This window comes from Oryzias latipes, chromosome 9 (genome assembly GCF_002234675.1).
Source record: "Oryzias latipes chromosome 9, ASM223467v1".
In the NCBI taxonomy this organism is placed as follows: domain Eukaryota; kingdom Metazoa; phylum Chordata; class Actinopteri; order Beloniformes; family Adrianichthyidae; genus Oryzias; species Oryzias latipes.
In genome coordinates, this window is record NC_019867.2 from 31,555,944 (window position 1) to 31,696,302 (window position 140,359).

The 140,359-nt window shown below is 45.8% G+C and overlaps 8 protein-coding genes and 1 long non-coding RNA gene across 17 annotated transcripts in view; 8 read left to right on the forward strand and 1 right to left on the reverse strand.

Moving 5' to 3' along the window:
• Nucleotides 1–1,991: 1,991 nt before the first annotated feature.
• LOC101154874 (dynamin-1) lies at nt 1,992–36,004 on the forward strand. Of its 3 annotated transcripts, XM_011479739.3 has the most exons (24): nt 1,992–2,301; nt 6,385–6,458; nt 7,963–8,112; nt 8,278–8,481; nt 8,554–8,652; nt 8,757–8,917; nt 9,042–9,184; nt 9,261–9,396; nt 9,485–9,552; nt 9,819–9,957; nt 10,796–10,882; nt 11,154–11,224; nt 11,410–11,461; nt 11,597–11,608; nt 13,287–13,400; nt 15,772–15,881; nt 15,971–16,082; nt 16,209–16,220; nt 16,287–16,454; nt 31,556–31,642; nt 31,721–31,875; nt 31,952–32,122; nt 32,937–32,972; nt 34,441–36,004. In XM_011479739.3, the coding sequence occupies exons 1-23, from the start codon at nt 2,141–2,143 to the stop codon at nt 32,956–32,958; spliced, it is 2,508 nt and encodes an 835-aa protein (XP_011478041.1). In that variant the 5' UTR covers nt 1,992–2,140; the 3' UTR covers nt 32,959–32,972; nt 34,441–36,004. The 3 variants fall into 3 exon arrangements, with proteins under 3 accessions (XP_011478041.1, XP_004073035.1, XP_011478039.1); XM_004072987.3 differs by lacking the exon at nt 32,937–32,972; XM_011479737.3 differs by lacking the exons at nt 11,597–11,608; nt 32,937–32,972.
• A 4,891-nt stretch (nt 36,005–40,895) lies between these two features.
• med27 (mediator complex subunit 27) lies at nt 40,896–47,021 on the forward strand. Its single transcript, XM_004072837.4, has 8 exons — nt 40,896–41,140; nt 42,908–43,052; nt 43,356–43,486; nt 44,773–44,866; nt 44,942–45,049; nt 45,126–45,167; nt 45,244–45,321; nt 46,818–47,021. The coding sequence occupies exons 1-8, from the start codon at nt 40,938–40,940 to the stop codon at nt 46,950–46,952; spliced, it is 936 nt and encodes a 311-aa protein (XP_004072885.1). The 5' UTR covers nt 40,896–40,937; the 3' UTR covers nt 46,953–47,021.
• Nucleotides 47,022–52,437: 5,416 nt separating this feature from the next.
• On the forward strand, nt 52,438–68,395 carry LOC101155118 (formin-binding protein 1). 3 transcript variants are annotated; one of them, XM_023958870.1, is made up of 18 exons: nt 52,438–52,963; nt 54,160–54,275; nt 55,709–55,759; nt 56,520–56,667; nt 58,497–58,559; nt 58,889–58,984; nt 59,102–59,116; nt 59,187–59,315; nt 60,556–60,702; nt 60,899–61,075; nt 62,155–62,346; nt 63,509–63,532; nt 63,608–63,717; nt 65,042–65,174; nt 65,281–65,426; nt 65,529–65,665; nt 65,782–65,940; nt 67,672–68,395. In XM_023958870.1, the coding sequence occupies exons 1-18, from the start codon at nt 52,928–52,930 to the stop codon at nt 67,698–67,700; spliced, it is 1,908 nt and encodes a 635-aa protein (XP_023814638.1). In that variant the 5' UTR covers nt 52,438–52,927; the 3' UTR covers nt 67,701–68,395. The 3 variants fall into 3 exon arrangements, with proteins under 3 accessions (XP_023814638.1, XP_023814640.1, XP_023814639.1); XM_023958872.1 differs by having other exon boundaries at nt 52,439–52,963; nt 63,518–63,532; XM_023958871.1 differs by having other exon boundaries at nt 52,439–52,761.
• A 4,853-nt stretch (nt 68,396–73,248) lies between these two features.
• On the forward strand, nt 73,249–82,357 carry c9h9orf116 (chromosome 9 C9orf116 homolog). 3 transcript variants are annotated; one of them, XM_020706346.2, is made up of 5 exons: nt 73,249–73,593; nt 74,710–74,820; nt 74,919–75,009; nt 75,933–76,011; nt 82,003–82,357. In XM_020706346.2, exons 1-5 carry the CDS (start codon nt 73,584–73,586, stop codon nt 82,219–82,221), a joined length of 510 nt encoding a protein of 169 aa, XP_020562005.1. In that variant the 5' UTR covers nt 73,249–73,583; the 3' UTR covers nt 82,222–82,357. The 3 variants fall into 3 exon arrangements, with proteins under 3 accessions (XP_020562005.1, XP_004072888.1, XP_004072886.1); XM_004072840.4 differs by lacking the exon at nt 74,710–74,820 and having other exon boundaries at nt 73,260–73,593; XM_004072838.4 differs by lacking the exons at nt 74,710–74,820; nt 74,919–75,009 and having other exon boundaries at nt 73,271–73,593.
• A 2,592-nt stretch (nt 82,358–84,949) lies between these two features.
• Nucleotides 84,950–99,336, forward strand: LOC101159273 (noelin). Its single transcript, XM_004072841.4, has 7 exons — nt 84,950–85,100; nt 85,248–85,555; nt 91,371–91,520; nt 91,629–91,784; nt 91,910–92,129; nt 93,039–93,145; nt 95,297–99,336. The coding sequence occupies exons 2-7, from the start codon at nt 85,499–85,501 to the stop codon at nt 95,957–95,959; spliced, it is 1,353 nt and encodes a 450-aa protein (XP_004072889.1). The 5' UTR covers nt 84,950–85,100; nt 85,248–85,498; the 3' UTR covers nt 95,960–99,336.
• An 8,834-nt stretch (nt 99,337–108,170) lies between these two features.
• On the forward strand, nt 108,171–110,673 carry paxx (PAXX, non-homologous end joining factor). Its single transcript, XM_023958873.1, has 7 exons — nt 108,171–108,312; nt 108,998–109,058; nt 109,121–109,170; nt 109,247–109,422; nt 109,567–109,617; nt 110,419–110,515; nt 110,588–110,673. The coding sequence occupies exons 1-7, from the start codon at nt 108,215–108,217 to the stop codon at nt 110,634–110,636; spliced, it is 582 nt and encodes a 193-aa protein (XP_023814641.1). The 5' UTR covers nt 108,171–108,214; the 3' UTR covers nt 110,637–110,673.
• Nucleotides 109,324–114,012, reverse strand: LOC111947940. Of its 2 annotated transcripts, none has more exons than XR_002873911.1 (3): nt 113,903–114,012; nt 109,532–109,634; nt 109,324–109,438 (listed from the first exon to the last, which is right to left on the reverse strand). It is a non-coding gene; the product is annotated as an uncharacterized LOC111947940 (long non-coding RNA). The 2 variants fall into 2 exon arrangements; XR_002873910.1 differs by lacking the exon at nt 113,903–114,012 and adding an exon at nt 111,306–111,418.
• A 2-nt stretch (nt 114,013–114,014) lies between these two features.
• LOC101155358 (niban-like protein 1) lies at nt 114,015–136,003 on the forward strand. Its single transcript, XM_004072989.4, has 14 exons — nt 114,015–114,180; nt 120,210–120,340; nt 122,254–122,382; nt 122,458–122,563; nt 122,651–122,818; nt 127,114–127,229; nt 127,618–127,722; nt 128,865–129,027; nt 131,923–132,110; nt 132,225–132,380; nt 132,675–132,788; nt 133,043–133,150; nt 133,261–133,372; nt 133,498–136,003. Exons 1-14 carry the CDS (start codon nt 114,126–114,128, stop codon nt 135,441–135,443), a joined length of 3,597 nt encoding a protein of 1,198 aa, XP_004073037.1. The 5' UTR covers nt 114,015–114,125; the 3' UTR covers nt 135,444–136,003.
• Nucleotides 136,004–137,420: 1,417 nt separating this feature from the next.
• Nucleotides 137,421–140,359, forward strand: part of npdc1 (neural proliferation, differentiation and control 1) — a 20,188-nt gene continuing 17,249 nt past the window's right edge. The window contains exon 1 of one of the 2 annotated variants that reach the window (XM_023958874.1): nt 137,421–137,751. In XM_023958874.1, the coding sequence (XP_023814642.1) occupies nt 137,700–137,751 (52 nt within the window). In that variant the 5' untranslated portion in view covers nt 137,421–137,699. The remainder of the gene's footprint in view (nt 137,752–140,359) is intronic. The other variant, XM_023958875.1, reaches the window with a different exon arrangement.

Consider the following 140,359-nt stretch of genomic DNA (forward strand, 5'->3'; position numbering starts at 1 on the left):
GATTGGAATTGGCTTATAAAAATACATTCATGGTGAATGCAGTCTTTAACGTGGCGTGAAAGTAGTTTAAGCCTGGGATGATTGTTAGACTGATGCCGAATTATTTGACTTATGTTCCAAAGAGCACAGTGATGGGCGCAGGTTTCAGTGTGGTGCAGTAGGGGGCGCCATTTAACACTTAAAATGGAACCTTCAAATACCAAGAATGGAAATACTTAATGATTTCTTTTTCCCCTCGTCCATGCCGCCCCCTGGAAAATTCCGCCCTGGGCGACCGCCCATGTCGCCCATATCAAAAACCGCCACTGTGGGGGAGACATCTGAACACACAGTTAGATTTCACATGGTTTCAGGTTAAAGGCTCCTGATTGGCTGACGGTGCTCAGGAAGTGTTGCTGCAGCGCCCCCTGTTCTCTGTGAGGGAACTGCAGCCTTTTCTCTTTTCTTTTCACTTCGATTTGATTAAACACTCAGAAACACAAGTTTAAGCCTGATTTTCTTTTATCCTTGTCCTCCGTCGGCAGAAAGAACACTATTTACATCCGAGTGTGTATTTATGTCCTCACTGGGTCCATATGTTTCCACTGAACTGATGAGGCGTTTTCCAGCTGAGGGATCTTCATCACCTAAACCCTAATATGTCCTAAAATGGGCAAATGGGTCCGACTAGCAAGCCTGTTGAAAAAGCACAATCCTGTGGTCCTGCCGCAGAAGACCCAACAATCCCCTCTGTCTGTTTCCGTGATATTTTGTTATGATTTCCCCAAAAACAATTTTAGGTACTGTACATCTGAGCAGACGGGAAATCAAGTGAGCACCAGATGACGTGGTACAGGAGGGGCAGGGAGGGCTGTACCATGTCATCTGGTGATCACCTGATGAACTGTCCAGTTTGTTTTTAAAATGGCCTCAAACAGGCAGTTGTGTTGCGGTTCCCTGAGGTGGACAGCCTCCTACATGAAGCTCATTTTTCACAATAAAAGTCCCGAGGCCGGACCTACAGCTATCGCTGCACTCGCTCGTCCTGTAATGAAGTTCTCAGTGGTTCCAGTAAAGGTTTGTGGTCCTTCACTGCAGACGACTGAACATCCTTCTCCTGCCTGTTTGGCTGACTGATGCTGTCTTTCAGATCCGCAGTGTCCCTAAGAGGCCTCGCAGTGAACAAAGCGTGTTTTATCAGAAACCACCGTCTGCATGGGAGAAAGAGAGAGAGAGGGGCCTCCTCAGAGTTTGGTGTAGGGTCAGTTTTAATGGCTCCGCCCACTTGAGCAGGTGAGCACCATGGTCCTCTGAAAAGGTTCATGAGTTGGAATAATTGGAGTTCAGAGTTTGCCTTAAAAGCAGTGAATGGATTTGGACAGTGATTGGGATTCCTGACTTTGAGCTCATTGATGGTTTAGTTTTCTGTCCCGTGGGATTATTCTGCTAACCTCCAGTTTGTACTTAAGCTCAGATTGACAGTTTGATCTCATTTGGCTGTGTGTTCAGCTTCAGCATTAACGCTGAGTAAGTCCGCCAAGCCTGTCGACGGATTTTAAACACCGTCATTTCTGATTGAAGAACATTTTAATTAAGGATTTGGTTAAAGAAACAAAATGTGTGTGTGTGTTTTTTTTTACAAACTTAAATAAAACAAAAACTTTTATGAGTAAATTGGTGAGTTTTTCCATTTTAAACTGTCAAAAAGTAAAGCTTTGTTCCAATGCCTTCTAGTGTTCATCTGGTTGACTGTTTTCCTGAACTGTTATAGCAGAAAGGACTCAGTGTTTGGTTACACAGAAAAGCTGAGAAAAATGGAAGAATTTAAATATGTACTAAATTATTATGTGGATTTTCCTAAATTATTATGTGGATTTTCCTGAATTCTACAGCCCTATTGCTGCCCCCTCACAGTTTGTGAAAACATCCGTCCAGTCTTCCCACCTGGAGGAAGGAAGACCTCAAAATAAAACATGAGAAGACGGAGGCTTTTATTGTGAAGGTCTCCATCAGCACTGTGCGCGCGCGCGGTCCCTCCCTGCAGCCGAGAGGAGGAGAGCTGAAGGTGACCTGTCATCAGCATCTCCATCGATCAGCTGACCGGGTATCGATCCCTGATCAGGCAGTGACCGGCCGGGACAGACGCGCCGCCGCCGCCGCCATGGGGAACCGGGGCATGGAGGAGCTGATCCCGCTCGTGAACCGGCTGCAGGACGCCTTCTCCGCCATCGGCCAGAACGCGAGCCTGGACCTGCCGCAGATCGCGGTGGTGGGCGGGCAGAGCGCGGGAAAGAGCTCGGTTCTGGAGAACTTCGTGGGCAGGTGAATCTCCCTCCGTGTGCGCGTGTCCGTCTGCCGAACCAGCCGCCTGTGCGCTGGTGGTGCGTGACATCAAGTGTTCTCAAACCTACCGGTCTGTCGTGATGCTGGAGCGCACCTGGCGTCAGGTGTGTCTGTGGAACCAGAGTTTTGGGCAGGAATCAAATGGAAATAATCGCTTATATTGGGGGGGGGGGGGGCATGGATGCAGCTCTCTGCTGTGGGGGCCCTCAGTAAAGCAGTGGCGTGGCGCTGAAGGAGGCGCAATGACAGGGATGCCTTCAGAACCTCGGCATGAGCCTGCAGACCGAACTCAGGGCTGAGCTCTTCATCCGTCCTCTTAAGCTCCTCTGAGGTCTTCCCATCAGCCCCTCATGAGCCCAGAGGAGCCCCCAGATTCAGGACTGGGTGCTGCTCATTCATGATGGTAAATCCTGTTTGCAGCTGTGGGGGGGTTGATACCCGCTGCTGCCGGAGCAGAGCGGTTAAGCAGGCAGGAGGACCTTCAGAGATCCGATCACAAGACCTGCTTAACCCTTGTGCTGTCTTGTGGGGTCCAAATGACCCCACCCACAAGACGGTGCCCTGAACAAGCCGATACCGGTCCAGATGACCCAACTCCCAACATTAGGAGTTGGGTCATCTAGACCCACTAGACAGTGCTCTGAACCTTTTTTCTTCAATGATTTGTGATCTTCACTGGTGTCCATGGATTACATGAAATCTTTCCACCTTTATCCACCTTTGTCATGGTAGGGAGAACACCTCAATGGAAGGCAGGTAGCACAAGGGATAAAGATTCAGACAGCAGACACGTCGGTCCTTCTGTCAACACCAACAGCCGTCTCTGAAACTAACCAAGCATCAGACGAAAGGAAGACCCTGGTGGAACTGAGTCACAGCAGCTGGACTTCAAATCTTCCTTTTTTTTGGCGGGTTTTGGCGAGAAGAAGATTTGAAATCCAGTTGCTGTGACTCAACCTGAAGATGAACAAGAACCTTCACCAGCGACTGATTGAGTTCTCGTTCAATGGAACCATTTAGACAGAAAAGGTCCAAAATGTTGCCTCCTCTACCTTTACATTAGGATCCTTCTACCCCTGTCAGCAGGTGCTCTGCTCCTCCTCATCAAACCCCCCTGACCTGACCGCCTGAGGTCTGAAGGGTTCGACTCCTTCCTCAGACCTTCAGGCTTTAGATTAGTGTTGGTAGGAGAACACTTCAGAACCATCAAATGTTCTGTCTCTCGTTCTGGATGTTCTGCTGGAAGACCTCCCACCTGTGACTCGAGCTACAGGCACACCGGGCGTTTGACACGCATTCAAGAACACGCTAAACGTCTGTTCTTGAACATTCCACACACAGGAAGGGACTTCTCCTTCTACAGTTTATTAGCACATGTCCACCACCTACAGCTGGAGAAGACTTGGTGCCAAAAGTCAAAGTGGTGCAAATCTGGTGAATCTTGTTCTTTCACAGCTCTATTCCGATTTTTAGAAAAGACTTAAAGTCATAGAATCTGGCCGCGCAGAAAAATCTTTTAAAATGATTGAAGTCATTCATTTGGCCTCTATGATCAGGTTTCAAACGGTTGGCTCTTCCTTGAATTTTAGGGGGACGCCAAATCCAAGAACCTGATTGGTCGGAGCTTAAGCTGGTTAACTTTAAATCGCGTTCAATGCTGCGCGTTTGGAACACGTAGAGCTAAAGAATGGTCGTAAAAGATTCACGAGTTTTGAATGCAGAAGCTTGAAGCGCACATTTACACACCTTTAGACCTTTCACTGGAAGTAGTCGCTTGAACGCGCATGGCTGAGCCTGGACACAGCTTTAGACTTACCTTTCTACGGGTCGGGTCACGGCCACTGTGTACTTTTTGTGCATATTGCACGGATGAAAATAGAATAGAAATAGAATAGAAATAGAAAAAGTCTTTAATAATCCCTGAGGAAATTTAAAAATGGCCATCTGCTCACACTCATAAAACACATACACATATTAAAAACGATAAAAATAGTAAAAAATAGCAATAGACTAAAAAGATTAATAGATAAAAAGATTAATAATTTAAAAAACAGTGGGTAAGAAAATGAAATAAAATAAATAAATAAAAACAAGATTGATCATACGTGGAAAAAGTGAGAAAAGTTCTGGTCTAAAGGTTGAAAGATGTATGTCTACAGATGTATCAGTATCAATGAACCACGTTAAACCACAGAAGAAGTACGAATAAACCACGCAAGGAACACGTAAACCAACGTAAAAGCCTAATCTGGCCCAAAATTTGTGCGTCGATTATGTAGTTTAATGTGAAATGTGCGCTGTATACACAAAATAAAAGTTATACATGGGTGAAACATGCGAGAAAAGTCATAGGTGGAACGGTCGTGGAAAAAATGAGACTTTATTAAACCTGCTCAGATTCAAAACACCCTGTCCCAGATGCCCAGACCACTACCGAGCCTCCTCCGTGTTTTAAACAGAAGCTTTGTTCATTTCAGTGTCGGTGAACATGAAGCTGAGTTTCATCTGTCTGAAGGTCATCGTTCCAAAATCTTCACATTCTAACCCGTTACTCTGACCTGAGTCATGCAGAAAAGACTCTTAATTTGAAGGACAATGATCACACATTGGAGAAAATACAACGAATGAAAAACAAATCCCAGAGAATAATAGAGCAGCAGTGTTCACTGCTACAGAACAAAGACGAGGAGGTGCAGATTACACCCTCCTGTCTTTGAGGCTGTAGTTTGAGTCCTGCTGGAAGCCCACGCATGATTGGCTGAACACACTGAATCTCAGCCTGAAGAGAGCTTCTCTGTCTGGGTCTCAGCTCTGATTGGTCACGCTTGATCATGTGGAGTTCTGGTCAAAGAGCTGCACCAAAATAACTGGTGTGTGTGTTTGTGTGTGTGCGTGAAAGCTGACTGTAGGGCAAACACACACATCCACTGTCATCATGTCATGACGATGTTCTTCCTCGAGCTGCTGCTCCTCTAAAGTATTCACGTCACTGACAGGGATTTATGTCATGTAATGTAATATAGTATAGTATAATCTAGAATATCATAATAAAGTAATGTAATGTAATATAATATAGTGTAATATCATATAATATAACAATAATATAATAATATATAATAATAATATTATATTGTATTGTATTGTAATGTAATGCAATGCAATGTGATATAGTATAGTATAAAATAATATAATGTATTGTAATATAATGTAATATAGTATAATATAATATAGTATGTTATATAATATATTATACTACATTATATTATATGATTTTAAAATATACTATAACATACATAATTATACTATGTATATTATATAGTATAGTTTAAAATTATATAATATTTTAAACTATACTATAATATAATTATGTATAATATTTATAATGACTTATTAGTATTATATAATATAATATAATGAAATACAATGCAATATACATTATATGATTTGTTTATTATCAGAACAGTTCTGTTAGTAAATTACCAGATACAGTTATCAATAGTGGTCCTTCAAATGATCCCTGAGGTACATCATGACTGAGTGTTTCAATGAGAAAACAGGCTGAAAGCTCCGTGGAGCAGGAAGTCCATGTCCAGTCATGATGTGTCCCAGACAGAACCGAAACACCGTCCACCAGATGTCTGCTGACGGTGACCAGAGTCTGACTGAAACTCCTGACACTTCAGTCGGGTTCAGTCCCACAACTGCTTCCTGAACAACGAGAAAGAGAGAGAGAAAGGTGACCAGACAATCATCTAGAAAACTCCAAATGTGATTATTATTCTTTGTGTTTTGTAGATAATTGTGCCTGAAAGACCCACTCCAATGCCATGTGTGTTTGTGGTGTTTCTGACATGTTCTTGTGCATTTTTCTGAAGATGGAGGACATGGATAAGAATAATTAAAATGGTATTTCTGAGTATTTCTTTATTCGTAGTATTTGAAATGGTAATAACTCAGGAGCAGACAGACCTGACTTTTTTCCAGTGTTCCACCTCGGGGGCTCTGCAGTCGCTGCTGTGAGTCTGATGTGTCTGTAATCATTCGCTTCTCCCTCCCCAACAGAGACTTCCTCCCTCGTGGCTCTGGAATTGTGACTCGGCGCCCCCTGGTGCTCCAGCTTGTCACCTGTCCAACAGGTGAGACTGAACAGACGCTGTTCACCACCGACCACCCCCTTCCTGCAGACAGATGTGATCATGACAGTTGGGGGGAAATCTGACTGTGAGACAGATAATGGGACTTTACCTTTTCTTTTTTGGGGGGGGGGGGTTGCCTTAGGAAGCAGTTTAATTTTGAAAATCATTTGGCCGGTTTCCCCTTCAGCTCCACCTGCTGTGTGAGGCTTTTCTTGGGTGGAGCAGATGGATGCCGCCGCTGCACCCAAGCGGCAGCTCTGCTGGAGCGCTCTGCTCACCTGTGGGCGGAGCTTGGTAAATGGTAAATGGCGTATACTTATATAGCGCTTTCTACCTTCTTACGAAGGCCCAAAGCGCTTTACAGTCACAGTCCCATTCACCCATGCACACACACATTCACACACACATTCACACACTGATGGCGGCTCCGCTGCCAAACACTGGCGCCAACCTCCCACCAGAGGCAAGGTGGGGTTCAGTGTCTTGCCCAAGGACACTTCGGCACATGGGCGTGCAAGGCGGGAATCGAACCTGCAATCTTACGATCATGAGTCGACCGCCCTACCGCTGCACCACGGCCGCCACTTCTTCTGCAGGTGCTGCCTCCAGCCACACCTGAGGAAACCTGGGGGGCATCCCTGGAGCATCAGTGGCCTGTGTAACCCTCTCTGTGTTTTCAGCACCAGGGGAAGAGGATGTCAGGGTTTTAGTCAAAGATTGAGGACATTTTCCCTTTGGGAGTGAAGCAGTGTCTGTTGGAGCTCTGCAGAAGCCGGGCAGAGTTCTTCTGTGCAGATCCGCTCCGCTGTCCTTTTAACTAATCGGCTGCATCTTTTTGATCATCTGCTGAAGCTGGATTCTGCAGCCGGAGCAGGAATCACTGAGAGAACAAGGAGTTGGGTAAACAGAACGGTGGAGACATATTTTCTTTTATCAGTCCCTGATGTTTCCCTCCAGAATTCCTGAAGGCTTTATGGACACAATCTGCAGGAAGAGGATGAGAGTGAAAGATGAACATTTGACCTACAGGGAGTCCCACTTATGCAGAGAAAGGATAAAGCTCCTCAAAGCAGCGTTTGTCTAGAACAGATGTTTTGGTCTCATTATTCGACGAGAAGCCAATTAAATTCTCCCAGGTCTGTGATCTGCAGCCATGAGGAAGTGAAACATGTCCAGTGCAGACGTCCAGAGCAACTAAGGGAAGGTTTTAGTTACAGGCGGGAGCAAAGAGCTGCTGAAAATATGAGATCTGTGAACTCATTTCATCTGAATAATGAACAGTAATGTCCAGTTTGAAGATGACCAGTGATTCAGAAAATTAAACTTCTATTGTTAATGTTACATTTGTTCTTGTGCGAATGAATGCCTGAGGCAGAGTTCTTCAGAGAAACCCTTCTAACGGGGGGTAAATGTCTGTTACCCAACATCCCTGCTGGTTTTTGTGGCATTGCTTGAGTGTGCCAGAAGCCGTGTAGTGATAGGATGCATCTGTGTCTTTGAGCAGAGTATGCAGAGTTCCTGCACTGTAAAGGAAAGAAGTTCACAGACTTTGATGAGGTCCGCCAGGAGATCGAAGCCGAGACGGACCGAATAACCGGACACAACAAAGGAATCAGTCCAGTTCCCATCAACCTGAGGGTGTACTCCCCCAACGGTAAGCCCCCGGTCCCACTCCCAGTCCTGGACCTGGTATGAAACAGGAGGGACAATCTGTCTCCTGCCTGGAGGACGGATTGTCCAGATTCAGTCTGAGTTCAAGCAGAGGATGACATGTTCATGGATGGCCCCTTTGTTATGAGCCTGGTTTTTGCACCCGCAGTGCTGAACCTTACCCTGGTGGACCTTCCGGGGATGACGAAGGTCCCGGTGGGCGATCAGCCCCCCGACATTGAGCAACAGATCAAAGACATGCTCCTGCAGTTTGTTACCAAAGATAACTGCCTCCTGTTGGCCGTTTCACCCGCCAACTCTGACCTCGCCAACTCCGATGCACTGAAGATTGCCAAGGAGGTTGACCCACAAGGTGGGAGTCTCGTCCCACATCTGCCACAGCAACCTGCACACCCCCAGGCTGAACGATGCAAATGTGTTGCAGGTTTGAGGACCATCGGAGTGATCACCAAACTGGATCTGATGGATGAGGGAACCGATGCCAGAGACATCCTGGAGAACAAACTGTTGCCGCTCCGTAGAGGTGAGACATTCGCCCTGACTCTTCAACAGATGACCTCAAAACAGGTGTGCAGTTCTGCTGAGGCGTTTCCAGGTGGAGACACGAACAGACGAGTCTGGTTGCAGGTTACATCGGTGTGGTGAACCGCAGCCAGAAGGACATCGATGGGAAGAAAGACATCACAGCAGCTCTGCAGGCCGAGAGAAAGTTTTTCCTGTCCCATCCCGCATACCGCCACCTGGCTGACCGCATGGGGACTGCCTACCTACAGAAAATCCTAAACCAGGTAAGGCAGTCTTTAATCCTCCTGCTGCCAGCGAAGCAGAGCTGACACTGAAGCCGTGTCCTGGTTGATCATGACGGTCAAACCTCATCAGCAAAGCAACAAAGTCTCTCTGTGCCGTCTTTAGCAACTGACCAACCACATCCGGGACACGCTGCCGGGCCTTCGAAGCAAACTTCAGAGCCAGCTGCTGTCTATTGAGAAAGAGGTGGAGGAGTACAAGAACTTTAGACCGGACGACCCGAGCCGCAAGACCAAGGCTCTTCTGCAGTCAGTACCAAAACGCAGTATTACAAAGTACTACACAGTACTACACACTTCACCCAGTATCTTACACGTGTGTCAGGATGGTGCAACAGTTTGCGGTGGACTTTGAGAAGCGGATCGAAGGCTCTGGAGACCAGGTGGACACGTATGAACTGTCGGGAGGAGCAAAGATCAACCGCATCTTTCATGAACGCTTCCCCTTCGAAATGGTCAAGGTAAACAAGTCGCCTGCTGTCACCATGGAGATCTATCACTGCAAAGCCTGCAGCAAGTGAAGATGCCATGAATGTGCTCCCCTTCCAGCTGGAAAGCGACGAGAAGACTCTCCGCAAAGAGATCAGCTACGCCATCAAAAACATCCACGGAATCAGGTAATTCTGGGGTGTTGTACTGGCTACAGGTGAGTTTGTGTGCCGATGTGTGTACTAGATTAGAGTACAATGTTGGAGGATAAACCCTGTTGTCTAAACTAGAAAATGTCCTACCACAACTGCAAGTGTGGTTTCTGTTTTGTGTTGTCAGGTGAATGTGTTTGTTTCAGGGCTCAGGTTTCTGAAGTGTGTGTGTGTGTGTAGTGTGCTGCTGTTACCGTCTTGTTTGCTGGTGCCTGAGTGTTCTCACCTGGGTTTCTGCGCAGGACCGGCCTGTTCACACCTGACATGGCGTTTGAGACGATTGTGAAACGGCAGATTGGTCAGATCAAAGAGCCGTGTCAGAAGTGTGTGGACATGGTCATCGGCGAGCTTGTCAACACCGTGAGGCAGTGCACACAGAAGGTACTGCAAACCGGATCCTGCAGATTACCGTAGCTACACCGTGACCAGCTCTCAGCCTTATTCCAATGTTTCACTCACCTTCCTGATCACGTTCAGACTAGGGTTGTAACCATTCATGGATTTCTATTCCTACCATCCAACCAGATCCATCTGTCTGAGGCAAATTTGAATCAACTTAAACCATTAGAAAATTGCTTCAAAATGCGATAAATTGATAATAAATATTGGAAAATAACATTTGGATTGAGACATGGTAGTTTATTTTACTATGAAGAATGCAACCAGATCCATCTGTCTGAGGCAAGTTGTTAGACCATTTTAAAATCATCTCAATATGAAATAAATCGATTATATGGATATTGGATTGAGACACTGGAGGTTCATTTGACTAAAAACGACCATGTGCATCAGCAAACACCACACGCATGTAATGTCATCAACCCGGATCAGTCCATCATTCCAGTCCAATGTGTGGACAGACTGTGAATAAAGTCATGTGACCATCCAGTGTCTAGAATGTTCTAAGAATGTTCCCTTTGGATTCTCTGGATGTGGAAAAACAACAGTGGTGAACTTTAGGAAACTAACATGTGAATGGATTTGACATTCATTCTAGTTTACTGGTTGGTTTGGACACAGATTTCATTTAACTTGATGATCTGGAAGAAATCCAAGAATCTGGAAAACTGTTCAGTAGCAGGAATTTCTGTCTGGATGAAGATGATCTGGATGCACTTTAGCTCAGAGGATCAGATCCTTGTTAAAAGACACCCCTACTCCTGACCATCAGCTTTGGGCTTCGGCCTCCTCTTTCTCACCTCCCGCTCTCTGCCTGCAGCTGGCTCAGTATCCGATGCTCAGAGAGGAGATGGAGCGAATCGTCACTCAGCACATCAGAGACAGAGAGAGCCGCACTAAAGACCAGGTTTGTCACATAGGAGTGCCAATACGGATGACATTCATGAAGAAGTAGCCTTTTTGTTTAGATACCTACCCTGACATGACTAAAGTCTGTTGTGAGGAGAGCAGCACCACAACTCCTGTACCTTTGGCACACTTTTCTCCACACGCACTTGTGTTTGGAAAAGAGGAACCCAGAGCACACAGATTTTGGTCGTTTGTGTTCCTTTATGGAAGAGTTTTGTTGATGTGGAAACTGTCTCTCTGTCGTTCTATTTGTCCATCTTTCTGCTCAGGTGTTGCTTTTGATTGACATCGAGCTGGCCTATGTGAACACCAACCACGAGGACTTTATTGGCTTTGCAAAGTAAGACTCTTCAAACAAAGTCCAAATTAACCTGATAAAAAAGCAGGTCCACAGATGTCACCTGTTTCCAGGAAGACTCACCTGCATCCCAGCCACGGAAGCTGTTCAAACACTAACATCTCCTCTGTGTGTGTGTGTGTGTGTGTGTGTGTGTGTGTGTGTGTGTGTGTGCGTGTGCGTGCCAGCGCACAGCAAAAGAGCAGTCAGCTGAGTAAGAAGAAGGCTGCAGGAAACCAGGTGAGTGTTTGGTGGACCTGGGAGGGGCGGGGCTAAAGATGGATGAATGGAAAAGTCATTCATTTGTTGCTCTCTTTTCAACTCACCACCTCTCCTCTCCATCCTTCTTTCTGCCTCCGTTGCTGTGGCAACCAGGACGAAATCATGGTGAGTGAGTGTTCTTGTATGAAAGATTGATTCGTTTCTGCTTACGTTTAGCGTTAGGGTCGGGTTTCTGTTTGGTTGCCAATGACGGTTTGTGTTTGAGTGGATTTAGGTTCACATTTACTGAATGCTTTGGTTTACAAACATCTTAGCTCTCTTAGAAATCCATTTATTTCGGCGTCATGTGAAGTCATGGGACGTAAGCGTGTTCTCTATTACTTATTAGTCGATGCAGCTTGGTCGACCAATAAGTTCGCGACATGGATGTTGCCTTGTTGGAGCCAGACATCGTCAGGAAGCAGTGACGGGTCTGAGTCAGCATTTCCATGGCAACCACTTTCGCCAATCTAGGCCACATCCCAACCACTTGCGAGCAGGCTCAGGAGAATCTGTCAATCAAATGTTTACGTACGTTTGAAGTGAGCCCACATACTTTTATCGAAGCGTCTGAGTGGTCCGTTTATAACTTAAATAACTTGAACTATAAAAAAAATCATGAGAAAAATGAGAACTATTGAGAACAGGATCAAAAAACGGGTATCAGATCCAGAACGGTTCTTCTGAACAATAGAATGACTAACAGCTGTTCATTTCTCTGCAGAAGTCTGTGGGATTTGGCTTCCTGTAGCCACTTCCTGTTTGGAACGCCATGGGGGAGGTGTCACTCAGTCCAGTTCTCTTATGTAGTCATTGAGTTACAGACAGGGCAGTTTAAAGTTATGTGGTCAGTTTAATGGTTTACAGCAGGGGGTCTCAATGTGTGGCCCGGGGGGGCCAATGGCGGGAAGACTTTTTGTGGCCCTCAATAACAGAGAGCCAGAGCAGGTTCCTTTGAGGAAAAACGTTGTGTTGGCGAGGAGAAAAGACGCTTTCAAGCTAAGTGGACAAATGTTTACTTTGTCGTACCTCATGGATAAAGTCATGTGCCTGATTTACAAGCAGGTAAATGCACTGCTCAAAGAAATCAATAGAAATCGTTACTATGTTACAAATCATGAAAACTATGACAAATTTACCGGAGAGGAGCGCAACAATAAGCTCCAACAACTACAGCGAGGCGATGCTGCACAGCAGATGTTTACAGAAATGTCTGAATCCAGTGAAGCTGTGACAGAAGCTGGTAGCTACGTTGTGTCTTTGGAATTAGCCCGGTGTAGCAAACCCTTCAGTGACGGGGGGTTTGTAAAAGAATAAATGCAGAAAGTAGCTGACATTGTTTGTCCAGAGCAAAAGAAAGTCTGTCAAATGATACAAATACTAGACAAGTAGAAGATCTGGACAGCAACCTCTGGAAAACATCTGGTTAACTCTACAAATGACACTTGGTCATTAAAGTTACTAAAAACAACTTTTTCTGTTCATCCATTGTTTTTCACCAAAATTGGCCCCCAGTCTGATGTCGACTTCTTACTTTGGCCCTCCTCTACAAACACTTTGAGGACCCCTGGTTTAAACTGTGAGTTATGCTTTCACTTTAGCTGACGTTCAGCAGAATTAGATGACATTTTCAATCAGAGCTTTTCTAGGTTAAGCTCAGTGTGTGTTTGTGCTTCTGAGAGGATCGATGAAATCTGGATGTGTTTGGGCTTCTTTGGTGATTTGATGAAGACGTGATGTCACAAGTACAGACAGATGACATCATAACCAAGCACATGCTCTTCCCGTGTTGTTGCACACACAGGTGATCCGCAAAGGCTGGCTAACTATCAACAACATTGGCATCATGAAGGGCGGAGCCAAGGAGTACTGGTTTGTCTTGACCGCAGAGACCCTCTCTTGGTACAAAGATGATGAGGTAAGTCCCCATCAAGCTAACTCTTATTTCCTTTGGTCAGGATAAACAGGCAGACCACCCGTGTCGTGTTCTTAAAACTACCATGTAAGGGTCTCCAGGCCAACCACAGTGCTGAATGCAGATGTGACGGATGTAAAGCCAAACGTTCATGGCAGGTCTTTGGCTCTTGTGTCTGTTTTGGCACAAATGTCTTTTGGTTCTTGGTGAAACAGCCAACCTCCAGAAAGACGGACAAGTGTGGATTCATCTACACAAGCATAGAGACGTAAGATGAAGGTCTTAAGCATTTCATGACAGCCTCATGGCTGAGGGGACTCCCCCACGGCACATGCATGGGGAGGGGACAAACAACTCCCACTCTACCACCCCTGTGTGGTCGCAGAACCGCCCCCGTCTCCTCGATCGTGTGGTAGGAGTTCCACATTCCGACGCATTTGCGTTGACATCAATTGCCCCACCCCTTTTATGACTAATCTGACTGAGATGTACACGCACACACTCACGCACACACTCATGCACGTGCGTGCACATCAATAGGTCATGGAGAAACCATTTATCAGCAGTTGATGAGGAAGTTCTCAATGCCAACTCAAAGGGTCTTTGCCGTCAGTCTCTGCAGCCTTGATTACTAAATTACAAATATATTTCTGGCTGAGACTGTGCAGCCATGCTTTTGCATTAGGAGTTTTAACCAGAACAGTAATTGATTCCTAATAATTGATTTGATGTTTATTAATCAGGGGCGGACTTACCATTAGGCAAAGGTTAGCAATTGCCTGGGGCCCCCAACTCTTTAGGGGCCCGGAGCTGAACTCTGTCATGAAAATAAATTACTGCTCTGAAAATAGGATTGATCATGTCAAAGTGTTGGGTCCCCCCCCCCCCCCCCCCCCCCCGTCCCTCTGCAGCAATGGTATGTTCCAGTCAACCGCCAGTCCAGAGACTCGTAAGTTAACGAGCAGGTTTCCAGGTCAATGGGGCGGTTTTGATCCTGACTTTGGGGGTTTGGGATCGGTTCTGGATTTTTTAGTTCCTGTTTGAAACACGTTTCAACCAGGAATGTGCGATCTGGAGAGAGGCAGGTGACAGCCATGCCTCACCTGCCGTCTTCCTCACCTGCCGTCATGAGATAACCTGTTCCATAAATGCCATATATACATTTGATTCTCATAATTTAAATCATTTTTATCCTCACAATCGCTTTATTTTTTGCGTTTTTCATGTTTAATTTCAGCGCAGGGCTGCGAGCTCTGCAGCAGAGAGATGACGCAATCCTGAGTGAAGTCGGGTTGATTGTTCCTTTAGTTTATTCAGCGTGTGCTAATACTGTAAAGCTTATTATTATTTATTATTATCGTTTTTATTCCTTGTCCTGCCTTTCTATATAATAGGTCACTTCAGATCTGACGTGAAGCTGAGAAGACAGGATAAGGCAGAAAAATAACTGGGCTTTTTGTGATATTATTACAAACAAAAGATCATTTGATTTATAGATACGTTTTGATGTGTGCGCCGTATACGTGATCTAAAAGTTATACATCGGTGGTTCATGCGTGAAAAGTCTGTTAGAAAACAATGGAACGGCCGTGGAAAGACACACATTTGCTTCTGTATCTCACAAAAATCCCACAAAACTGCGTAAGATTTACGTAATAATTGTGTATAAACTATGTAAAATACACATAAAGTGCGCATTTCTATACTCACCAAAACCTTTGAACAGCTCAAACCTGAATTCCCGTAAAGACCCGTCGGCCGAAACCCTTGATGGACATCTGAGCACATCGACGTGACGAAGGCAAGAAAGACTTCGTTTATCACGCACCGATCACCAAAGACCGAAATGTCACGCGTGGAAAATGCAGAACATGTATGTAGCGGCTGTGTGGCCTTCAGGTTCATTCTAGAAGAGAGACTGCAGGTGGAAACCAGAACAACAGTGAGGAAAAGCTCAGCTCTGCAGCTTCTCGTGAAGAAGCAAAGACAATACAAAGGCTCAAAAAACATTAACTTCTGTAAATCCTTTGGATTAGTGACATAAATTTACTCTCGCATTTCAATTTTTTTTTACCTTTTTTACTGTTTTTATTTTCTTCTTTTATTTATTTTTTATTTTAAGTTACTTATTATTTCCTGCTGTGATTGCTGTATTTGGTTATTATTGAACACCAGTTTGTTTCATCATTTTGTTCTTAATAGTTAAGATTTGAATAACGTTAAAACTGTTTAATTCTGTACTTAGAACTGTGTTGTATTCTTATAATGTATAGTTCTTAATGTTGCATTTTTTGTGTTATATTCTGCAAATGTTCAATAAAAATAAAGCCATAAAGTAGAGTCTGCATTCTGATGCTTGTTGCTCTTCATGCAGGAGAAAGAGAAGAAGTACATGCTCCCTGTGGACAATCTGAAACTGAAGGACATCGAGAAGAGCTTCATGTCCAGCAAACACATCTTTGCACTGTTCAGTACTGAACACCGGTGTGTGCTGCTGTTCTCTGAAAAGCCTGTGTTGTTGTTGTTGTTGTTGTTTACGACCTGTGCAGAGCTTTCCTGTTGTGTTGTCACAGAAATGTTTACAAGGACTACCGTCAGCTGGAGTTGGCCAGCGAGTCTCAGGAAGAGGTGGACAGCTGGAAGGCGTCTTTCCTGCGTGCCGGCGTGTACCCTGAACGCAGCGTGGTACTCCTGAAAGCTGCGGATGCGGCGCCACCACACTTACCGAGCGCCGCCATTCCTTCCAGCACGTTGTTATTTACAGATGACTGTTTGCACTAATCTCTCCTTTTCCCATGGAACAACCTGCAGGACAAGGAGAAGGTGAGAGTCACTCCAGAGAGTGCCGCGCATGTGTGTGTGTGTGTTTAAAGGCGTGTGTGTCTGCAGGCGGAGGCAGAGGACTCGAACTCTGACAGCCAGATCCACAGTCTGGATCCTCAGCTGGAGCGACAGGTGGAGATCGTCAGGAATCTGGTGGACTCGTACCTGTCCATCATCCACCGCACAGTCAGGGACCTGATCCCCAAAACCATCATGCACCTGATGGTCAACAACGTACGACACACACACGCACGAACGCACGCACACAGAGACACGCACAACATGTAAGTAGCCGGGCGCACTCTGGCTGCAGAGTGTGTGCAGCCATGACCAAACTCTTCTGCGTTGTGTGACTGATGAGTCTCACACAGGGATTACCATCCAACATGAGGGAGTTCACTGTGTGAAAACACAAACACAACACAATACAGTCACTCCTGGTCTCACTTCTACGCACACTCCACTCAGCAGAGACGCAGGTGTGTATGACAACATGACATTCAGTTACGGCGTGATGGTAGAATCTATAGTTTTTAGCACATCTCCCCTCACACTCACACAATCGCAAAACATGATTACAAATGGCAAACATGTACATTACAATATACCCAAAGCAAATAAAATAGAAATAATGTAAAGCGGTAAAATATTTCTGATCTGTGTGAAAACACAAATACAACACAATGCAGTTATTTCTTTTCCCACTTCCACACAGGCCGATAAACCCACCACAGGTACGTGTGACGTCACGGCGGTGTCTCAGTGCACTAGATAGCCAGTTCTCCATTGTGTAGCGCTGAACGGAGCAGCTACAATTCCCAAATTCAGTGCCATAGAAATTTCCCAGTGTGCATCGCTGCTCACTAGATTGACAAACAAATAGACCAGGGGTGTCAAACATACGGCCCGCGGGCCGTATCTGGCCTGCCATGTGGTTTGGTCTGGCCCACACATCAAGAGTAAAAATCACAAGAATGTTTAAAAAAGAAAGCAAGTTTCTAGTCCTTTCCTGTGGCGAGTTATGATTTTTTAAAGAAATAACCGAAATGCGCAATTCCGCCACTAGGGGGAGCAAAGGAAAAGCTTAACAGGTGAAACAACATAACTCTGCATGTGCCAAAAACGAAACCTAACTGTAATGTCTGTTCTTGTCTTACAGACATAAAATAGACTGCAGGACACTCTGTAGGTTCAACTCTTGAGACTTTTATTCCTCCGTTGCTCTCTAACATACATTCCAGTTCCAGACATTCCTCAACCACTTCCTCGTGTTCTTTCCACCTCAGTCCCTTCATGCTTAACTTACCAGTGCCCTCTACTGGTCACTTCTAACATTACATCTCCCCCTTCAAGTAACGTTTTAGAAAACTCTCAATGGAACTTATGACATCTTTGTGTAAACAGTTATTTTAATAATACTCAATTGCCTTATAAAAATTCTAGGCTTCATACTCTTACATGAAATTAAACATTCTTTCTTACTCTAGGCTTCAACTTATTACCTAAAATTAACATACTTCCTTTAACTTCTTACCCTCCTTTTCTTTCAGAAACAGCTAAAGCAAAAATGGCTGAACAAATTGAAACAGCTGCTGAAATGCATAAATGAAGGGAGCATACATTCTCAGAGATTACTAATCTTCTCTACTAAAGTCCTAAATCACCAATCTAGTCTGACTGGGGCTTTGCTCACTGTGCCTGAGCGAGTGACGGTACCCGTCCCGGGGGAAATTGGAAGAGTTTGCTGCTTTTCCCCTTCCTGCGTGTCTTCTAGAGTGTGCTGGTTGGTGGACTCACTGACAGGTTTAGGTGGTGGTGGTGGTATGAACTGCAGGTGTCGTCTGTTTCTTCTGTAGCGCTCTCCTTGATCTGTTTCCACGACGTAGGATCTTGGAGTGGAGCTAGAACTGTGAACCACGGCAGACGTTGTCCATCCTTTCTGTCCGTCCAGTTTGGTGAGCACTGAGTCTCCCGGCTGCAGTGGATGTAAAAGTCTTACTCCATTTCTGCCATTGTAGTAGTAAGCTTGCTTTTGCTTGGCAGCTGCATCTGCCTGTCGGATCTTCTCCTCTGTAGGCCATCCCGGTTTCAGGTTGTCATGCAAGGTGGGTAGCGTAGTTCTTATTTTCCAGCCCATCAGCAGTTCTGCTGGACTGACACCTGTGGAGGAGGAAGGTGTGGCTCTGTACGACATTAAGGCCAGAAGTGGATCATCCTGTTTCAAAATGCTTTTAGCTGTCTGAACTGCCCGCTCAGCCTGACCATTACTCTGTGGGTAATGTGGGCTTGATGTGACATGAACAAAGTCATATTCCTGACTAAACTCTCTCATTTCTGCGGAAACTAGCTGGGGTCCGTTATCACTCATCAGCACCTCCGGGATGCCGAAACGTGCAAATGTGGCTTTCAGCTTAGCTACAACCTGACAGCTGGTAGTTGTGGGCAGGTCCAGTATTTCAAGATATCTGGAGTAATAGTCAGATACCACTAAATAGTGTTTCTTCCTAAACTCTAACAAATCTATGGCAACCTTTTGCCACGGCCTTGATGGGAGCTCACTAGGCATCAATGGCTCCTTTCTCTGCGAACCTCTGTTTTCCTTACAGAATGCACACTGTTGCACAGTTGTCCCGATCTCCTCCGATATTCTGGGCCACCACACCGACTAATTAGCTCTTTCTCTGCATTTAACCAGCCCTTGATGTCCATCATGTATTCTCCTCAATATAATCTCTCTCATTTCTGTGGGAACAACAATGCGCCTGCCTCTGATGACTAAGCCATCAACCTCTGACATGATAAAATTCCCTGATCGACTCTGGTACCATGTCAACATACTCAGGCCACCCATTTCTGATGAATCCTATGACTGCCTGTAGCAGACTGTCATTTTCTGTGTGTTGTCTTAACTCTGTCATCCTGTACGTTGTGGCTGGGATCTGACTCATTACCACCTCAATATGTGTTGCCACATCCTCATGACTGGTCTCTTCGCCATAACGCTGTTCAGGGCCCCTAGAGAGTGCGTCTGCTACCGCTAAGGTCTTGCCTGGGGCATACTCTGCTATGGCATTAAAACGCATAAATCTCATCAGTAACCTCTGGCACCTAACTGGTACACTGTCCAGGTCTTTGTTGTTCATCAGAGGTACTAGTAGTTTATGATCTGTAACCAACCTAAAAGAGTCCAGTCCATACAAGTACTTGTCAAAGTGTTCGCACGCCCATACGCTAGCCAAACACTCCTTTTCGATCTGTGCGTATCTTCTTTCTGCATCGCTGAGGCGTCTGGAACAGTTGGCTACTGGTTTCCAGTGATCCCCATGTTGCTGAAGGAGGACGCCCCCTAGCCCATAGCTGCTAGCATCTGCTGACACAAGGGTGGGTTTGCTGGCATCGTAGAAGGTGAGTATTGGAGAGGTAGTCAGCGCTGTCTTCACCTTTCGGAACGCCTCACACTGTGCAGGTCCCCATGTCCACCCCACTTGTCCTTTCAGTAGCTCATACAATGGGTGAGCCACGGTTGACAGTTCTGGGGCCTCATTTATAAAACTTTGCGTAGGATTTGCGTCAGAAGTGGCGTACGGATGAAACATAGGACGTGCGTACGCACAGAAATATTCGGATTTATTAAACCGTGTGCACGCACATCCTACGCATCTTTCCCTTTATAAATCACAACCGATTCTAAATGCAGCGCAGCTTTAGCGGCTACATGACACGCCCATAGTTGCCCATAAATAGTCCGTGAAACGCCCACAAATTAATATTCATGGCTTGCGAAATCATGGAAAACACAGAGAGGAAATCAAAAAAACGTAACTTCACTCAATGTGAAGTAGAAGTTATCGTTGGCGAGGTGGAAAAGAGGATAAAACGTTGTTTGGAGGACACAGTGTGGGCATTACTAATGCCAAAAAGGCACGTGAGTGGCAAACGGTGGCAGACGCCGTAAATGCTGCAGCCTCACAACCTCGGACCGTGGCCGAAATAAAAAAGAAATAAAAGAAATGATCGGACATCAAAGTCGAGGCAAAAAAACGTCTAGCGCTGCATCGGCAGAGTATGTCCGCCACGTGGGGGGGTGGGGTGGGGGGGGGACCGGAGCTGACCCCTCTTGATGAGAAACTGGCCGCTATTATTGGGAATCCCTATTAAGTCCCCCTTATCGGCGTCCTCCTCCGCCTCAGTCACCTGACTGAGACGGAGGAGGACGCCGACGCGCCAGGGTCAGGCTGACACAGGTAAGAGAAATAATTAAAATGAATGCAGTCAAGTCACATGTATGCAGGCTACACAATTACAGATTATTAATATAGAACAATTTTATTTTAGTTGCTGGGTGTTCCAGCGGGGCCAGTGGTTACGATGCTGCAGCTGAGCAGCCGTCTGGACCCAGCGTCTCCACGGCACGCGGCTCTCAACCCTCCAGCAGTGGACGTGTCCTCACCGATGCAGTCCTTGAAATGCAGAGGGAAGTCAGTAGTTCAATCAGAGAGGTGGCCAAGGAGTTGGGCGAAATCAAGATCGCCCTGACTGAAATAAACTGCACGATGAGGGAATTCTTAAATAAATAATATTTCCACACCTCTTTTTCTTTACAAGCGACGCATCACTTCCAAACGCTGGCGCACAGCAGCAGCAAATGGCTCAAATGCGTGGGGATGGGGTTCAGGGTCGGGGCCAACACAGCAATCAGCGCCAGGGGGTAGAGGCACGTTTTTAAGCTGTGCCACATTGTGTAGCACAGCACATGCCAGCACGATTTGGCACACACTGTCACTTTCACGTGTTTCTTCCATCTGCCGACGGTGTCGCCGTTTCTCATTTCACCCGTTTTTGTGCGTACGCCTGGGTCAGAGCTTGCGTGGAGGACCGCACATTTTCCCGTCAAGTTTGCTTTTTATAAATCTCAACTATTGCGTAGAGAGTGGCGTACGCCTTCTTTTGTGCGTACGCAACGTTTATAAATGAGGCCCCTGGTACGAACTTGGCTAAATAATTAACCATCCCCAAGAACCTTTTAAGTTCTGTTACATTTTGCGGCTGTGGAAAATTCTCTATACCTGTCACTTTTTGTGGGTCAGCTCTGACGCCAGCTTCATCAATTATGTGGCCTAGAAAACGAACTTCTCTTTGCTTGAACTTGCACTTTGCTCTGTTCAGCTTGAGGCCTGCTGCTTCTATGACTTTCAAAACCTTGGCCAGTCGTTGGTCGTGCTGCTCCTCCGTCTCGGCATGGATCAAAACATCATCCATAAAGATCTCTACACCTTCCAAGTTGGCAAGAGTCTCTGTCATTTTCCTTTGAAAAATTTCTGGGGCGCTTGTTATGCCGAATGGAAGACGGCGGTAGGCGTATCTCCCAAATGGAGTAATGAAGGTTGTCAATATCTTACTCTCTTCATGCAGGGGAATCTGGTAAAATCCGCTTGCTGCATCCAGTGATGTGAACACTTTTGATCCTGTGAGTTTTGGCAGAATTTCCTCCACGGTGGGCATGATGTACTTCTCCCTCTTCACCGCTTTATTCAGTTTCCGGAGATCTGCACAAATTCGAACCTCCTTTTTATTGGGTTTGAGAACTGGCACCATCGCAGCACACCATTCTGTTGGCTGTGTGACTTTTTCAATTATGCCTTCTGTCTCCATGCGCTGAAGTTCCTTTTTCACCAGTGGCACCAGCGGCAGAGGTATCCGTCTGGCTGCATGCACCGCATATGGTTGGGCGTCTTCACGCAGGGCTATTTTTACTGGTTCAGTTTTAAGCAGTCCTCCAGCTCCAAACACGTCTGAGACCTCCTCGAGCCTCTTCACTAAGCCCAATTTTACAGCTTCACTGTGACCCAACAAGCAGCTTGTTCCTTGTATCACGTACACATTAAATGCATAGTTTTTTCTTTTGTAGCTGGTTTCGCCTAGAAACTTCCCCATGCATTTGATTTCACCTCCAGGGCTTACAAATTGTGTATCTGGAGCCAACAGTTCAGTTGTAGGGCTCATCTTTTTGAAAGTCTCCTGATCAATAACCGTAGCATCCGCTCCCGTGTCAATTTTAAAGTTCACCTTCACATTTTTTATGGGTAAAGTTACAGTCCATGCACAATCTTTATCTTCCCCGTTTACGGCTCCCAGGAAATATGCCTGCTCTGGAAGGTCATTTGTGACCTCTCTCACTGCTTTCGAATGACATTTACGTTCCCAATGTCCATGCTTTTGACACTTGTTGCATTTACTTTTCAGTGCAGGGCAAAGCCTTTGATCTGAATGGCGTGGTTTTCCGCACCTCCCACACTCCTCCTTCGTGTGAGTGCTGTGACTGTTAGGTTCATGCCGCTGCATTTTTCTTCTATGCTGTCCCTCAGACTTTCTGACAGCTGTGACTTTAGCCAGCTGAGATTCTGGTCGGTTAGCTTGAAGATTCACTTGTCGCATTATCTCTTCCGCCTGACGTACGCGCTCGATTACGTAAGTCAACGTCAGATCCGCTTTAATCTGGAACTGGCGGGAAAGTTCTTTGTCTGATATCCCAACGACCAGACGGTCCCGAATATGCTCGTCTCTTTTGTCACCAAACTCACAGTGCTCAGCGAGTTCATACAATGTCCTAATGTACATTTCGGCCGTTTCTCCCTGTTTTTGATTCCGTTGGTAGAAACACGCTCGCTCGTGGATAATATTGCGTCTCGGAATGAAATATTGGTCAAACTTTTGTAATACGATTTCAAAGTTCTTCTTATGAGCCTACTCATCGAATTCAAACGAAGCGAATATCTTTTCAGCTTCACTGCCCATCCCGTAGATCAGCGAACTCACTTGAATCTCGCCGTCATCTTTATTCAGCTTGGTCGCCAGCCGGTAGCGGCAGAAACGCTGTCTCCACTCCGGCCATTCTGCTGGGCTGTCGAATTTGAACTCACTTGGCGGGTTGAACTTTGCCATGACTTCTGTCCCGATGCAGGAGCACTTCTGACACCATGTAATGTCTGTTCTTGTCTTACAGACATAAAATAGACTGCAGGACACTCTGTAGGTTCAACTCTTGAGACTTTTATTCCTCCGTTGCTCTCTAACATACATTCCAGTTCCAGACATTCATCAACCACTTCCTCGTGTTCTTTCCACCTCAGTCCCTTCATGCTTAACTTACCAGTGCCCTCTACTGGTCACTTCTAACATTACACTAACAGTTCTGTGTCTGGGTAGGCAGTAGTTTGGTTCCCTGTGACCCTGACCACTGAAGGATGATCAGTAGTGACACCCTATTCAATTCAATTCAATTCAATTTTATTTGTATAGCCCAAAATCACAACAGCAGTCACGGTTTCCTGTGACGTCATTTCCGGGTGAGCTATTCCCAGTGCTAGTCGTGTGTGACTGCTGTCCTCTTGTTTGGCATTAGCCTTACTACTATTGCTTACTCTAAGGGTTATCTGGGTTAATATTCACATCTAGTACCTTTTATTAGCGAATTCACCACTGTTAAACCGCTTGCTGTTCACTTTCTCATTTTGCTAAATAGACCACTTCTCTTTACCTAAACACCGCTAGCCTTAGCTTAAAACCTAGCATGGCCACCACTCCTTCCGCCTCTCCTCCTCTCTCCTGCCCCATGTGCCATATGTTTAGTGATGATCCTGCCTCCTTTAGTGAAAATAGCGGTAGGTGTGTTAAGTGTAGTCTTGTGTTAGACTTGGAGGCCAGGCTGGAGCAGTTAGAAGCGCGGCTCCGCACAGTGGAAGCTAAGCCGGCTAGCCAGGTCGTTACTCGTAGCGCGGGCCGCGCTACCAGGGCTAACTTAGCTAGCACCCCAGCGCCCTCCCAACAGCCGGGAGACAGTCAAGGGTTTGTACCGGTTGGGAGGAAACATAGTGCTAAACGCAAAAACTTAGAGCACCCGAGACTCCACGTTAGTAATAGGTTCTCCCCCCTCAGCGACACACCCGCTGAACACTCAACTCTGGTTATAGGCTCTTCTGAAGTTAGAAACGTGGAGCTCCCAGCGGCTACAGTCAGGTGTTATCCGGGGGCCAGAGTTGGTGACATCGAGGGGAACCTTAGGATGTTAGCTCAGAATAAGTCCAGGTTCCGTCGAGTCGTGATTCACGCAGGCGGTAATGATGCCCGACGGAGACAGTCAGAGGTGGTTAAGTTAAACGTAACTTCGGTGTGTAAACTGGCTAAGACGATGTCCGACACTTTAATTTTCTCTGGTCCCCTGCCGAACTTAGTCAGTGATGAAATGTACAGCCGCTTTTCATCATTTAACCGCTGGCTTTCTAGATGGTGCCCAGAAAACGGCGTTGGTTTTGTGGATAACTGGAGCGCGTTTTGGGGGAAGCCCGGTCTCATGCGGAGAGACGGCGTCCATCCCACCCGGGACGGTGCCGCTCTTCTTTCTAGAAACATTTCTGCTAGCCTTAGTCTGTTAACCTGACAATCCAGAGACGAGACCCGGGCGCAGAGCAGCAGTGTAAGACGCTCCTCTGAGCCTCCCTTAAGGTTAGTGCCGATGCAAAACCCATGCAGGGAAAGTCAAGCAGGTCCTAGCTTTAGCTTATGTGCTGAAAGACAAATGAAAGGAGCGCGTCTTAGAAACCTTAAAGTGACAGACAGCAGTTCTCACAAGCAGAATTATGATGTCATTAAATGCGGTTTATTAAACATTCGATCCATTTCCTCCAAGTCCCTCTTAGTCAATGAGTTAATCATTGATAACAACCTCAGTCTTTTAGCCTTAACAGAAACTTGGCTCCATCAGGATGACTATGTTAGATTGAATGAAGCAACCCCCCCCACTTATGCTAACTATCAGAAATCCAGGATTTCAGGGAAAGGAGGTGCTTTGGCAGTAATATCACAGTCTAGCTTACTTCTCAGCCCTAAAGTTAAAAATGCTTATAATTCATTTGAAAACATCATATTGTCTTTAAATCACCCAAACAGGAAAACTCCAAAACCTGTTTTACTCATAATTATTTATCGCCCCCCCGGCCCATATTCAGAATTTTTAACTGAGTTTTCCGACTTCCTATCGACTATTGTCTTAGATTCTGATCAAACTATAATATTAGGGGATTTTAATATTCATGTTGATGACCCCAGTGACTGTCTAGGAAAGGCTTTTGCAGCTTTATTAGATGATGTTGGTTTCACCCAAAGTGTGAATGAACCCACTCACTGTCATAAGCACACCCTGGATCTTGTTCTAACCCATGGTATAGAGATCAGCCAGCTGAGTGTCCTTCCTCTTAACCCCATCATTTCGGATCACTTTATGATTACCTTCCAGTTTACACTGGAACATCCTTCTGTCCCAGTGAATAAGAAACAGCTTAGAAGAACCTTAACCGACCGTTCTGTGTCTGAGTTTAAACACACAGTTCAGCCAGTACTTAGTGATATTCTGAGAAAATACTCTGAGACCAGCTCCCATATTATCAGTCCAAGTATAAATGACCACTTTGTTAATGATGCCTTACAAGCCCTCAGGAGTACACTCGATGTTGTTGCCCCCTTGAAACCTAAGTTCGTCAGACAAAACCGAGTAGCACCGTGGTTTAACGCTGAAACTCGTTCTCTTAAACAAGAAACCCGTAAGTTGGAAAGAGAATGGCGCCGCTCCGGTTCAGAGCAGTCTCTGGAAATCTGGAAACATAGCCTATTAAATTATAAAAAAGCTCTGCGTAGAGCTAGAAGCCAGTACTATTCAACCTTAATATCAGAGAATGGAAACAATCCAAGATTTCTTTTTAGCACTATAGCTAAATTAACTCGCAGTCAGAGCTCAGTAGAACCACATGTTCCTGTTTCTCTCAGCTCTGATGATTTTCTTACATTTTTCGACAGTAAAATCTCAAATATTAGACATAAGTTAAATCAAGTTATTCCTACTATCAGCCCAGAACAGGCTGAAGCGGTAGAAATGGAGCCATCCATAGAAACCTCTGTAACATTGGACTGCTTCACTGCTGTGGATCAAGTGGAAATAGCATCAATTATTACGTCCTCCAAATCCTCAACGTGTCTGTTAGACCCAATTCCCACCAGACTTTTTAAAGAAACTTTTCCCCCTAATTAATGATCCCATATTAACAATGATAAATGCCTCTCTGGAAACGGGTTACGTGCCACAGTCTTTTAAATATGCAGTTGTTAAACCTCTTCTGAAAAAGCCCAGTTTGGATCCTAGCATCTTGGCCAACTATAGACCGATATCAAACCTGCCCTTTATTTCTAAAATCCTAGAAAGAGTTGTAGTTAAGCAGCTTTACTGCCACCTACAGGACAACAGCCACTTTGAAGACTTTCAGTCGGGGTTTAGACCCCACCACAGTACGGAAACTGCACTAGTTAGAGTCTCTAATGACTTGTTATTGGCCTCAGAAAAGGGACTACTTTCTATTCTGGTCCTGTTGGACCTCAGTGCAGCCTTTGACACTATCGACCACGGTATTTTACTCCATAGATTAGAGCAGGACATAGGGATCAGAGGATCTGCTCTCCAGTGGTTTAAATCCTATCTGTCCGATAGGTATCAGTTCGTTAATATAAATGGCCATTCCTCTCAGTGCACTCGAGTCAACTATGGAGTCCCACAGGGCTCAGTCTTGGGACCGATCCTGTTTACGCTTTATATGTTACCCCTAGGAAACATAATCAGGAAACACAGCATTAATTTTCATTGTTATGCTGACGATACGCAGTTGTATTTATCCATGAAGCCTGACCAGAATGACCAGATAGAGAAACTGAACGCCTGCATCAGTGACATCAAGACCTGGATGACAATTAATTACCTCCTCTTGAACCCAGAAAAAACTGAGGTCATTATACTTGGTCCTAAAAACCTCAAAGATACTCTGTCTGCTCAGATAGTCTCCATGGATGGCATAAGTATAGCCCCCAATTCCACAGTTAGAAACCTTGGGGTTTTACTTGACCAGGACTTATCATTTAAGGCTCACATATCTCAGGCGTGCAGAACTGCCTTTTTTCACCTGCGGAATATTGCTAAGATCAGAAATATACTTTCTAAGAGTGATGCTGAAAAACTCATCCATGCATTTGTTACGTCTAGGCTGGATTACTGTAACTCCTTGTTAGCAGCGTGTCCTAAGAGTTCCTTAAGAAGTCTCCAGCTTGTTCAGAACACAGCAGCTAGATTGTTAGCTGGAACCAGCAGAAGAGATCACATCCCTCCTGTGTTAGTTTCGCTCCATTGGCTCCCAGTTGATTCTAGAATCAAGTTCAAGATCCTCCTGTTAACCTATAAGGCCTTACATGGAATGGCCCCGTCCTATATTAAGGACTTCATAGTCCCTTACCATCCAATCAGAACACTTCAATCACTAAATGCAGGACTGCTTGTGGTTCCTAGAATTAGTAAAAGTACGGTTGGAGGTAGAGCGTTTAGCCACCAAGCCCCTGTTTTATGGAATAAACTCCCAGCTCATGGAAGAGAGGCCGACTCAGTTTCTACATTCAAAGCTAGACTGAAAACATTCCTCTTTGGACAGGCTTATTGTCAGACTAGTTAGTATTCAGAGATTATTTAACTTAATGTTAATTTGTTTAAATTAAACTTAATAATAACTATTTCTTTTAAAAGGCTGCTAGAAGTTGAAGCTGGGGTAACTATGGTGCACTGGGGTTCTGTCCTCTTTCCTTTTTTTACTTCTACCCTTCCTCTCCTCTATTCTTGATCATAATTTATCATTTAGTTCTCCATGCCTCTGTTTGGTGCAGTGCGATTCATGTATTGTCCCTCTTTTCCTCTCCCCTCCTGGGGAGTGGGAGTGCTTCCAGACTCCAGTTGGTTCATCCGTGCTCCAGTTCCTGACCGTTTACCTCGCCTTTGCTCCTGCTCCTACACCTGGCTGTGGATCCTGTCTCCGGCTCGACTCGCGCCGTTGACTGTCCCCACAACCACGGCTGGATGAAGCTCGTCTGCTGGACTTTTATATATGTAGTTGTAGATTTAGATGTTAATTCTTCTCTAAGATTCAGAAGAGGTTTAACAACTGCATATTTAAAAGACTGCGGCACGTAACCCGTTTCCAGAGAGGCATTTATCATTGTTAATATGGGATCATTAATTAGGGGAAAAGTTTCTTTAAAAAGTCTAGTGGGAATTGGGTCTAACAGACACGTTGAGGATTTGGAGGACGTAATAATTGATGTTATTTCCGCTTGATCCACAGCAGTGAAGCAGTCCAATGTTACAGAGGTTTATATGGATGGCTCCATTTCTACCGCTTCAGCCTGTTCTGGGCTGATAGTAGGAATAACTTGATTTAACTTATGTCTAATATTTGAGATTTTACTGTCGAAAAATGTAAGAAAATCATCAGAGCTGAGAGAAACAGGAACATGTGGTTCTACTGAGCTCTGACTGCGAGTTAATTTAGCAATAGTGCTAAAAAGAAATCTTGGATTATTTCCATTCTCTGATATTAAGGTTGAATAGTACTGGCTTCTAGCTCTACGCAGAGCTTTTTTATAATTTAATAGGCTATGTTTCCAGATATCCAGAGACTGCTCTGAACCGGAGCGGCGCCATTCCCTTTCCAACTTACGGGTTTCTCGTTTAAGAGAACGAGTTTCAGCGTTAAACCACGGTGCTACTCGGTTTTGTCTAACGAACTTAGGTTTCAAGGGGGCAACAACATCGAGTGTACTCCTGAGGGCTTGTAAGGCATCATTAACAAAGTGGTCATTTATACTAGGACTGATACTATGGGAGCTGGTCTCAGAGTATTTTCTCAGAATATCACTAAGTACTGGCTGAACTGTGTGTTTAAACTCAGACACAGAACGGTCAGTTAAGGTTCTTCTAAGCTGTTTCTTATTCACTGGGGCAGAAGGATGTTCCAGTGTAAACTGGAAGGTAATCAGAAAGTGATCAGAAATGATGGGGTTAAGAGGAAGGACACTCAGCTGGCTGATCTCTATACCATGGGTTAGAACAAGATCCAGGGTGTGCTTATGACAGTGAGTGGGTTCATTCACACTTTGGGTGAAACCAACATCATCTAATAAAGCTGCAAAAGCCTTTCCTAGACAGTCACTGGGGTCATCAACATGAATATTAAAATCCCCTAATATTATAGTTTGATCAGAATCTAAGACAATAGTCGATAGGAAGTCGGAAAACTCAGTTAGAAATTCTGAATATGGGCCGGGGGGGGCGATAAATAATTATGAATAAAACAGGTTTTCGAGTCTTCCTGTTTGGGTGATTTATAGACAATATGATGTTTTCAAATGAATTATAAGCATTTTTAACTTTACCCTAAACTTAACCCTAATGACCAAAATGTTGTCAAAAGGATAAAAAAGGTTGAAGTGAAGTCCTGAGCTTTCCAGGAAAATGGAAAGCGTTTTATTTGTTCACTGAGCTGAATGCAAACCTGCAAGCTTGGTATGTCATCCACAGGTTCTCCAAGAATATAACATTCAGCACTACTATGAGACTCTCCACAAAGAAAAGTTTCACCATTTGCAGTTAAGAAAAAGATTTAGCAACTATTAGCTGGACCGATAAATAACCCTCTGGATTTACTGCAGACGTGACGTCAGTGATGGACCAGTGACACCTAGCTACCTTACTGCAAACAAGTTGGAGCAAACATCCAAACCATTTTCTGATGGTGAACTTATTGAAAAAGGCTGAAGGCTGCAGAAGTCTTGTTCCCAAAAAGCAGTCGACCTTAAACATGAGTCTGTGAAGAATTATGATCAGATCCAACATCTCTGAGGAAACATGGGCAGCCATATGAAGGAATCCAGTCATTTATTGTATTTTCAGTCACAATTGATGAAAGCACCCACATCACAGATATGTACAGCTGTGCATATTTATTAAAGGTGATGAAGAGACGTCACAGTGGAGTTTCTGGAGTTGATGGACACAACAACAACTGATGACATAGTCAGCTCTCTAGTTACTGTGCTGGACAAGGTTGGAGTGAACTAGTCACATGAAGTAATTTTGGTCACTGATGGCGCTCCATCAAAGGTCAGGAAGAAGGCAGGTGTCTACACAAAATTCAGGCAGAAACCAGGAAACGATTCTTATAATAATGAATGATAATAATAATGGACATTTCATTGTGTTTTGCACACTTGAATGACAGTAAATGTGTTTCTGCTCAGGATTTGAATCCTGATATCTATGGACGGGTGAAATTTGAGGAGTGAAAGGAGGTTAACTCCAAACTCTTATGTTCACAAATGTTTGCAAGTTTAATTTAGTGTAATTTTGTCATCGTTTGGACGTTTACATTTTAGGAAGATGTTTCATTTTTTTCTGTAGCCCCTCTTGAATTTATTATCAGGATTGCTTCAGTGTCAGATTTAAATTATTCAGGCTGTATAAAATTGAATAAACCAATATTTTTTAAAGTGAAATTAATTTTCTTTAAGATCCATTGGCCTCTGTGAATGAATGTGTAATAAGAAATGATTAGGCTACCATGTTGGTTGAGGCATGTTTTCCAATTGGGTAAAAAAACAAGAATAAAGCTTTATTTTGCCTTTATGCTACTGGTCCGGCCCACTTGAGCTCAGACGGGTTGAATGTGGCCCTCAAACCAAAATGAGTTTTGACACCCCTGGTATAGACCATGCTGCATTGCGTCTGAACAATTTTGGATGGAAGAAATTTTTAAAAAAAAATTTTTTATAACCCACACAAGTTTTCTCCATCAGAACAGTGGATTCAGAAATAGTTTTTGTAAAATCTTCATATTTATTAGGTTTTTATTTCGGGAAGTTGGTGACGTCATAGTCGCCAATTGAGAACAAAATAATAATAGTAATGAGCATGGTGTCCGAATAGCTTTTAAAATCCAGGGCACTGGATAGTTTTTTAGTAGTTAGGAAGTAGGGAGTTCGAACATAGCCCATGTTTGCTAGCTTGAGTCTCTGCTAACACTAGCCAAGCCCTGCATTTGCATTTACAAACATATTTCATGTTAACAAGGACAGAAACGTTGTGGGGAGAGTTTGAACTAAATAGCATTTTATTTTTAGGTTTGTGTAACACTTGGAGATTTTTTTTTTTACTCTGAACTACTGGGAGAAATCCCGGCTGCTTACCTCGCCTGAGTCCTCACAGAGACTGAGGGGATGCTGGGGGCCAACAGGAAGTAGCAGCGCGACCATCAAAATAAAAGTCTCCACCCACAACGTTTTGATACAAACAACAACATTAAAATGACAAATAAGATTTAGATCAAATTAAAACAAAGACCACATGGACCACATGCAAAACACACCAAGGCAGGTAACACCCTAACCCTAACACCTGATGTGACTTTTCGGCTCCTCAGACTAAGGAGTTCATCCATGCGGACCTGCTGGCTCATCTTTACTCCTGTGGAGACCAGAACACCCTGATGGAGGAGTCCCAGGAGCAGGTGGGGATGTCTCTCCAGAGGGTTGGCCCCCTGCCCGCTCTGCCCTTTAACCTGGTCAAACTTCTGCTTCCTCTCCAGGCCCAGCGCCGAGATGAGATGCTCCGGATGTACCACGCCCTTCGAGAGGGCCTGAACATCATTGGTGACATCAGCACCACCACTGTCACCACGACTGCGCCGCCGCCTGTGGACGACTCGTGGCTGCAGGTGACAGGGATGCCGTGTGGACGCAGGTAGGCCGGTAGCTGCTTGGCTGCCCCGTGCAGGGGGGCCGTAACAGCATCACCAAGTCTCCGCTGCTCTGAACAGGTCTCCAATGTCCAGCCCAACCCCCCAACGCCGCGCCCCACCAGGTCCTCCCCGACCCGGTGGACGTGCGGCCCCCGGTCCCCCATCTCGTCCCGCCGTGTCACCGGATCCTGGACCTACGCCCTCTGTACCCTCAAGGCCCAATAGAGCCCCCCCTCCAGGAGTCCCCAGGTACTGCTGTTATGGTTTGTGTTGACGGGAGCCGGAAGGTTCTGGTTCCTGAGGAGCTCAAATGCAGTCAGGACAGAACTTTAGGAGGTCGGTTTGCAGATGATCCAGGTCTGAAAACATCATTCTGGTGATGTTTTAAGTCCGTGGAGATCTGGAATCTGACTATATGAAAGGATGGATAATTCAGCAAAAGACAGAAATGATCAAGAATCCAATCGCGCCGCGTTAAGGCTAAAGTGAAACGACTGTGAGGATGTTTTCTGCAGGTTGAACATGGGTGTGTCCCATGTTCAGACCAGTGTGTCCAGCTTCAGCCGCACACACGCAGCATGTGCAGAGCCCCAGCATGCAGACACGTTTCTACCCAGACGCTTGGCCGCTTTTTAAACCGGGTTTGCAAAGGAAGCTGGACACGGCTGGTCCAATGTGATCAGAACAGGTTCAGACGGTGCTGTAGAACAAGAAGAGACGATCCACAAACGACTCACAGAGACTTGGGAGAGAAAGGCTGGTCTGTCTTTCTTCCTGTCCTCCCTTCCCTCATCATTTCATCCTTCAGTACATTCCCAGTTATTCCCACATTTAGGATCCCTTTGTGTCTCCAGGATGAGGATCACCTGAGCAGAGGAAGCAGTGAGGCAGGGAATTTCCCCTTCCACTCATCTACATGGAGCCATGTTGTCTGTCTGTCTATGTGGTCTCTGTTTGTGTGATCCTGTTCTAACAGTACCATATAAGGGCAAGCAGGAAGCTGTCAGGAATGTTGGTGGTAAGTGGGAGCTCCGCCCACAGCCCTTTTCTCTTATTCTTTCAGAATCTCTGTCAGTGACCAGTGAGGAGTTCACCAATGGTACGTCAGTGATGTCTCAGTCCCATCCCCGCCCCCGTATGAGTGGGTGTGTGCAGATAGCGCTCCCGGTCACACCTCGTGGTCCCGCCCACACCCCAGCCTCCTAGCTAGCTGTGTGACTGAGCCGACTGTGTCTCTGCTGTTGTTTTTTTACCAAGTTAAGTTCTGTTGCATCTCCATGTCAATGAACCAGGCCAGCCTCTGACTCCGCCCTCTGACGCCAGGTCCTCCATACACATTATGTCCAAGTGTCTGCTGCCGGTAGCCGCCTCCCCATCTGATAAAATCGCAGTTTTACAGTAAACAAATCAGAAAATAAAAGCACGTAAACAGCACAAGGATAGTGAGAGAAACTGCCAGCCGCTGTTTTCATCGACAGACGACAACCTCTGTGTGTGGTGGAGTGTGAAGCATCAACCTTTAAAGCTCAAGCTGCATTGGGGAGAAACAACGGTTTACTGTCAGAACAGAGAACGCTCGTTTCATGTTACAGAGCTGTGAAGATCATCTCTTTTGGAACTTGAAGAGTCTGTTTCTACCATTGACAGTAAATGAGAACTGGACTGAGTGACTCCGCCCCCCTGGCGTTCCAAACAGGAAGTACGCGCCTGTCCCAGACAGGCCAAAATTCCATAAGTTCCAAAAGAGAAAAAAAACAACTGTTACTCTGTCAGTCTGTTGGTCAGAAGAACCGTTCTGGATCTGATTCCTTTTATTAACATTTTCTCGCAAATCCTATTTTTTTAAGGATGTTTTTGCTGTAGCGCAAGTTATTGAAACGGACCAATCAGATGCCTTAAACGTAGGTGCCCTCGCGTCGGACGTTCGAAGCGTTTGATTGACAGATTCTCCCAAGCCTGCTCTCAGTGAAATGGGTGCGGCCTTCTAACATGCTGACTCCTGATTGGAGAGAGTGGTTGCCGTAGAACTCTAGATGGACCAATCACGGCTTACTGAGAACGTCTGGTTCCAGCGCGGCGTTGGACATATCCCGGTAAAACAGTGACTGGATTGACTTTGTTTGGTTGGAATAGGTGACGTCACACGCAATTCGTCCAGTTATATTATATAGACAATTGTTTCTACACCACTTTTTTTATGTTTGTAGGGAAAAGAACTTCATAAAAAACAGCCAACAGAAAAAGGGGGCAGATGAGATGGTCGATATCTAATTCCAAATGTTTCTCTCAGCGTTGTTTCTTTGACTGACACTGGTTGCGTAGCACTAACTGGTGTCAGTACTTTCGTTCTGGTTCAGCTCAGACATTTACTGCTCATGAGAGAATCCTTTTATTAGTTTTGAGCTGTTCAGAACTGGTTGGGATGGGTTCCAACTGGATCCACCGGAACCGCTGTTTCAGTCCTGGAGCGCCGCCCTCCTCTTCAGGTTCACTTGATTGACTGTTTTCTTCCTTTTCTCTTGTCTTCTCTCCATCTTTGTGTTTGTTTCTCTGTCATCCCTCCCCAGTCGTCCCAGTAAAGGTAGCCCCGCCCATGGAGAGAGCCCCCAGTCGTCTATTGAGGGTTAATATGAGTGTGTGTGTGAGCTCTCTGTGATGCTACGGTGAACTTTGCCGGTTCGTCAATGTGACGTATCAATCAGCAGACCTCTACTGCAATACTGAGGGCGTTCACCTGTGGTCCTGCTGTCAGGTGAGGAGGCTGCCCGTCTGCCTGCAGCCTGTCTCACCACACGAAAACATCTGACGCACCTCCGTTTGATTCCCACTCGCTCCCTGTCCTCCAGTGTAAATTCAAGACGTTCTGGGACTTTTCTTCTGTGTAAAGTTTAGATAAATTTTAAAGTTGTGAAATTATTTATTGATTAATTTATGATACGCAGCTCCCAACTGCGCAGTGTGTGAAGTAAGTGTGTGTTTGTAAATATGTCCTCCCAAATGTTGTCCTGTTGCACTTCAACTACTCTGTTTGGACCAGTAGCTGCTGGTTCTTGCTGCCAGAGGTGGATGTACCTGGTCCAGCAGAGAGGAAGTGGTTCCGCACGACTCCCAGCTGGTTCCAGAGTTATTTTGGGTTGTGTCCCAATTCCTCCCCTACTCCCTATATAGTGCGTTTACCATTTTGTAGTGCTGTCCTAATCTACAATTCCAAAATCCAGAGCCCTAGAAAATCTCCCAGAAGTCTCTGCAAAAAGCTAGTGTGCATCGATGCTCATTAGATCAACGAATATAGACCACAATGCGTTGCGTCGGAACAATTTTTGCCAGAAAAATGTATTTAAATGTATTTTTTAAATAAATCATCAACGTTTTTATCTTCAGAAGGCAGTGGACTCATAAATCGTTGTCCCAAAACGCTCATATTAATGAGATTTTAACTTTGTGAAATTCATGACGTCATATCCGCCGTTTAAAGAGCGTGAGCGTGGCGTCCGAATTGCTTTTAAAATCCAGGACACTACATAGTTTTTTAGTAGTTATAGACGTTAGGGTGGGAACTCGGACACAGCCTTTTTCTTTCTTAAAAGGTGCTCATTTGTTGCAACTGGTTCCAAAAAAATGTAGTGGTGCACAAAATGTGTTGTATTCCATGTTTGTTAACTCTTCTGGTGTAAACACTTGAGTTCCTTTAGAAGTGTTGTCTGTCTGCTGCTGAGGAAGATGTCCGCACGTCTTCCTCGGTTCTGGTTCTGGTTTCAGCGGCTGAACTGTTCCTCCTAACACGTGTTTGCTGTCCGTTTGCTGACTGCGTGTAGCGGTGATGTGTCTGTGCGTGTCCATTAGTGCCAGCATGCTCAGTGACGTGTTGTGAACCGAAGGTTGTTAAACATTGCAGCACACTAACACACACTCTCATTCTGTATCAGTATAAATCTGTGTCGACAGCATATACGAAACTATAACAATGTGCCATGTATGTGTTAAAAACATGTATTACACTGAGAAATGCAGTGGCCCGCAAAATTATGTGTGGCTGCGTTTGTGTGTAGTTTGTTGTGAATCCTGGTGTCATGTGATTGGCGCCAACAGAGATGTGTGCTAACACCAATAAAGTTGGGTGAATGAAGACAATGAGTGTCTGCTCTTCCTCATAAGAACCCCAGAGGATCCCACTTCAGTTCTGAATGAAGAGAAATCGACCGACGCGTCACAAAACGTTATAAAAAGCTCCGTCCAAAGCATTCCTTTGGCCAAAGACAACCTGGCTGTGTTGACATTTTTAACATTTAAAAACGCTGAACAAAAATATAATATTTGCTCCCATCTGTCATGAGATGAACTAAAAAAGTCAGAAACAGTTTCTAGAAATACAAAAATGACCATTTCTCTCAGAAATGTGTGTAAATCTGTGACAGGGAGCACTTCACCGTTGCAGAGGGAATCCATCCTATCTCACAGGTGTGCCATACCAAGATGCTAATTAGAGAGCATTATTGCACAGGTGTGCCGTACACTAGACAAAATAAAAGGCCACTCTGAAATGTTCCTTTTTGTTTTATGGGGGGTGGAGACTCAGAAAGCCAGTCAATATCTGGTGTGACCATTTGTCTTGTGTAATGCAACATCTCCATTACATCGAGTTTCTCCGGTTGTTGAGTGGTCCATGTTGGCAGTGGGATTATGGTAATGGCCGGCAAATATTGTGGACTATTGCAAGGATTTCTGGGAGCTGATAACATCCCAGTTCTTTTCACTTGACATGTCATCCATAGAGTACGTTTGGTATGCTCACCACATATTGACCGGTTTTCTGAGTCCCCAGATCGCCCCAATAAAACAGAATGACACGTTTCAGAGCGGCTTTTTAATGAGGCCAATGGAAGGCACGCCTGTGCAATAAGGCTTTCTAATTGGCATATTTTGGCACACCTGTGAGGCGGGATGGATTCTCTCAGCAGCAGAGAAGTACTCCCTGTCACAGATTTAGACACATTTGTGACCAATATTTGAGAGAAAAGCAGGTAATGTTCACACTAAGTGAGCACACTTCCAATGTGATGCTTAGCAACAAGCAGCAAACGGAAGAAAGAGACTCAATAAGGAGGGAAACCGTTGAGCAGCTTTTGCAACTAACATCAATTCTGTAAGATCACTGCTGCAAAAGGGTTTGTTACAATCAGTCATTAGAAAGATGGGCTGAAGGACTCTAGCATAAAACGGTTATGGAAAACCTGAACATATCTCAAATCTCCAACTGCAAGGACTTAGCATCTCAAGAGCGTGAATAAGGACACAATCATGTCAGTGACAGTTCTAAACAATCCAGGAAGTTTTTAAACAAATCCATCCTCCTCATCTGTAAATGAAACTGAAGCTCCATCAACAGAAAGGAAGCCATCTTTGGACACATGTGGTGTCCTGGAACCAGTCTCTTCTAATAGACTTTGCCAAAGTGGTAAGGTTTGTGCAAATGTAACATTCTTGTAGAAAAGCCTAGATGTGTTGTTTGTTAGCCTAAAGAAGGAGACTTCCAGGTTGTTCACCGCATTCATTTCAAAGAAGCAAATATAGGATCATCTCCATCTCTGGTGGGGGGGCATAAAGTAACACAGTTTGAGCTTCATGTTTTACAGGAGCCAGAAATCCCAACAGGTTAGAGAGCAGCATCCCAACCCAACGCCCACTTCAGACAGAGTTTGTTTCAGATCAACAAATAAAAAAGATGTCAAAGACAACCACTAACTCTTTAGCAAAAGCAAACCTAAACCGAGTCAAAATAGGAGCAAATTCAGCAACAAAACTCCTGAAACTCTGAACCTTGATGGTTTTAAAACAAGATACTTTATTACGGTGGCCCAGAAGGGTCACAACACAACACATTAACTTTACACACAACACATTAACTTTACACACAACACATTAACTCACAACACAATAACTTTACACACAACACATTAACTTTACACACAACACATTAACTCACAACACATTAACACACAACACAATAACTCACAACACATTAACTCACAACACATTAACTCACAACACATTAACGCACAACACATTAACTCACAACACATTAACTCACAACACAATAACTCACAACACATTAACTCACAACACAACACATAAACTCACAACACATTAACTCACAACACAACACATTAACTCACAACACAACACATTAACTCACAACACAACACAATAACTCACAACACAATAACTCACAACACAATAACTCACAACACAACACATTAACTCACAACACAATAACTCACAACACAACACATTAACTCACAACACATTAACTCACAACACAACACATTAACGCACAACACAACACATTAACTCACAACACAATAACTCACAACACATTAACTCACAACACAACACATTAACTCACAACACAATAACACACAACACATTAACTCACAACACAACACATTAACTCACAACACAACACATTAACTCACAACACAACACAATAACTCACAACACAATAACTCACAACACAATAACTCACAACACAACACATTAACTCACAACACAATAACTCACAACACAACACATAAACTCACAACACATTAACTCACAACACATTAACTCACAACACAATAACTCACAACACAATAACTCACAACACAACACATTAACTCGCAACGGAAGTAAAGCTGCAATGGAAGTGCTTTTATTCTGAAATTTCCACTGGGCTGAGTGGCCAACTGCCTAACAGAAAGTAACGTCACAGTGAGCTGTGGAGGGAGCATGTTTCTTGTACAAGAGAAGCTACACAATGTTAACGCACACTCCTTGGCGCTGCACTCACACCCCTCTCTGTCGCTGCACGTGCTCCGCTCCTCTCCGTTCTTCAGCCCCCTCTTCTCACACTCACTCGGTCCCCAACACCCCCCACCCACACACACACCCTCCCAGTCCCTGCACGTGTTCCTCTCCTTTCTTCCTCTCCCTCTTCCTCTTCCTCTCACACACGCACGCGGTCCCCAACACTTGACACGACAAATGTGGAGAGATCGCACTGTCAGGCTTTAAAGAACACAATTTCTAAGAGGCGGGGCGTTGTACTCCCCCAACAACAGGTTAGATGACAAAACCCGGTCCATTAAGCTCTGCCGTTCACGGAGCTTCAGTAGAACTCCAAAAGCCACACGGCCTAACGTAGGCCGCTAATATATATTCATGAGTGGGAAAAAACCCGCTGAACCGACCTTAAAACCGCCCAAATTATGCATTTTTGACCGCAAATTTACACCCAAAACCGCCCAATCTGGCAACGCTGCTGCTAGCTTCTCTTGTAGAAGAAACATGCTCCCTCCACAGCTCACTGTGACGTTACTTTCTGTTAGGCACTTAGCCACTCAGCCCAGTGGAAATTTCAGAATAAAAGCACTTCCATTGCAGCTTTACTTCCGTTGTGAGTTAATGTGTTGTGATGTGAGTTATTGTGTTGCGTTGTGAGTTAATGTGTTGTGTTGTGAGTTAATGTGTTGTGTGTAAAGTTAATGTGTTGTGTGTTAAGTTAATGTGTTGTGTTGTGAGTTAATGTGTTGTGTGTAAAGTTAATGTGTTGTGTTGTGACCCTTCTGGGCCACCGTACTTTATTCTTTTGTAGCAAAGTTGGTAGCATAATTCTTTAAAATGTTTCAATCAGGTATAAAAAACTAAATCATATTTCATTTTTGTCTTTATTGTCAGTTCTGATTACACCGTGTAAACTTTTGAGAATCCTGACTCTACAAAAATGGAAGTTATCCAAATTTCCTATATCTTTTTCTTTTTGTGTCGTGCTATCGACAAATTTTCTATTAATTCTAAAATATAATTTCCCTTTATTATTTCACACTGAATGCATCAATGTATGGAAATCTTGAAAATGTTGCAAAATAAATAATGAATGTTTAATTAAAATGAAGTGTGTTTCCTGTTTTCCACTGATGACATTCTAACTTGAAGAAATACTGTGGAAACATCTCAATGGCAGATTTTATTTTGAACTTGACTTTTTAAAATTAAACCAACAATCAAGAATCACTTAGAAATAATTTTGTATTTGATAAATTGACTGATTTATTAAGCAATAGAAAACTTTAATTTTGGGGGAAAAGGTTTTTATTGTTAACGTCAGTTTCAGTACAAAAGAATGTTTGATATAAAATGTACATCTATAAAAATATAAATAATATAATCGTTAATGATGTGTGCCTTGGATTCAGGTCAGATCTCAGTTCTAGTTTTACTAGATCTAAGCGCCCTATTTTTTTATTTTTGTGCTTGTTTATTTTAATCGTCATGCTTGTTTTTATATCTTGTTGTGTTTTAATGTAAAGCAATTTGTGTTATGTTTTTATATGAAAAGTGATTTATATAGAAAGTTTTTATTTGATTTGATAAAATAAAAATAACTGAAAAAATCTAATGAAATAAGTTGGCAGGGGTAGGAATGAACAAACAGAAGCATACAAGAAGGATATAGAAGTAAGATTGATTAAAAAACATTGCAGACTTGACATTTTAAATGATTTTATGTCTGGATCAAATTTCAAGACATTTCACATCGTTTTGTTGTTTTGCTAAACGAATTGATTCAATATATTTGACCTCCACCCGAAATAAACAAACCTTTGGAATTTTGTTGTTTTGTTTTGTTAGAAACTGTGCATTTATGAAGGTAAAATTTAACAAGCAGGATTAATAAATTTATTAAAAACTGAAATGGTATATTCTTATGTTGGTGGAAGCCAAACAATACATGTTTCCAAGGCAAAGACGAGGAGGGAGCAAAGTTATAACAAAAACAGAAATTACAGAAATATTTGCCAAAAAGGTTGAGAAAAGAGGAAAAGGCCAAAATAGACGAATAACTGTTACATGTGCAATTTTACAAAAGAAATAAGTTGAAAAGGTATTTAATACGTCAACAGTGGGTTTAAATCTTCTTAAATAAGTTTGCAGGGTAAAATCTTTGTAAAATCTTTTATTTTCTCTCTGAGTGGTGGGTTGTGACGTCATCTCTGTGCGCCATTCCGAAGAAAACAGCAGCGGGAAAATGGCGGACGTGGTGAACGTTGGCGTGAATCTGGACGCTTTTTCTCACGCAATCAGCGGCATTCAGGCGCTGCGGTCGAGCGTGACTCGCGTGTTCGAGTCCCTTAAAGATGGCATGAAGAACCGCGAGACGCTGGAGGGACGCGAGAAGGAGTTTCTGGCCGAGTTCCAGGACAACCTGCAGGCGGTGAACCGAGACCTGAAGTGAGTCCGCGGGAAAGAAATGAATGCGCTTCAATGACAAACTAGTGCCTCAGGCTTTCTCCACAGAATAAGTCCTTCTCTACATTCATATGCTAGAAAAGTCCAACAACATCAAAGTTAACCTTTAAATTGTGCTACTTCCATTTACAAAAATGATTTTATTCAGAAGAAATGAAATAAATGTTCATGTGTTTTTGACACATGAAAGAGACTTTTTAATGAATATTGTTGTTGCTTTTTTTATACCAGTCTGTGGAACATTATAGTTCTTTATCTCTCAGCTGCCCCCAGGCTGGGGGGGGGGGGCGCCACAGCCAATCATCCCCCTCCATCGAACCGTCTCCTCTGCATCCTCCTCACACCATCCACCCTCATGTCCTCCTCCTTTTCATCCACGAACCTCCTCTTTGGTCTTCCTCTCCTGGTATCTTCACCCTCAGCATCCCTTCACCATCATCCTCATCATCACTGCTCTTCCTCTCAAACGTCTCCATCCTCTTCCCTGCATGGATAACCACAGCATCCATGATTTGTTCCTCTGATGGATTCAGTCCTGATCCCTCCTGGTCCCACAGAGAACCTCAGCATCTTCATCTCTGCTGCTTCCAGCTCTGATGAGTCTCTAAACCAAAAACATGGCTGCTCTCACATTGGTCCTCCTCCTTCTCCACCTCTGCTCCCTGTAACCTCACCGTTCCTCTTGAGTTCCTCTCATTTCCACACAGATTCTCTGTCCTGCTGCGGCTGCCCGTCGTCTTTCTCAAACCATGTTCCTCCACCTGCTCTCACTGCAGATCACGATGTTGTCTGCAAACATCATGATCCACAGAGGTTCCTATCCAACCTCTTCCTGGAGTTTGTCCTTTTTTCATCTCCCCAAAAACCACACAGCATTCTTCCGTCTTCCACCAATTGTTCATCTGACTAAACTCTCCTCTGTGGAAGCATTTCTGTTGCATAAATACAAATAAATGTCAATACCAGAAATGCTTTTTCATTCACATCATTGTATACAAAAGAAAAGGATTTCCAAAATTGGTTTTTATTCTTAACTATGCAGCAGAAATGCTTCCATCCTCCTCAGCCACGACTTCACAGTCTCCGATCTCTCAGATTACGTTTGAACATTCTTGTACTCCCCCCATCTTTTCTGGAAAACGTCTTTGTCTCTGACATTTCCAGTCTTTTAGTAAAGTTCACCACCATCTGTCCTTCATTCCTGTCCTGAACACCAGTTCTGTTTCCTTCCCCCACCTGTCCGTCAAAGTCAGATCCCCCCTGGACCTCCTCATCCGTCTCCTCCTCTTCTTACTCACATCCTACTGGGAGGTCATAACTGCTGAGACCTTTCACCGCCACACCTTCATCTTCAGACTCACCACCTTATCTGAGGCTCTCTTCCCCTCCAGAACATTCTTATCAAACTCCTCCTTCAGGACGTTCTTCTTTCCATCCAAACCATTTTTGTTTGTCCAATCATCAACCAGATCCTTCAGCGGGCGTTGATCATTTCTGGAAATAACATGTTTGTCAATATTCTGACCCGCTCAACAAAAAACGGTGGAAGTTGTTAAACTGATGTGATGAGTTTGTGTTTTTATGACAGATGGGATATTTTAAAATACAAAATGACAATTAAAGGTGGAGGTAACTGTGATGACAGAGACGATGTCTGTGCTTTAAAACTATTGAGACCGGGTGTCACTGCCTAGATGCTAACAGTTTGTGAAACCCCGCCCCTCTCTGTGAAACCCCGCCCCTCTGCAGTGAGCTGGAGCGGCTCAGTGGTCTGGTGGGCCGTCCCTCAGAGTCTCATCCCCTTCACAACAGTGGTCTGCTCAGTCTGGACCCGGTTCAGGATAAAACTCCTCTGTACTCTCAGCTCCTTCAGGCCTACAAGTGGTCCAACAAGGTAACAGGCCCCTTTGTGTTGTTGCCATGGTGACGGCGCCTCTTCATACGACAGATTGAAGTCTTTTCTTTGTTTAGTCTGCCGATAAACGGATGCGTTCAGCTCTTAATACTCCGTCCATCGTCTCCTTATGAGCTCATCTGAATGAGTGCCGTCGTTGTCGACTGGAGGGTTTCTTTGGCCCCCAACCGGTCTGCCAGCGGACTGGTGGGCTGTTATCCTGATCCAGCACTCTGGATGACTCTTCAGGTGAAGTGTCGCGGTCTTTGAAGGTCGCTCTGATGCCTCCGTTTGTGTGTGTAGCTGCAGTACCACGCCGGCTTAGCCTCCAGTCTGTTAAACCAGCAGTCGCTCAAGCGATCCGCCAATCAGATCGGAGCTTCAGCCAAAAGAAGACCCAAAGTCCAGCCGAGCACCCTGGTGCTCCCCCCTCAGTGAGTACCAACATTCATTCCTGTCGTCTCTGGTTTCACCGTTGTGCTTCTTAGCAGGCGGTGAGGCAGGAACTGGTTCAGAAATCTGCTGCTGTAGGCGTCTTTAAACGTCCTGTTGATGTTGGGCACCGTTTGGTGGGGGGGCAGGTCCTCCTGCGCTGCTGTCGTCTGGTTGAAGTGGACTTAAAATAAGATTGTTAGGTTATAGATAGGTCAAGATTATAAAAGAGAAATACCCTAAAGAAGTCACTCGCCTGCATATCATGAACACATCTGGACATTTTCCTGCAACAAAGCGCTGCAGAATACGGCAGGAGACGCACAAAAGCCGTTTGGTAAAGTTAGCAGGATGTTCGCAGGTTTGAACTCCCGGCTCAACAACTCTAATGTTTAAAACTGACCGCAAGTGTCTCTAGCATTCTGTGCTAACTCAAACAACGGCCTGCAAAGGCATTTCACAAGACAAAATAAATATGAATACTCATCATCCTATTCATGTTACAGCCACACATTACATTTAAATAGAGATCGGAATGACGGCTGGTTAATACTTGGATGGCCCTTTACTGCCTTGCTTTAAGGCTCAAAGTGCTTTCCAGTCACAGTCCCATTCACACACTGACGGCGGCTCCACTGCCGTTCACTGGCGCCAACCTATAACCACTAGGAGCAACGTGGGGTTCAGTGTCTTGCTCAAGGGCACTTCAACACACGAGCAGGCATGGCGGGAATTGAACCTTTTCGATCAGAGGTCTACCGCGCCCCGTGATGTGATCAAAAATGTTGAATCGCTATGTAGGCAGGTCTAAAGCTACAGTCACTAAACTTTATCAGCTATTTTTATTAGTTAATAGTTTTCTCTTTGGGCTTAACTGTTCCAGTTGCTTCCCAGAAGTTCTGTTTAGGCGTCAATAAAGGAGGTTAATAAAATAATAAAGGAGGTTAATAAAATAATAAAGGAGGTTAATAAAATGAAAAAATGTTGAAAACCTAGATTTCTTTATTAAATATATTATTTATATTTTAAGTGTTGTACTAAAGTATCGAATCAGGACTTGGTATCGTCGTGTACTCAAAATGAAACGACTCTGAATCGGATCCTGATGGGGACATCTCTGGTTTGTATGAATTTTTAGGAACACTTTATTGGAGTTTGCCCTTCATCCTTTTTTGTGAGGTATGTCCAGGAAGCTCGTGTTTGCGGATGTTCACACCGTTGCTGTCACTGTGACGGTTGAAGTCCTGCTTGGCTTTGGTCCATAGACGGTTCTAAAAACTGTGCGCAGGTACGTGGACGACGTCATCTCGCGGATCGGCAGGATGTTTCCGGATATGTCCATCGAGCTTTTCAGACCCAACGGCACGTCTGCCGTGCTGCTGGTACGGAAACACTTTTCCCTGCCGGCCGTCTGCAGGCCAGCTGGTGGCAGCGGGTCTGACCTGTCTCCCTCTCAGGTGACTCTGGGGAAAGTGTTGAAGGCCATTGTCGTGATGCGCTCGCTCTTCATTGACCGAACAGTTGTCCGGGGATACAACGAGAATGTTTACAACGAAGATGGAAAGGTGGGAGCTTGGCTCACCTGTCAGGCCAACATTGACTCGCCGACCGTCTCTGTGCTAAACTATCTGTCATCCACAGCTGGACATTTGGACCAAGTCTCAGTACCAGGTGTTTCAGAAGGTAAGACTGTCCGCCCTCATGTCAGATGTCCTCCTGGTCCAAGTCTGGAGGATTTGATCCATTTTCTTGTTCTCAGGTAACAGACCACGCCACCACTGCCCTGCTGCACTACCAGCTGCCCCAGATGCCTGATGTGGTGGTCCGGTCCTTTATGGTGAGGCGTCCAAGTTCTTCTTCTCCCTAATCACCGTCTCAAACCGGGAACTGTTGTCTCTTATTCAGACTGGTAATTTGCTGCCAGACGGCGTGTCCTTTAGAAAGGGAATTAACCTTAGGAACGTTTTTTTTCCATGAGTGAGCGGTAAGGTTTTGCAGGCTAAAAGCCTCAGAGGAAGTTGACCTGAAGGATGTGTGAAGGTGCTGAACGTGGATTTTAGCAGCTTAAAAACAGAAATTTGCATCACATGATTTAATCACAACTGAGCACAAATAACATAAATGTTTTAAACTGAGAGGATTTGTCAAGTGGGATACTGCTGTTCTGTGAACAGTTGGAGTATGGTTGCCATGGTTTCCATGATGCACCGTGACCGCAGCTATCAAGCTATAGTCTTCAACCTTGTCCCAGATGTTAGGGCTGAGTTGTTTACATAAATTAATTGATCCAAGCTTAATAAATCAATAATAGATCCATAAAAGAAGAGATAGATCTTTTATGCCTTTACTTTTCCAGTGGCTAACGCATACTAGGAGTAAAGCCTCGGTCAGCTAGCTTGCTAACATAGAATGGAATTTCCCATAGGGCTGCTAATGCTAACGCTCGTTTGCCCTAAACATACATTGCTGACTAAATAAACAGTTTTATAGACTCGCAGGCAGGAATTTTCCAAACTCTTTTAAGAAAATATTATTTAAAAGTAAACATTTGTGGGTCTAAAGCACCGTTTTGGGTCAAATGTTCTGGAATAAAGTATAATACTGTAGCCTGAGCTCCACCTAGTGGCCAAACTGAAACAGAACATCTTTACAATGCTAATGATCTGCACATTTTTGCTGGAGCTTGTATGTATGGCGGGGTCTCCACACTTTTTTGGCATGTGAGCTACTTTTGAGACGACAATGTCTTAAAGATCTATATAGCATTTTGACACTAAAATACTGTTTAATCATAGACATGGTATTATAAACTATTAGTACATTGTTTATGTACTGATAATTCAAAAACTACACAGTAAGAGTACACAAGTCACAAGTGTGAGGGGATACTTTAGTATTAACAGATGAGGATCAGTATCTAGTCACTACCGTATTTCATGCTCTGCTGTAAACCGTGCAATGGAGGGAGCATGGCATTTCTAAAGCGCTGCTGGCTCCATGGTCGGCGCTCCAGAACGGCGTGCTACAGGAAAACACTGCTGGCTTAGTGAGTCGGATCCATCGGGTGAGGACCGCGGAGGCACGGCAGGCGATCCGGAGGCAATCCGGGCCTCAATAAACACTCCAGGAGGTCCGCAGTGGTTCTGCCGGGTACTGGAAACATTTTTCTTTTTCCTGGGGGGGGCCTGGCAAAAAATAATTCAGAAGCACTGGGCTAAACCAAACTTTGTCGAAGGTCAAAGCGATCAAAGGTCGTTGTAACTCAGAGACTAAACTGTGTGTGAGTGTGGAGCATCGTCCTGAACTGCTTCCCCCCGTCTGTCTCGTCTGCAGACCTGGCTGCGCAGCTACAGCAAACTCTTCCAGGCTTCTTGTCAGCGATGTGGTCACTTCCTCCAGGACGGACTCCCACCAACGTGGAGGGACTTTAGGACCCTGGAGGCATTTCATGACACCTGTCGAATGTAAAGGGACACTTCCTGTTGATAGTTTTTGTATATCATATTTTGATTTGTATAAAAGAATAATCCATTTTGAGTCTGTTTTATATTTGTGTGTTCTACAGATCAGGTCATTAGAAACATGTTTGGATCATTTTTGTTAGTCATGACTTAAGAATTTAAACTAAAGCTGCGTTGATAAAATTGAATAATCAATCTGAATTTATCCATAAAAGCAGAGATCCATCTTTTATGCATTTTATTTTTCAATGAGCTAACTAACGTAGAACAGCAATAAAGAAAATGTCTGCTAGCTTGATGCTAACATATAATGGAATTTCCCATAGGACAGCCAATGCTAACGCTCGTTCGACTTAAACATACATGGCTGACTATAGAACAGCTCTATTGACTCACAGGGAGGAGTTATCCAAACTCTTTGTGGTCTAAAGCTCTGTCTTTTGCTCAAATCTTCTGGAAAAAAGTGTAATCCTGTAGCGAGAGCTCCAACTAGTGGCCAAATTGAAACACCCTCCGGGTTTTGAGTGAATCGAAAGGTTTTAACAAATTGTGATTGGAAATAATTGGTGACATCCAGTCCTAATTTACACTCCAACAGTCTACAGGCTGTTTCAAGCTGCTCAAGGAATTGAAGAAAAGCATAATCAGAGAAGCGGGAAGTAATTCATGGTATATGCATTTTTGACTTACTCTTTGGAATACATGCATATTTGTACTTGCTTAATTACATAAGACCTTGATTCATTACAAGGGAATACAAAAATACTTAGTCACCAATTGTGCAAGTACTACCGACGAGAGTGATCTAAATTTTATTATGCACATTAATCATTAGAAAAAATAGGGCAGAGAATCCAGGACATTAAATTTGTTGCTTTTTTTAAAAACATAATGACTGGTTAATTCATCAATAAAATAAGTATTTGCTCTGAGAAAAACAAGAACCACTTGAAGCTCCGTAAATCACATGAAGTTCTGTGAACCACCCGAAGTTCCGTGAACCACATAAAGCTCCGTAAACCACTGGAAGCTCCGTGAACCACATAAAGCTCCGTGAACCACTTGAAGCTCCGTGAACCACTTGAAGCTCCGTGAACCACATAAAGCTCCTTGAACCACATGAAGCTCCGTAAACCACACAAAGCTCTGTGAACCACATGAAGCTCCATAAACCACATAAAGCTCTGTGAACCACTTGAAGCTCCGTGAACCACACTTGTTCTGGGTCTTCCCCGGGGCCTCCGCACAGTGGGACATGCCCACATGCAGTGGTGTTGAGATAATGCAACTTACTTTATTTACTTACTTACTTTTATTTACTTTATTGTTCTCCGCATTTTGACCCATCCCCGGGGGGCAGCAGTGAGCTGCAGACTAGCCGCACTGGGGGGGCGACGGCTGGCTGGGGAGAGAGAGGATCGATCCGCCCACTCTTCGGTTACTGGACAACCTGCTCTACCGCCTGAGCTAAACTGCTCTAAAAAGTAAATCATAGAAACAACCTCTGCTGTGACACACAAGTTAAGCTTGGCCGGCATCACAGATAATTGGCTCTGCCTCTGTCACAAAAGGCTCACCTGTAAAGATTTAGAGGTGATGTAGATGGTAAGCCTTCGCCCGGCTGAGAAGACTGAATCTGCAGTATGTCAATAACTTAAATATCACCACATGGGACTGCAGTGCCAGTTATGTCCCCTGCTTCAGCCGGTACACGTCTATTACCGTCTGAATAATAATAATACACTTTACTTGTATTGCACTTTCAAGATAAAAATCACAAAGTGCTTCACAGTGAAACACGATAAAACACAGAATATAAAAAAGAATTAAGAAGAAGCAATAGATAGGTTTTAAGCTGCTTTTTAAAAGAAAACACTGAGTCTGCAGACTCCGTGTCCTGGGTCTTCCCTGGGGCTTCCCTCCATCCATAGGGACATGCCCGGAACACCTCCCCAGGGAGGCATCCAGGAGGCATCTGGACCAGCTGCCTGAGCCACCTCAACTGGCTCCTTTCGATGTGGAGGAGCAGCGGTTCTACTCCGAGCCCTCCGCGGGTGACCGAGCTTCTCCCCCTATCTCCAAGGGAGCGCCCAACCCCCTTACGCAGGAAGTTCATTTCAGCTGCTTGTATTCTGGACCTCGTTGTTTGGGTTATGACCCAGAGCTCATGACCATAGGTGAGTATTGGAACAAAGATCAACCGGTAAATTGAGAGCTTCGCTTTTTGGCTCAGCTCTCTCTTCACCACAACGGACCGATACAGCGACCGCATTACTACGGACGCCGCTCCGTCTGTCAATCTCACGCTCCGGTCTGCCCTCACTAGTGAACAAGACCCCAAGATATTCAAACTCCTCCACCTGGGGCAGGGACACTCCACCCACCGAGAGATGGCTAACTACCTTTCTCCGGTCGAGAACCACAGCCTCGGATTTAGCGTTGCTGACCCTCATCCCAGCTGCTTCACACTTGGCCGCAAACCGCCCTAATGCACGCTGGAGGTCATGGCTCGATGAAGCCAACAGGAAAACATCATCTGCAAAAAGCAGAGAGGAAATCCTGTGGTCCCCAAACAGACCCCCTCCAGCCCCTGGCTGCGCCTAGAAATTCTGTCCATGAAAACTATGAACAGAACCGGTGATAAAGGGCAGCCCTGCCGGAGTCCAACGTGCACCGGGAACAGGTCTGACTTACTGCTGACTATGCGAACCAAGCTCTTGCTCCGGTCATACAAAGACCGGACAGCCCTCAGTAAAGCCCCCTGGACCCCATACTCCCAGAGCCCCCTCCACAGGAAACCACAGGGGACGTGGTTGAATGCCTTCTCCAAATCCACAAAGCACATATGGACTGAATGAGCGAACTCCCACGAACCCTCCATTACCCTAGAGAGGGTGTAGAGCTGGTCCACTATTCCACAATCAGGGCGGAAACCATACTGTTGTTCCTGGATCTGAGGTTCCCCAGCGGGGAAGGAGGCTGCCCCGTGAACCACCACCTTAACGTGGGGGGGGAGTTTAAGAGCTCGAGTGATCCCAGGAGCTAAGCTGTCTGGGGCTTCAGCCCCTGGTAGGGTCTCCCATGGCAGACAGGTCCTGGTTGACGAGTCAGACAAAGAGTGGTTCAAAAGCCCCCGATGAAGAGTAATACCAAGGACCCAATTATGTCGCCCGGATTGGCGTCACCGGGGCCCCACTCTGGAGCCAGGCCTGGGGTTGGGGCTTGCAGGCAAGCGCCTGGTGACCAAGGCTCTTCCCACGGGCCCCGGTCGGCCTCACCCTGAAGGAGCGACGTGGGACCACTCTCCCATGGGCCCACCACCCGTAGGAGACCTCAAACGGGCTGGTGCAGCGTGGTTTGGTTGGGAGTCAAAGGCGAGTACCTCGGCGGCCCAAACCCCGGTCATGGAACTTGGCTTTAAAAGACACATCAAGCTGAATATCATAAGCATAAAAATGACAAGAAATATCATTAAAAGAACTTATGCTGGAAAGGCACCAGACACAAAATAAACAATGAAGGTCCCAAAACTGAGCCTTGTGGGACACCAGAAGTGAGGGATGCAGAAGAGGACTTAAACTTTGAAAAAACAACAGAAAAAGATCTGCCAGTCAGATAAGAGGAGAACCAGTTTAAAGCAGAACCGGATACCCCAACCCCTGAAGGTGAGCAGTGGGATGATCTAGAAGAGGTTTGGGAGAATGTCCTATGGCCAGATTAAGCCAAAGTAGCTAAAAACGTCACTTTCTGTGTTTGGCGGAGAAATAATACCGGGTTGCAACCATCCTGCTGTGAAGCACGGAGGTGGAAACATCATGCTTTGTAGCTGATTTTCTTCAAAAGGATTTTCTTCAAAACTCATCACCTGGATAACCAAAGAGTGACTACGTAAAAAGCATTTCAAGGTTCTGGACTGTCTCTGGGCCTACATCCAACAGAGTGGATAGAGGTGAAAGTCCATATTTTTCAACAGTCCCAAAACTTCACAGCTCTTGAGAAGATCTGCACTGATGAATGGACCAAAATAGCAGCTACAGTGTGTGAAAACCTTGTGAAGATGCACAGAATACCTCTGACATGGACAACAAAAGGGTAAATGGCAAAGAATTGAGATGAACTTTTGTTATTGACTGAATATCATGTTCACCATAATCTGCAAATAAATTCTAAAAAACCAGAATGAACCTATTGTGAACATTACAGGCCCCACTCATTTTTTAAGTGGGAGGATATTACCAATGATTTAATTTGAGTCAGGTGTTAATTTTTCAGCTCTTTGTCCTAACTGGAAGTAATACAGTACGACTCGATCTCTGAGGCCCCGCCCTCCTCTTCTTGTGGGTGCCGCCCATTTCATGATGTCATCGTAGAGCTGGTCTCAGCAGCGTGTCTGCGTTTCTCCCACGAAAACAAAGAGCATCTGAACTATTCCAAAGATGGAGGATCATATTGTTAATATATCATAAAATAAAAACATTTAACTGATCACCACTAGCTCCACAGAGAAAGTGGGTGTGTCTGTTGCCCTGGGGTTGGAGCTGGCAGCCCAGACTCTTCCTGGAAGGGGCGGGTCCTCACTTTGTGATGTCACAGGAAAACAGCTGCACTTTATGACAAAAGAAATAAACAATCGATCATTTGTTTATGAATGTGTTGAGGTTTTTGGAGGATTTTTACTGTTGGTGCTGCACTAACTGAGGAAAATACCAAATACTTTGGAGTAATCAGTGACGAGTTCTATGATTAAGTTTTTAATGTTTTATAAGACCTAAAAATGAAATTCACAATAACAGGTTTAAAAAAAATCCAATCACTCTGATCTGTTGCACAACGACTCACATAGAACGTCACACACCAAGAAATGAACTTATTGCTAAAATGATGCAGGAATCCAGGTGTAAAAAAATAAGAGCAAAGAAAACGGAAGGATTTGATTTGTTATTCCTAATTTTTTCTTTCTTTGTTTTGTTCCACAGCATCTTCATATTTGTATTGTTTTTATGGAGAACAAAACATTAAACGTTCTTTAAGGTTTACCTTGATTTATTCTGGATCAATATTCCTGCTTTTTTATACATATTTATGTCCAAAAAGTGGAGTTTTAAAGGTTTAAAAGTTTTAAAATATTGGTTTTAGTGTGTTCACTAAATGTTTATCTTGTTTGGCCCCAAACCTAAAGTGTGTTTTGGATTTAGGGCCCCTGTGCGACTGAGTTTGACCCGCCTGTCATACGAGTTTATAAGTCATGCATGTTTTGTGTAAAATGGGCAAATAAAACTAGGGAACACAAGAGGATATTCTCCAATTCTGTGTGTGCGGAGCAGCGGAACCACTGAAAGGCGGGAGGAGGAGGAGGAGGAGGAGGAGGAGATGGAAGGAAGGAGGCCTGCAGCCCAGAGAGGAGCTCCACCAAACGCATCTGATGGGGATTTGGCACGACAATGATGCGCGCGCATTATGACGTCACCATCTTAGCCCTTTCTCCTGCATGTTGCGCGAGACTCTGTTGCGACTGCGCATGCGTCATGTTAGCTCTCCTATGTATACATTGGTACTCACGCGCATCCTGGGGCCATAAATACATCTTTATGTATACATGCGCACGTGCGCGTATCTCAGCATCTCTCTGACGTCCGTGAAGGAGACGCGCTGCGCGTTCCCGGGTCTCCTGCTGCTCCCGCAGACAGGTGGAGCGCGAGGCAGACAGAGGAGGATGCGCGCGCCCAGCCGCAGCTGCAGCCTGCCGTGATCACCTCACAGAGGAGCGCGAGGAGCGGACCGGAACCATGAGCTGCAACTGGGGAGCCGAGCTGTGGGTACGTGAACTGGTCTCCGCCGAATCCGGTGTCCCGGTACCGGAGCGGTCTGCTCCTAACCGGGCGGTCCATCATTCCTTTGTGTACGGGTGAGGGCCTCGTGCTTCTGGCTGCTCTGCCATAGCAACACGGCGGGTGACGTCAGCGCGCTGCAGCATCATGGAGGATGCGGATTGGGGGACTTTTTCTTAGGATAACGCAGGTACAGGTGAACTCCACGTTCGTGCATGAAAAAACGGCCACGCCCACATTCAATTTGCGCGCGGTTATGGCTCCAACATTTTCACGGGGGTGCCCAGCGAAGGCTTCACCGTGCCCCCCCCCCTGCAGAACCACGGCTGTCCGTCATCTCCAGCATCTGCAGAACCTCCCTGGACTGCTTGTTGGTCCAACAGGGGCCTGTTGAATGTTGTGTCATCTGGAGAAAACATCCAGAAAATCCAGGATGTGTCAGGAGGTTAAATTATTGATTAAAGTTTACTAAATGGAATTAGTCAGACTGAGTGAGACAAAAATGAATGAACAATTTGATATGATCCAGTTAGGTCCAGATCCTTCAAAAATGTGACATTCTGTTTTTTCTAAACATGGAAATAGGATGAATAGTGGTTGACAGAGAACCTCCCTTTGTTCACGGTCTTTGCTCTAGAAACTGGTGTTTGGAGAGAACCTGAGTTAGAGGGAGGCTCCTGTGTCATGACTCTGAGTAAAACTCCAGCTGTTCTCCTCAGAAGCCTAACTAGGGTTCAGCTTCTGCTGTTCCCACTAAAGGCTGTTCAAAACACGCTTTCACGCTACTTTACACGTGGTATTGTGGGTGTGTGTGCATGCATGTGTGTGTAAATGTGTATGTGTGTGCATGTGTGTGTGAGTACATGTGTGTGTTTGTACATGTGCGTCCGTGTGTGTGTGCATGTGTGTGTGTGCGCGTGTGTGTGTGTGCATGTGTGTGTGTGTGTGTGCGCGTGTGTGTGTGTACATGTGTGTGTGTGTGCGTGTGTGTGTGTGTGTGCATGTGTTGTGTGTGTGTGCATGTACATTTGTGTGTGTGTGTTTGTGTGTGCATTGGTGTGTGTGTACATGTGTGTGTGTGTGTGTGCGTGTGTGTGTGTGTACACGTGTGTGTGTGTACATGTGCGTGTGTGTGCATGTGTTGTGTGCGTGTGTGTGTGCATGTGTTGTGTGTGTGTGCATGTACATTTGTGTGTGTGTGTGTGTGTGTGTACATGTGCGAGTGTGTGTGTGCATGTGTTGTGTGTACATGTGTGTGTGTGTGCGTGTACATTTGTGTGTGTGTGTTGGTGTGTGCATGGGTGTGTGTGTACATTTGTGTGTGTGTGTGCATATGTGTGTGTGTGTTACTGCCTTTGACGTTCTCCGCTGATCTTCCACCTTCAGGATCAGTTCGATAACCTGGAGAAACACACCAGCTGGGGAATCGACTTCCTGGAGCGATACACCAAGTTTGTGAAGGAGCGAGCTGACATCGAGCTGAGCTATGCTAAACAGATCAGGTGAGGTCATACCTGTGGGCTGAGGGCACACCTGTTCTCTGGGTTCTAGTGCCCTCTGCTGGTCATTTTCTTTTGGGGGGGGGGGGGGGGCAGGAGTTCACTGCAGCCGTTTGTTGCATTCAGAGCTGCTGCGGACGGAAACTGACTTCATTTGACTTTTGGGCGCTGAAACTGCGGCGTTCACAGCAGACGGGTTCCGCCTGGAGACCCCCCCCCCTCACGTTTTCATGAATGCAGATGAAAACTCTGAGCTAAAGGTCGGACTCAGCAACCCCCAGGTCAATAATGGAAGCACCTTTTCATGAGGGGAAAAAGCAGCCGTTTCCTCAGTGTGGTCAGACCCCTCACCCCCCCTCAAACCTATGGGGGGGGGGGGGTCTTCTTACGCCTCGCAACAGTCATGTGATCCAGTTCTTTAGTCCGGGTCTGGGCTGGATCATCCCTGCTGTGTTCAAACTCAACTCCATTAGAAATGTGAAGCCTCTTTTTTGGTTTGTTCTCTAGGACAGCCCCCCCCCCCCCCCCCCCCTTCACTTTAGGATTTATCTGGAGGTTTTCAGAAAAATCTTGAAGCTAATTTTTGTTTATTTCTTATTTCCGTCAAAGTCAGATGTTTGGGAATCAGACAGTTCCTGCCAGCTTTATCCCCAACTGTGTCTTTTTGGGAGTTCAGCCTCTCGCAGCGTTTCCCCCGTCCCGTTTACAGCGTTTGAAACTCTGCATCCTGAAGGTAGAACCGCTTCACTGATGTCTCGGGTCAAGCACAATCCCGGGACATCAGGGAGCGCCACCTTAAGGGGTCGAGGGCCTGAACCCAAACTTACATTCAGATGACAGTCAGAATACCGTCTACTTAATGGAGTTAAGTCGGTCTCACTAATCAGAAATGCTCACAACCTGTTTCACAAATACACAATACACACTGGCATTTTATGCAAAAGTGCAACATAAATTTGGAAATGCCCCCCCCCCCCCCCCCCCCCCCCCCCGTGAATCTCCCCACATTTTTGAGAGAGACCCCTGGGGTGAATTTTCAGACTCTCCTGATGCAGCACTTCAACTAATGCCACCATTGGCTAATGGACTCATCAAACTCATCAGCCAGTTTGAGCCAATCGAATGGCCCCTTTTTGCAATTTGAATTATCTCTGAGTTCATATTACAAGGGAATCATGTTTGTGAAGCATCGATTGTGCATTTCTGAAACATTTATTGTGTTTTTTTTTTGTGAAACACAGCGTGCACATTTGTAAGAAACACTTACTGTGCATGTGTGAAACACAATGTGTGCATTAGCACGTTCGCATAACATTACAGTTGTGAATCAGAGCGTGTGTATTTGTGAAACAGGTTGTGTGCATTAACTCCATACATCTGGTTTGTGATCCACATGGTTTTGGTTTCTAACCCCCCCCGTCTGTACCTGTTTGCAGGAGTCTGTCTAAGAAGTACCATCCAAAGAGGAGCAGGGAGGACGAGAGCAGGTCAGCGTCACGCGTCACATGGAGGCTCTGAGGAGTTACACGGACAGCTCTAGTTTATGATGAAAATATTCAGTCAACTATCACACAACAGCTGGAATGATCACAGACTGTTCTGTTTCACTTAATTCGCTGAATTAGTCTGAAAAGTACGTTACTTTTGCGATTCTTCAGCCAAAGAGCCACAGGTTGCAGACCTCTGACATTAGAATGTTTGCAGGAATGAAGAAAGAACGATTTCTGTCTTCAGAAACGTGTGTAGGAGTTGGTAGGAGGACGGCAGGTTCAGTTTGAATGTAGAGACATCTAAGAAAAAGAAAACACAAAAACCCAATAAATGTAAGCAAAACAGCCTCAACTCTCTGCTGTTCAGACCTCAAACTGGTCTGAAACAGTCGTCTGGTTCTGGGTTTTATTGGACGAAGAGCAACAAAAAGTGGATTCAGTGAAACCTGAGTGAACGAAAAAAACCCAAAAGAAATGACATAAAGCAAACAGAAGAAGGAGGAAGTGTTTACCGGAGCAGAGAGCAGCACTAGAGCTTCTCCTGCTGCATGCCCCCCCACCACCCCCTGCTGAGAATCCACACAGTCTTGTTTCAATGAGGGGGGGTCAGAGCTTTCATACTTCCAGAGGCTGAAGGTTCGTCTGCTGGAGATGAGCCGTAACAGATTCTCTTCCATCAGAGTTTTGTGTTTGAGCTGCTGGTGGATGAGGGGCTTCCTGCCCCCTCCTGACGAGCTGCCTCCTGTGGGCTGTGCAGGTACACCTGGTGTTTGGGTTTTGCCGCAACTCTCCAGCAGCTGAGCGAGATGGCCGTTCAGAGAGAGGAGCTGGCCGAGAACCTGAGCTCGCAGATCGCCTGTGAGCTGATGCGGTACACCCAGGAGCTAAAGGCAGAGAGGAAGACGGTGAGTAAGCAGCGCTGTCGCTCCGTCACCGGATCTGAGTGTCAGGACGGTGGATCAGGTCATGAATTCCCACATCAAACCATCACTCTCACTATTTCACGTGTTACGTCTGAATTCCTGCTTTTTGTGTGTCTGTTAGGATGAAAACAGATTTAGAAAGAAAGAAAATGTTATTTCTCTCCTTAAATAACGTCACACTCAACGATTTCCCGTCAACTTCCTGTTTAACTTCAGCAGCAAACTAAACATGAACATCACTGTTGATTGCATCATTTTAGGACAAATCCTGAAAATGTTACAACTATTTTCTGTCATCCTCCTTCATTTCTTCTTACCTTTTCAATCTAAAATGGCTTTAATGTAACTCGCACAATAAATCGCAAATGTATGTTATCGCGATATTAAGCTGAGCAATATGCATATTGCAAAACACGACGAAAATCGCTATAAATGGTTGCTTTAAATGTGCTAAAACAGTCTTATGGCGGCTGGAAGTATTAAGGGAATCAAATAAATCCATTTATGACTTTGACCAATAGTATGAAGCCCTTTTATGTTAGACGCTCACCTTCCATGCAGACTAGTTCCATTCGGAGTTAAATTTAAGGTATGTTGACTCTTATTTAAATTAAACTGCAGTGAAATGGAAATGATGTTTTTGGTTGCTTTACTATTTTTTCAAATACTACAAGTTACATCGTCGTCGCAATACCCATCACTAATATCAGGAGTTGTCCTATTATATATTGTGGAGCCCTTCTTTAATGTATCTGTTTTCTGCAGCATCCCAGATGTTCATAATCTTCTTCATTTCATATTCGTTACAATCTCTTTATTCAAATTTTCAACTATATGTCAAAATATTGTAAGCTCTTGTGTTTATTTTCATTTGTCTTTAAAAACTTTCAGAACTTTCAGAACTTAGTTCAGTTAACCGAACTTCAGTGGTTTTTTTCTACAAAAACACTGTTTTATTTTTGAAAAAGAGAACCGACATTTTACTTTGAAAGGAATTTACTTACCGAGACAGTAGTGCATTCAGTTTGTTTATTTATACTTCAAATCCGACATTATTCTGCGATTTAGAGCAACAACTTCATGGGCTGAAGTCTATTTAACCCAAAACAGAGGATCAAAGAATCTCCTCCGATCTTCGGTGGTTGTGATTTATTTGCCTTTAGGTTCAAACCTTAAACAGAGTACAGCGTTCCCACGTTTCACACGGGGGATTCATCCATCCATCTTCTGCTGCTCATGCATGACCGGGCTGCAGGGGCAGCAGTCCAAGCAAAGATGCCCCCCCCCCCCCCCCCCCCCAGCCACTTCCTCAGGGCTTCACACGGGGGATACGACGTATAAATGTCCCACGATAGATGAAATCTTTGAAGTAGGGTCACAGATGTTTTAAAACTTCTCATTACACACTCTATCCACTTTTACTCAGACAGACATTTTCACACTTGATTTCCATCCTTCATAGAAAAATAAGTCCAAGATTATAGAATGAAAACTAAGATCTGACCAAGATTAAAGATTTATGCAACTCCGGCGAGGAGACACAGCCCAGCAGAGATTGACTGATAAGATCAACAGCCAATCAGGACGCAGAACACTGTGAGCTGTAGAGAGAAAATTCCTGAAAAATTGAAAAAATTGAGCAGGGATGTGAAAGGTGAGCGGCACACTGTAACCCTTCTGAGCCACTGAGTCCAGGGCTCAGGGGGTGAGATGTTCTGGAGTTCTGTGGGATGTTCTGGAGAACGAAGGAACGATCGCATGAATGTTGAGAAGGAGGTCGCTCATCGGACCGTTTCCTGTTTGCTCTGCAGCATTTCCAAGATGGCCGCCGTGCTCAGCAGCACATGGAGAGTTCCTGGAAACAGCTAGAGTCTGTAAGTATTCAGCGGCCCTCAGCCCCACATGGGACCCCCACCCCAGTTATGAATTCAGCTCAGCAAGCAGGGAGAACGTAAAGTAAAGTCCCATCATCTGTCACACACCAAGATGTGTAAATTTGTTCTCCGCATTTGACCCCTCCCTTGGTGGAGCAGAGAGCTGCAGACACATTTGGTGGTTTAACCCCCCCCAATCCAACCCCTTCATGCTGAGTGTCAAGCAGGGAGGCATGGATTTGAACTCACGACCTTCCAGTCACAGGGTGGACACTCTACCACAGGGCCACTGAGCTGGTTGACTGTGCTGTCTTTGTTTTGATGTTCAGAGTAAACGTCGCTTTGAACGGGACTGCAAAGAGGCGGAGAGAGCCCAGCTGGTCTCAGACAGAATCGACCTGGACAACAAGACGGACGGCGAGAAGGTGAGTGTCGCACACTGAGAGTCTGAGGCTCGCAAGATCAAGGTCAGCTGATAGGTCATCTTTCTACCTGCTGACTCGGCTTCATGACGTTAATCCGACCCCCTGTCTGTGTTTCAGCGCTGCTCCCTGAAGGTAAGCTTCCTCACCTCTGCTGACTTTCCAGCTCGTCAGCTCCCGCTGACGGCTCCTTCGCTGCTCTCAGGCTCGTCAAACCGCTCAGCAGAAACATCAAGCTGCCGATGAGTCCAGGAAAGACTATGTGACCAGTTTAAACCAGTTCAACCAGGACCAGCATCAGCACTACCACACACTGGTACCAGTTATATACCAGGTAATTCTTCACCGCTACAGAAGTTTCTCTTAAGGTCCTTTTCTACGCAGATGAGTTGTTAGTTAAGAGAAGTTACACCAGGGTCCAGGGCAATACTCGATTCTGACTGGCTGCTGGGTGTGCATTAAAAAGCGATATACCACTGTGAGAATGTACGGCAAAAAAAATTAGTTCCGGTCACATATCTTAAATCTTCTGTGTCACTGTGCTGTCTTCTTAAAACAAACTTCATCTTCATCTGGACAAAAACAAGCGGTAAGAGGAGAACTTTCTCTCTGGTCTGATGCTTTATTTAACACATTGTGACCATCAGCATAGATGTAAGGGTTAATGGCCGACGAAGTATGCATGATCGCTTTTTGACGCACGCCGTGGAAGCCTTGCGTCGGACGGTTGCTTCCGCGAAGTGGGTTAAAAAGTGATAATGCACACTTGAAGGCCATTAACCCGCTTATACCAAGGTCACTTAGAAAAAAATAAATAGTAACCAGTTTTTAGTCCTTAATTATTGTTTTTTCCATTTTGGATCGCTTTTCTCACAAAAAGCGGACTGTTTGTTACGTGGCGCGCTGCACCACGTAACAAACAGTCCGTGTCGCGCCGCACCACCGGTGCAGTCAAGACTTGACTTGATCTTTCCGATGGGTTGAATAAAGCATCAGTTCAGAGAGAAAGTTCACGTCTTACCGCTTGTTTTTGTCCAAATGATGAAGCAAAGGTTGTTTTAAAGAAGCCGGCGCAGTGATACAAAACATTTAAGCTAGGTTACCGGAACTTCTTTTTTCACCGTGCGGTTATCCTGTGGTATATCTCTTTTTAATGCACACCTAGCAGCCAATCAGAATCGAGTATTCACCCGGATCATGGTATTAATCGCTTTATATCGCCGGACCTTGACTGCACCACGTAACAAATAGTCCACTCTTTGTGAAAAAAGCAATCCAAACCGTAAAAATAACAAGAATAAAGAACTAAAAACTGGTTGAATATTTATTTCTCTTGTAAGTGATATTGTTATAAGCGGGTTAATGGCCGACAAAGTGTGCATTATCAGCATAAACGCACTTTTGAGGGTAGTTTGTACTTCGCGTTTTGCATATTTGTTCTCTTCAGCATATCCCTATATCTCGTTTTCCTCTTTCATAACCTTCTTCTCACTGCTTTGAAAAGTGTTGACTGTGACATGGTTTGAATTTGTTGTGTACCATGGATAAGAGGATCTGTGCTGTGTGTGTTTTAGCGCATTCAGGACATGGAGGAGCGGCGGATTGAGAGAATCAGCGAAGCGATGCGCCTGTCAGCGGAGGCTGAGAGAAAAGTGCTTCCTGTCACCAGTCGCTGTCTTGACGCCATGGTGGACGCTGCAGAAAGCATCCAGCCTCGGAAGGTGAGGCTCCCCCTGATGAGCTCACACACAGCCTGTCCATGGGGGAGACGGAGGGGTCTGGGGACAGGAGTGTTGTCAGAACTGGACGCTCCCCTCACATGTTGCTATATCTGTCTGTTTGTCCGATAACGCGCTTTCGCATGTCCTGCCCCGGGACGAAAGAAGTCCTGACGGTCTGCTCTGTCTGTGTGTGTAGGACACACGGCAGGTAGTGGAAATGTACAAATCTGGCTTTGACCCTCCAGGAGATGTAGAGTTTGAAGATTACAGCACCTCCATGAGGCGGAGCATCTCTGAATCCAGTTACCTCGACAACCGGACTGAAGGTCGAAGACACAGCAGGAAACTGTGGCCTTTCTTACGAAAAAACAAGGTACTCTAAGGCAGGGCTCCTCAACTGTCAGGTAACCGGCCAATGGGTCACTTGATATGCTCATGATTTCTGTTTTATCTATGATCTGATTCTGAAGGATGTTTTAATTTTCAAAGCTTCTGGAGTTTCTCCACCACATGTGCTGTCTCGATGCATGTCGGGATGCTCGCCTCAGCCCCATGTCTTACTTACATCTGCTACTTTCTTAACCCTTTAGCGCCAGAACTGTAGCCGGAAACACCAAAATAAAACCTGCTCTTTGATATACTCTTTCACCAATCACGCTATGAACAGTAATCAGCCAATTGTCACGGTACCTCTGATGATGCCTCAATAAATCAGCTGATTCTGTTGTGGAGAAAAGCTGCTTTAAGCATCAGCTTTAACAATCAGCTGATTTATTGATTGCGGATGCACTTTACTGCTGGAAAATGTTGGATATCAGCTGCTTTTCTCCGCTTCAGGATCTGCTGGAATTACGTCACATTGCGTTAACGGTTGAAGAGTTACGGTAGTTGAAAGAATGTAAACACTGCAGCTAAAGCTCTGGCGTTGAAGGGTTAAAGTGACTGCTCCGACTTTTAACACACAAAACATTCCCCCTAATTTGAAACTCCTAAGCTACCAACGTGAACAAAATTCAAACATTTGGAAAGTTTCTATTTGCAGAACAGAGTGAGTGAAAAAAACAGAATAGCCTTCGACTTCAAAGGAAAAAGAAATCTGTAAACAACAGACAAAAACCAGAAGTCTTTACTCCAAATATAGATTTAATGTTACAGTTGCTCCAAGGCGGTTTTGCATGAGATGCAGCGACTGACTAATGTTCAGATGCTGCTAATAATGTTTCATCCACCATGGATTCATGTTTAGACTTACACTCAGGAAATCCCACATTTTATAATGGTTTCACTTTATTTTGTTGTATTTATCTGCCACACATTAAAAACCATACACCCTTTATGGACATACATGCATGTATACATGTATGTGCACACACACACACACACGTGCACACATATGTTTGTACACGCATTTTCACGCTCAAACTAATTTCTCATGTCTTCTTCTCTTTACAGCTGTTGACCCTCCTGTCCTCGCCTCGGCAGCCTCCACCTCCACCTCCCACATCGCCTTCACCTGGGGGTGTGGCTAACAGCCCCCAGTCACCAACTCCGGCTTCTAGAGAGCCAATCACACAGCGGCTCAATGACCTCATGAGTTCTGGTTCCAGAACAAGAAAGCAATGCCTCCGCAGCATCAAGAGAGGGGTAAATACCCCCCCCCCCACACACGCACACACACACCCACACACACCTACACACCTACACACACACACACACACCTTGTATTAGGAACTGTGAATTTATGCTTTTTACCCAAAAATCCTTTCTGCATTGTTTGAATAATAGGGACATGGACCCTGTCCTCACATTTCAAAACGTCCTCATAGTGTTGTGTGTATTTAGGCAAATTGTCCTTACAAACCATTAAAACCAACACACACACACACACACACACTCAAACATGCTAAGTGGCGCTATTGCTTTGGTGTCTTTCCTTTGGTTTAGACATTAGTTTGAAACCAAATCTTTTATCCTGTGAAGCAACAGCAATTTTTCATAATGAGAGGCAGGAGGAAACACGAAGAGATCCAATCAGAACACAGACGAGGAACTGCCATTATTTTTGTTTCTAGCTGCATAACCATAAAGACAGTGAGAGCTAATGCTAACAGTTTAGCATTTTTCTATGTTTAAGTTTACGAAAGTGGTCAAAATGAATTCTACATATTTTTACCAAAAGTAATTTGGGATTTGAGCTCAAGGTCAGATACTTATTAATAATAATTTATGTAATGATTTTTCTTCATTTTCTGAAAACAAATAAATGCCTTTTTGAAGAGGTAGCTTGTTCCTATTTTTAAGAGCAGAAAAGTCATGATAATAAAAATGTTACATTTTTCAAATATGTAAAGTTTTTGTAGATTTTTTACCCATTTAACATATATTAACCTCATAAGCTTTATGTGAAGTTAATGAATAAATCTTCATCATCTTAAACTTTAAGTCTTTGGTAGTTGAGTCAACTGTGAGATGATGAGGTTTAGTTGACTGACACTATTAGTCATCAAGGCTTAGTATCACTCAAAATAAACATTTCAGTTAAGCGGCTGTGAACAAAACTAAATGTAATTTTGCTGGTAAAAAGAACCCTTCTGAGAAACAGAAGAACCTGTGTCGACAGGGGCGGAGTCTCACCTCAAGCATCTGTCAGGTAGTCGTGGATATGAGTGTTCGGCAACCAGAAAAACTGGTGGAAAAATGGATTTGATTCAGAGTAACATAAACTTTTCTAATGCACTCATCCAAAAATCCAGCTGATGTTTTTGGATGATTTCAAACGTGTGTTTTTCTTTCATGCTCCCTCCTGGTCGGACAGCTGTCGCTGAAACTGGTCAGTAGCTGCCCCGTCAGAACCAGCCCTGTGTTTGCAGACAGCAGGTGTAACTGTTGTTGTTGCCGCCTTCAGGGTTCCAGTCCGGCAGACTGCAGCCACCTCCCTGCTGAGCAGCGGCGTAAGAAGCTCCAGACGAGAATCAACAACATCAACCAGGAGATCCAGAGGGAAAAAGAGCAGAAGTGAGACTGACAAAGACGGAAACACGCCTGCTGATCGTTTACTGATGCTGGAGGCCGAGTCACACAGCCGCCACCTACAGTTTGTGCCTGTTGCATGGCAGAAAATGGGTCATACGTGAAAAGGTCTGATCTTTCCGTGAAATTTTCACAGATGGATCACAAATGAAGCACATTAAAATCACAGAAGTACAAATAAACCACACAAAGAACACGTAAACCCGTGCTTCACTGAACTTCTTCACTTTGAAATTCAGAGCACTGAGCATCGGGTCAGCACCTTGGACAGCGCCCGCCACGGGCCCTCGCTACGCTTTGTTTTAAGGAAACAGTCGGATTCCCCTGGGCGCAGCTGGGGAGGTCTGTGAGAAGGGTCCCCCCAGTGCCGGACACCACCCCACGAGAGGCCGGACCCCCCACCTGGACGAGCCAGACGGGGAGAGTGGGAGACACCCACTTTTTTATAGGCTGCTGGAGGGGGGAATGATCAGCCAATATATTTACCCATCTCACAATACGCCAATTGTGCATGAACCGTGTGATTATTGTGCTGCTTATCTGTAATTCTTAGTGATTCATGCATCAATTATATAATTGTAACGTGATCTGTGCGCCGTATACGTGATCTAAAAGTTAGACATCAGTGGGTCATGCGTGAAAAGTCTGTTAGACAAACGTGGTCGTGGTAAGACACACAACTGTGTATGGATCTCACAAAAATCACACACCATTATGTAACATTTAGGTAATAATTGCATATAAAATATGTAAAATACGCATAAACTGCGTAATTCTCAACTGACCAAAAATGTTGAACAGCTTAAACCTGAATTCACGTAAAGACCCTTCGGTCAAAACCCTCGACGGACATCTGAGCACATCGATGAATGACGAACGCAGGAAACGTTCATGAATGACGTAGATCACACATGGATCACAAAAGACTGACATTTCTTGTGGCTGTGTGACTCGACCTTTAGCGCTCCCTTTGGTGACCGAGTGAACTGCATGTTCACTGATCCACACTGGTCAGTTGCTTTTAGGATTTAAAGTCTGCTAGTTTTACTGTTACCACATTTTTAGCATTTATTTATTTTGAATGTGAAACCTATAAATCAGAGCTGCAATGGTAACTTTCTGAACTGCACGTGTCCACGACCATGACGATTCCTGATAAACAGACAGGTTGTTAGACTCTGGATGAGTGTTGTTAGGTTACCCGCTGAGCTGCATCATGAACTAAACTTGTGTGGGAAACTTTGAGCAGAAGTATTTTGTATTAGCGTTGTTGAAAGTGACTCTGGACATCTCTGTCTTCTGTTTGCAGAGACGCTCTGTTGAAGATGAGGGAGGTGTATGAGCGGAGCCCTCAGATGGGCGATGCCAGCAGTCTGGAGCCTCGGCTGGAGGAGGTGAAGCAGAATCTGCAGAAGCTGGAGGAGGAGCTGAAGAGGAACCAGGTCTGTAGCTCCACACCGTGTGTGTGTGTGTGTGTGTGTGTGTGTGGATAATGTGTGCTGATCTGCTCTGCCAATGGACTTTTACATGTCTGTGCTGTTACTGCAGCTGTGGATGTCTGAGGTGGACATCAGGTTGTCTGACCACAGTGGCAGAAGGCAGAGTGCAGGTTGTGGGTTGAATTCTCAGGCAACGACCCCTGGCAGCAGCAGCTTGAAACAGCTGGATAATCGTAACCCAGCTAGCAGAGAAAGGTACCGAGGCAGACGGCTGTCGAGTTTGTGAGTCAGAGCTGGCAGACTGAGCACGTGCACAGAGATCTCACCTGTGCGTCTCAACTGTGTGTCTGTCAATAGCCCTGATGGGAGTTACACCGAGGACCACAGTGCAGAGCTTCACTTCAAGTCTCGCAGCTCAGAGTTTGATGACGACTTTGATGATGAAGAGCCCTTACCCAGCATCGGCACCTGCAAGTCTCTGTACCCCTTTCAAGGTACCGTGTCTGAGTTTCTGCTGCCGTCCTGGAAGCGGGTCTGAGCGGAGAACCGCCACCTCAGTCTCCTTTGGTTCTGTGAGAGCCGGACAGTCTGGTTCTTCTCTTCCCTGCAGGTCAGAATGAAGGCACTCTGTCGATGGTGGAGGGGGAGCTACTTTCTGTGGTGGAGGAGGACAAAGGCGACGGTTGGACCAGAGTGCGGAGGAACCTGGAAGAGGAGGGATATGTTCCCACCTCCTACATCAAGGTCTTTCTGGAGACCAGCGCTAAAGGTGCCATGACCTACATCTGACCTCTGAGACTTGTTATGACCTAAAAAATATCTTCTCCACTTCACCGTTGGCTGACCTTCTAAATGACCTTGGTGTAACCTCAGACCTCTGTGACCTTTGACCTGTGAATGTTAGCACATGGGCTCGGAACAGCTGAGTTTTATCTTTGTTGTTCTGATGGTGGAAAACATCTGTGTGACATGCACTGCTATAGAAGAGGCGTGTCTCCTCTGAGGCTCCGCCTCCATTCAGTTTCTTTTTTTATGTACCTGATCTGTACGTAACTGTAGACATGCCAGCTGTGCATTCTGGGATGCTGCTGACATATGGTTTTGTTTTTACCATTGATGATGTCACCTGGGTAGAAGGCGGAGTCAGAACAGAAACGTACCTCCTGTTTTTGTCAGGTAAATCTGCATTGGATGTGCTGTGTTTTCTGATTGGACTCACAGACAGTCAGGTCGGTTCTGGTTCTGAACTCACTTTTAGATGAAAGGCTGATGCTTTTAGAGGAGCTGCATGAAACCAGCCCAAACCCCCAAACTGCAGCCACGGCGCTTTAATGCGCTCCCTGTGCTGCAGGTCTGGTTTCATTCAGGCCCCGCCCCCCAACACTGAAGCAGGTCCGCCGAAGGTGGTTCTTGTTCTGCACAGCTCGACTAACGTTTCAGACGTCCCAAGAGCCACTGAACTCATGTGACGATGTTCCAGAGGAGGAGCAACAAGAAGAAACAGCTAATTAGGTCAATTGAAGAATCCCACTTGTTTAGGTCGGGTTTTTTTGTTTGGTAAAACCCGTTGTTGACCTGTGTTTTTTGTGTTTTCTTTGTGATATCACACACTTTAAGGTGTTTGTAATAGCTTTTCTGTAAAAATGAAACTGCCGCCGTCAGCTGCAGGAACAAGCAGACCTGCAGCTGCAGCGGTCGCAGCGTGGCGTCAGAGTCGATTTAAACGCCGCATCGTCTTCTGATCAGGGTTGATGCAGGTGGGACCAGATCTTCAGCTGAGCCTCATCCTGGTCACATGACCTCAGTCTTATTTGCTAATGTTTGACTGAACTGTGGTGACTTCCTCTGCCGTGCCTTTTTCAATTAGAGAGAGATGCACCATGTCTGCATCTCGTTGGGGGTTTGAGTCCCAACAGATGTAAACATCAGTGCGTTCACCGTGAGGTGGAGAGGTCGCGACCTTAGGGAGGGTGTACATACTTCCTTCATTCCAAATCAGATGTCTGGTCGCTATAAACTAAAGCAGGTCAAGTGTGGACTGTAGATGAGTACAGTTTTTACCCTGAAGGGAAGAGATTTCTGGAAGTTTGACTTCCTGTGGTAGAAACCCAAGTGGGTCAGCATTACCTGTGCAGCCTGACGGACAGGTAGGTGGGACAGGTGACCCCTGGCAGCTGCAAAGTCAGGATCCTGTTGACGGCGACACACATGGATGTTGTTGTCTGAATCCAAGAAAACAAAGCAATGCTTCTTTTGTTGAGTTTGCGTTAGACGCTCATCTGGTTGGCACCAGGAACCGTCTGAAGTCTTAGAGACGCAGGCTTTTCGGTATCCCATCATGCATTCGTTCCTGTTGTTCACCTGTGCAGGTCGAAGGATGAAACACGGTGGTGTTTACAGGAAGCTGTGATCTGAGTCGTGTTTTTTGACCTCCTCCGCCAACCACTTCCTGCTCTAATGTCTACCTGTCTGTCTACCTGTCTGTCTGTCTATCTTGTAGGCTTTGTGCAGAATAGTCGGCTAGTCTAGCACAGTATTCCACCAGTGAGGACGCCTGGACGCAGGAAGTGATGCAGAGAGCTCAGAGGAAGTCTGCTGACAGCTTGTCACTTATTCCCGCCAGTCAGGTGGCAGACGGATAAAATTCTACAATCTGACCTGATCAGACCTTTTAAATGTTTTCATGAAAATTTATCTTGTGATCAAAAAGTGAACCCTCATCTGAAAAGCATCATTCACCCTTTTTTGTGAAGAAGTATTTGCTGAAGTGGCTCTGGAGGAGCCGGAGAACCCCCGAGCTCCCCAGGTCCTGGGAGTTAGAGAGGGGAGGAAGAGGAGGAAGCTTGTTTTTGGCGTGCCTCGCTGCAGAGAAGTCCCGGCGTGGCGTCTCTGCGGATGCAGGCCGCTTTAAACCCTTTACAGGAAACTGCTTGTAAATAGTACTCGTACGCGTAGGCCCGCCCCCGCTGACCCTCTCTGCTATGCCCAAACAGTAACCAGCCAGTGTAGGCTCCGCCCCCGACCCCGTCCCTGCTTGTAGGTCACTGAACATGTTATTGATTCAAAATGTGAAAAGTGGATTTTATTTGATTCTTTTCATATTTAACAGTGAGCTGTTGATTCTTTTATTATTATGTTTTTTTACTGAGAGGTGAGGCGACCGGTCAGCTGCTTTTTAACCTGCTGTATGTTCTATTTTAAAATAAAGTGCATTTTGAGTTTTACACAGGAGTCAGCTTTTTACTTGGCTCGTTGTCACTTCCTGCTTTTTTCAGAATAAAAGTTCTGATCTTGCAGCTGGCAGCAGATCTTTTCTGGGCAAAAGTTTGAGTTCTTTAGGCCTCACTGAGTCAGAGTGACTGAATGTAGTGCATCTGCCTCACATGGACTCCAGAGAGAGGAATCGAACCTGGCGTTGACCTTTTTTCTGCCATAAAATGTTCTTCAGACACGGCCACTGTAACTCTGAACTAAGCTGTTATCAGTATGAAAGTCCTAAATCCACAGCCTGCCCACTCTACCACAGCCCAATTGACAGCTTTCATCAGATTTTTGCAGTCTGTTCTGATCTGGACACTGCCTGCAGCCGTTCACTCACTTGAAGACCTTCGGGAAGGCGGACGCGTGTTCGTCATCAGCTGGACGCTTCTTTGAGTGACCCTGGTTGGAGGTTGCTGCTGCCTCAGGATTCTGCCGCTGCCTCAGGATTCTGCCGCTGCTTCAGGATTCTGTCGCTGCCTCAGGATTCTGCTGCTGCTTCAGGATTCTGCTGCTGCCTCAGGATTCTGCCGCTGCCTCAGGATTCTGTCGCTGCCTCAGGATTCTGCCGCTGCTTCAGGATTCTGCCGCTGCTTCAGGATTCTGTCGCTGCTTCAGGATTCTGCCGCTGCTTCAGGATTCTGCTGCTGCTTCAGGATTCTGCAGCTGCCTCAGGATTCTGCTGCTGCTTCAGGATTCTGCAGCTGCCTCAGGATTCTGCTGCTGCTTCAGGATTCTGCCGCTGCCTCAGGATTCTGTCGCTGCTTCAGGATTCTGCTGCTGCTTCAGGATTCTGCCGCTGCCTCAGGATTCTGCTGCTGCTTCAGGATTCTGCAGCTGCCTCAGGATTCTGCCGCTGCTTCAGGATTCTGTCGCTGCCTCAGGATTCTGCCGCTGCTTCAGGATTCTGCCGCTGCTTCAGGATTCTGCTGCTGCTTCAGGATTCTGCCGCTGCTTCAGGATTCTGCCTCTGCCTCAGGATTCTGCTGCTGCTTCAGGATTCTGTCGCTGCTTCAGGATTCTGCAGCTGCTTCAGGATTCTGCTGCTGCTTCAGGATTCTGCAGCTGCCTCAGGATTCTGCCGCTGCTTCAGGATTCTGCCGCTGCTTCAGGATTCTGTCGCTGCTTCAGGATTCTGCCGCTGCTTCAGGATTCTGCTGCTGCTTCAGGATTCTGCCGCTGCTTCAGGATTCTGTCGCTGCCTCAGGATTCTGCCGCTGCTTCAGGATTCTGCCGCTGCTTCAGGATTCTGCCGCTGCCACAGGATTCTGCTGCTGCCTCAGGATTCTGCTGCTGCTTCAGGATTCTGCTGCTGCCTCAGGATTCTGCAGCTGCTTCAGGATTCTGTCGCTGCCTCAGGATTCTGCTGCTGCTTCAGGATTCTGCCGCTGCCTCAGGATTCTGCCGCTGCCTCAGGATTCTGCCGCTGCCTCAGGATTCTGCCGCTGCCTCAGGATTCTGCTGCTGCTTCAGGATTCTGCAGCTGCCTCAGGATTCTGCTGCTGCTTCAGGATTCTGCTGCTGCCTCAGGATTCTGCTGCTGCTTCAGGATTCTGCCGCTGCCTCAGGATTCTGCTGCTGCCTCAGGATTCTGCTGCTGCTTCAGGATTCTGTCGCTGCCTCAGGATTCTGCCGCTGCTTCAGGATTCTGCTGCTGCTTCTGGATTCTGCCGCTGCTTCAGGATTCTGTCGCTGCCTCAGGATTCTGCCGCTGCTTCAGGATTCTGCAGCTGCCTCAGGATTCTGCCGCTGCTTCAGGATTCTGCCGCTGCTTCAGGATTCTGCCGCTGCTTCAGGATTCTGCTGCTGCCTCAGGATTCTGCTGCTGCTTCAGGATTCTGCTGCTGCCTCAGGATTCTGCTGCTGCTTCAGGATTCTGCCGCTGCTTCAGGATTCTGCCGCTGCTTCAGGATTCTGCCGCTGCTTCAGGATTCTGCTGCTGCTTCTGGATTCTGCCGCTGCTTCAGGATTCTGCTGCTGCCTCAGGATTCTGCTGCTGCTTCAGGATTCTGCTGCTGCCTCAGGATTCTGCTGCTGCTTCAGGATTCTGCCGCTGCTTCAGGATTCTGCCGCTGCTTCAGGATTCTGCCTCTGCCTCAGGATTCTGCTGCTGCTTCAGGATTCTGCTGCTGCTTCAGGATTCTGCTGCTGCCTCAGGATTCTGCTGCTGCTTCAGGATTCTGCCGCTGCTTCAGGATTCTGCCGCTGCTTCAGGATTCTGCCGCTGCTTCAGGATTCTGCTGCTGCTTCTGGATTCTCCCGCTGCCTCAGGATTCTGCTGCTGAGGTCCACCTGTCAGACCTGAAGGGAAGAGGCACTCAGCACAGCCAGGCCGTAGCTTGGGATTGCTATGGCAACTGCAAGACTTGGCAAAGCAATCCCAAATGTGTAAACGCCTGAGGCTGCGTTCACACTGATCCCAGTTTGCACATCAGGAGCAGCCAGTTTCAATGTTAAGTCAATGGTACAGAGGTCATCTGAGGTCCTACGGCACGACTTACGGAGGGATTTTATGCCATTACTCCAAGCGCAACACGCACTGGTTTTTAGCATAAAACTCTGATCTTAAAACTACGTTCCTGTAGTTTAGCATACAAACGAATGAGAATCTCCTTGCAGTCACTCAGTGACCTCTAAGTTACTGCGGAGACAAAATCCTGGAGCCGCCCGTCCCCTTCAGTGCTGAAACTGGGCTTAGCTTTTGGATTGTAGCGTCTAACTTTAAGTGGATTTCTTCAACAATTTGCATTAGTTACATGTTTTTCTTTTAAATCTCCTCTCTCTTTCTCCATTCATAGTAGTTTTTGGTTTAAAAAAAAGCGGATTTAAGAAAAATCTTATTATTTTCGACTCCTAATATTACTCTATTCTATGCATACATTAAACAGATAACCAACTAAAAAAGCTTCGTTAAGTCATAATCAGTATCTTGTCCCACCAGGCTTCTTGTTTTTGAATCCATATTTTTCATTGTGTATTTCTTTTAATTGTGTAACATTTGTACTCATTTTGATCCTTTCCTCCATGTTATTCCACAATCTGACCCCACAGACAGAAATGCCCTTTTTGGGTCGTCCATACATGAGGTTGTTTCTGTAAATATTCTCCTTCTCTATCCTGAAGTGGTTTTATATTTTGTAACCTTTAACCTTGTAAACTAAAATGCTGGTGTGTTCATAATTTCCCATGAATGAATTATACTTATGTTGGCCCTTCAAAATAAGAGACTCAAATGACATTTGTTTTTCAGCTGAACATAAACACGCTCGCATTCTGACCAACAATGAAGTTAATCCCAACATTTAACATAGGAATGCTGGAGTGTTGTACCAGGTTTTAATTACATTGGCAATAGGATCCCACACATGATTTCTTGTATTGTAAAAGTGAGCTTCTGTCCGGCTGTCCACAGAGGACCATATCACAGGCTGGACTCTCCTGCATCCGTCCTAATGTTGTCCAGCGTTTGCACTTTCCTTTGTCTTTGTTGGAGTTCCTGTGAGCGTCTGTGACCATGGATACAGGTCGTCTGTCCTGTCCCCACCACAAAGACGCTGCACCAGCATCTCCACCGTTTCACAGCTGCTCATCTCAAACCATCACTCCAAACATGCAAAACGTCTCAAATCTGTCACACATCTGCGCTCAGAAACCTTCTCTCTGCTGCCTCTCCCACTTTGCTCACCCTCCAAAACCTGCCTTCATCCTGTTTTCTAATCGTTGGCACGGCACCATGAATTCTGGTGATTTTATTGAACAGGATGACACGGAGTTCCATCCATTTTGCTAGAAAGCGCTGTCAGCTTTTCTGAAGCAAATGTACGTTGGATCTGCAGGTGAACAGGTGGAAGAATATGATCAGAAATGAATTTGGAAAAAGTCTTAGAAAAAGTCGGCCCAACTTGAAAGAATTTTCTGTTTCTGTACTCGTACATGTAGGCCCATGTGACCTGGCTTTGTGGTTAGATAGATAGATAGATAGATGACTTTATTAATCCCACAATGGGGAAATTTCATTTCTCTGTGGCAGCAACACGACATTCAGAAATAATCTATATAATATAACATCAATAAAGGACATCACAAATTACATTTATATTAGATAATTAAAAATATTACTAAAATTATTATGAAAAATTATTATCAAAAATGAGATTCTTATTAAATAAAAAAATAAATATTAAATATTAAATAAATACAGCTGCAAGAGTGTAAAAAACATGCGGCCTGCAAAACATGTAAACTGTAAAAAAAACATTACAAATTTTTTTTTTCAAAATACAGAAATAACTAATGAAGTTCACACCAAAAACAAAAACAAAAAACTGTTCAGGAATAAAAAACAATTTAAAATTGAAAAACAACAACTACAACAAAATAAAATAAATAAATAAATGAGTGAATGAAAAAACACCCTGGGACCGTGGAGTGTCACTGTAACACAGTGTTGTACAGTCTGATGGCTGTGGGGAGGAATTAACAACTAATACTGACTCTTCTTGGAAAAATGCATGTCTATATCCTAATGCTTTTCTTTGTTTAATCGTTCATTATTCTAAAGCGTAGTTTTTGTCAAAACTGCTGTAAAAAGTCATGAAATATAATATTGAAATAATGGGAGAAAGTACAAAGTGTTCCCAGATTTGAAATACTATTTCATGAAACAAATCCGTGAAATGAAGATCGTTTTTAAATCCAAACCAGAGCTTGATTTGGTTCACAGATTATTACAATATTTCATATTCATGAGAAATATATTTTTGTAAATTCATTATTGAAAAAAAAACTCATTTTCTATAAAGTTTGTACTTGATTCACATTTCATGAAAGCTTGGTTAAAAGACCCTCCTGGGCCTCCGTAGTTACAGCTTTCAGCTCAGCAAATGAGCAAAGAATTACATTCATTAAAAGAAGGATAGGCTCCAGCAACCCCCAGGTTCAGAAAATAAAAGGATCAACAAAAGCCAAAAGCTAATGATTAGCTATTAGCTTTGAAAGAGGAGGAACCAGAGAGTGACGTCAGTCTCCACGGCAACCGCAGTGTGATTTGGTGACATTGAGCAGCGGCCATGGAGAACCGGAAAGTTCAGACCAGCGACTTTTACCGGACGGATCCGGACCTGCCACGGAGGTTCAACGACCCCGACTGTTTCCATGGTTACGGGTATGTCGCGCGCCGTTTCGGTGTTGTTTGTCCGTGAGTAGAAGGGCTTTAACGGAGGTTGCCAGGGTTACCGGGGTCTCCGCGCCTCCTCAGGTGTGTTCAGGTAAATAATTGGCTCGTGCGCGGCACACGATCATGTGACAGAAGGGATTCTGTTCAGATTTGACTTGAACACAGATGATTTCTCCTCACTGTTATAGCCATGGCGTTTCATCGCTGCCATAAAGAAAAGTGGGTCTGCAGCGCATGCGTCGCACAGGGGCGCCGGCCAAAGGGGGCGCCAAACCAAAGTTGTGAAAATTATTTAGAGTTCGTATTTTTTTTTATTTCACAGCTGTTTGTGCACAAATATTTACATGATATGATCAGTAACAGAAGCACATCGTAACCCCCCCCCCTGCAGCCGCTCCTCCCTCGGGTTTTGAACAGAGTTCAATCCAGCACGTCCTCGAGAACGCTCTTGCGCGCTCTCGCGAAGACGCGCTTTAAATAGAAAGGCAAAAGAAAATCAAAACAGAAAACGCAAAAGGGACAAAGATGTGGTGAGGATGAAGAAACGTTTCTCTAAATGGTTGAGAGACAGCAGGAACGTTAAAGCCGTGATAAAAACATTCAGGCTGAAGCTGCTGGTGTCCTGCAGCTGCACTGAGCAGGATTTACAGCATCAATTATCATGAAGAGGAAATAAAGGAGTTTGTTTGTGCTGATTTTGTTTTAAATAATTTCTTTAGTGAGATGTACCAAAACACTGAAAAGGTTTTTATCCACTGACTGAAACAGCATTAAATGATGATAAAAGCTGCTCCTGTGTGTGATGGTGGGTTAGATGGTGTTTTGTTTCTTTTTTTTATTGTTAAATGTTTGGATAATTATTGTTTTTGAGTGACTATTTAGCTTACAGCCTGTTGCTTTTAATTTCACTTTGGCTGAACAACATTTTGGACTTCGGTTGAACATTTGGAGATGTTTGACAACAATAAAGAAATCTATTCTATTCTATTCCAGTACTAACCGATATCCAAAAATATAATATAAAAATTAAAAATGTTTCTATTTTATATATAGTTTATAGTATTAAGTATTCTTTCTTCCTAACACAAAGTTTATATCAAACAGCTGTGAGGATGGAGAGAAAGACGAGAAAAAAGAAAAAGAATCAGGACAGAAGGAGGAAAGAAACAGGCTGGTCTGATGGTGGAGATTCAGGGCAAAGCCAGTTCAGACCAAGTCAGTCCTTTTTAAAATAGTATTCTTTATTTCAAAAAATGTGCATAAGAAAGTTGTTTAATTTATTTAAAACATTAAATAATTGTTGCTTGTCGTAGGATTTAGTGGAGAAGAACACAGAAGAGGTGAAGGAGACAGACGTGAGGTTGGTGATGCATCTGATAGAAAAGAGAGCAGAGATGACTTCAGGTAGGAATCATTCAACTATTGAAGTAATAAAAACCCAGATGCTCATTCTGGTTTAAACTTCTGCTGACCACCTGTTCACTTATTTTGGGAAAACAAGTGCAGACATACATGACAAGAGAAGAATGAGGAGAGAGGTTCAGATGATGATGATGATGATAGAGAGACAATCGGCTGATGATGAAGATGTCACGGTGGGGGATGAGGGAGTACCCAGGTGCAGAGAGGAGGAGGTTCCAGGGGAGAAAGATCTTTAATAACTTAAAAACAAACTAGAAACCAAAATCCACTGCTTGAGCAGGCGAGAGAAACTGGAAAAACACTTGAATGTGGAAATAGAAAAATATGGAGCAGCACAGGAGGAAGGAAAGACAGGACTTAAATACACACAGACAAACGAGACACGGCTGATAACGATAAGGACAGATGGGGACCAAAAGTAAAACTCAATACTACAACAAAACAGGAAACCTTTCAAAAAAAAACAGGAAACTGAACTCAAAACCTGACAGAACAAAAAGAAAACCAAAACACAAAACTAAAGAAAGTCAAACCACAACAGAAGAGGAGAAGAACAGAGAGGTGCAGAGGAGGGGGCTGAGGCAAAGGCATCACTCAGAAGGGGAATCATTGAGGCAAAACACAATTGAAAAAAGCTCACTGAAATGTTCTGATATTCCAAGATCAAATAAGAAGTAATGAGATTTATACATTTAAACAATAAAAGTGTTGTGTGGGTGTTTAGATATCTTTAGGAGGGGTGGATGGGATGTTTTTTTATGTTCATTTATGTGTGTGTGTGTTTGTGTGTGTGTGGGGGGGGGTTAATGTGGCAGCATACCCCTATGAAATTAGGTCGTTGTACCCCTGCCCGAACCGTCAGCTGTTTTCGTACTAATGCGTGGTTTGTTCTGTTTGTGTCTCAGAGTGAAGCCGACTCATCCGTTATACCGAACATCCAACCAAACCTACGGCAGCAACAAACCAACAGTGCATGAAATGCCGGTGAGTGCTGGAACCTCCTGTGAGACTCAGAAACCTCCACTGAGTCTCAGAAACCTCTTCTGAGTCTCAAAAACCTCCTCTGAGTCTCAGAAAACTCTTCTGAGTCTCAAAAACCTCCTCTGAGTCTCAGAAACCCCATATGAGTCTCAGAAACCTTTTCTGAGTCTCAGAAACCTCACCTGAGTCCCAGAAACCTCCTCTGAGTCCCAGAAACCTCCACTGAGTCCCAGAAAGCTCCCCTGAGTCTCAGAAACCTCATCTGAGTCCCAGAAACCTCCTCTGAGTCCCAGAAACCTCCCCTGAGTCTCAGAAACCTCATCTGAGTATCAGAAACCTCTTCTGAGTCTCAAAAACCTCTTCTGAGTCTCAGAAACCTCTTCTGAGTCTCAGAAACCTCACCTGAGTCCCAGAAAACTCCACTGAGTCCCAGAAACCTCCTCTGAGTCCCAGAAACCTCCTCTGAGTCCCAGAAACCTCCACTGAGTCCCAGAAAGCTCCCCTGAGTCTCAGAAACCTCATCTGAGTCTCAGAAACCTCCCCTGAGTCTCAGAAACCTTTTCTGAGTCTCAGAAACCTCACCTGAGTCCCAAAAAACTCCACTGAGTCCCAGAAACCTCCTCTGAGTCCCAGAAACCTCCACTGAGTCCCAGAAAGCTCCCCTGAGTCTCAGAAACCTCATCTGAGTCTCAGAAACCTCCCCTGAGTCTCAGAAACCTCCCCTGAGTCTCAGAAACCTCATCTGAGTCCCAGAAACCTCCTCTGAGTCCCAGAAACCTCCCCCGAGTCCCAGAAACCTCCTCTGAGTCTCAGAAACCTACCCTGAGTCTCAAAAACCTCCTCTGAGTCTCAGAAACCTCCTCTGAGTCTCAGAAACCTCCTCTGAGTTCCAGAAACCTCCACTGAGTCCCAGAAACCTCCCCTGAGTCTCAGAAACCTCATCTGAGTTTCAGAAACCTCATCTGAGTCTCAGAAACCTCCCCTGAGACTCAAAAACCTCCTCTGAGTCTCAGAAACCTCATCTGAGTCTCAGAAACCTCCTCTGAGTCTCAGAAACCCCATATGAGTCTCAGAAACCTTTTCTGAGTCTCAGAAACCTCATCTGAGTCCCAGAAAACTCCACTGAGTCCCAGAAACCTCCTCTGAGTCCCAGAAACCTCCTCTGAGTCTCAGAAACCTCCTCTGAGTCTCAAAAACCTCCTCTGAGTCTCAGAAACCTCCTCTGAGTCCCAGAAACCTCCCCTGAGTCCCAGAAACCTCCTCTGAGTCCCAGAAAACTCCACTGAGTCCCAGAAACCTCCTCTGAGTCCCAGAAAACTCCACTGAGTCACAGAAACCTCCTCTGAGTCCCATAAACCTCTTCTGAGTCTCAAAAACCTCCTCTGAGTCTCAGAAACCCCATATGAGTCTCAGAAACCTTTTCTGAGTCTCAGAAACCTCACCTGAGTCCCAGAAAACTCCACTGAGTCCCAGAAACCTCCTCTGAGTCCCAGAAACCTCCACTGAGTCCCAGAAAGCTCCCCTGAGTCTCAGAAACCTCATCTGAGTCCCAGAAACCTCCTCTGAGTCCCAGAAACCTCCCCTGAGTCTCAGAAACCTCATCTGAGTCCCAGAAACCTCCTCTGAGTCCCAGAAAACTCCACTGAGTCCCAGAAACCTCCTCTGAGTCTCAGAAACCTCTTCTGAGTCTTAAAAACCTCCTCTGAGTCTCAGAAACCCCATATGAGTCTCAGAAACCTTTTCTGAGTCCCAGAAACCTCACCTGAGTCCCAGAAAACTCCACTGAGTCCCAGAAACCTCCTCTGAGTCCCAGAAACCTCCACTGAGTCCCAGAAAGCTCCCCTGAGTCTCAGAAACCTCATCTGAGTCCCAGAAACCTCCCCTGAGTCCCAGAAACCTCCCCTGAGTCTCAGAAACCTCATCTGAGTCTCAGAAACCTCTTCTGAGTCTCAAAAACCTCTTCTGAGTCTCAGAAACCCCATATGAGTCTCAGAAACCTCTTCTGAGTCTCAGAAACCTCACCTGAGTCCCAGAAAACTCCACTGAGTCCCAGAAACCTCCTCTGAGTCCCAGAAACCTCCACTGAGTCCCAGAAAGCTCCCCTGAGTCTCAGAAACCTCATCTGAGTCTCAGAAACCTCCCCTGAGTCTCAGAAACCTTTTCTGAGTCTCAGAAACCTCACCTGAGTCCCAGAAAACTCCACTGATTCCCAGAAACCTCCTCTGAGTCCCAGAAACCTCCACTGAGTCCCAGAAAGCTCCCCTGAGTCTCAGAAACCTCATCTGAGTCTCGGAAACCTCCCCTGAGTCTCAGAAACCTCCCCTGAGTCTCAGAAACCTCATCTGAGTCCCAGAAACCTCCTCTGAGTCCCAGAAACCTCCCCTGAGTCCCAGAAACCTCCTCTGAGTCTCAGAAACCTCCTCTGAGTCTCAAAAACCTCCTCTGAGTCTCAGAAACCTCCTCTGAGTCTCAGAAACCTCCTCTGAGTTCCAGAAACCTCCACTGAGTCCCAGAAACCTCCCCTGAGTCTCAGAAACCTCATCTGAGTTTCAGAAACCTCATCTGAGTCTCAGAAACCTCCCCTGAGTCTCAAAAACCTCCTCTGAGTCTCAGAAACCTCATCTGAGTCTCAGAAACCTCCTCTGAGTCTCAGAAACCCCATATGAGTCTCAGAAACCTTTTCTGAGTCTCAGAAACCTCATCTGAGTCCCAGAAAACTCCACTGAGTCCCAGAAACCTCCTCTGAGTCCCAGAAACCTCCTCTGAGTCTCAGAAACCTCCTCTGAGTCTCAAAAACCTCCTCTGAGTCTCAGAAACCTCCTCTGAGTCCCAGAAACCTCCCCTGAGTCCCAGAAACCTCCTCTGAGTCCCAGAAAACTCCACTGAGTCCCAGAAACCTCCTCTGAGTCCCAGAAAACTCCACTGAGTCCCAGAAACCTCCTCTGAGTCCCAGAAACCTCCTCTGAGTCTCAAAAACCTCCTCTGAGTCTCAGAAACCCCATATGAGTCTCAGAAACCTTTTCTGAGACTCAGAAACCTCATCTGAGTCCCAGAAAACTCCACTGAGTCCCAGAAACCTCCTCCGAGTCCCAGAAAACTCCACTGAGTCCCAGAAACCTCCTCTGAGTCCCAGAAACCTCCTCTGAGTCCCAGAAACCTCCTCTGAGTCTCAAACACCTCCTCTGAGTCTCAGAAACCTCCTCTGAGTCTCAGAAACCTCCTCTGAGTTCCAGAAACCTCCACTGAGTCCCAGAAACCTCCACTGAGTCCCAGAAACCTCCTCTGAGTCTCAGAAACCTCATCTGAGTCTCAGAAACCTCCCCTGAGTCTCAAAAACCTCCTCTGAGTCTCAGAAACCTCATCTGAGTCTCAGAAACCTCCCCTGAGTCTCAAAAACCTCCTCTGAGTCTCAGAAATCTCATCTGAGTCTCAGAAACCTCATTTGTGTCTCAGAAACCTCCACTGAGTCCCAGAAACCTCCACTGAGTCCCAGAAAACTCCTCTGAGTCTCAGAAACCTCATCTGAGTCTCAGAAACCTCACCTGAGTCTCAAAAACCTCATCTGAGTCTCAGAAACCTCATCTGAGTCTCAGAAACCTCCCCTGAGTCTCAAAAACCTCCTCTGAGTCTCAGAAATCTCATCTGAGTCTCAGAAACCTCATTTGTGTCTCAGAAACCTCCCCTGAGTCTCAAAAACCTCCTCTGAGTCTCAGAAACCTCATCTGAGTCTCAGAAACCTCATCTGAGTCTCAGAAACCTCCCCTGAGTCTCAAAAACCTCCTCTGAGTCTCAGAAATCTCCTCTGAGTCTCAGAAACCTCATTTGTGTCTCAGAAACCTCCTCTGAGTCCCAGAAACCTCCCCTGAGTCTCAGAAACCTCATCTGAGTCTCAGAAACCCCATATGAGTCTCAGAAACCTTTTCTGAGTCTCAGAAACCTCACCTGAGTCTCAGAAACCTCATTTGTGTCTCAGAAACCTCCACTGAGTCCCAGAAACCTCCACTGAGTCCCAGAAAACTCCTCTGAGTCTCAGAAACCTCATCTGAGTCTCAGAAACCTCACCTGAGTCTCAAAAACCTCATCTGAGTCTCAGAAACCTCATCTGAGTCTCAGAAACCTCCCCTGAGTCTCAAAAACCTCCTCTGAGTCTCAGAAATCTCATCTGAGTCTCAGAAACCTCATCTGAGTCTCAGAAACCTCATCTGAGTCTCAGAAACCTCCCCTGAGTCTCAAAAACCTCCTCTGAGTCTCAGAAATCTCATCTGAGTCTCAGAAACCTCATTTGTGTCTCAGAAACCTCCTCTGAGTCCCAGAAACCTCCCCTGAGTCTCAGAAACCTCATCTGAGTCTCAGAAACCTCCCCTGAGTCTCAAAAACCTCCTCTGAGTCTCAGAAATCTCATCTGAGTCTCAGAAAACTCATTTGTGTCTCAGAAACCTCCACTGAGTCCCAGAAACCTCCACTGAGTCCCAGAAAACTCCTCTGAGTCTCAGAAACCTCATCTGAGTCTCAGAAACCTCACCTGAGTCTCAAAAACCTCATCTGAGTCTCAGAAACCTCATCTGAGTCTCAGAAACCTCCCCTGAGTCTCAAAAACCTCCTCTGAGTCTCAGAAATCTCATCTGAGTCTCAGAAACCTCATTTGTGTCTCAGAAACCTCCCCTGAGTCTCAAAAACCTCCTCTGAGTCTCAGAAACCTCATCTGAGTCTCAGACACCTCCCCTGAGTCTCAAAAACCTCCTCTGAGTCTCAGAAATCTCATCTGAGTCTCAGAAACCTCATTTGTGTCTCAGAAACCTCCTCTGAGTCCCAGAAACCTCCCCTGAGTCTCAGAAACCTCATCTGAGTCTCAGAAACCTCCCCTGAGTCTCAAAAACCTCTTCTGAGTCTCAGAAATCTCATCTGAGTCTCAGAAACCTCATTTGTGTCTCAGAAACCTCCACTGAGTCCCAGAAACCTCCACCGAGTCCCAGAAACCTCCTCTGAGTCTCAGAAACCTCCCCTGAGTCTCAAAAACCTCACCTGAGTCTCAAAAACCTCATCTGAGTCTCAGAAACCTCATCTGAGTCTCAGAAACCTCCACTGAGTCCCAGAAACCTCCACTGAGTCCCAGAAACCTCCTCTGAGTCTCAGAAACCTCATCTGAGTCTCAGAAACCTCACCTGAGTCTCAAAAACCTCATCTGAGTCTCAGAAACCTCCCCTGAGTCTCAAAAAACTCCTCTGACTCTCAGAAATCTCATCTGAGTCTCAGAAACCTCATTTGTGTCTCAGAAACCTCCCCTGAGTCTCAAAAACCTCCTCTGAGTCTCAGAAACCTCATCTGAGTCTCAGAAACCTCCCCTGAGTCTCAAAAACCTCCTCTGAGTCTCAGAAATCTCATCTGAGTCTCAGAAACCTCATTTGTGTCTCAGAAACCTCTCCTGAGTCCCAGAAACCTCCCCTGAGTCTCAGAAACCTCCTCTGAGTCCCAGAAACCTCATCTGAGTCTCAGAAACCTCATCTGAGTCTCAGAAACCTCACCTGAGTCTCAAAAACCTCATCTGAGTCTCAGAAACCTCACCTGAGTCTCAAAAACCTCCTCTGAGTCTCAGAAATCTTATCTGAGTCTCAGAAACCTCATTTGTGTCTCAGAAACCTCCTCTGAGTCCCAGAAACCTCCCCTGAGTCCCAGAAACCTCCTCTGAGTCTCAGAAACCTCCTCTGAGTCTCAGAAATCTCATCTGAGTCTCAGAAACCTCATTTGTGTCTCAGAAACCTCCTCTGAGTCCCAGAAACCTCCTCTGAGTCTCAGAAACCTCATCTGAGTCTCAGAAACCTCCCCTGAGTCTCAAAAACCTCCTCTGAGTCTCAGAAACCTCATCTGAGTCTCAGAAACCTCCTCTGAGTCCCAGAAACCTCCCCTGAGTCTCAGAAACCTCATCTGAGTCTCAGAAACCTCCTCTGAGTTTTAGAAACCTCCTTTCAGTGACACCAACACCCACTTGTGTTTCAGATGCAGTACAGGGGGAAATGTCATCAGTTTTCAGAGGCCATGTTGCATCATGGGATGTATCGCGATAACTCGTTCAATACTAACACCGCGAGGAGCAGAGTGACGGTCACCACGGAGACCCAACACAGGAGGGCCGACATCCATTATCTCTGTCAGCGTGGAAAAGAAAGTAGTCATGAAAGCAGCAGCAAACAAACACATGTGAGCAGTGATGGTTGATGTTGTTCTAGAGCAGCGGTGGGCAAACGTTTGGACCTCACATGGTTCTATCACCTCAATAACTTTCTACAGCTAAGCAAGAGGAAGCAGGAATCCATTTGAGCCGTAAAAAATAAAAAGCATTGAATGAAAGAAATGTGAGCTTGCATTTTTCCTTTGATCTTTATGACAAATTCTGCTAGAATAAAAAAAAAAGTGTAAGAAGCTGGTCCTGCGAGTCATTATTTAAAGTTGTGATGGTTTTTCAGGCCGCGTCTCACAGCCACTACCTACATCTTGTGCATATTGCACAGATGTAAACCGGTCAGACGTGAATCTACGAGGAAAAAGGGAGAAAAGTTGTGGTCTTTACGTGAAATTTTCAAAGATGAATGAACCACGTTAAAACCACATAAGAAGTAGGAATAAACACACAAAGAACACGTAAACAACGTAGAAAATGAACCGTGTGATTATTGTGATGTTTATCTGCAGTTCATTAGTGATTCGTGGATCAATTATATAATTGTAACGTGATATGTGCGCCGTATACGTGATATGAAAAGTTAATGCGTGAAAAGTCTGTAGACATACGTGGAACACACATTTGTGTTTGCATCTCACAAAAATCACACACAATTGCGTAATATTTAGGTAATAATTGCGTATAAAATATGTAAAATATGCATAAACTGTGTAATTCTCAACCGACCAAAACTGTTGAACAGGTCAAACCTGAATTCACGTAAAGAGCCGTCGGCTGAAACGGACACCTGAGCACATCGACCAGTGAAGAACGCTCCGGCTGAGAGGCTCGGTGAGTATGGACCACCAAAAACTGTCAAAACTGTCACAAATTGTTCTAAATTTATTATTTAATGACGTGCTGTAAACTGTATATACTACACCTACGATATTCTATTTTTGGTTATTTAGCTGTGAATTTCACAAATATTTTATGATGTCGAGAGGCTTTCTGAATGTGTGACTGGATTTTCTTTTTTTGTCCAACACTGTGTGTGTGTGTGTGTGTGTGCATGCGTGTGTGTGCGTGTGCACGTGTGCGTGAGAGACGCCTGCTGAGTACCATCTGACACATGCAGCCTCAGCCAAGTACATTTACACACTCTGGTGTCTGCAGATAGATGTTGTTTCCATGACAACCCTTGGAGGTGCATGATTAATTTAAAGACATTCTTGCCTCCATCTCTTCTTCTCCTGCTGTCAGGTTTTTCTCTCTCGGTCTATCATGAATAAATCAGGGAGCAGAACTTCAGCCAGAGTCAGAATGTCACTGCTACCACCGCATCCATGGAGGCTCCGCTTCCTCATAAATATAGATGCAATCAATGACACGGATGCTTGTTTAGCTGCATAATTGAAAATCAATTTCTTATTCACATTATTTTTGGATGTTTTTAGTCTGATTCCATTTCTCTAACTGACATTTCCAGCTGTCTTGGATAACGTTTTAAATGTTTTTAAAAGCAATAAAAAAACTGAATCTGACTGACGACCACTCAGGTCTAAGTTGTTGGTTGAAACATTGCATCACATCATGGCTGCATGATTGTTATTAAATTAAATTAATTTTATTTATATGGCACCTTTCATGACAAAAAAGACAGCTCAAGGTCTGCTTTATGGGACCTCAGTTCTTCTTCAGAGGATAGAAAGCATTTGCCTTTATTTAAACCTTGATCCGGTCTCTGAAACAGCCGCTGCAAAGTACTTAAAGTCTCAACTTCCTGCACACCCCTGGCCCCTAAAGAGGCAGCCCAGAGCTGAGGCTCCAGGTAGATGCCACAGCGCTCAGCAGTGAGCAGCATCTTAAAACCAAATTTAATGGTTTAACCCTTGTGCTATCTTAGATGACCCCCCCCCCCTTCCATTGACGTGTTCCCCCTACCATGACAAAGGTGGATAAAGGTGGAAAGATTTCATGTAATCCATGGACACCAGTGAAGATCACAAATCATTGAAGAAAAAAGGTTCAGAGCTCTGTCTAGTGGGTCTAGATGACCCAACTCCCAACGTTAAAGTGCCTAGGATAACACAAGGGTTACAGAGTTGAAGCTGTGATAGCTGCAATAGGTGGACCCACATCATACTGAACTCCATGGGATTGGAATGGGATGCCAGTACAGTTCATATGGGTGTCAAGGCAGGCGAGCCAATACTTTTGGTAATTTAGTGTAGATGGCTTAAAACAAACCAAATTCAAAAAACGTCCAGAGCATCGGTCTAAAGAAGTCCTCCAGGCAGCTAAAGTCAAGGCAATCATCTGATTTCTCCTATGCAAAAACAAAAATGCATATTTAGACTTGCATGCATATCATACTTCCTCTCTTCTTCCTGATGAAAAATCTCAAAATCTGGACTTGTTCTCTGTCAGGAGAACAGAAATGCAAGATGTTTGACTTGAGCAGGAAGTAAAACTTCAACCAAAACCAGACTCTTAAATACACTTAGTGTTAGGTGAACCGTTATGGATGCTTGTTAAGTGAAACCTGGTGTGACTGTGATGGGAGGGGGGTGGTTTAATAAAACCAAGAGGACCATGACAACACCAAAACAACCTTTTGGAGGTGAGACATGTTTTCTGTCTGCAGCGTTCATCCCAGACTTCAGACGCCGCGGCGTTCAGCTAGCCGAGACATTGGAGCGACCTCCTGCAGCGCTGCAGCCCCCTGCCTCACGCAGCCGAGCATTCCTGCTCTGACAGCCCACAGAGGGCCGACAGCTGCCTGAAACGAAGCTGCAGGCTCCCTCCGCCGCTGCTGAAGCCAGAGCGCCTCAGAGGACCATCAAGCTCTCAGGTGTTTCTGCACAAACCCGACCAGAACCCAGCAGAGATTGGACTGAAGATGGGATCTTTTTACAACACCATGGATGAGCAGGTCTGGTCTTCAGGAGCATCAGTTCTGGGAGGGGGGGTTAAAAATAAACCGATATTTTCTGCCTGAAGCCAAATGGCTCCTCGTGAACACAGTAAGACCTGCTCAGCATCACTGACAGCTCCTCCTCCTCCTCCTCCTCCTTCACAGTCCTGCTCAGCAGCCAGGCTGTGACATCACACACACTGTGAGATGGAGGATTCTGTTTCCACTCGGCAGGTTTTTGGCGTTGCATCAGAGAAGAAGACGGCGAAGAAGAGGAGGAGGGGGAGGAGAGAGCAGAGCAGAGCGGCAGGCGGAGTGGAGCAGCAGATTAACAGATGAGCAGGGAACCTGATCACTAACTGGAGTGAAGCGATCGATAAGGGCGACAGGCGGCACGGCTGTCTTCAGGAGGACAGATGGAGAACGGGGAGAACCTGCTGAGTGTTTGTGTTCTGCTGCTGCTCATCACTCAGGTAAGCTTCCTCTCCATCCTCCACCCGTCGGATTTTCATGCCGCTCGTCGGTTCTGATCGACCCGCGGTCCTTCTGAAGGACCAGTGTCTGCGGATCAAACCCTGATCGGGTAGACGGGTTTCAACACTTTTAGCCTTTCTGCTGGGAAAAGATTAGAACTGATGATGTTTGAAAGCTGATTGTGTTTGTTCTTGTTAGAGACATTTTCTTTCCAGATTAAATCCGTTTTCAGATTTTAAAAAAAGCCTCCAGATGAAAACATCTCTGATAATAAAGCAGCAGGGCAGAGCACTGAGACTGAAGTCTGATCTGTGAACGAAGAAACAAAAACTAAAGCTTGGAAGAGCAGAGAAAGTTTCAGGAGAAACTTTGCACCAAAGTGCTGACTTCCACAGAGGTCAAAGGTCACCGTCTTGACATCTTCAAGCCTGTTTGTTGATTTTCATGCTCGGGGCTGAAAGCAGATTTTTTTTGGCCTCTCTCTCTCTCTCTCTGTGTCATGGTCTTGCAGTTGCCATGGCAACCGCATATGAAATGTGGATCATCACAGCCTGTGTGGGGCCGCATTTGGCACATGGCTGAGCTGTGTTGTGCAGACGTAGAGGTTCTCCATCATTTGTGGAGCTGAGGAGATGTGGTGCTGCGCTCTGTCGGCGCCAGATCTTCAGAGGCAGGAGTCTGAAGACCCTTCCAGCTTAACGAAAAACACATTTGTTACTTCAAAATGGCACAGACGGCTGCATGCAGGTCACCAACTCCAAACAGTCCTGGTGCAGAAATGCTGGAAGCTACAACCTGACAGCTTCTGTGAGGCTTCAGACCACTTCAGGATCATGGAAGCAGAGCAGCGCGTGGCTGCAGATCCACCTGGGAGGAAGGTTGACGACAGCTGCTGGCTGAAAGAGTGATGATGATGTCTTTGCTTTAAACGGCCTTTGGGGTTAAGAGATAAAGTCAACAACCGACTTTTGTATCGATTTGACATGACAAAACCAGATTTCAGCAGCTCTGCATCGCATCCTGCATGAACCAAACCTCACTGCTCCAGAGCTCCTCCCACAAAAAGTGTTTGTCCAGCAAGCCAGCCGTCATCCTCTCACTAACCGTTGGTGTGCGTGTGAGTAATCCAAATGTGATGAAAGAAGAGAAAGTGTGTAAGCAGAGCTAAAGAGGTTCTTCCTTCATCTGCTGAATGTGTCCTTCAGTCCTCAGAAAGACTGTTTCTGAAGTTTAGTTCAGCTTCTTCTGCTGCTGACGATTCCGCTCACAGGTCAACAAGCTCCCAGAAAAAGCCTTTTTCTGCACTTTCCATTCAGTGGAGGAAATAAATATTTGATCGTTTGCTGATTTTGTAGGTTTGCCCACCTAAAGAAACTGACAGTCTGTCATCCTGATGGTTCATCTGAACAGTGAGAGATAGAAAATCAAGAAATCCACTTTAAAGAATTGATTTACACTTTTTTTTGCATTTCATTGAAGAGAAAAGTATTTGATCCCCTAGAAACCATTAAGAGTTCAGGTTCATACAGACCAGTTAGACTCTCCTGATCAACCTGTCACCTGAAGACACCTGTTTGAACTGATCACCTGTAGAAAAGACACCTGTCCACAGAATCAGTCCATCAGTCAGACTCTCCAACATGAAAAGACTAAAGAGCTTCAGTGGATTTAAGGGAGAAGATTGTAGACCTGCACCAGACCAGAATGGACTACAAAACCATCAGCAAGAAGCTGGGGGTTACCATGACAACAGTTGGTGCAGCATGACCATCAGTCCAGCTGTAGGTCTGGGGCTCCAACCCAGATCTGACCTGGTGGGGTTTCCATGATCATGAGAACAGAGAGAAAGTTGATGATCTCAAAGCGGCTGAAACCACAGTCACCAAGAAAACCATCGGTGATACACTGCAGTGGTTGAACATCCTGCGGAGCTCACAAAGTCCCCCTGACTAAGAAAGCACATGTGCCTGAAGTTGGTCAATTCAATTCTATTCAATTTTATTTGTATAGCCCAAAATCACAACAACAGTCGTCTCGATGGGCTTCGAAGTAAAACATGAACTTAAAAGGATCATGAATACCAAGAGTTCAATAGAAAAATACTAAAATGAACTAACAAACTGACTAAGCTATACTGGCATCCCTGCCCTTAGACCCCCCTTCGCGGTAAGGAAAAACTCCCAAAAAAACCAGATTCCGGAAAAAACGAAGAAACCTCAGGGGTGTCCACATGAAGGAGGGATCCTCCCCCAGGACGTACAGGCGATTTACCAGAACTCAAAGAGAAGAATTAACTTATCTAAATCTACAACTACATATATAAAAGTCCAGCAGACGAGCTTCATCCAGCCGTGGTTGTGGGGACAGTCAACGGCGCGAGTCGAGCCGGAGACAGGATCCACAGCCAGGTGTAGGAGCAGGAGCAAAGGCGAGGTAAACGGTCAGGAACTGGAGCACGGATGAACCAACTGGAGTCTGGAAGCACTCCCACTCCCCAGGAGGGGAGAGGAAAAGAGGGACAATACATGAATCGCACTGCACCAAACAGAGGCATGGAGAACTAAATGATAAATTATGATCAAGAATAGAGGAGAGGAAGGGTAGAAGTAAAAAAAGGAAAGAGGACAGAACCCCAGTGCACCATAGTTACCCCAGCTTCAACTTCTAGCAGCCTTTTAAAAGAAATAGTTATTATTAAGTTTAATTTAAACAAATTAACATTAAGTTAAATAATCTCTGAATACTAACTAGTCTGACAATAAGCCTGTCCACAGAGGAATGTTTTCAGTCTAACTTTGAATGTAGAAACTGAGTCGGCCTCTCTTACATGAGCTGGGAGTTTATTCCATAAGACAGGGGCTTGGTGGCTAAACGCTCTACCTCCAACCGTACTTTGACTAATTCTAGGAACCACAAGCAGTCCTGCATTTTGCGAGCGAAGTGTTCTGATTGGATGGTAAGGGACTATGAGGTCCTTAATATAGGACGGGGCCATTCCATGTAAGGCCTTATAGGTTAACAGGAGGATCTTGAACTTGATTCTAGAATCAACTGGGATCCAGTGAAGTGAAACCAACACAGGAGTGATGTGATCTCTTCTGCTAGTTCCAGCTAACAATCTAGCTGCTGCGTTCTGAACAAGCTGGAGACTTCTTAAGGAACTCTTAGGACACGCAGGAACTCTTAGGACACGCGTGAAGTGAACAGCTTCATGATTTACAGAGTGATTGGGAGACGGTGCTGTGGTCAGATCAGACCAACATGGAGCTCTTTGGCATCAACTCAACCCTTCATGTTTGGAGGAAGAGAAATGCTGCCGATGACCCCAATAATACCATCCCCACTGTCGAGCACGGAGGTGGAAACATTATGGTTTGGAGGAGTTTTTCTGCACAGGGTTTTTCACCCTGAGGATGGGAGGATGGGCGGAGCCATCACCGTCAATAATCTCTTAGTCTCATTAAAGTCCGATCATCTTCTAAAGCGTTCCCAGTGGTCTTTGAATGATGATGATGCTGTTTTTAGCCAAAATCTAAAACATCTGTGTCATTTTCTTGGACATAGTTTCTGCAGAGCAGCAGGAGTTTTTTAGAATTTCACCTCTGACTCATAGGTGGGACCAACGTAGGGCCTTTGCCTACACTCTACCCTGCTAGCTTACAGCCCCTCACAACCCCAACCTCACATTAGTGGAGCAACAGAAATGATGGATCAATATCAGATCTATCCAGCCGTAAAGTTCTGATCCAGATTCCAGCTCAGACGAGGAAACCAAAGACGTTCATGGATCTGTGTGTCTGACAGTGGATGAATGCTAAAAGAAATACTCAGAAATGCAATTTTAAGTTTCATTTTCTCCATTTGTCCTTCATTGTGAGACAAATGCAACAAGATGTTCAAAACTCCAAAGAACCGGGTCATGGATGGGCCTTCCAACAGGATCATGACCCAAAACAACCAAGGAATGGCTGAAGACGAAGCATGTCAAGGTCATGGAGTGACAATGGGGTTCATTTCCTCCCCTGTAGGTCCATCACTGCAGATGTGTGACTGGAGAATACGTGTTTGAGACGTGGACAGAACTGATGGTTCTCCTCTGTCCCGGATCTTCATTTCCTTCCAGGCCCCCTGGTTTTTAAGAAAACTGCAGTTTACACTCTGCGTCTAGAATTGCATTAATAGATTTTCAGTAAATGTTTCTTTTTTGTTTCCCGTTTTTTTCAGTGACAGTTGTGGTTTCGTGTCTCATGAACACAGAGCAACTATGTCAGTCTCTTATTCCTTTCTGTATTTGTGTTTTGGTCCTGAAATACGTATATCCCTTCTGACTTGTTCCAAACAAAAAGAATGTTTACAAATTACAAATGCATAACTTTCTGAAATTCACAATAAGAAATGTAAAAATCTGAGAGAGAAAAGAAAAAGATAAAAAGGAGAGGGTTTAGGCCTCCCCCGCTGTTTTTAATATTAGATTCAGGTTCTGACTGTGTGCACAGAGGAAGGTAATAAACAGCTTGGAGCTGCTCTGGCGGTTTCACACGCAGAGGAATCGCGGTGTCAGATTGGAACGGATCTGCAGGTTCAGTTGTGCCAACATGTGAATGTGTGCCTGCAAGGCCAAAGGTCACAGATGCCTGCAGCAGCCACCAACCAGACTGTGGGCAGCACTTTCATTTTTATTGATCTAGCAGAGGCAATTGTAATGCATAAAAGTTAAGAGTACTGGTTGTTGTTTTATCAGTCACTTTTTAAATAAAGCAAAGTGTCAGGAGTTGGTCCACAATCAGTCAGCAGGACAAGCGTCGTTTTGTTTAAAGCCTAAATGGAATAAACAGAATTAAAGGATTAACATGTTTTTTAGAAAATAATGAACTGGGATTCTTTCTCCACAGAAAATATAATGTGGGCCCAACATAAGCAGAAAAAAACCATCCATACCAAGTCCTTACCACACAAAAAGTGGAGCAGGAAAGCAACTAAATGAACCGAATCTAGCCAATTTTAACCTATTCATCTATAACTTTAAATAAAAAAGGAGAGCAGAGACTTCAAATCTCCAACATAAACAAATGAATGTCAGTATTAGAAGACTCAGCATCTCAGCAGTGGTTCGCCTCAGTCTTCCTGATTGGTCACCTGCAGTCAAGCTCCAAACGTAAATAAAATGTTTTCCACTGAAACAAAATAAAGATGTGTGCACCCATTACAGATATCTTTATAAAAACGGTATCTTTTGATAAATATAAAAAACTAAAACCTAACTGGCGTTGTGAGTGGTTCATCCACAACAACACCTGTTACTTTGACTTTTACTGTGAGCTGGTTGGTCCACACCAGTTTCCTCTGACAGTTGGTTTGGGCACATCTAAAGGCAGTTTGTATTTCTTTCTTTTTTTAAACCGTTTTTCAATTAATGTTTGTGAAGGTTCTGGTTCATCCAGGTGATGCTGTACTGAAGTTGAGTTATGGCATCTGGACTTGGTGCATTCCCTTCTTTGAATGTTTTGTTACTCATCCAAGTAGCCTGACTCAGACTGATGAAGACTTGGATGAGGAGGGAGACATTTCAAGAAGAGAAGAGAAAGGGTCCAGATGCCACGAGTGACCTTCAGGATTGTCTTGATGAACCAAAACAAATGTTCTAGGATAGAAGAGGTGTGAATGTGAAACAGTGTTAGGTAAGCAGTGCCAGCATGTGAACATTAGACAGGAAAAAGGTGTGGGTCCTAAGACGTAGCTGTGAGGAACACCTTCCCCTTCACCCATTGATGTGTTGGCCTTCCTCATTGGCTCCTCATCCTCGCTCTCTAACAGGTGGGTCCCTCGACCCCTGAGGAGGGCTGGCAGGTGTACAGCTCGGCGCAGGACTCTGACGGCAGGTGTGTCTGCACGGTCGTGGCTCCTCAGCAGACCGTCTGCTCCAGAGATGCTCGAAGCAAACAGCTGCGGCAGCTGCTGGAGAAGGTACAAAACCCTTGTGACGCCTGACAAGTCACAAACACGCCGCCAAACACCCCTTTGCCTCGTCACTGTGTGGAATAGCTGACAGCGTGATGGTTTCTTGGTCTCCAGGTGCAGAACATGAGTCAGTCCATCGAAGCTCTGGACCAGCGGACTCAGAAGGACCTGCAGTTTGTGGAAAAAATGGAGGTCCAGCTAAAGGGTCTGGAAGAGAAATTCCAACAAGTGGAGGACGGACATGAGAGCAACAATGTCAGACAATTCAAGGTATGTCTCGCGTCCTGACCTCGTGTCTGCAGGGAGCCAATCAGCATCCGGGCGGCCCCAGCAGCCCACCAGCATGAAGACAATGTTTGAACTGGTCTGTTTTTCTTCCTTCTACCGACTGTCAGTTCATCAAAGCAAAGATGGAGGAGCTGCGTCCTCTCATCCCAGTTCTGGAGGCCTACAAAGCAGATGCTTTGCTGGTCCAAAGGTTCAAAGAGGAAGTGGCCAATGTGACAGAGCTCTTGGGACTGCTCCAGGAGCAGCTGGGGGGTCTGGACTACCAGGAGCTGCACGGGCGGGTGATGAACCTGGAGGATCGGTTGAGGGCCTGCATGCAGAGGCTGGGTGGGTAATGGCCACAGGGTCAACAAACAATTAAGACCACGCAATGAAAGATGGAAGACGATGCAGGCTAAATATTTGAAGCCTGAAAAGACCTTTAGTTTAATTCGTCAGAGCTTCACCTTAAGGCTGATTCCACGTATGAAATTCACTTTTACTTTGGAAAACAGATTAACCTAAAGCTAAAACAGGCAAAAAAGGAGATTTCTAAATGTAAAAGTAACATTTTGCAAGTTGTCCCACTTAAAGAGTAGAGGTTGGTCTGTAATATTCACCATAGAAACACTTGAAATGTAAAAGACAGAATCTAAAAACAAGAATCCAGGGAATCACTTTGTCTAATTGTCTACAAATTTATTATTATCAGAATCAGAATCAGAATCAGAAATACTTTATTGATCCCACACCTGGGAAATTTGTTTGTCACCATAGCAACTGACAGCAGAGGGAAAAAAAGACTTAGAATGAAATAGAAAAACAAGAACAAAGAAAATGTAGCATAAATGCAAACATCAAAGTAGTAGTATAATTTAAAAAGCTATTTACAGAACAGTGCAGGTAATTCAGTTCTTCACAGACCTTTTACTTCTTCTTTCAAACACTCCTTCCCTGTATTCATGGCACCTGTTTGAAATGGTCAACCCTCTGTAGTCAATGATTGAATTAAAACTATCATTCGGTATTAGTGTTTCTTTTAAATATGTTAAGTAAAGTTTGACCCGAAAGGATTGAATTTCGGTAATGTTTTTATAAGCTAAGAGCAACTTTTAATCGTTCTCACCTGTCCCGTTTTTTTAAGAAACAGTTGGTTCTGTGTTTACCTTCAATGACTGAGAGCCATGGGAGCCGCATCAGTCAAGTGAAGGTAGAGCAGCTCCAGCTCACCTCACTGCCCCTGTGTGTGTTCCTCAGCCTGTGGGAAGCTGACGGGAATCTCTGAGCCCGTCACCATCAAGACTTCTGGGTCCAGGTTTGGATCGTGGATGACTGACCCACTGTCGCCAGCCGGAGACACCAGGGTGAGTGTCGTCAGTGTTAAATGCTGCTGCAGTTCTTTAAGTGACCACCTGAGTGTGGGTTTAGAAGGTCGCCGTCAGCCGAGTCCCATGTTTAACAGTCCAACTTTGGACCACAAAGGTTTTTAGAACGCAGTGTAAAAACGTCTTTACTGCTCAATTATCTATTGAGGACACCTGGGGGTGGGGGTCGCTCTACTGTTTTGATTTTTTTGCAGCTTTTGCATCATCTGACTGTTTTTTGATTGGCAGGTGGGTGGACCCAAGGTTTGATAAAACTACTTACTTTGTTTTGTTCTGCCCATTGACTATATAGGAAACTGGACCGAGTGATTGTGACGTTGTGCACACAGAAAACGGTTTACCTCCGGTTCCAACATGGCGGTTGGATGGCATCAGTAAGCAGCGATTGTCCGAGATAGTCTAACTCTCGTTTCTATGGTAACCACTCTTTCAAATCAGGAGTGAGACACCCCTTCCACTAGGAGAGAATCTGTCAATCAAATGTTTTGAACATTTGACACAAGACCAGATACTTTTTTTGAGGCATCTGATTGGTCAGTTTATAACTTGAATAACCTAAACTACAGAAGGAATATGAAAAAAAAGAGGATTATCAAGAACGTGTTTCTGTTTGGAAAGCCGGGGGGGCGGGTCACTCAGTCCACTTCTCTTACAATCAACCAGTCACTAACAGACCCTGTTGAGGTGGGCGGAGCAAACACCTTAAAACATGGCAGTTCACGTCAGCCATCATTATAGCTGTTCAGACTCCTCTAGGTGACATCGACGTATATCAGTCTAGTTTTTACAGGTCAAAGTGTGCGAATTTGTGAACCTCATGTAAACAAGGTCGATGTCAAGTGAGTGGCTCAGTCATTGATTGTATAAGAGAACTGGATTGAGTGACTCCGCCCCCGGCTTTCCAAACAGGAATTACCTGCTGCAAGAAGGCAAAATCCCAAAGACTTCTACAGAGAAATAAACAGCTGTTAGTCATTCTATGGGTTAGAAGAATCTTTTTAGAGATGTTCTTCGTAATCCTCAAGTTTTGTCACAAGATATTCAAGTTATAAACTGACCAATCAGATGCCTCAGTAAAACCATGTGGTGCCCTCAAACCTTTAATTGACAGATTCTACTGAACCAATGTCAGTAGAAGGGGTGTGGACTTCCAACAAAGTCACTCCTGATTGGTGATTGTTGTTGCTGCTCAGTCCGCTGTCTGAGCTACTATGCCGGCGGTGTTGGCCTGATATCCTGGAATGGTCGACGCGTTACTCGGTTTAGCGCTGTTTCTTCGTAAAATAATTCACGGCTCTTTCGATTGTTGCAAAAAGGGCTTAAATTAATTAATTTATCTCTGTACTGAGGATCATCACTTACAACCACATTCATTTTCACTTCGTGGCCACAGTCGAAAACCATTTGCCCCTTCAGACCAACGCTCCTCGGATTTGATTACTGGTTGCACCTGTACTTAACAAGTCAAATCCCGCAACAGCGACACTCACAGGACAAGCAATATGTGCACAGTTTGGCTCCTACAGTGATCGTAGCTGCCATAAAACATTGATTCAGACCATTCGGACCAATCACTGCTTAATAACCTTACCTCGCTCCAAAGAGCGGCGTCTATATCATGGAAAAATGGCAACTTAATTGTCTTCATTCTGCCAGAAGTAACCATTTTCTATTGGTGAGATCATACTCACTCCGTCCAGTTCTCTTACGGAGAACACAGTCGATGGACTCAATATAAACTGATATGTGCGTGCAAGCATACACTGTAAAATATTTGCCCAGTATGCAGAAATCTGTTATAGCATAAGTTCTGTCTCCAGTCCAGTTGAGTTCCCTGTTGAGACACTGCAGGAAGAAATAGTCTGGTTTTGGGGGGTGAGGGTGAGGGGTGTGTGGGGTCAGAGCAGCCAGTAAAAATCAGATGTTCCTGTTGTTTTCTGTTTCTCATAAACAAAAAAACAACATTGTGGTCACCTCCTCTCTATATGGACGCAAAAGTTCCAAGACAGTAAGGATTATTCTGGTAGAGAAGAATTACAGAGATCAGTCTGTTGAAAAAGAGAACCAGAACCAGAACCAGAACCACGCTCTTACAGCCGGAAATAAAAGGTTTGGATTCTTCTGTTCCAGGTGTGGTACATGGATGGTTACCACAACAACCGCTTTGTAAGGGAGTACCAGTCCATGTACGACTTCATGATGACGGATAACTTCACCTCTCACCGCCTGCCTCACCCCTGGTCTGGAACCGGTCAAGTGGTTTACAATGGGTCCATTTACTACAACAAGTTTCAGAGCCACACCATCATCAAGTTTGACTTCAGCACGTCGCTCATCAGCCGCACCCGACAGCTGGACTTTGCCGGTTACAACAACATGTACCATTACTCTTGGGGAGGGCATTCTGACATCGACCTCATGGTGGATGAGGGTGGGCTCTGGGCCGTGTATGCAACCAATCAAAATGCTGGCAACATTGTCCTCAGCCAGCTTAACCCCAACACATTACAGATTATCCGCAGCTGGACCACCAACCACCCCAAACGCAGTGCCGGCGAGTCCTTCATGATCTGTGGAACTTTGTACGTCACTAACGGATACTCTGGTGGAACCAAAGTGTACTACGCCTACTCCACCAACTCCTCCACCTACGAGTACATTGATATTCCTCTCACCAATAAGTATAGCCACCTTTCCATGCTTGACTACAACCCCAGAGACAGGGCTCTTTACGCTTGGAACAATGGCCACCAAGTCCTTTATAATGTCACGCTTTATCATATAATCCAGTAAGGTGTAAAACCAGTGCAGCTCTTCACAGCGGCACTGCTCTAAACCTGAAATGATTGGAATTTAAGACCCCTCCCAAGGATTCTGGGACATAGCCTTCACCCGTTAATGGAGAGAGCAAACCAATCAGGTCAACCCGTGTGCTTCCAGGAGCGAGGGAGGTTAGTGTTAGGGTTCGGTCCAGAACTTCACCGCAGGCATGATCTGCTAGTTTAACCCTTTAACACAGGACGTTCTCGTGACCATCGTGACGCTTCAAACATGTACACATTTAACGTTATTCCAGTGGATTCTGAAGCAGAGAAAAGCAACTTTGCATGGATGTGCAACACTGTGTTGCATGTCGGCTCCAAGCCAATTTAAAAAGCTGCTTCTCTTCGCCTCAGAATCAGCTGATTCACGTTGATGGCGTGAACGGTCAAGGAGTGGCGGTATGTTGTTAAAGTGTTAATTGAACCAGTCGTCCAAAAGTTTCTGAGTCAGCCCTCTTGTAAATGTGGACATTTTCAGCACACTGCAGAAATGTTTGCAGACTCTCACATTCATGAGTGCAATAGTACGAACGCACAATCAGACATGAGCCCGACAATGGAAATGAGTATAGCATGCCCCCCATGCAGACGACTGCTACACTTGTATTAAAGGAAGGCAGGGATTTCTCTGCAAATGGAGGAAGCTAGTGCTAATGCTAACCTACTGCTTCTTGATCTGGATCAAATCAAAGACCTCTCTCGGTCCTGGAACGCCACACTGAGTGCTGGACTGTTAACTTCCTGTGTGACTGCCTACTTCTACGAAACGAATGTGAGGTTTATTTCTAAGCACCTGCAGAGATCTTTGTCACAAATACCTGAAACACCTGCAACCAGACGGTCTCGCAGACGGAGGCAGAACCCTAAACTTTTTATGATATATTTTGTCAGTGGGTGTTTTTTATCACCTTACAAAAGGTAGTATTTACTCTGACCTACATATGATAGCAATGTCTTTTCTTACTGTTGTGTATCGAGTAGCAATACAGACTGTTTTTCTCTTTTACAGTAGATTAAGCAATCAGCCTGAGACTCTTCCCTCCATCTTTTTTCCCCCAAAATATCACCACACAGCTTTCTGATTAATTTGTCCCATTTGTTGCTGCTACTAAACACCAACTGGGTTTCTTATTCTGATGAGAAACTTGAGAAGGGTTTGTCATACTTAACCCTCCTTCCAGCTTCCCTCCCTTAAAGGATCACGTTCGTTGGAGATCCAAAGCTTCCTCGACGTCTCAGGTCGGAAAGTGGCGAGTCTTTCACTCCGGTGGGCCTCTGAAGCCCTCCGTCTTCAGGTCAGGCCTCCCTCAGCCACCATCAGAGTTTACTGGCTGTGCTGTTGTTTGAGCTTGCATGTAATCATTATTGTGCTGTACGATGAATTCAGTATTGATGTGTGTGCCAACACGCCGATATGGAAACGCTCTGACATGACTCGCAGCCTGTTCTGGTGACAGAATCTTCTGAACTTTAAGGCTCTTTGTCATTCGTGGTACTTATGTTGCAGCATAGCTTCACTCAGATCACAGGTTTATGTAAATGGTATGTGACTGTGACTATAAGACCACAATAATACACGAGTGTGTGCAAACAAAGTAAAAAAAAGTACAAATGTTTGTACTTTGTAGACAGATTTGTAATGTGTTAGATGTGTTTTCTTTCAGACATTCATACCTTAAGCTTTAGTTTGAAGTAAATGAGTATTATATGTTGTTGCTGACAGGAGGAGTTTCCTTATGAACAGACTGCACACGGTACCTTCACCTTTACCGTGTCACAGCTACTACGTACATTTTGTGCATATTGATGAAAACTGGTCAGACATGGATTTACGTGGAAAAAGTGAGAAAATTTGTGGTCGTTATGTGAAATTTTCACAGATGTATCAGGAATGAACCACGTTAACCTGTAGAAGAAGTAGGAATAAACCACGCAAAGAACACGTAAACCAACGTAGAACATGAACCGTGTGATTATTGTGCTGTTTATCAGAAATTCATTAGTGATTCGTGCATCAATTACTTAATTTTGGCATATGTGCGCCGTATACGTGATCTAAAAGTTATACATTGGTGGTTCATGCGTGAAAAGTCTGTTAGACAAACGTAGAACGATCCTGGAAAGACACAAATTTGTATACGCATCTCGCAAAACTCACGCACAATTGAAGACCTCATAATTGCGTATAAACTACGTAAAATATGCGTAAACTGCGTCATTTTCAACCGACCAAAAATCCTGAACAGCTCAAACTTGAATTCACGTATAGAGCCATCGGCTGAAACCCTCAACGGACATCTGAGCACATTGACAAATGCAAGAAACGCTTATGAATTACATATGTCACGCATGGATCCCGAAAGACGGAAATTTAACACGTGGAAAATGTACAGAATGTAGGTAGTGGCTGTGTGACACCGCCTTCTCCTTTTTATTTTTAGGTTTGGGGTTTAAAAACAAAAATGTATATTCTCATTGGAGACCAACACTGACGATCAAGAAAGTGTGACTCTAGTTCAGATTCATCCAGATAGAACTTGAAAAACAAGAAACACCCAAAGAGCTTCAGCAGACTCCACAGGATGACAGTAAAAAACAAAAAATCAATGTAAAAGACGAGATGTTAATATAAACGGATGGAAGCAACACAGAAAACGCAAACTAATAGACACTCATCATGTTAAAACAAAAAGATCAAAAGAAAAGCTTCAGTCATCAGAACGATCACACAACTGTCCTTCATGAAATGAATCACCTCATTTTTGAAACAACATGAGTGATGTTAGAGTTCATAACGATAAAAGCCAAGAAATAATAACCTGCAATAATTTTTACTCACATAACCAAATACTTTTTTAGTCATTTTAAAATCTGTCTTAAAAAGTGTTTTTACTGCATTTCTTTGAGATTTATGAAAAAAAGCCAGTAGAATTGGTCAATCCAGCCCTGCTTACACTCACACCCATGTACATATACACACAAGCACAAACTCACACACATAATATCTTTTACATCAAATCTCCATCTTTGCACTGGTAGTAATGAGATAAACAGAAGAATGGTTTGATTCTACAGCTTGAATGTAAAGTGTCTAGAGTTCATCAGCACAAAGTTGTGCATCAATACAGGAGTGTTTATTCGTTTTTCTTTCTTCTGTGGTCGTTCAGGAGACCTACAGCTTCCCTGTTAGTCAGGACGAGACAGCCTGACCTGTAGAGGAGGTGGTAACGTGGTGGAGCTCTGGTGCTGCCAGGTGACTGTGCAGCAGCGGCTTTGTGGTTGTGGGGTTGCCTACGATTCTGGAATTTGTATTAGAGAATTAATAAAGCTGTGCGGCTGTTGCTGGAACCTGAAGTCTTTCCTTCATTACTCTTCATAAGGAACCGTTTGGTTCTGCTGTCTGCAGTGTAACATCATCAGGATTTTATTCTTCAACTTTCATCAAATATAAATGTTTATAACTTTAGTTACCAACACTGTTTAATTGTTTTCTTCAAGCTGACATGACTTTAGACCCTCTCTTCCATTCAAAGCCCAGTCCATCATGAAAGGAGGGATGAACACTTCAGACCAACAGAAAAATGGCTAAAGCCAGTGAATCTTTGTCTGAACAGCGTTTATCTTTTCCCAGCCTGTCTTATTTCTAATACAAAAAGACAAAGTTATTCAAAAACGAAATCCCAATTGAATCGGTTAGTTCAAAAGTGGCCCAAGTCCACAATTTTTCAAAATAGAGATATTATATGCTCTATGGTCTTCAAGGGGAAAAGCTATCTGATCATGTGCAAAAAAGTCCCCAGTCTGTTTTAATGCATTGCCTATGCTTGACATTTAAAATGCATTAAGTGCTAAATTCCTGGACTTGGGCCTCTCTTGCATGGATTTAGCTTTATCCCATAGATCAGTGTTTTTCAACCTTTTCTGAGCTACGGCACACTTTAACCTTAAAAAAAATCCCGCGGCACACCAGCATCCAAAAAAAAAAGGAGAAACTCATGGTCTGTATTGATCTACAGCCCCTCCACAATCTCACATGCATTTTTGAGATAATTGTGTCAGAAAAAGCTGGAAACTGCAGCTGTTTGCTTTTCTAAAAAATGCAATAAAAGTTAAGTTAGAAGATTTAAAAACAGATTGATGTGTGTTCGTTGTCTCAAGACGTTTAACAACAGATCTCCTTGTGCGCTGTCAATCTCATGACCCAATGCATCATGGGAGATGTAGTGCATAAAACGGCTGGAGATCGGTTTTCGGAGCTTCATTGTTTTGTTCACTTGTTCCACGGTCTGATACCGGATTCTGTGGAAAGCTACACCGCTAAAGACGAGCTTTAGCTGGTATTTTTGTTAGAACTGAGCGACTTTACGAGCTAAATCGGGACAAGGAAGTGAAGACTTTAACCACTTCTGATTGGTCAGACTGATGACATGTGATTAAGCTCCCCAAGAATGATTGGTGGAGACAGTTAAAGGGACGGGACTTTTCCAAAATACAGCCGAAGCTGCAGCTGAATCGCGGTACTGTACAGTCATTCTTATCAAAATGTCTTTAATAAAATAAAATAAACGCAAAGAAAATGTATTTTACATCTTTCATATTCCTAACTCCTCAGTGTTTTATCAGGGCCTGTTTGGATGAACAGAGAGCTGAAATCCTGGAGATGGGAAATGTTTTTAGATCAGTTAATGAGGGCAATTTCCCACGGCACACTAGTGTGCCGCGGCACACTGGTTGAAAAACACTGCCATAGATGACAGCACTAGTTATCCAATATGGCAGCACCTCTGTTTAATTCAAGAAGGGCCCAAGTCCAGAGACTTTAGTTTGCTAGTCCTCTGAAATGTTAAAAGTGAGGTGCTTCATATTATAGCATTTGTAAGCAATGAACTGGTGCTAAATCTGGGTAAAGTATTAATCATTTGGTGTAGCCTCCCTTTAAGCTATGCCATTAAAATCATTTCCTGGAAAAACAAACCTCTTGGACTTGGGCCCCTTTTGAACTAACCGATTCAATTTTGTATTGCTGTCTTGGGATAAGTGAAGCATTCAACCCATAATGCTTCACATAATGCTATAATGCTTTATAGCATTCAACCCTTTCTCTTTGTTTGTCTCTTTGTGGGTTGAATGCTATATTGTTTTCCTGCCAGGGTTCATGGTTCACCGCGGTTCATACTCGGCTGCAGGTAGTTTTCTGTTAACCCTGGTGCTATCTAGATGTCTAGATGACCCCACTAGACAGAGCTCTGAACCTTTTTTCTTCAATGATTTGTGATCTTCACTGGTGTCCATGGATTACATGAAATCTTTCCACCTTTATCCTCCTTTGTCATGGTAGGGAGAACATGTCAATGTAAGGGTGGGGTCATTTTGACCCCACAAGATAGCACAAGGGATAATGCTGTGATTTCAGTGTGTGGTTAGAAAAGCAGAGTCACACGTGTTTTTCTTGTTAAAACAACAGAATTATCATTATATTAAGAAATCTGTTGGTAGTTTCTATTTGGCTGAAAAGTCAGCAAGTCTGACATCCAAAACAACAAAGCCTGAGTTTGATTGGTTCATGAGCTCATTGCCAGGATTCTTTCATGTCATTTCAGTTACGCTTCCTTGGTTCTCGTCACGTCTGTTTCCCCACCCCAGGTTTTATGTTGTTGATTATCCACAGCTGTTTATTTTTAGTTTAATGATCCTCAGTGAATTTAAGTGTCTGAATTTCAGTTCAATCTGGTCAAATCATATGCGTTGTCACCATTATTGTCTCTTTCACTGTTTGTTCTTGTTTTGGTTTATGCATAAATGTTTTTTTTCACATTTTTTAATTTTTATTTCTGGAACATTTTTATTTCGGTCAAAATATAAATATGTATAAAGAACAGAGGAAAGCTGTGGTGGATGTGGCAACACCAAGTAATGTTGACATCAGGAAACGGGAGAATGTGAGGGAGTCAGGAAAGAAGTGGAGAAGGCCTGGAGGGAGGCGGTGACAGTGGCGTCTGCAGTGATTGGTGCGTTCGGGGCAGTAACCTCTAAAACTGGAGGAGTGGCTACAGGGGAACTCTGGAAAAATCTCAGTCCAGAAAAGCTCAGTACAATGAACAGCTAAAACGTTGAAACTGGACACCTCTGATGCCCGATTCGCGTTTGGTGTCAACCATTCTCTGTATGTGAGAACTGGACTGAGTGAGTGTAATGTCACCCATAGAAAACGGTTTACTTCCGGCTTCAGCCAAACAAAGTCAACTCAGTTGCCATTTTCCGCGATACGAACGCTGCCATTTGCACCCAGACGAGGTAAATAAACCGTGATTGGTGCAAGTCAGTCTAAATCAATGTTTCTATGGCAACTACTGTCGCCAATCAGGAGTGACACACCCCTTTGACTGTAAGCGGCTCAGGAGAATGTGTCAAGATGGGGGCCAGCGGGCACGACATGCTTTTACTGACGAATCAGTACAATCTGACTGATTGGTCAGTTTATAACTTGAATTACAGAAAAAATATCATGAAAAAAACGAGGACTGCTTCTGTCATCTTCTGTGCTTCCTCCTGGCATCAATTTTTGTTTGATATGTTGACGTTTGTCTGAATATGAATATTGACGAAAAACAAAACAAAAACGTCACCCATAAAAAAATGCCCCCCTTCCGGTTCCTACCACTTGATTTCAATTCAGTCACTAGACGTCCACAGTAAGCCGTCTACATTTCTATGGGAACCACTCTCTCCAATCAGGAAGTGAACACGTTAGAAGGCCACACCCTTCCACTGAGGATGGCTCTGAAGAATCTGTCAATCAAATGTTTGACATGAAGGACTTTTACTGAGGCACCTGATTGGTCAGTTCATACCTTGAATAATTAGCGCTTCAGCAAAAATATCATGAAATAATTGGATTATCAGGAAGTTGTTAGAAAAGGTACCAGATCCAGAACAGTTATTCTGATCAGTAGAATGACTGAGTAACAGCTGTCTGTTTCTCTATGGATTTTGGCTTCTTGGAGCCAGCAGGTACTTCCTGTTTTGAACGCCAGAGGAGCAGAGTCACTGACGCTACGTCCGAATTCCCACCCCAACCCTTAACTACTGAAAAACAAAACAGTGTAGTGCCCTGAATTTTAAAAGCAATTTGGACACCATGCTCACTACGTTTTTTTGTTGTTTTTTAAAGCGGCGGATATGACGTCATGTCTTCTGAGTCCACTGTCTTCTGAAGATGAATATGTTGATGGTTTATTAAAAAAAATTAAATACATTTTTTGGCAAAATTTGTTCTGACGCAATGCATTGTGGTCTACATTCGCCGATCTATTTGGACAGCACTACAAAATGGCGAACACTCTAAAGAGTGCACTCTATAGTGCGTAGGGAAAGAATTCAGACATAACCCTTGTCTTCTTGAAGCTAGCAGGTTGTAATGTTTGGTGAATCAAGCTATTGCTTTGTGATGTCCCTGCCGCTGTCCGTAGTTCTGATTTACGACTGTCGCAAAGCAGTATATAAAAGTACGTCATCTGAACGGCTCCCTCGTCTCGTGAATGTTTCTTATAAACCTTACCAGCAGGAATTAAGATACATTACATGGTGTCAGAAAGCTGTCAAGAACAGTAAGAAACCTACGCAGCCATGACTATGCAGTTTGACCACCCAAGAATAGACTGGGAAGCGGCGGATTTATTCCAAGAGTTTGAAAGGTTTAGCAGCCACGTTAGCTTCGTGTTCGCGGGTCCTCTGTCCGCGCAAGAGCCCAAACAGAAGGCGGGCTGGCTTGGAACGTGGCTTGGCGAGCAAGGGAGAGAAATCTACAAAACGCTCCAGTGGGCTGACGGTGAAAAGGATGATCCAGTTAAAGTCCTGGACAAATTTGCAGCCTACGTAAGACCTCGGAAAAACAAGAGGATCGCGAGGCATCGCTTCAAGCAGAGGAAACAAGGAGCAACGGAGACATTCGACCGTTTTGTGAAAGACTTGAAACTTCTATTGCTGGATTGTGAGTATCGTGACCCAGATGACATGCTCGTGGATGCCATCATTGCTGGTGTGAGGGAAAAACGTGTCCAGGAAAGACTTTTGGACAAAGGTGAGGAGCTGACACTAGCTAAAGCTATAGAAATCCCTCAACAGTTTGAAATGTCACAAACACAGATGAGAATTGTGAGAGAGGAGGACACACAGGTGTCAGCAGTGTCAAGCAAACCAAGATTTGATTCACAAAATAAAAAGGCTCACACTCAGTGGCAGCAAAATCCCACACAACCAAGGCAAAATGTGCAAGGTAAAGCAAAAATGTGTTCCAAATGTGGGAAAGACCCCAAACACAAGTGGAGTAAAGGTGTATGTCCAGCTAAAGGATCAATCTGCTCATGCTGTAATAAGCCAAACCACTGGGCATCAGTTTGCCACAGTCGCATGGTGAGTGCTTTAAATGTGGAGTCAACTAATGACGAGTGTGAGGAGGAAATACTGGACATCGACCTCACTACAGATGCAGTTCCCATAGCAACATTAGTGGAAGATAAGTGGTTAATGGACACTGACATCCTGTCTAAAAAGGTGCAGTTCAGGATCGACACTGGTGCAAGATGTAACACGCTCACTCTAAACTGTTACCAATCCCTAAACCACAAAGGTGAGCTTAAAACGTCTAAAAGAGTGCTCAAAACCTACTCCAACCACAAAATAAAACCAATTGCATCAGTTGACCTCCCGCTAAAATACAAAGCACACAAGGCCAAAGCAGAGTTTGAAATAGTTGACATTGCACAAGAAAATGTGTTGAGCGGCACAACAGCAGAGGCACTGGGCTTTATCATGAGACTACACACTCTACAAGATGCTGCTTCAAACAAAGCAGGCGAAGTTGGAAATGAAGCTACAACGCCAGAGACACCTGTCGGGCTTGAGAACTTCCCAGAACTGACTCATACTACAGGAACACTACCAGGTAAATACACAATAAAAATTGATCCAGATGCCAAGCCTGTTATACATCCTGTGCGCCGACAGCCTGTTGCACTCAGAGCTAAGATAGTGAAAAAACTGCATGAAATGGTGCAAGATGGCTATATCACAAAGGTTGACCAACCAACCGACTGGGTGAGCTCTATGGTAGTAGTCCAAAACAAAGACAAGCTTAGAATCTGCATCGATCCAAGCAACCTGAACAATGCTATAAAGCGAGAGCATTGTCCCATGCGCACAATAGAGGAAGTTGTGTCGACAATGCCCAATGCCAAGGTCTTCTCGGTCCTAGATGCAAAATCAGGCTTTCTCCAGATTGAGCTAGATGACCCATCGTCGTTCCTAACAACCTTCAACACACCCATTGGAAGATTCAGATGGTTGAGACTACCATTTGGTATCAAATGCGCTCCTGAAATATTCCAGCGCATTATGGATCAAATGCTAGAGGGCATTGGTGGAGCCACAAGTGTGATGGATGACATCCTCATAGCAGCGCCAACCCTAGCAGAACACAACAAAATTCTAAAGCAGGTTGTGCAGCGAGCCACGACTTATAATTTGAGGTTAAACTTCAATAAATGCCACATTCGTCAGTCAGCTGTGCCTTATGTGGGACACTTAATAACAGCTGATGGGCTAAAACCAGACCCAGTGAAAACTGAAGCTGTTAGGTGTATGCCGCCCCCTACAGACAAGGAAGGTGTCCGACGGTTCCTGGGTTTTGTGACATATCTGTCTAAATTTATTCCGAACCTCAGCGAAATCGACGCACCACTAAGGCAGCTTACAAAAAGAGATGTGGAATTCATGTGGCAGCCAGCACAGCAACAAGCCTTTGAGAAGCTCAAGGATGTTTGCACGAACCCCCCTGTACTGAAGTTCTTCGATGTGTCAAAACCTGTGGAAATATACTGTGATGCAAGCAGCACCGGACTGGGAGCTGTGCTGATACAGGACGACAGACCAGTAGCCTTTTCATCACGGTCAATGACAGATGCAGAGACGCGTTATGCGCAGATTGAAAAGGAGATGCTCTCCATTGTCCATGCCTGCACCAAGTTTCACCACTATATTTTTGGAAAACATGTCACAGTATTTAACGACCACAAGCCACTCGAGGACATCTACAAAAAGCCGCTGCTGTCCACACCACTGCGTATCCAAAGAATGCGCTTGCGACTTCAGTGGTATGACATCACAGTCAGGTACAGGAGAGGCAAAGATATGGAACTGCCAGACACGCTGTCTCGAGCTCAATTGTCAGACAAAACACCAGAGGCAGGAGGTCTAGAGTGTGTCTCCATGATCAACTTTCTGTCTGTGAGTGAAGAGAAATACACCGAGCTGCAGACACGAACTAACAATGAACTGAGTCTGCTCCAACAGGTCATTCAGCATGGCTGGCCGGAACACAGAAGAGAGGTGCCGACCCCTGTGCAGCCATACTGGGACTCAAGAAGTCAACTAGTGGTAACAGATGGCATTGTCTACAAAGGTATGCGTATTGTTGTTCCCCCCACCATGCAAACAGACATGCTTCGCCTCATACATCAGTCCCACTTGGGAATGGTGAAAAGCAAACAGCGTGCACGCGAAGTGTTATACTGGCCAGGTATGAGCGCCGAGATTGAAAACATGATCAGAAGCTGCCCAAAGTGTGCTGAAGTGCAAAACCGACTCCCCAAACTTCCTCTAATGCCAACAGAAACACCGGAACTTCCTTTTGAAGTAGTTGGCTCCGATCTGTTTGAGTTTGAGGATAAGCATTACATCGTACTTGTGGATTATTATTCAAAATTCATTGAAGCAGACAAGCTGAAAGATCAGCGCAGCAGCACTACTATTGAGGCACTAAAAACTCAGTTCAGCAGGCATGGCATCCCTGCCATCCTAAGAACAGATAATGGTCCACAGTATACATCAGCAGAGTTCAAGGAATTTTGCCAAAGCTATGGAATCCAGCACAAAACATCATCGCCACACACTCCACACTCTAATGGTGAGGCGGAAAGGGCAGTACAAACTGTTAAAAGACTGTGGAGCAAAGCAAAAGACAAATATCTCGCATTATTGGACTACCGCACAACACCACTCGAGTCTGTAGGACTGTCACCTGCTCAGCTGCTAATGGGCAGGAGACCTCGCAACAACTTACCTACAGCCAGAGCACTGCTCAAACCCACATCCTATGATTCCAATAAAGTGAAATGGTTACTAGACAAGACAAAACATATCCAGAAGCATTACCACGACAGAAGAGCGGTCAGCACCAAGCCAGAGTTACAACCCGGAGATGAGGTCAGGATGGCGCCACACCCTGGAAACCAAAAATGGTCCCCAGCAGTGGTCGTCCGACCACACAGTGCTCCACGCTCCTACATTGTGGACAGTGAGGGCAAGCTGTTCCGTCGAACCAGACAGCATCTCCGCACGAGCACAGCTGCTGCCAATATATCGCGCCATACCATGCCCAACGAGGAGCCCTGGTGTGAACCTGCAGGGACGCCAGAAGCTAAGGAGGAGCAGTGTGCAGTGGCACCCTCAGAGCTACCATCTCAACCTTCAGTGGTTCCCCAGTGTTCTACATCACAAAGGAGCGAACCATATCGCACCAGACGTGGCAGAGCTGTAAAGCCACCTGATAGACTAGACTTGTAATCCGGCTACATCCAGTGCCAGATAGTATTCAGGGACAGACGTGACGCAGACGTCTGATGGAAGTGAAGTGCTGGTAACCTCTCCTTCCTAGATTAGTTCATAAATGCTGGAAAGCTTGTTTATGATTATTATTTATGTTTTGTTGGGTTATTTCAGAACATTTGAGCTCCATGTTAGAGCACCAGGACAGCCTTTAGTTTGTTATTGTTGATAATCGTATTTATGTTTTTTTTTTATAACTGAGAAAAGGGGATGTAATGTTTGGTGAATCAAGCTATTGCTTTGTAATGTCCCTGCCGCTGTCCGTAGTTCTGATTTACGACTGTCGCAAAGCAGTATATAAAAGTACGTCATCTGAACGGCTCCCTCGTCTCGTGAATGTTTCTTATAAACCTTACCAGCAGGAATTAAGATACATTACACAGGTACTTCCTGTTTTGGTACCAGAAGGGCGGAGTCACTCAGTCCAGTTCCTGTTTACTGTCAATGGTAGCTTGATCTCAGCTGACGTCCCGCTCCAGAACAGGAGGGGGCAGCAGTGAGTCTGAAAGTCAACGAAACCCACGAAGAAGAGAACGCGGAAGAACGACACAAGCCGGACACGATGGCCGTGAATGAAGGCTCCTTCTGCGCTGTTTTTGACGCTAAACGCACCAAGTATCTGTTTTCCACCCGCAGGAGCGAGGGGACTTTCACCGTGAGGTAAGGATGCTAGCGATGCTAACGGGGTTTAGCCGCCGCGGGGGGAGAGCCGAGCTTTCTTTTTTTTTCAACAAACTTTATTGAACACAACGAACCAATACAAAACAGTGCGAAACAACAACAGGAAAAGAACAAGCCGGGGTTTATGATTACATTTTAAACAAACACACTGAAACTGACGCACAGATCGAGTTTTTTAATGGCCTTAATATTGTCAGATTGTTTTATTGTGTTTATGTAATGTTTGACCTCATTGATAGACAAAGATAGAGAAAAGAGGATTAAATTGCTGAAAATTTGGATTTTTGATTTTGCCATTTGCATAGAAATAAAAAGAGGTTAATTTTGTTCCTTTTTATGAGATGGACTATGGGTGTAGAGATCAGAGCTTTCTCCTCACAGATGTTTGAAGCTGCCCCTTGTTAAAACAGCTGTTGAAGTTTACATGCGAGGCCAATGTCTTGGTGGAAGACTCCACACCTGAGAGCTGCAGCAGCAGGGGGAGTGGTCAGGACACCTGCCGACAGGTGCAGTGCCCTCTGGGTGGAGAGAGCAGACAGCTTCTGTTTCAGTCGAACCTGCTGGTCAGAGAATTAGACTGGAGGCTTTTCAGTAAACATGGTTTATTTAAGGCAGGAGAGGCTCAGTGTTGGACACCCCCCCTAACCGCTATGATGTCATGCAGCCTGACAGACGCAGAATCTGTGTGGAGGTCGGAGCTCTCGGAGGACGCGCTGACTCAGCAGGTAAGCGTCCGCTTCCTTCCTTCTGAATCTGACCACGACTCTAACGGGATCTCCTCCCCCAGAGACGGAGGCTGGCCTTCAAATCTGCTGAAGATTACATCCTGAAGTTCAGGTGAGAGTCCCCCCCCCCCCCCCCTGCTTGCCAGTGGCATCAGGAAGCCATCCTGACTTGTAGCTGCCTCCCACAGGGCTTCCTGCCGGAGTGGCGACGTGACCGCCGTGGTGCACGGCGCCACTGCAGATATACATGTGGGAGCCGACTCACGGGAGCCAGCTTTGACCCTCCCCAGGATGGAAGGCCCCCAGGCCACGGAGGAACTGCGGGAGCTGCTCTTCTCCATGGCGGACAGGCTGGCACAGCAAGGCAGGGACCCGTTCCTCTGGAATCCAGAGAAATCGCACCGTCACGTCTCACCGCTTGATCACGGAAACACAAAGACGCCGTGCAACGGCTGTTTAGAAAACACGCTTACCTGAACTCCCACGACTCCATTTGTTTGTCTTGCAGGTGAAAGTCCTCAGGTCAGTCCAATGAAAGCTCACCACAGGTGGTCATCAGGTAAACTGCTCTGAACCCTGTAATTCAGCACGCTCTATTATAAAAGTATATGCGGGGGGATAGTGGTGCAAACAGCGTCTTAACAGGTGCTGCACAGCAGCACGCTCATGCACGGTGACTGCTGCACAGCAGCACGCTCATGCACGGTGACTGCTGCACAGCAGCACGCTCGTGCACGGTGACTGCGGGACAGCAGCACGCTCATGCACGGTGGCTGCGGGACAGCAGCACGCTCATGCACGGTGACTGCGGGACAGCAGCACGCTCATGCACGGTGGCTGCTGCACAGCAGCACGCTCGTGCACGGTGACTGCAGGACAGCAGCACGCTCATGCACGGTGACTGCAGGACAGCAGCACGCTCATGCACGGTGACTGCAGGACAGCAGCACGCTCATGCACGGTGACTGCGGGACAGCAGCACGCTCGTGCACGGTGACTGCGGGACAGCAGCACGCTCGTGCACGGTGACTGCAGGACAGCAGCACGCTCATGCACGGTGACTGCAGGACAGCAGCACGCTCATGCACGGTGACTGCGGGACAGCAGCACGCTCGTGCACGGTGGCTGCAGGACAGCAGCACGCTCGTGCACGGTGACTGCGGGACAGCAGCACGCTCGTGCACGGTGGCTGCGGGACAGCAGCACGCTCGTGCACGGTGACTGCGGGACAGCTGCACGCTGGAGCCATATTCGAATCATCTTCAGCGGCATGAACGGAGCTTCAGGCTTTGTCTGTTCTGGGGGGTCCTGGGAGACCCTCAGACGACATGAAGTGAAGGATGTGTGCTCTTCTCTGCAGAGCTGGAGGCCAGGCTGCAGCAGCAGAATGCCTCTTCATCAGTGACGATGAAGAGGAGACTTCCCGGAGCTTCACTCATCAACCCAGGAACGAAAAAGTAGGACGAACCCGTCAGCCGAGTTGGCGTCGCTGTGACCCGTCTGAATGCAGGCCGTCTGGGTTTTTGCAGGAAGCTGCAGGCGACTGGCGTGGCTTTTGACGACGCATCTGAAGACTGATCCCCCTCATCACCCCCCCCCCCCCCCCCCCCCCACCGCTGCAGCAATAATCAATGTTCCGATTTTTACCCGGCAACAGAGCGTCTTTTAGGATTTGAATGAAATCACTGTTTATTTACTTTAATCTGCACATTTTTTTAAATCACCTGTAGATTCATGTTTTAAATGCCGTTTTTAAATAAAAATAAAAATCATCAAAAAGAAAAGCCTTCACCGCTGAAGACGGGAACCTCGCTGCTCTGCTGAGGAGGGGACCAGGCTGTGGGTTTGAGTTCCTCACTGATGCCAGGCGTCCAGCCTGAAATGTGATCAGGAAGACGCTGCAGCTGATGGGGGTCTGAACGGGTCAGACGCTGCACTCCTGCTCCGCCTGTCCTCATATTTAAACACATTCCCAGCTCTTCAATGGGAGAGCAACACCTTTGTGGCAGAAGAAGAGGCTCCTCCCATTACAGCTTTAACCCCGCCTCACCAGGCGCCTCTGAACCTTAGTTTTTGCTCTTATTAACAATATTCAAGCAGAATACAATACAAGCAGAAAAAAAAGGAAAAATTGTCAAAGACAAAAATAGAAAAGAAAATTCAAAAAATAAATAGAGACTACAGATATTCCAGAAGTCCAAAATTCTTAGATCTATTATAAAGATTAACAGCCAATTTGGGTCTTACTTGTTTTAGACATGAGAAGAATGTTGCCCCTCCAAACCTCAGTGACCAGAGTTTAGGATCAGTGTGAACGCTAGAACTGTGTGGAAGTCAGAGTCGTCACCTCAGGCTTCAGCCTGGAAGTTCCTCACTGTAGGCTTGAGGTCGACACCAGCTTATTCCCTCCAGGGCGGACCTGGTGGTGGAGCTTCAGGGCGTCTCCTCCCTCACAGCATCCCCCCTCTCTCTCTCCTCTGACGCTCATCTGTTTGGTGTTTCTGGGCCCAATTTCAAGTAGAAGCCTCATCACAAACATGAATGAATCAATCCTTTGGATCTGACTCAGATGCATCCGTTTTCATCACACGAGCACACAGCTTCCCTGACAACATTTTCCCAAATCCAGGAAAAAGACTGAGAAGCAGAAAATGCCGTTGAGGATAAATGATCCCAAAGCTTTGCAAAGTGGGGAGACAGGAAATCTGTGCAACAAATTGTCATTAATATGTGCTCAGCTTCTGCAGTGTGTTCCCTCAGAGAGCGGAACTGACTGATAAATAAAATGACAGTTCAGGGAATATGACTGGCCACCATCAACCCCAACAACTGCAACTCCCCCTGGCTGCAGCCTGCAGAATGGCTCAACGTAGTGGAATACTGAAACGCTGAGGAATGTGAACATGCTGTGGAATGTTAACCCCGCCCATGCTGAGCCCGTCTTCTTTGGTTTCACAAGTTTCCATGTGCAATTTGCCACCTACCAGTTTTAAGGAGTTTTTCCTTACCGTGAAGGGGGGGGGGGGGGGGTCTAAGGGCAGGAATATCAGTTTAGATTAATCTGTTTTGTTCAAGTTTAGTATTAATCCTAATGCATTCTTTGTATTCATGATCCCTTTTTCATTGTATGTTTACCTTGAGACGTCTGTAATTCGAATTGGCCCTAAATAAAAAAAAATATTTAATTGAATTAGAGAATTTATACAGTGATTGCTGTCTTCTTATGCCTTTTACAAGTTTCCATGTGCATGCATTAGGGAGTTAATACATTTTGTCTGGCCTCACGGACTCAAAAAATAACTCATTGGATGAACTCAATTTAATTGTGGGCAGGATTTCCATCCAATTAATATGAGTGACCCCACCTCAAAGAAAATTCTTCCATGTAACGAAATATAATTGAGTTATTCGAACTCAATTTTAACAAGAAAGGCAAGGGAAAAAAAACTATGCAACAGCAGTCTGAAGCCAGCCTCAAACTCAGAACCTCTGTATGTTAAGCCCGCTAATTAATCCACTGAGCTAATACTTTTGTGACATCTTAAAGCCGCCGGTATAAAAAAAATAGATTCATTATTTACACAATTGAGGCTCGTCGTGTATCGTCTTATTGGGAGAAGCCGAGTTGAAACGATTTCATGCCACAGTTTCGCTTTTTACGTGGAAAAAACGAACGAAAGTTTTCACTTTTGAAAAGTCGAAGGATTTGAAGGACCAAAAGTCATACCAGGCATTAGACGAAGGAGTTGAACATTTTAATAGCTGAATAGTTAAAATAGGTGAAAAATTGTAGCCATGAGACGGCAAAAAGAATAAATAAAGAGAAACAGGGAAACAGCATTCAACAGCATGCCCCTTACTTGAACTCAATTATTCTGGATTACTGGAGTTATCGGGGGAACTATTAATACATTTTGTGTTAGGTCAATTATATGTAGATACATTGTTTTAAAATATATATTTTTAAATAAAACAAACACAATTTTATTGTGTCATACAATTACCAATGACACAAAATGTGCTCCACTGATTCTTCCCCTTTCCTGCAATCACAACTGCACTGACGAAGGTGAATCAAATGCACGGGCTCAACGTGGGCGGGGTTAACATTCCACAGCGTGTTCACATTCCTCAGCGTTCCAGCATTCCACTACGTTGAGCCATTCTGCAGGCTGCAGCCAGGACCAAAGGAACAGGCATTTGCACAGATGGACACCAGGGGGCGCTCCAACGCCTTGTTTTGCACTGAATTGATGGTGATTGTGTTTGGGTTCAGTTCAAACCCATTTTTCTCCCCAGATCCTTGCCTGCTTAGACAGTGACTGTGATCCACGCAGCAGGCCGCTGATGCACAGCAGTGCTCGTGATGCTGCAGCAGCACGTGTGGACCTCAAACACGATCCCCTTGGGTTCAAACAGCAGCAGCTCCACCGGCGAAAACACCAGTGTGGACCATGGAGGAGACGCTCCACACTCCTGCAGCCAGACTCAATGAGCAGGAAATGTGGAGTCCAACGTTCAGAGACCAGCAAACGTCCGCCTGTGCTTTTAAACCGGGTTATCCAACACGATCCCAACTTACTCTCGGTTGTTTAAAGGTTTACATAAACAACCGTCTTCATGGTATCAGAAAAACAAAAACTCTTCAACATAAAACCTTAGTTCTGGGATCCCACCAGGTCACATGGTCAAAGTATGATGGATGAAGCCTTGAAGATGTAAAATCTCTGAGAAACATCACTGCAGAGAATTCTATTCTATTCTGTTCTATTCTATTCCATTCCATTCTATCCCAGAAACGCTTGCTTGCTGAATTCGACTTTTCCTACTACACCTGAACGCACCGTCGTGAGTGGGAGTCTCCTCCCACTTTAAAGGAGTGTTTGTTGGCGCGACCAACTTCAACTCCCCGCAACTTCCAACTCCACCCAGATCACAGAGCTCGCCCCCGAGCTGTCGACGTGCCCGCGCAGTGTCTCCAGGTCTGAGCGCAGCGGCCGGACGCGGATCTCGAGGACTGACTGTGGACGTGCCGTGGATCTCCGGGACTTGTGAGTGTCATCCGTCATGGGGGACGTCGTTTCCAGTCACCTGGATGAATCCAAGCGGGAGCTGATCACAGGTGAGCCGAGCGTTTGGCGCGGTGGCGTTTTGGCGCATGTGCGCTTTACGCGTCCCAGCCCCGCGGACACACCCTGAGCTTTAACCCCCCCAGACAGAGAAAAGAAGAGGTTCAGAGCCCCACCCTCCCCGCAGTGTTCCTCATTACAAAGACAGTTCATTGTTTTTGCTTTTGGAACATTGAGAAAAGTTCTTGTTTCTGGTTTGACAAAGTTCTTCTGACAACTGACGTATCCCAAAAAGGCACGAAGCCCTCCTTCTGCACATGCGCTCTCAGACCGCTGTTGTGGTTCCCCCTTTCGCCTAACTTCACTTGTAAGTTGAAAGTCACGTGAGGAGCGTCAGATGGCAGAAACGCCCTGCAGAACATCTACAGCTGCAGGGACCCCACCTGCCCGAGTGAACAGTAACCCCCACCGCAAACTGAGGTCACGTCCTCCACACCCCCAGGTCCTCCACACCCCCAGGTCCTCCAGACTCCCAGTCCCACCAGACTCCCAGTCCCACCAGACCTCCAGGTCCTCCACACCCCCAGTCCCACCAGACCTCCAGTCCCATCAGACCTCCAGGTTCTTCAGAACTCCATTTCCAGCTCTTTGTTGCCTATGGTGTGAACATTGAGCAGAATGTGGTGCTTTTTCCTTCTCCTCAGCTGAAAGCAGTTTGTTGGACCCAAAAGTAGCAGAAACTGCTTGGTGAAGATGGTCAGAAAAGAGGAACCGGGTCCGTTTGGGCGTGGACGTCCTCCCTGAAGAGCAGCTTAGTGAATGACCGGGTTCAGGAATCGGTTAGTCACGGGGGAAGTTGGGACACGAAAAACAAGCATCCAAACGTCATCTGCAGCTTCACGGTGAAACTGTGTCGTCTGCACGAGTCACCGCTTTTTATCTTTGAACTCAAAACCCCCACACCCCCCACCACCGCCCCCCTGACCTTCTCAAGGCCCGTCTGGACCTGCTGTGAGGGCGTCGGATGATGCAGAGCTGATGTGGTTTCACATGGGGCGGAGCCTCTCCTCCGTCTGCAGAGGTTGTGGGATTTCCTTCATGACTCTGAATCCTCCAGATCTCTGTCCTTTGAGGAGTTTGCGCTGCTTTGTGGCATCTGTGTCCAGCACTTCAAGAGATGAAATCCTGACGTGCAGCTGCTGAGGAGGGGCTGTGCATCCTAGAATGTCGGAGGTTCAAGAGCCCGCTGTGCTCTGCCGATCTCGTTCTTCCTAAACCTTCACGTCTTTAGGAAGCTGAAGAAGCTCTGCCTTCAGACCCGCTGAGAGGTTAAGTTGGACACGAAGATCCGAAGAGAACCGAGCAGGAAATGAATCGGGGTGCTCAGAAAACCACCATCAAGCTCGTCGACAGTAGGAAGCTGCAGCTCCATCAGAAGAAACGAAACAGGCCGGACAGAAAGCACAGAATCAGTGAGCGGAGCGTCTGCAGAAGCTCAGCATCTTTCCTTGGTCTCCAAGCACAGAGGACCCGGACTCTCCTGGACCCACAGTCACACCTGCAGCCTCGGACTGGAGTCCAGGCCTGCAGGTCCACAGTGGACAGAAGTAAAACCCTGACGTTCTTCATCTGCTCTCTGGAGATGGGATGGGGAAATCCATTTGGTGCTGCTGGCGTGAGGAGTCCTCATGGTTTGACCCGAATCTTCCCTTTTGTGCTGCTTTAAAGAACGTCGGATAAGACGGCGCCGCATTGGGAGGAGCTCCGGCCTCCAGTGTTTCCCCGCTTATTGTGCAATCAGTGTCACAGGAAGCTGCGCTCGGGAGAGACACGCCGGCTTGGGACAAAGGCGGCGGAGCTGCAGGCGAGGCTGGACTGTCAGTTCCACTGCAGAGCAGAGCCGGGAGATGTTTCGAGTCCGTTTGTCTGGCAGGTTTAGACCTGGTGGAGCTGTGGACGCTGCAGTGTTCCTTTCCTCTGCTTTAGGCCAGATACATGTGCAATCCCTTCACGCTTGGTGTTGCTGCTGGTGCCTCTGGGTCAAAGGTGACAGGAACTGAGGAGCACGCTCCGAGCATGTGGGGCAGGATTAACCAGAACCACTCTGCTGCAGTCCGAAGCATCCCCTGGGGAAAACATGGGCTCTGTTCTCCAGCTGCTGCTGGTGTGCTAATGATGCATTTCGCTTGAACTCAGACATTGGAATTTCTGCCTGCAGTGGGAAAATTCCTCTGGAATTCCCCTTAAAGACAGATTTCCTACTCAGAAAGTCGGCCGGGCTTCAGGCCTCCAACCTCCGGCGAGGTCTTCTGTGTGTGCAGGGCCCCGCCTAGTTAGTGCGAGTCCGGCCTTCATGAAGGCCTCAGTGTTCGTCTGGGACAAAGCGCCAAGTCACCTTCAGCTCAACCCTTTCCGTATCGCTTCACACGTTTGGAATTTCTTACAGGTCCATTAAAATTCCATCCAAAGCTGAGACGGATTGATTGATAAAAAACGTTTTCACACAACTATGGACAGAAAAGGTTTTTTTAATGGAAAAAAGGATTATTTTGACATTCATGTCATTTTCTCAGTCAATCCGTCTTTAATGATTCCTTTCCTGTTGAACACAGCGGTGTCGCTCATTGGAGGAGCTTCGTGATGTTAGTTTGCTGCTGCCATCTTTCCGGACGTGGAATTCCTCCCATCCATGAAACTTCTGAGGTCGTCTGCAGTTCAGACAGCTGGACGGCTTTCAGACGGGCTGTCTGGGACTCGAACCTCAAATCCCTTCAGGAGCCCCCCCCCAAAAGCCGAACACAGAACCCGAGCCGAACAGAGTGAGAAGTCTTCACATGCAGAGTCTCATCTTTTCATCTGACCACGGCTGGACCAACACGCTGCAACCCATCCGCCCCCCAGGGCTGAGGTTGAGCTGACCCGCAGAAGCAGACTGGAGGGGGCCCCACGGTGAGGCAACGCGAGGAGTGGAATCCGAAGAATCCGTGAAAGTCTGAGACGAGCTGGAGTCATAACTCATCGATCGGACCGCAAACGGAAAACGCTACAAAAATGCGCCCTGACGATCCCTGGCGTGCCTCCAGGAGGATGGCAGATCAGATCCGTCACGTGACGTTCTGTGGTCCGGGCTCCTTATCAGATCTAGATCAGACTTCCGCTCAGCCTGCAGGGAGACGCTACCGTGTGATGGATGGGTTCATGAGGTTCTTACAGCCAGAAATGGCTCCTCTGCTGTAAAACACTAAAAATGACTCAACACCAAACTGTGACGGCGTTGAAAATCACCCAAAGAACTGTAGAAAAGTCTGTGCGTCAGGGACGAGGACACAGCCTTCAGGCTTCTAGAGGACCGAGCGTCACCCGTGAGCACGATGATCAATAAGGTGATAACCGCTGTAGATGTCAGCGGCGTTTTCCAAACGCGTCTGCTGTTCTTGAACCGCTGGAGTTCTTTCAACACAAATGTTCATCGTTGGAGTCAATACAGTAGATCTTTGGTACGTCAGCTTCTCCGTTGGTGACCAGACACAAACACAAAGCTGTCGGCATGACAACTCAGATGCATTTAGGACGTTTCTCTACCGTCACGCCTTCAATCAAAACCAACAAAAACGCAGATTTTTGTCCTCAAAAGTACAAAACTGTGTCTTTTAAAGGAAAACATTGGATGAAATTTGTGGTTGATAAAGCATATTTTCATGCATTTGCTAAAACTTTTGTCACAGACGGAAACAAATCTTTTGTAGATTTTCCGTTTTGAATCAAATGAGAAGAAGGTTGGGGAGAACTGGAAGTGTCCCGCCTCCCACCCTACAGCCCTTTGATCCCAGCGCTGATGTTCTGATGGGATCCGTTCAGTTTGTGTGTCAGATCCTGAACTGAGTCTGAGGTCCAAGCCGACAGGAATGCCGGTGGGTCTGATGGGAAACGGGCTGGAAGCCGAGCCAGAACCGGTGCTGAGGTTCTGGGAGCTGCAGCTGTGATGGAACCAGCTTTATTTATGAGTCAGAGCGGGGGGGCTCCGTCTCACAGGAATGTTTTTGTTGAGCCTCTGCAAGGGGGGGGGGGGGTGCTTTTTTAATAAAGACATGCTGAAACTGTTGAAGTGGGGTTGGGGTGGGGGTCGCATTATTGCTGTGATGGAGGACGACATGGTCTCATTTAAACTGTTGCAGGGCCTGAGGCCTTTAATGTGGGGGCTCCTGCTGCACAACAAAGAGTTGGCTGTATACCCCCCCCCCCCCCCCCCCCCCCCCCATGTCCGGTGCTCACTTGGAAGACTGTTGGTGCTTCATGGAAAAATGATTGTTGGTGGAAAAGTATCTGTTTAGTTTTTATTCCGTCACACAAGTCAACGTGGGATTTATCTGGGTGAGTTGAAGTCCCCCCCCCCCCCCCTTACATTTGCTGTCAAAGGAAGTGCCGATGTTAATGCAAGGTCAGCAAATCCCAGCAGGAACATTTCAGCCTGAAGTGAGACGAATCTTTGACCCAGTCTGAGCTTTTCTGATGCTGCTGTTCACAGCAGAACCAAACGGCCACAGTTCTTTGTTCTTTCTTTGTTCTGAAGTAGAAATGTCTTGGATTCATTCCAGAGTTGCATCATGGCGTCTTGGCTTTTCCCTCCTTAACATGTTTATTATTATTTTTGTCCTCTTGGAATGATGACGGCCGTCTGCTGCCTTGGAAAAAACCCACGATCCATCAGAGGAATGAAACGGGCCTGACAGAAAGCTCCAAATCAGTGAGCGGAGCGTCTGCAGAAGCTCAGCATCTTTCCTTGGTCTCCAAGCACAGAGGACCCGGACTCTCCTGGACCCACAGTCACACCTGACGGGCAGACGAGCACCCTTTCCTGCTAGCTTACAGCCCCAACTAACATAAGCAGTGCAACCAAAATGGCAGCAATATCAGATCCATCCATCCATCCATCAATCCGGTTCTGATCCAGGTTCCAGCTCAGACCAGGAGAACAAAGACTTTCATGGATCTGTTGGTCTGCAGGTGGATGATCAGAATGGAGCAGAACTGGAAGCTTGTAGCCCACCGATTGTAGCTTCTATGTAACAAATACAAACTCATTTTCTCTTCTGTTCCTGATTCACAATGATTTGTATAAAGAAATCCTCAGAAAAGTAATGTTATGCTTAGTTTCTCCATCCTGAGAGAAATGCTTTGAGAACATGTTAAAAACAGAATCTCTACTGGAGGGGGTCTTTAAAGAAGTCCAGATTGAAGAGTTTCCTCATTTTACAGATTGAGATCTAGAACCTGCAGAGCTCTGACTCTGCTCTTGGATTTCATATTTCACTTCCTGGAACCTGAAGCGGCTGAAATGTTTCTGTTTGACTGTGTAAGATCAGAAGTTGAGCTAGATACTGAAACCCTTCATGCTTTCTGTTTTCCTTTCCTAAAATACAACAGTTCATCTTATCAGATGGACCTGCTGTTAAGGAGAAAGCTTGGTTTTGGCAAAAATCCTCATCAATGGTGTTTTGAATCTATTGATGAGACGGTAACGGTTGCCTGATTGATCATTGGGCTCCAGGTCGGTCAGGAGTCGCTGCAGCTCCTCCCGTCGTCACGGCTGATCTTTCCTTTGACTTTCTGACGTCTCTGGACCCTCTTGCTGTATTTGTTGAATGTGATGATGTCTCTGAGTCCGGGACATGACGGACAATCATCTGTGCGTCCTCAAAGATGTCTGGATTCATGCAGGAGGAGGATAAACGACGTCCAGACATGTCAGCTGACCTTCTCCTGTCACGTCATGTGACTGCGGTGGCTGAGTATTCGCTCACCTGTCAGCAGCTCATAACCTGTTCACCGCAGAAACCTGGTGTCCTGAATGTCCGTCGAACTGGAAACCTTTCAGGGAATCTTTTTTTATTAAAAAGAGGCCGAGACTTTGCTTGAAGAAGAGGAGCAGCTGAACAAATGTGGGTGCTCCACCTGCACAGGTGTGCAGACCTGTTTCTGCTGTGCATGTGCACCTGTTTGCTCAGAGGTCTGCTAAATTAAATGCAGAGGCGGGCGGGGGCTTTGGGGGTTGCAGAAGTGCTGACTGGTGTTTGTGTTGCAGCTCGGACCGGAGCGGTCATGGCGGAGTTTGGCCGCCTGTACGAGCAGCAGTATGGCGTGGCTCTCTTCAACAGTGTTCGCTTCGACCTCGAAGGAGGAGGCGGGCCGCAGTCCCAGCTGCTGCAGCGTAAGGTAAGCGTCTGACGCCAGCACACGGCGGTGGCGACGGCGGTGGCTAAGTGCCAAGGTCACTGCCTAAAGAAAAGACGGAGACCTTTATCTTAGAAACGTTCAAAACGCTTTAGTCGCTGAGGTTTTTGGGAGCCTCCTGTGCGAACCAAAAAGATCAGATGTAATCCTTTTTTTAACCCTCTTAATTCCTTTTTGGGGTCACATGGTCACCGGAGTGCTGAGCACTACACACCATGCCACACTTCACAAGGAAACGCGTTGCTCCAGACCATAAAGTGGTGCAGACTTTCCTATTTAGGTCCAAACATTTTGTGACTGCTCTCCTTAAAGCGATCCATCAGTCTTGGTGCCTCCACTGGTCTAGATGGTCTTCAGCTTCAGTCGGGGTCTCCTCCTTCATCTGCAGTTGGTCTGGGGACTTCAGAGGTCCATCATGTCAGGGCTTTCTCTAAAGACCCAATCATGGAACAGGACTGAAGGCAAAGTAGGAGAAAGATCACTCTGGAAGATCCATCCATCTTCAGAACCGTTGGATCCCTTTTGATTTGATTGATTTTTTTGATTGATTTTCAAGCTTTGTAGTCAAAGCAATAAAAAATGTACCAATATTTATCAAACTAATTACAGAAATGATGAAATGCTTAGATTAAAAAGACAGAAAATAAAACAGAACAGAAACGTCACTTAAATCACATTTGCTTAATTAAATACAGTGATCATCAATTAAAGTATAAGTAGAGTTTGATTTATTGCTTGAAAAGGAGTGGGAAGAAGCAAGCTTATATAATCCCACCCCTATCCCTTTTGGGGACACGGGTCACCATGCAGCCCCCTCTGGAAGCTGAAATACTCGATTAATAATCAAACACGTCTTATTACTGGTTCTGTGCCCGTGTGACATCACATAAACAGTCGAGCGATAGTCTTCTGGGTTCTACGGGTACTTTTGTTCTGAGAAACGGATCTTTGAAGTGCAGGCGTGTTTTTGATTTCAACATATTAGAGGAGAGCTGCTGTCGAAACTGTTGGCGTGTCGGAACCTGCTGCAGCTGAGCTGTGATTCATGAGGACGTCAACAGGCTGAGAACCTTTCAGTGCGTCTGTGGTGCATTCTCAGCCCAGGAAAACGGGGACAAAAGTTTGGATTTGCACCAGAAGGTGGTAAAGAAAACAGGCTCTTTGTGTTCGCCGTGACCCCCCCCAGGGCAGACAAGTTTCTGTCGGTGCAGAAAGTCACCGCTTTCTATGCGTCAAGTCTGAAATCTGGCTGCTGATTGTTATTTTCATGTGTGAAGCTCAGAAAACCTTTAGAACAGATGGACTCTGACATCTAATTGATGGCCAGCTTCGGCATGTGTGTGCCATCGGGACCCCTGAGGGGGGGTTTGTGCCCCCGTTGGAGCGTTTCACCACTCAGCGGTCGGAACACACAAACCCGATGAGCCAGGAAGTGCGGCGGCACTCCCAGCACAACAGCTGGGGTGCAGTTGGCAGAAGGAAGGTCCTTCCAGGTCTTCAGGATGGGAGGGGGGCAGACTCCACATCAGCTGGGTGATCTTTGTTTCAGTCTGTCCTCGATAGCAGGAGAAACGGGAACTGTTGGCACGAAAGGTCGATCCCATCTGCATCAGTCTACCAGTAAATCTGCATGCTCTAGTTCTGTTTTCATGCTGATGATGTAATCATCAGTACCTCCAAAGTGAGAGACTTGCTGGTCTTTGATCAATGCTCTTAAAGAGCTCTCCCATGTGATGTTGGCCTAAATGCTGGTACCAAAGCACAGAAGCATCTCTGACTCCACATCATCTTTGAGTTCTGTTGCACCTTGTTTCATGTGAACTCGGATAACCTTTAAAAGCAAAGAGAGGTTGGCAGGCATGGCTTCTGTCCTCATTCTGTGTCATCTTCTGCAGATTCCCCTGGAGAACAAGTCCATCTTCTCTGGAACCATCTTTCAGTACGTCGAGGAGAACAAGAAGTGGAGGAACCGCTTCCTGTTTGTCCCGGACTCTTACAACATCAGCTGCTATGAAAACAAAGCTGTAAGGGGTCAGCTGTGCTTGGATGGTGCTGCTTGGCTGTTCTGATCTTCTAACATGTCCTCCTGGGTCCTCCAGGCCTTTGACAAGCATCTGCCCCCCAAAGGAAGCATCAACTGCGCTGGCTCCAAAGTGCTGACCTCTGTGGAGCAGTACCTGGACCTGATGAGTGACAGCCTGCCAGGTGAGGCTCAGGTCACGCCCGTCTCTGCAGATCTGTTTCCATCTGGATGGAGATGCTTCAGCGTTTTGAAAAACCTCTTCTTTGCAGATGTGAAAGCCAAAGCGGGAAATTCTCCGTTTCTGAAGTGTCCCAGCCAGTTCCCTGTGATCGTGTGGCATCCGTACACTCGGCACCATTACTTCTGCGCCGGCAGCGAGAAGGAGCAGCAGAAGTGGCAGGCTGTCCTGCAGGACTGTGTCCGGCATTCCAACGACGGTGAGTCCTTCCGCTTCAGCGCAGCAGAAACCCCCGTCACACCAGACGCTTCCACAGAGGGCTGGCTCAGACTGCCCACGGAGTGGCTGTGTTCTCCGTCTTAGACGTCCTTCTGCCAGCAGAAATCCTCGGTAGATCGGTCAGCTGGTGTTCACAGTCCAACCCAAAGCTCTGCCGCCGTTTGTCAGTCTGTCAAGTTCTTGTCAGTGAAAGGGACCAAGAGGTGGAGCAGGAGAAACTGGTGCAGCAGCGGATTTCAGCTGGAAGGAGCAAAGCAGCGATGGAGAAGCTGGAAGCTAGAGGATCTGTTTGCTTTTCTAGAAATGATGACATCCAGTCGAGCTTTTATCACCTAACAACCACAGCCAGATATGTAACCCATTTCCCATCTTTGTGAAGAGAAGTTCCTGTGAAAATGACCCTCAGTCCATTTCAGGGAGCGGCGCTGGTTGTTTAGAAGTGTTCATGAACACGTCGGCTTATGTTTTTAACACAAATATCAAACCCATGAAAGAACAAAAGAGGATGAGAAGAAACCGAGTTATGAAGAAAAGAGAAAAGAGCCTTTCCTGCAAACGGGAATCGTGTTTTCAAGGAGGATTCAACTTTTTCCTAAATATTTGAAGACTCAAAGAATGAATTTAATCAGCTGTTGGGGTTGAACTCCGGCCAGTTTGGGTCATGTGACGGCGGTGTTCAGAACATGTTCTCGCCCTTTCCCTGTCATTTTTGATCCCTCATAATTTCATACATGATGCTGATATTTCTGAAGAAATTCTGCTTTAATGGTTGAAGTTATTAGCTTGATTCTAGGGATGTAGAGAAATGCCAGCAGGAATAACCCCGGCACATTCCAAGATGATCACTTTCATTTGAACTAAAACTAAGGTTCTCTGTTAGTCGGCTTGAAATAAGAGAAAATTGAAGCTGAAAAGAATCCAAACCCGTTTCCTGGAGGATGGAAACATGGATGGAGGTTTGTCTCCAATCTGTCCATCCGTCCTAACCCTGACCCCGACCCAAACCCCACACTCCACAGCAGTGTTGGTTTTCAGCAGCTGCTTCCTGTCGGCCAATCTACAATTTTTGGTTTATTAGCAGCAAAGATGAGGGCTTCAGAATGACAGAAATCCATGTCTGTCAAGTTCAGAAATGTCTTTGAGTGACCCAAGAAAAAAGGTTTTTGTCATTTCTGGCCTGAACTGTTCTGCAGAATCTGAAGAAATGGATTTGGAGCTTTTTGTCTGGAATCTTTTTTTTTCTTAATCTTCTTTTTCATAGACGTGTGAGCAGTTGAAGTGTGGTAAACGTAGCTTCTGAACAGAGTGAAACATGCATGTAGAGGAGCCACATCTGTGATCCGGCAGAGACGTGAGAGTCTGTCAGGTTGAAGCAGCTCCTGCTGGTGTCTGCAGCTTCGTTCCTCCATTCCCGTCATGTCTGCAGCAGGCGCGTTGCTTTGACACAAACACACCCTGTTGGCTGGCATGTCACAACACTTTCCTGAGAACGGCTCTGCCTGTTTTTCTGCTCAGGGCTGCACCCTGCACCTTTCTCAAGCAGGAGGCGGATAATGAGTCCGACTAGATCAGCTCAGTCGCTCACCAATATCACTGTCTTCCTGTTTGGTTTGACTTATTTGAGACGTTGAGTTGCCAGAAGGTGTGGGGTTACAAACAGATCCTGTCTGTCCCTTCAGACTCAAATATGGCTCCGGCACACTTTGGACAGTGCAGTGAAACGCTTTCTGGGCGCGTAATGGTCTGCAGGTGACCACATGCAGCTTTGGTCATGAAAACGAGCTGCTTTAAAGTCCTCCTGAGTGAGCTTTTGTTGACAGCTTGACTAAACCTCAGATCAGCCAGAAAGACTCACTCGGACCCGACCACGTGAGACGGCGTAGAATCGAAATCATCCGATTGGTCAGATCCGTGTAACAGAGGGAGGCTGCAGGATCTGCTGGGCTGCCTGCAGACTTCAGTATGAACAGACCATCGATCTGGTCTGAAAGGAGCCTTTTGGCGTTCTGAAACAGACTCCTGGTGTTTAAAGCAGGTACAGCAGTCCAGGTTCATAACAATGAAAGGCGTGTCTGCACTGAACCTTCTGAAGGCGCTAAACTGATCAGCAGTCGCAAACAATTACGTGAACCCAGGTTTTTAGAACACAGAAGAGGTCAAAGTTCATGTTTTCACAGAGCGCACTTTTGATAAACACTTTGTTCCAATCCATGTTTCAAATATTCCAATACAGGTTCAGGATGAAGATCAGGTTCAGGTTCAGGTTCAGGGTCAGGGTCAGGGTCAGGGTCAGGATCAGGGTTATGGTCAGGATCAGGGTCAGGGTCAGGGTCTGGTTCAGGATCAGGATCAGGGTCAGGATCAGGGTCAGGGTCAGGGTCAGGGTCAGGGTTAGGGTAAGGGTCTGGTTCTGGATCTGGGTCAGGTTTAGGGTCAGGTTTTGGACAGATGGACAGATTTTTGCTCCACTGAACAGAAAAGAAGCAGCTTACTTGGGTTCTTGGACTGTCACGTTTCAGTGGCGTGACCTCTCCACCTTTGTGAGATTTCCACATTTTTGCTAGAAACTGACTTTAAATGCCAGAAGGATTTGTTTTACCCCATCTGGACTCTGCTGCTGCGTCTCCTGTGAACAGTTATCAGTGTCTGAGGTGAGGCACGTTACACTCAGGCTGAGCAGAAATTCCTCTCTGATCGGATCTTCCTGTTTCAGCTTCATCAGGGACCTCCGCCTGTGAACGCCCCCACCCCCACAGGCACACTTCCTGGTTTTGTCACATGTCTTGCTCTGTCCACTGAGGCTGATCAGCACTTCACACCCTTTTCTGGTTTGACCACATTTTCTGCTGGACGGACAGACGTGGCTTGTGGCTTAGTCACTCTTGGATCTTACACAACCTGTGGGGTGAAGTCAGCGGGCCGCGGCTCAGCCGGCCCTTCGGAGCTTCAGGATGTGACGCCACATCATCCCCAGACTGAAGAGACGCCGTCTTATCAGGCGGATAACGGCCTGTGTGAGGCAATGCGCTCAGCTGTTCCTCCAAAGTTTAAGAACAACTCTCAGGACTTTGGTGGATGGCGCCTCAGAATGAAGAACAAACGGAATCTGTTTGATTTGAGAATGAAAGGTTTAGAAATCGACTGGGTCCAAAGTACCCGGATGTATTTTTGAAAGTTTCATCTTAAGCCGTCTTTGTTTGGTTTGAGAATCCACTTAGGGATTTAAACTTAAAAAAGAGCAAATTTCCGTATTAAAGTTATGAATTCTGAAATGTAAACAAACAGAAAAATTTCTTTTCATTTTTGGAAAAACCCAAACATTAAGGTGAAAATCGAGTGACGCATTTGGTGAATTGATTCAGTTTTCAATCAAAGTTATCTTCAAACCTAAAAGAAAAGCTGAAAACATTGTGATTCATTAGCAGTGGTTGGAATAATCCAGATGATTCCAGTTAGTCCAGTTTATCCGAACAATTACAGCCTCAATTTGTGACCAGCAGATTGTGTGGAAGGGTTTTTCATGCCCCCCCTGGCCGGAGAAACACAGGCTGACTTCCTCTGGAGTATCATGGAGGAGCAGGAGCGGAAAGGGTCGCCGGCATTTTCTCATTAAAGTTTGATATGAGGCTGATTTATAACCACAATGAGGATTTCTGTCCCACTGAGAATGGCGGCGTGCTGGAACGGGATCAGCTGGGAGGAAGTGCTGCCATTCTTGACTGCTTTTATGCCCGCTGGAGGTCTTCCTGGGACTTTTCTGGTTTCACATCCTTCCTCTGATCCTTCTTCAGTCGACTCAGACGAACCTATGGCTGCAGAAACCTGAGTCTCTGATGGAGCGCCACAGTCGCACCATTTGCCTTTAAAGTCTCAACAATCATCATGTCAACCAGAAACATGGCTTTTCCAGCTGAGTAAGACCTGCAGATCTCAGGATTCTGCCGTCTAAGATGCATCTAGAAAGGATAATTCCTGGATTTGTGTTACTGCAGTGATCTTCTTGTCTAAGTCTGAAGCTCTTCTCTGAGCTTCTCTCTGAAACCTCCGACTGTGGAAGAGTCTGAGGTTTACTTCAGTCTTTCATCTGTTGTCTAAGCAGACTTTTGGCACAAAGTGGATTTTAATGGTTTGTTTTTGTGGTGAATTGTGTTGTGTGTTGTGAAGTACTTGATTCGTTCTGGAATCAAATCTTTATTAAAAAAACTTGTCAGAGGAAATCCGTCCCACGGCGAGGCCTGAGCATCCTCATGACTCCAGCTGATGATCTGATTTCAGGTTTGTGTGAGGAGAATAGGGTCCAAACTCCAGCCTTCACTGATGCAGTGCGACTCTACCGACAGGCACAAGGGAACTACGGCACGTGGGACATGATGTGTGGACTCCCGTCGCAGGTAAAGCCCCGACATCCTGTAGATGAAACCAGCCGTCGTTCTGATGGAGATCCCTTCCGTCTGGGTTGGGTCGGTCCTGCAGACCCCCCCAGAAGCTGATGAGCCCCTCAGACTTTGTTCTCATGTTAAATGTCAGAAAAAGTGCTGCAGTTTCTGCTCTGACGCCAACATGGACGTAAACTGGGGGGTTCTGCTCACCCAGAGCATGCATGGTTGCACGGCAGGAACCTGAAAAAGGGCCGGTATCTTCAGAACTTCTTGATCATCATTTTTCAAACTCTAGACCCCCCCACCCCCACCTGACACAGAAACTCCAGACTCTGGAAAGTTATGGCCACCTCCGTGGTCCGGGGAGCTGAATGCTTTGTGCTCCCTGTTCTGCTGGTAGATCCTGTCCAACCTGGTGATGGAGAGCCTCCACCCCGAGCTGAGGGAGCTCATTTCCCCCCGCCTCAAAGGAAAGCTGCATGACCGACAGAGAAGCTGGATGCTGGTAAGAAGCAACCACCTCACCGAAGCTCTGAATATCAGAATAAAATCAGGAGTTTCAACCTCCAACAAGCTTCTGAAAGGAATGTCTGTTGACGTTAAAAAGGTTTGGGGGTATGGGGGTGGGGAGTGGGTGGGAGGGGTGTTCTCACCTGCTTCTTGGTGGAAGCGGCCACAATGAGTCATCGGCGATGGACTTCGCTGCCTCCATCTGGCAAGGCAGAGAATTACACAGGTGAAGGTTGAAAGCCTTTTCCTCTGTGTAGATGATTGGAGACTGCGTAAATAAATCACTCAGCCTTTGAAAGGGTGGGCAAAGGAATGTTTCTGCGTTGGAGATGAGTGGTTCGGCTGCTCCGTGTCGGTGTGGTCGGACTCTTCGCTGCAGTTGAATGTTTTCTAAGTTAAGGCCGTGTCCTGCAGCCACTACGTACATTTTGTGTATATTGCATAGATGAAAATTAGCCATACGTGGAAAAAGTGAGAAAAATTGTGGTCTTTATTTGAAATTTCCACAGATGTATAAGGAATGAACCACTTTAAAATCACAGAAGTACAAATAGACCACGGAAAGAACAGGTAAATCAACATAGAACATGAACCGTAAGTGGTTATTGTGATGTCTATCTGCAGTTCATTAGGGATTTGTGCGTCAATTACATAACTGTAACGTGATACGTGCACCGTATACGTGATCTAGAAGCTATACATCAGTGGTTCATGTGTGAAAAGTCTGTTAGACAAACGTGGAACGGTCCTGGAAAGACACAAAATTGTTTGGATCTTGCAAAAATTATGAACAATTGCATAAGATTTAGGTAATAATTATGTATAAACTATGTAAAATACACAGAAACTGTGTAATTCTCAACCAACCAAAGATTTGAACAGCTCAAAACCGAGTTTGCATAAAAACCAGTCAGCTGAAACCCTCTGAGCACATCAACAAATGATGAACCCAAATGATGAATGATGAATATCTCGCATGGATCATGAAAGACCGACATTTCATCTGTGGAAAATGCTGAAAATGTACATAGTGGCTGCGCGACACGACCTTTACTATCAATAAGAGATGTTCTGAGCTAGTTCCACTATTGCTGGTGTGGAGTGTCATTGTGTAAAGTGGACCGTCTCTGTGGGCAGATCAGCGACGCCGTCTACAGCCAGGTGCAGGAGCAGTGCCGCGCCCACCATGAGGCACTGCTGCAAAAATGTGAGGACAGCCGCTCCTCCCTGGAGGCATCCATAAGGAAAGACATGGACCAGATCATTGCATCCAAGGAGCACATCACCAGCAAGGTCAAAGGTTGGTGAAAACCGTCTGCAGCTGCTCCTAACAGACCAACCATCAGACAAGGAGGTCTGAGTCGTTTCACCTGCTGACCAGGAGAGGAAAAATACAATTCTGGAGCAGATTTTCAAATACGTGTAAGAAAATATAAATACACAATTTCCTAAAATTGATCATTTTCAAGAACAAAATAAAATTAAAACTAGAAAACACTTTATAACCTGCAAAAATCCAAGTGACTGCTGACAGTTGAAGCTGCTGGAGTTAATGGCTCAATGCTGCATCAGCTGAAGAAGCAGGAAATCCTGAAAAACTTTTTTTTTCTTTAACTTGTTCTGTCCAACAACTGAGCAGACAGATGAGCGTTGAAGGCCTTTTGTGTTGGACAGGTTTTACTATCACAAAGAGGTTATGAATCTTCGGAAAACCAGAGTGTAGATCTTTGTTTTTTTATCATTTTATATCCATTTGTTACATTTAGTGTGTGTGTGTGGGGGTGTGTGTGTGTGTGTGGGGGGGGTGTGTGTGTGTGTGTGGGGGGGGGGGGGGGGGTTTACAGAGTGATTGGGAGACGGTGCTGTGGTCAGATCAGACCAACATGGAGCTCTTTGGCATCAACTCAACCCTTCATGTTTGGAGGAAGAGAGATGCTGCCAATGACCCCAAAAACACCATCCCCACTGTCAAGCACGGAGGTGGAAACATTATGGTTTGGAGGAGTTTTTCTGCACCGGGCATAGACCGCCAAGTCCTGAGTGACAACCTCCTTCCCTCCACCAGGAGGCTTAAAACAGGCGGTGGATGGGTCTTCCAACAGGATCATGACACAAACATGCAGCCAAGACAACCGAGGAACGGCTGAAGAAGAGGTCGATCAAGGTCATGGATTGGTCCAGCCAGTCTCTGAACCTCAGAGAGAGCTGAAGCTCAGAGTTGCTAAGCAACAGCCAGCAAATCTGAATGATTTAGTAATCATTTGTAAAGAAGGGAGGAGCAGAATTCCTCCTGATATGTGTAGAAACTGGATCATCAACTACAACAAACCTCTGTGCTGGATCAGGTTTTTCTATGGGCCAAGGTCAAATGTCAAATACCCGTGACATGTTTTTGACAGTAATGTAACAGGAGAAATGTCGTATTCAAAACAGACATGTCAAACATAAAACGAAATGTTGTATTCATATTTTTTGCAACGTTGTGCACAAAGTATTCATTTGTGAACACCTTTGTCTGAATGGATACTTTTCTTTTTGACATTTACTGTACCCTGTAGTTTTACCACAAAGTACTAAGTCTTACTGGCTAGATCAGGGGTCGGGAACCTTTTTGGCCAAGAGAGCCATAAACGCCACATATTTTTAAATGTAATTTTGAAAGAGCCATACAATAATGTAGTGTCTCCTTCCCACACTGAGGCACTGAGACTTAACCTCTTTTAAGGTTCTTTATTCTGGTTACTGCAGACCGTAACCAACGCCGTTCAATTAATTCAGCAACTCCTGAATCTCTCCCGCTGAGACGAGAGGAGAGCGCTTCTCCCAACTTTATATTTCTTCACTGCCGCCACAGGCCTCCCATATACCTTATTTAGCCAATAGCTGAACCCCATTGGTCCAAACTCCTTAAACACAGGCTGAGTGACAGAACTGAGGGCCAATCAGATCTCTACTTGATGCATTCAAACAACTCCGGAATTTAGAACGCAACCCAACAGCCACCAGTTTAACTCAGTCCGCTATAAATTTAAATTCAGTTTAAAACTAAATAAACCAGTGAATGTGTGTATTTGATGTAATTTCAACACTTTTAAAGTACAATAAGTCTGTGGATTCTTTTTTAATAACATTATTATGCTGTTGCTAATAAATGATGAGAATTTCTTACCATTATTACAAATTCTGGTGCTGCGTAGTTCTGCTGATGGTCTAGTCTGGTTGATACGTGGCGAGTTTCGGCTTCATGCAGGCGTTGAGACTTTAAACGTGATCGTAGGTTGGTCTGAATGTTCTATAGATGTGAGAAAGACGGCTCACATGCAGACGTGGAGCCAAACATACACTCACACGCTGCAGTATGTGACGGGCAGCGTGTTTTAAATTTTGACAATCCCTGCGCGATTCACCTTGCTGTCTGTGCCCCCCCCCCCTTTCGTCCTCACACATCCCGCTGCACCTTCGCGCTCTTTCTCAGAGACGGGAAGTTGAAGAGACGGCGGATCGCAGGTTTTAGGCTGTTATAAACTCTGTGAAATAATAGATGATAGTTAATTGATAGTAGTGCAGATTTATTTTCTCCAAGCACCACTACTACCCCCCGCCCTCCTTAGCATCGCATCGCACCTGTGAAGGACTGGTCTAATGAAAAAAAAAAAGTATAATTAAAGATTTGTCTGCGAGCCACATGTGACCATCAAAAGAGCCATATATGGCTCGCGAGCCATAGGTTCCCGACCCCTGGTGTAGAGGGATCAAATACTTCTTTCCTCCACTGTTTCCTGTTTTCTCTGCAGACCTTCAGGTGGTCGTGACCCTGCAGCTCCTCGGTCTGCTGTCACTCCACCTCATTGCAATAATAATCTGAGAGTGTAAACTGTAGGACCTGTTCCGCTGCAGTAACCTTAAAAACGCAAATGAAAGTCTTCTTTTTGACTTTAAAGACAGTGATTGTTCCTTGTACTTCTTCTGGTTTCAGTTCAAGGAAAGACAAAAAATTCAAATGGGAGTCATATCTGTACATTTTGAAGCATTGCTGGAAACCTCGTCTCTGTAGTCTCCCACACCTGAACAGATCTAGCGACGATGTGACTTCAAGGCTCAAAGCCCAGAAGATTCCTGCTTCTCAAAGATCCACCTTTGTTCTCCCAGATTGTTCTGACCTCTTTGCCTTTTCTCCCTGGTCTCTCTTCTGCAGGGGCGGTTCTCTCAAAGGCGGAGAAGCTGTTGAAGGTGAGCATCCAGCCGTACATCAGCTCCATCCTCGACGCCCTGATGGAACCCACCAGCCGAGGTTTTTTTGAGGTGCGGGACGTTTTCTTTGGGGAGCTGACAGAGATGAGCAAAAACACTGTGAACAAGGGGACCAAGGAGACGGTAGCCCAGGTGAGGAGCACGAGGAGGAGGAGGTTCAGTTCCCCAAAGTGTGACGGCGTTTGAGTTTAAGCTTCGGTCAGCTCAGTCAGAGCCGTGAAAACTGTCCGCTTCCCCTTCCCTCAGCACATGGAGAAGATCTCCATGCTGCCTTACCATCCCGTGAAGATGCAGAGCTGCTATGAGAAGGTGGAGCAGCTCAGTCTGGAGGGTCTGCAGCAGAGATTCGACGTCTCCAGCCCATCCGTCTTTGTCCAGCGGGCCCAGATCCTTATGAGACAGGTGACAACTGAGCTTTTTGAATCCAAAGACGCCTTTGCTAAAGATTAGCCAGTTGAAAGAAGGTGTGATTGCCCAACCTCCCTTTGGAGCTCCTGCAAAGGCCTGAACTGTGGATTTACACCTGTAGATGTGAACTTCACCATTTAAACAGAACTTTTAAGGTTTTATCCAAAGATGGACACATTTCTTTTATTCTTTTGACTCATTTCACACTTCTTGGAGTTTAAAACAGAGGAGCTTAATGATGAAAAATGATTGGTCATGGTTTTAGTCAGCGTTTTTGTGTCCCTGCAGCAAATGGACAATGCTGTGTTCACATTTGAGCACATCCTTCACCAGAGCCTGGAGTCCCAGGGACCAGAGGATCTCTGTAAGACCATCCAGCGCTGCCAGGACAGAGTTCTGAAGGTACAGCATCCTGCACGACTCTGTGATCATCCCAGTTCTCATCTCACTCAATAGTCGGCACAAACTGCTGTTTGACGGATAATCCAGTGCAGTGGTCTCCAACCTTTTTAATGTCAGACAATAGAAGATGCAATGAAACCTTGAAACGGTTCTACTTTGAAAGTTTACTGTCAGTTTTCTGAAACCTGGACTGAGGAGTCCACAGCAAGACTGGGATGCTAAAGGTTCTCTAACTCACTGCTTGTTTTTCTCAGAAATTTGACTATGACAGCAGCACGGTGAGGAAGCGGTTCTTCCGTGAAGCTCTGCTCCAGATCTTCATCCCCTACATGCTCAAACAGCTCAGCCCCACTTGTGCCTCAGTGAGTCATTTCAGAACTTTGGTCTTGTTAAATTCTAGAGGAAATGTCTAAGATGTGACACGCACGAATGCTTTTTGGAAATATTCGACTGTTTGTGTTGCAAACATCAGGAGCTTCCCGGCTTCCAGGACCTGATCTTTGAGGACTTCTGCCGCTTTATCTTGGTTGAGAACATCTTTGAGGAGGTGGTTCTGCATTCTGTGATGAAAGACATCATGATAGGTCAGTTTACTGCTTTGGTTTTCACATATGTTTTAATCAAAACGGAGAAACTGGTTCAATTTTCAAAAGTTTCGATTGAGGGCAGAAGAAACAACCACAGCTGATCCTTTTCTCTGCATCTGCAGCTGTGAAGGAAGCAGCAGTCCAGAGGAAGCACAACCTGTTCAGAGACAGCATGGTCCTGAGCAACAGCGACCCCAACCTGCACCTCCTGGTGGAAAAGCCATCCATTGACTGGGCCAGAAAATACGGAGGAGCCCAGGACAGCACAGATGGACCAGGGGGGGACACTGAGAATGAGGGGGAGGATGCCGAGTCCAAAAGGAGTTGGAGGATGAAGCAGGTGGTGTCCATGATCCAGGTGGAAGGCTCTTCGTTGCTGCCTGGTCAGTCGTCCGTGGAGGTGCCCGATTCTGACGTCAGCCAGGAAGAGACGGATGGAAACGTGAATAAAAGCTCAGACGACAACCAAAATGGACCCACAAAGTCAGAGATCCCTCCAGACATGGCCAACGGTGCTGATCTGAAGCAGGAAGCCAAACCGGACGACCGGGGTGAAGACGATGAAGCAGCACTTTCTGCAGCCGTGGGTGTAGGAGGCAAAGCAAAGGACAGCCAGCCTGAGGTGGAGGAGCAGTCAGCCTCCAGCAAGGAGCTAAAGAAAGCACTACCCCTGTCCCCAATTGCTGAAGAATTGCCGCCTGGAGCTCAAGAGGTGACTCCAGAGTATCCATCTGACATGTCAAATGGTTCAGACCTGAATCAGGGAGTCAAGCCAGGGGAGCAAGGTGAAGGTGAAGAGGAGGAAGAAGCAGTTACTGCAATCACAGACGAGGGAGTCGAGGCAAAGGACAGCAAGCCTGGGGTCGAAGAACCTCCAGCACCCGGCCAAAAAGGAGTGGAATCCAAACCGCAGTCCCCTCGCTCAGAGGAGACGCCATCTGGAACTTTAGAAACAACCCTAGAGGGCGCTTCAGACGTCACAAAGGGCTCTGACATGAAACAGGAAGTCAAACTTCAGGAGCCAGGTAAAACGGATAAAGCAGAAACTGTGGGGAGCGTGAGTGAGGGAAGCATCCCAAAAAAGGACAAGCCTGAGGCAGAAGAGCCTCCGTCTTCCCCGGTGGGGGAATCTGTCCCTCTCTCCCCTGCCAAGGAGGAAATGCCTTCTTCAAAAAAGACTCCAGAGAGCACTCCGGTCTTGGTAAATGGTTCTATAATCGTGCAGGAAGCCAAACCTGAAGCTGCAGCAGCTGTTGCTGTGATCATGGACGAGGATCTCAAAGCAAAGGACAGCAAGTCTGAGGTGCAGGGACCTCCAGAGTCCAGCAAAAACGGGGTGGAATCCAAACCACTGTCCCCTGCTGCTGCAGTTATGCCCTCTGGAGAGTTAGATGTCACTCCAAAGAGCACTCCAGACAATGCAAATGGGTCTGACTCTAAACAGGAAGTTAAGCTGGGGGGGTCAGGTAAGGAGGATAACCCAAAAGAGGATGGAGCAGCTCTCACAGCGCCTGCAACCACGTGTGAAGACATCAAGGACACCAAGCCTGAGGTAGAGGAACCTCCGTCTTCCCCGGTGGTGGCATCTGTCCCTCTCTCACCTGCTGACAAGGAAATGTCCTCTCCACAAAAGACTCCAGACAGCGCTCCAGCCTTGGGAATTGGTTCTGAAATCATGCAGGAAGCCAAACCTGAGAAGCGGGCCCTAGAGGAGGAGGAGGCTGCTGCTGAAGATCGCACAGCAATTGACACCAAGCCGGGGGCGCAGGAACCCCCAGCCTCCAACAAAGGGGTGGAATCCAAACGGCTGTGCCCTGCTGCAGAGGCAATGCCGTCTCCAGCTCCAGAAACCCGCCCGGAGACCCCCGCCGACTCCAAGCCGGACTCCAGTCTACCTCCCCTGAACAGTTGCACCCAGGTTCCTGCCAGCAAAGCAGTGGATGAGGAGGGGGCCACAGTTTCCTGTGCATCACATTCACAGCTAAGAGAAGAACAGCCGCTTGCAGGGGAGACGGGTGGAGCTGCAGAGCACAAAAGCAGCACCAACACCGAGACCGGAGAGCAGTAACGGCAAGCATCCTCCATGTGTGTCAGCATTATGCCAAACAAACTCTTTTCTACTTTCCACTGCAGTTTGACCCCCCCACAAGGGTTTAAAGGTCTCACCCCACTGCACAGGCGGAGGACGACTAGTTTGAAGTCCTGTCCACCCAACAGAAGCATGAGCACAGGGGGGTGGACCGCAAAGGTGTGCTCCAGCCTTCAAACGAGTTGCTTTAAAGAGTATTAGTCCTACCTGGACAACAGAAAATGTCGTCTAGAATGAAAAGTACAAGTTTACCTAACGTGGCGGCTAATGCGGCCCCCCACCAATGACACTATTTTAAAGGTTTGTTTGTCCCCACAAGACTGTATAGTTTGTAAAACTTGTATGAAAAGGTGAAGTGCCAAGTCGTCATTTTACATTATTTGTGTGTTTTATAACATCAAAAGTCCCTTTGCTGATTTCTCCATCTGTATTATTTATTATTTTTGCCCCCATTTCCTTGCTGACATTTATTTTAGTTTTTTTTCTTTGTTCTCCAAATGTCTTTTCTTGATAATAAATCAGTCACTCATTAAATCGGATGATGTCTTAATGATTCTTTTGGTTTCTGTGTCGGCTCATAAGCACGGACACGGATGATGAAGTTCATGACAAACGCACGTTTGTGATGTTTGATGACACAACATGCAGAGGATGGGAACCTTCTCCCTTCATCAGCAGAATCTACATGGAGCGGCCTGAACAGACGACACACGGGGGGGGGGGGGGGGGGTGCTTCTAAAGTGTCCCGGTCACATGACCTTTCCCTCTGCAGCTCCGTTCCTTCTGCTGGTTGATCCTGTGACTGAAGTGAGGTGGAGGTGTGTAGTCCTACGGTCTCATCTGCATTTTGCTCCAAGTGCAGGAAGCAGGTGTTGCTGGATGGAGATGGGCTTTTAAGTTGTTTAATCTCAACATTTGATGATCATCGGTGTGGATTATAAAGGTTTCTGACGGCGAGTAAGAATGAAAGCAGTAAATTCAAAAAGGCTCACAGCTGGTAAGGAACTGATGTCTGACTCCTCCCCTTAAAGGCAGCGCTCTCTTTGGCCCAGCAGCACAACTTTCCATTGCATTCGTCTATCAGCTGCAATCCACACAGACGCCATCCTCATTCAGATACAGAGCAGCTGCTGCTGGAAAGTCATCCTCAAACTCCAGTTCAACAGCATCCATCCATCCGTCCATCCCTCCATCCATCCCTTCATCCATCCATCTATTGGAGCCAAATTCACAGTTTATATTTAATAGTTATTTGGATCGTAATGCACGACGCTAAAGTTGGCTTCCGATTCACAACTTCAGCGTTGTGCCGAACGCACTGTTTTTATTTAATAGTTCATTTACATAAGCATTGTTTGAACTTCCAATTAAATAATGCTACGTCACAGAGATGCTGTTAGCGAGACTCATTGCTGATTGAAGCCTCAGAAAGTTGGAAGCGATATAGTTTTTTGACCGTGTGTTCGTGTAATTTCTATTTTTTGGAATAAAAAGTTGATGAAGAACACATCTCACTCGCGTTTCGAAAAACAGTTGCTGGACAGACTTCAAGCAGTGGGACAAGAGAAAGACAAGCAGAGAGAGAGAGAGAGACACTACACCATCCATCCGTCCATCCATCCGTCCGTTATGTTTTCTGCCTGAGTTTTTCTGAGTCTGCCTAATGAACATAAAAGGTGTCTTGAGAAGAAAATCTACATTTACAACGAAGGAAAAGCAGCACTAACACTTTGTTCTCCAGTAAATCATTGTCAAATGTCAACAAGAGGAAAATGTTCCTTCTCTAACTGCGAATTTGGAAACATAATTTAAATTAAAACCACAAATGAGCCTTATAAACAAAGGATAATATTCACACCCGCTTCAGAAGAACCGGGCCATTTAACCTGTGAATGCGGAGATCCGAGAATTCGGTCCATTCTAATAGATTCTGAGGAGACGCGCCCGCCGGCAGCGTGCTGACGTCACTCGTACGTGCCTCCCTCCGCTGTGGGATCACAGCTGCTCGTCGGTGCTTCAGGTCTGCGGAGGTGCGCGCGCACCGTGCTGGTCAGTCAGTCGGAGCAGCTTGTGTCTCGGCCGCGGTTCTCTGCTGTGGTTCTGGTTCTGCTGGTTCTGTTGGACTCCCTCTCCTCCCTGAGCCGCAGGGGATGAGGGGATGATCGGCCGCGTCTCCTCTCACTCCCCGCCTCCTCCTCCTCCTCCTCCGATCGGCTCCGTCTCGGCTTGGCCAGGATGCGGGCTGCGGTGTTTGCGGCCCTGCTAGCCGTGGGCACCTGCCTTCCAGGTGAGACCAGGCGAATGCTGGCTGCTGCGCTCGCGCCAGGATCCCCCCCCCCCCCCCCCGCAGGGTTCGCTTCAGTGTCTCTGAAATCGATTCCAGAAATTATCCTTGCTTGTTGATGTTGGGGGGGGGGGGCATACCCGCGCTTTTACGTTGTCTCTGATTGGCCAACTACCTGCAGGTGCTGGAGACCTTTTGACTTTTTCTTGTTTGTGACCTGACTTTATTGGATGGAGGGAAACACCTGGAAAGATGGAGGGGGGCGGGGGGGTCAAAGGCCAGAAAAATCCCATCAATTTGGCTCCTTCAGGTTACAGCTGCTGAAATTCTGCATGGGGTGGAAGTCAGAGGGGGGGCTCCCTGCAGCGGTGAGCTGATGAGGTCTTGAAAACGAACAGTTTGCAGCTGAAAGTGAACAGTGGAGCTGAAAACTCAACAGTTTGTGGAAACAGAAGGTTGATATCTGATGTATTTCCCCCACCTGATAGAGATGCAGCAGCAACAGATGCTGTATCTGCTGCAGCAACAGATGCAGCAACAGGTGCAGCAGCAGCAGATGCAGCAGCAGATGAAGAAGATGCAGATGCAGCAACAGATGCTGCAGGTGCAGCAACAGGTGCAGCAGCAGCAGATGCAGCTGATTCAGCAGCAGCAGATGCAGCTGATTCAGCAGCAGCATATGCAGCAACAAATGCAGCAGCAGATGCAGCAGCAGATGCAGTAGATGCAGCAGCAGGTGCAGATGCAGATAGTGCAGCAGCAGATGCAGATAGTGCAGCAGCAGATGCAGATAGTGCAGCAGCAGATGCAGATAGTGCAGCAGCAGATGCAGATAGTGCAGCAGCAGATGCAGATAGTGCAGCAGCAGATGCAGATAGTGCAGCAGCAGATGCAGATAGTGCAGCAGCAGATGCAGATAGTGCAGATGCAGATGCAGATAGTGCAGCAGCAGATGCAGATAGTGCAGCAGCAGATGCAGATAGTGCAGCAGCAGATGCAGATAGTGCAGCAGCAGATGCAGATAGTGCAGCAGCAGATGCAGATAGTGCAGCAGCAGATGCAGATAGTGCAGCAGCAGATGCAGATAGTGCAGCAGCAGCTGCAGATAGTGCAGATAGTGCAGCTGCAGATAGTGCAGATAGTGCAGCTGCAGATAGTGCAGATAGTGCAGCTGCAGATAGTGCAGATAGTGCAGCTGCAGATAGTGCAGATAGTGCAGCTGCAGATAGTGCAGATAGTGCAGATAGTGCAGATAGTGCAGATAGTGCAGATAGTGCAGCTGCAGATAGTGCAGCTAGTGCAGCTGCAGATAGTGCAGATAGTGCAGCTGCAGATAGTGCAGATAGTGCAGCTGCAGATAGTGCAGATAGTGCAGCTAGTGCAGCTGCAGATAGTGCAGCTGCAGCTAGTGCAGCTAGTGCAGCTGCAGCTAGTGCAGCTGCAGCTAGTGCAGCTAGTGCAGCTGCAGCTAGTGCAGCTGCAGCTAGTGCAGCTGCAGCTAGTGCAGCTAGTGCAGCTGCAGCTAGTGCAGCTAGTGCAGCTGCAGATAGTGCAGCTAGTGCAGCTAGTGCAGATAGTGCAGCTAGTGCAGATAGTGCAGCTAGTGCAGATAGTGCAGCTAGTGCAGATAGTGCAGCTGCAGATAGTGCAGCTGCAGATAGTGCAGCTAGTGCAGCTGCAGCTAGTGCAGCTGCAGATAGTGCAGCTAGTGCAGCTGCAGATAGTGCAGCTGCAGATAGTGCAGCTGCAGATAGTGCAGCTGCAGATAGTGCAGATAGTGCAGCTGCAGATAGTGCAGCTAGTGCAGCTGCAGATAGTGCAGCTAGTGCAGCTGCAGCTAGTGCAGCTAGTGCAGCTAGTGCAGATGCAGATAGTGCAGCTAGTGCAGCTAGTGCAGCTGCAGATAGTGCAGCTAGTGCAGCTAGTGCAGCTGCAGATAGTGCAGCCAGTGCAGCTAGTGCAGATGCAGATAGTGCAGCTAGTGCAGATGCAGATAGTGCAGCTAGTGCAGATGCAGATAGTGCAGCTAGTGCAGATGCAGATAGTGCAGCTAGTGCAGATGCAGATAGTGCAGATGCAGATAGTGCAGATAGTGCAGCTGCTGCAGATAGTGCAGCTGCTGCAGATAGTGCAGCTGCTGCAGATAGTGCAGCTGCTGCAGATAGTGCAGCTGCTGCAGATAGTGCAGCTGCTGCAGATAGTGCAGCTGCTGCAGATAGTGCAGCTAGTGCAGATAGTGCAGCTAGTGCAGATAGTGCAGCTGCAGATGCAGCAACAGGTGCAGCAGATGCAGCAGCAGCAGATTGTGACCTGCAGCCGTGTGACAGACCTTCACATGTCTGTGCTCCACTTTCAGGATTCCTACCAAAGAAACTGTTTTTTCTTTCAGACGGAGCTAAAGGAGATTTCTGGTCTTTGTTGGCCCTACTTTCTCTGGTGGATTGATATCCTCTGAGCTTTGCCGTGCAGCAGTGAGCTGCTTTGTGTCTACAGCAGGGCGGCTTGTGTCAGCGGTCTGTGGGTTCCTTCAGAGTTTAGCTGGATGCAGGGAAAGACCAGGAAGGCTGCTGGTAAATGGGCTTGTCTTTGAGGGGGGGGGGGGGGGGTCCAT

Bases quoted from the DNA above. Each gene is read 5' to 3' on its own strand.
- c9h9orf116 (XM_020706346.2), top strand. The intron at 74,821-74,918 runs GTCAGTCCTTTT...TGCTTGTCGTAG, and splicing joins GCAAAGCCAGTTCAGACCAA to GATTTAGTGGAGAAGAACAC. The intron at 76,012-82,002 runs GTGAGTGCTGGA...CTTGTGTTTCAG, and splicing joins CAACAGTGCATGAAATGCCG to ATGCAGTACAGGGGGAAATG.
- LOC101159273 (XM_004072841.4), top strand. From the start codon at position 85,499: ATGGAGAACGGGGAGAACCTGCTGAGTGTTTGTGTTCTGCTGCTGCTC. The intron at 91,785-91,909 runs GTATGTCTCGCG...ACCGACTGTCAG, and splicing joins ACAATGTCAGACAATTCAAG to TTCATCAAAGCAAAGATGGA. The intron at 92,130-93,038 runs GTGGGTAATGGC...TGTGTTCCTCAG, and splicing joins GGCCTGCATGCAGAGGCTGG to CCTGTGGGAAGCTGACGGGA.
- paxx (XM_023958873.1), top strand. From the start codon at position 108,215: ATGGCCGTGAATGAAGGCTCCTTCTGCGCTGTTTTTGACGCTAAACGC. The intron at 109,059-109,120 runs GTAAGCGTCCGC...CTCCTCCCCCAG, and splicing joins AGGACGCGCTGACTCAGCAG to AGACGGAGGCTGGCCTTCAA. The intron at 109,423-109,566 runs GCAGGGACCCGT...TTTGTCTTGCAG, and splicing joins GGACAGGCTGGCACAGCAAG to GTGAAAGTCCTCAGGTCAGT.
- LOC101155358 (XM_004072989.4), top strand. From the start codon at position 114,126: ATGGGGGACGTCGTTTCCAGTCACCTGGATGAATCCAAGCGGGAGCTG. The intron at 120,341-122,253 runs GTAAGCGTCTGA...CATCTTCTGCAG, and splicing joins CCCAGCTGCTGCAGCGTAAG to ATTCCCCTGGAGAACAAGTC. The intron at 122,564-122,650 runs GTGAGGCTCAGG...TCTTCTTTGCAG, and splicing joins GATGAGTGACAGCCTGCCAG to ATGTGAAAGCCAAAGCGGGA.
- LOC101154874 (XM_004072987.3), top strand. From the start codon at position 2,141: ATGGGGAACCGGGGCATGGAGGAGCTGATCCCGCTCGTGAACCGGCTG. The intron at 13,401-15,771 runs GTAAGTCCCCAT...CTCTTCATGCAG, and splicing joins CTTGGTACAAAGATGATGAG to GAGAAAGAGAAGAAGTACAT. The intron at 31,643-31,720 runs GTGGGGATGTCT...CTTCCTCTCCAG, and splicing joins TGGAGGAGTCCCAGGAGCAG to GCCCAGCGCCGAGATGAGAT.
- med27 (XM_004072837.4), top strand. From the start codon at position 40,938: ATGGCGGACGTGGTGAACGTTGGCGTGAATCTGGACGCTTTTTCTCAC. The intron at 43,487-44,772 runs GTGAGTACCAAC...AACTGTGCGCAG, and splicing joins ACCCTGGTGCTCCCCCCTCA to GTACGTGGACGACGTCATCT. The intron at 45,050-45,125 runs GTGGGAGCTTGG...TGTCATCCACAG, and splicing joins TTTACAACGAAGATGGAAAG to CTGGACATTTGGACCAAGTC.
- LOC101155118 (XM_023958870.1), top strand. From the start codon at position 52,928: ATGCGGATTGGGGGACTTTTTCTTAGGATAACGCAG. The intron at 63,533-63,607 runs GTCAGTAGCTGC...TGCCGCCTTCAG, and splicing joins GACAGCTGTCGCTGAAACTG to GGTTCCAGTCCGGCAGACTG. The intron at 63,718-65,041 runs GTGAGACTGACA...TTCTGTTTGCAG, and splicing joins CAGAGGGAAAAAGAGCAGAA to AGACGCTCTGTTGAAGATGA.